Source organism: Phyllostomus discolor, chromosome 3 (genome assembly GCF_004126475.2).
Source record: "Phyllostomus discolor isolate MPI-MPIP mPhyDis1 chromosome 3, mPhyDis1.pri.v3, whole genome shotgun sequence".
Lineage (NCBI taxonomy): Eukaryota > Metazoa > Chordata > Mammalia > Chiroptera > Phyllostomidae > Phyllostomus > Phyllostomus discolor.
The window spans coordinates 49,675,624-49,819,802 of NC_040905.2; the positions used below are offsets into that span (position 1 = coordinate 49,675,624).

Genomic DNA, 144,179 nt, shown 5'->3' on the forward strand with positions numbered 1-144,179 from the left:
TTCCCAGCTCTCTCGTCGGGTTTACAATTGTCCTATTCATAATTCTTTTCTTCTCACACTTCCCAATTCCTCTCCCCCTCGTCTCTCCTGAATCTGTTCCTATCCAGCACTCCATTGAAACTGCATTGTACCTAAGCTGCTTGGAGGCTTGCTTTTGCTAAAACCCTCACCCTGAGGTAAGGCAGCAAATGTTTAATGCATATCTTTGAAGTAAATTCCTAATGCCTGTGCTAAAACTCCCAAGGATGGAGTGTAACCAGTTCAACCACTTTTCCCCTTGCATTTGCAACATTCTTTTCTTTGTGATCTGTAAGAAGTAATCACCTAAAGCAAACCTGTGCATAATGAGGACCTCCCTTGATGTAATGCTCCCAGAAAAGCAACAAAAGCCTGTGCAGGCAGGGGTTGAGGCACCCTCTCACTCAGAGAGAGGCCCTGCCATCCCTTTTCTCCACAGGACTTCTGCAGTCTGTGTGAATTTGTTCCTTGCATCCACAACATCATGGACCCCACTGGTCAGAGTCCGCATCATAAAGGAATGAATTTTTTAGCCACAAGGCAAATGCCTATTACTGGGAATGAGTGACACATTCAGCTTCAAGCTTCCCATTGAGCCATTAACATATCTTCCAAGCGAGGACTGGAACTACAAGTGGTATGTCTGTGACATCTCTCCTTTCCAGCTCACTCCTTCAACTTACTTTTGGACCAGTGTCTGCTCTTCTCCTCAGGACAGGGAATGGTACAGTCAGCATCACCTGCTTAGCTTTGTCCTCCCTAGGATAATTTCATTGTCTTCCTCCTTATCTCCACGGGGTTCTCACTGGGACCCAGTTCCTCGAGTTCATACCACAGAAAAAGTGAGCAGTGTCTCTATAAAAGAATGTTGGAGATTCCTAAATCGGCTCAAATCTGTAGCCTTGAACAAACCCGATTTAGCTCATTGACGTCAAGAGAAAAGGATAAGGGAGAGTAGAAAACCCAAGCAAAGGGCTGGGATGGGAGCTCTGTGTTCCTAGAGGCTAGCACAAGGGCAATGGGAGAGGGAGGGAGAGGGGCATGGATGGAAGGAATGGACTGCCTCATGGGGCAGATATTAGGAGACACACATCTTACTTTGGCTTAAGCTGGACACTTGTGCTAACCCACCAAAAGTTTTGTGGGGCGCCGTGGTGCTGCTGGTAACTAGGACAGCCTTGGAGGAAGCTGCTCCAAGAACGCTTGGGAACACCCACTGAATGAGAAATGCCCAAGCAGAGATGTGGCAAAAGCTCTTACCCGCTGGAGCTTTTCTGGAGATTCCAGGCCCCTTGTCTCTAGACTCCCCATACTCTAACAACCATTGGGATCAGTAACTAACTAGAGGGAGGCTGAGCTTTTTGTTTCAGTAAGTACCGGGGTCTTGTGAATGATGAGTCCTCAAAAACGCTGTCTTTTACACAGCACTGAATTTAACTTTGGTCAAAAAGAAATCAACAGGGAAAGTACCACATCATAGTAACGGACACATAGTAGGCTTTCAACAACCACTAGTTCCTGCTTGCTACCACTCTTGTTCCCTCTGGTAGCCCCCACCCACCTTTGAGATGATTATTTTCCATGTTTGCCTCTTTCATCTGTATTTCTTCTTCTTTGGCCCCAGATGTCAGATTGGCTTGTGTTACTCCAGGATGAATCATTTGATTTCCTGTCCATGTTCCTAACCTTTCCAGCTCCTCTTGTATCATTTCTCAGTCATCCCTGCTGTTTACAATACCTCTCAATTTAAAACAATCTGCAAATCTCATTACCGAACCGCTGACTCCTCTTCCCCGTGATCACAGGACATGTTGCATAAAACAAGGCCTAACACCAACTCTCTTCCTTCCCTCTGAGGCACCACAGCCCTAAGGAACTTCACTGTGTTATTATTTTCAATATGATTATATTACACATTTGCTCCTAGTCTGTGCAAATCTAATGGGTGAAAATCAGGATTAATCATTTTTTAACTTGTTTTCACATCACAAAAAAGTTGATGCCTTTAACTAGTCACATGTTCTTGTATCCTCATCCTTTCACTTACAAAATAAAATCACTCAACTTTGCAAGGTAGTTATAGCCTTGAATGTAGGTATTTAATGACATTTGGCCACTTTAGTTTATAAGAAATTGTTTCTTAGTCGAGTTTTGAGAAACAATCTTAAATTCTTCTATTTTAATAATAAGCTTCTGAGGAACCCACCACTTTCTCACGGCTGATTCACTGGGTCTTGGCGTCAGCTCCTCTCACTTCTTTTCCTGATATGCTCACACTGTGTTCCAGTCCTACCTGACCTTCCTTCCTCCCTCAACAACTTGTTGAACCCTTTCTACGTTCCAAGCACTGTGCTAGGTATGGGGATACGATAAAGAGCCTCAACCTTCTATGACGTTCTCAATCCAGGAAAGAACACAAAGGAAATAACACTGGTGGCACCTGCCTCTTCTGGGTCTGCAGTGCGTTGTCCCGTTCAGGCCACAGGAAAGCCGCATCTTACAGCTGGCAAAACTGGGTTTCAGAAAAGCCTGGTAACGTGCCTTTTATGTAGGCTATGAACGGACCAGTCACAGAAGAAATACATGAGCAATAGACACGTGGAGGGGTGGATATTCAACCTTACTAATAATCAAAGGAATACATGTTAAATCAATAAAAATACTATTTTTTACCTACGAAGTCGGCGAAGAAGAGTGTGTGGAGTTGGTGGGGCTGCAGTAGTGCCAGCTCTCCCATGGGGCTGCAGAGAATGCACAGTGGCCCAGGCTTCCTGAGAAATAAGGTAATAATACGTAACAAGGACCATTAAAAGGGGAACTCACTTTAATGTTTGTCACAAGGGAGTGAAATAAACAATGCTACATTCATACAATTACATACAGCCTTTGAAAATCATATAGAATACGTAATGACCTGTAAGATTTTCTGAACACTAAGTGAAAAAGCATATTACAGAACAGTACATACATGGAGATCACAATATACACAGGGGTGTGTGTGTGTGTGCTCGTGCAGAAAATCAAAGACTGGAAGCATAGATACCAATATGTCAACAGAGGTTATTCATCAGAGGTAGACTGGGGCTCTTTCTGTTAGTATCTAATTTTAATATTTAAAAAAACAAACACAAGCCCTGGCTGATGTAGCTCAGTGGACTGAGCGTGGGCTTTGAACCCAAGCATCGCAGGTTTGATTCCCAGTCAAGGCACATGCCTGGTTGCAGGCCACGGTCCCCAGCAACCGCACATTGATGTTTCTCTCTCTCTCTTTCTCCCTCCCTTCCCCCTCTAAAAATAAATTTTAAAAAATCTAAAAACACACATAAAAATGTTCATTCATTCACGTTCAGGTTCCACTGCATTGCATTAAACAGTAATGCAGACTGAGGGTCCAGTGTCTTGCTGGAAGCCATCATTTTGGTGTCTTGTGTTAAGTCTGGCTTTCCACTCTAAAGTCCAGTCTTTCCGTGCCCCATTCTTCATCACCGTAGCTCCGATTACAGCACAGCTAGAGTTCCTTTCTCTTTGGTTCTTTTCCCTCTTGATTTCTACACCTGCTATTCCCCTTCTCACCTTTTTCTAAACCATGTTAGCATGAAGTAGTCACCTTGTGAATTTGCTGTTATATGTGATACAAAATGTAAAACATGGTCATTAGACAGATGAAAAAGGCAATGCCCCCTCAAAGAAAAACAGGGACAATATGTACCAGAATAGGCACAATCCAACGGTCTTCAAATAAGTCAGTTTGCTTCCTGCATTTGAAATAAAACTGAAATCTGTTTTGCCTTACTTGTGATATTTGGGAAGTGTTATGCTTTCTTCTACACAATAAGATTTCTTAACTTTTTCACAGTAAGAATTATTGAAAGGACCACCTTTCCCAAACTAGGATTTGAAGAACCAATCCTTAAGTGTATTTATAAATGTTCATTTTCCTATTCTTTTCCCTCACTTACTCAAAAAGTAGGATAAGTATAATAGCCTCTCTCACACTTGGAAGAATACTTTTGGAGTCCTGAGTTGGCAGTGTTAGAAATTAGAAATGTCTTTGATGATGCACAGCTGCCTTCATTTCTTAATCACACACATGTCTAATGCATTCCAGGGGGCTGACTAATGTACCTAGAGAATGGACCATCGTCTCCCATCCTTTCTCCTGAAGTCTCGTCAGTTAGATCAAGAAGGGACTAGTTTCTCCTTTGCTCTATGACTAGGAACTTCGTTACAAGATGATCTCGAGTAAGGCACATCCTTACACGTCCCCACCACTTCCTTCTTGTTTTCAGATCCAGTTAAACATGTGAGCAGCACTCATATACCCAGTTTCTCATTTATCATTATCAGTGATCTAAACAGTTCCTTTATCTCAGTCTTCCTCCTATTCAGATTCACTTAGGCCAAGATCCCAATATGGAAAAACTTAAGTTTTCCAACCAATAGCTGCTCTTAGTGGCAAAGGAAAACAGAGTACTGTTGTCGTGTGGCCTACCATCCACTGAAGGTTTTCACACTAAATAGTTACCCAGGAGTCTCTGAGCACCCAAAGCCGTCCCAGACCAAAGCAAGCCTCTGAGCAGAGCAATTAAGAACCAAGTTTCCGAAGTTCTTCATGGTATGGTTCTCAGATTTGTGATTCCAATTCGCTGTCATTCCTCAAAAGAATTCCATTATTCTACGATACTAACTATCCTTTCCTGCTCTCTTGTTGAAGATAAGTGATCATTACCACCCACCTTAATCCACCCAAGGACCTTTCATCTGGGACCCAAAGTTCACATGCGATCAAGATTTGCGTACTTTGGAGATGGCTGGTTTCCCATGTAGGAGAAATACAGTGCTTACTTACCTGAACAGCTCTACTTGGAAGACTGATGCATTTCACTGTATGTGTATTATACCTCAATTAAAAATAAACTCTAACAAACACACTCATCCTCCCAGGGAACCTGCCCTTCCTTGACTAGCTCTACCAGAGTTCTCTATATGCATACATCTTTCCCATTTAAAAAAAAAATGCAGCAAAAAACATGTCTTTCCCCCTCACTAAAATTGCACTATTTTTTCTCAGTGTATGTCTTCCATTCAATTACACAGGACACTGCTGAACTATCTAAGTGGGCAAAGGGAAACTTTTCAAAAACTTACAGAGTCCCAGGGATGACATAACTGTCACCCTGAAAAGCTGTGTGAATCGCCCAAGTCACACACTTCCCAGAGGCGGAGGGAGCAGGCCGCTGCCCTCCCTGAGCAAGGGCTAGAAAAGGCACGAGTGACCTCAATGCATCACAGACAGAATGAACATTTTAACAACAATCCCTGATCTAGTTCAGTCCTAATCCTGAATAATCGTTTGTGACTATCCAAAAATTCACCTTAAGGAATAAATAAAAGGAATAAATAACATCAAATCAGTATTTAATAAACATCCAGGAGATCTGAGATTTTATTGTGAAAACAGCTCTTTTGACATTATATCCAGTTTTTCATTTGTCAGCATAAATTCTTTATAACACTGATCATCACCACCACTTCTGGGTATTTATACACAATCTCTCAGTAAAATACAGTCATACTACACAATGCCAGAATGTTGAAATTATGACCAAAATTGCTTATTTTAAGATTGTTTATAACAAATCTATAGTATTTGTACACTAGAACAGATGTTTAAAATGTTTACCATTCAAAGATAGGCTTGGTGGAACAAAGCCACTATGTATATAAATATACATTTCTTATTTATCTCCTTTGCTGTCCATCTTCCAGAAAGCTGAAGTTACATTCTAAATACCTCAAATTTCCACTTCAAGATAAACAGAAAAATGGAGAGACATTATTTTCTATTTTACAAAATAAGACATAAAGTAAAAATAAATAAATAAAACTCATCTTTATGCAATTAACATAAAAGCTTCAGTGCACCCTTCCTTTGCCAAGAAACACAAACGCCAGCTTGCAGGAGACAGAGCCGGCAGTCCGGCAAAAGTGTGGCCAGCACAGCCTTCTCTATAGCGCATGGCTTGCAAAGGACTGATGCAAACTCTGGCAACGCTTTCTTCCTGACTTCCAAGGATCTGGGATACATAAACCCAATGATCAAAAGGCATTTCTCTGAATTTGCATGAGGAAGAATCACAACAAAGGTCCAACTGCTTTTCACGTGACAAGATGTTCACCATCACGCAACACAAACCCAAGGGCTAGTCTTCCCTCAAATGCACGTCCGAAGCTCGGTGTTCCGGATCTGCAACTGTCTACACAGCAGAAGACACACCAGCACACCCCAGTGCCCGGTTGGTAATCTGGTTTCATACTTGGAAATGAAATCCAACATACTTAGTCCTCTGAAATCTGGAGGCCAGTAAAGTTTAAATTTGGGGGATATAGAAACTGCTGGGAATGTAAACTGTAAACTCCAAACCCTCGTGCTACGAAATGCACACAAAAACTGCATGGTCCTTATGTAGACTATGCCTCCAGAAATGGAATACAACTTGAAAATACTAACCTTCCTTTGCTTTGCTCCTGAAACACCTATAAACTTTCTAGGACACAATGTGTGTGTGCGCGCGTGCATGCGCGCAAAATGACCAGCTTATATTTGACTTTAGTGCTATAAATAATATTCATTGCCTTTTTGACAGCCTAAAATGATTTAGAAGATTGTTCTGGAATTCCGAGTTTGTTCCCTCTATCTCCTAGATGCCTGTGAACTGGTTAGGGTAGTTCTCTGAAACCACCCATTCCCAAACTGCCTGGGATTCTAGGGAAAGGGGCTGGACTGACCAGGGGCCTCGCATGGGCCTACCTCACCAACCTCGCAGACCGCAGCCACCCTTCTCACAACCCCATGGTCCCCGGGAGTCCTGACCTGTTTCTTCCCGTTCATGGCCACTCGTTGAGGCACCCAACCAGAAGTCTTTGCAATGAGCACAAACAAGCAAAAACACTCTAGGGCAGCATTTCCCTAGGTGTATTTCACAGAACACAAATCTCATAAGACACCTACTTTTAAAAAATCCACATAAATGGAGACAACTGTACTTGAACAATAATTTAAAAAATGTGAAAAACAAATCCACATAAAAATAAATTAGGGAAATGGTATATAAAACACAGGTCCTGCTTGGAGACTGAAACCACACATTAGCATGTCAAAGTTCTGAAAAGCCTACAGTAACTTCTGTCTAAACCAACACTTCCCAAATCTATTTGACTCTCTATTCATGTAACAATATATTCTGCCAAGACACACCTTTAGGAACTACTTGTCCAATGAACTAAAAGATCTTTTTTAATCTTACAGTATAATTTCAAATTAATAATGAGGATATAAAAAGACATATTTTCCTGTATTTTTATAAAGAAATTGCTTTGTTTTTCTCTGAATATTCTTCTATCATTAAAAAAAATCCCCATTCCCCTCTCTATTTAAAAATGTTCAAGTCAAGGTTACCCTTTCTTATAGTCATTGTTCAAGAGTGCTAACTCTCGTCATTGGCCTCTTCACCTGGAAAAATAATCGCCACTATGTGTTTGATTCTGAGGCTGCTTCTCCACCTCCATCACAACAGTTTTGACTCTAGGTCGGGTAACCTGGGCTCCTAGAAAACACTCCTCCCAAGAGAGTTTTGGGCTGAATTATTTTCATACCCTTAAAAAAAACAAACTCCATCTTAACAGCTCAGTGAAAATCAGCCTTTTGAAGATCTAATGAAACTTCAATTAAACCTGTGAGGATAATAGGATTACTGACCTTTAATTCGGGTAACTAACAACAAATTTCCTAATGATCTGTTTAGGAAGTATGAAAACACTGAAAAGTCAATGTAAATTCCACAGAGCTGAACAAGGAAAAAAGGCAAAAGATAAAACTCTTAACACGAACAACATATACAAAAGACCATCATCACAACCCAATCATAATCCGAGGCTCTGCTAGGAGTTCAAAGACATACACAACCAAACCAAGACAAAGTCAATTACGAAATCCCTGCGAGTTTAAAACCAAAAGCACACGGACAGGCTGCACCTCCACTAAAGCGAGGCCCCCGTGTGTGGACCCACGCAAAAGCCAAGGACTACCACCTAGAGACACAGAAAGTTTTTTCAAACTATTTTACCCTTAAGAGTAAGCCCAGGTACCCTAGAAAGAAAGATATCATTATAAACATAAAATTGTAGAGTATTTTTATATCCTAGGGAAAAGGAGTTCCTGGTCTAGGTTGTTTTTTGTTTTTGTTGTTTTTCCTGGTAAGGCAAAAGAGATCTCATCAGCAATTGTTGCAAACCTGAGTTGCTTGTTTCTTTAAACTCAAATATGAAATAAATTATATTTCATTTATATTTTGTATTTATTCATCTGGAATTGAATACTGGATACTATCTTTGGAGCATTAAACTTTAAATCATAGTTTATGTAGATAATGATATATTTACTCTACTGAATTTACTTTTTAAAACCCTTTTATTTTAAAGTAGTTATAGATTCACAAGTTGCAAAACAATACAGCGAAATCCTGTGTATCCATCATTCAGCTTTTTGTCTTTGCATTTAAGCATTTATATTTTGGTTTTAAAGAATTAACATTTTTGACAGTTTATGAAAAAACTGTCAAAAATTCAGAAATGTGTATTCTTGGAAGAGGCCCTAAGAAAACATACTACTGACTTCAAACTTTTATCACGAGGCTCCTTTTAAAAAATTGGTTTTCTGAAATACTCTCACCCTTACCAATTTCTGACTCTTTTGATGTTTTTTTTTTCATTTTTGCAGACTTCTAAAAATTATAATTTAGCTATGACTGAAATAAGCTCTTCCATTCCTTCATGTTTACATACAAGGGGTGACCCAAAAAAGCACCCAGAATTATCTTCTGGAGGGTGGGCCCCTTATAATACAGGCTTCCCCCATTAGGTGTTCTAGGAACCCATCTGTATCAGTGTGCCAGCTGGCATTGTTGTGAGAGGCTGTGTTCAGCTTCAGTAAGTTTTTTTCAAAGATTCTTTCAGCATGTTTGCCCATTTCATGATGGGTGATTTAGAAGCACACCTGCCCACACAGCAGGGTGTTCAGCAGTTTTTACCAAAAGTGGCAAGACCCCCAACCCCCCAACCGCCCTCACCCAATCTCACCCCAAGAGACTTTATTTTTGTTTTCCCAGATGAAAAAAGTCCTGCAAGGGAATGGTTTGCCAATATGGAAGAGGTAAAATAAAAAACAATAGAAGCACTAAGAGGCAACAAAATTGACGAGTTCAAAACTGTTTTGAGCAGTGGAAAAAAGAGTCTCAAAAGGTGTATTGCATCAAATGGAGAGTATTTGAAGGTGACTAAAGTTTAAACATGTAAGAATAAATACACAGTTTATCAATAAATTCCATGGAGGTTTTTTTTGGGTCCCCCTCATATCTGGCAATATTGAATGCATAGAAATTACAAATGGAAATTAAAATGTTTTGGGTTTAATGTAAAATCTCTAATCCTTTAATACCCCCAAAATAATACAAATGTACCTAAATTGACATCTATTTTACTTGTCAGGGCCTACCTTTGTAGGGGTAAAGAAACACTGTGAAGGAATGACCATCCTCACGGTTCTTTAGTTTCTTTAGTGCTGTGAGAGTCATCAGTCTCATGGCTGACTGATGATGGCTGATGTAGGATCTTTATCACACGGGCATTATCTGACCAGTTTTCTAATCCTATGCCACAAACAAAGATAAACATGTAGTCCCTTTTATGTTAGCCTCCACCATCACTTCCAAAAGAAAGTAGATCATAGCATTTTGTTTAATACTGTGGACCGTTTATCTCAACAAACTCAGACTTCATACAAAGCACATCCCGACAGGCTGATCGCCAGCCCTGTCCAGATTGGAGTGTTGTTCCTCCCCAAGAGCGCATATCTGCAGTGGTCTGTGCTCAGTTAGAACTTATACCAAAAAAGCCCAGCTAAGTAAGCCAACATACAAATTTTCACACGTCTAAACCACATTTTGCCTCTTAGGAAAAGTGCTATGGAAGCACCATGGCCTATGTGGTACAAGTCTAAACGCAGTTCAAAGCAGGAATGACCAAAAGGAAATATATCCTATTTACAGTCATCTTCTCTACTAGAAAAAGACAAATACCTGTTTTAAAACAGAGCCTGTGATTAGACTTTCAACACATGGAACAGTATGGGATGCTTCTTGGCTGAAGTCTGTGTGTTGTAAGAGCACAGTCTCCCACATTCTTATAGAAACTAAAACACGCTTTTCTTATTCATGGACATTACTAGTTTTATTGACATAAAAATTTACATAATCCAGCATTATCTTTTGACTTTGCCTACGGAGAGACTTGGAATTACCATTCAATTTTATAATCTGTAAGGGTTGGTACAGCTCTCTCTACCACTCCAAAACTAACTTTAATTGTTCTGTTTTACATGTGTTTGACAATTCTAAGCCACTTCAAAAGCTTTTTGGAAGCTTTAATATAAATCATAACTAAAAATGACTAACCCTGGCTGAAGCATAAACAGATGTTTGATTGATGTGCTAACCAACCACCTCCAATGTACATCATCAACCATAGAGGACAATAAAATCCTCTGGTCATGATTTTCAATACACAACATTCATACGGAGTTCAGACTGTTGGAAACGAACAGAAGATTAACACGGAACGCACACACACACTCTCTCCCACCTGTTGCAGAAATTACAGTTACTCTCCCTAAATGCATCCAAACAGATAAACAGGATTTTGAAGACCACGTTGCCTCTCACTTTCAAGAAGAAATATTTACAAGGACTTAAAACTCCTATATAAATAGCTACCCAAATACCAAACAAATTGAGAGGATGCAGGTCAAACACAGCAGAGCTCCACTCAGCTCAAACTGGATGAGTTTGGACTACAAAGCTGTTTTCTTTGCGTGTGGGTTTCTGCAAAATGCGATAAGATTTGCTGAGCACCATAGTATTCCTTTAAGACACTAATCAAAAATATGGTCCTATATTTTAAAAATCCCAGAAGTGGTTTTAGGACAACAGAAGCACCTCAGCTGCTAAAATAAGATTTTAGTATAAGTAAAATTACTTGCACAGCAAATCTTTTAACAGTTCAGCAACCAATAAGTAGAAAATATTCTTAAAAATGTACTGCTATTCCCGATTATTCCACTGGATCCTTCAACTATAGTTAAACTACATAAAAATAGTTGTCATAAAACTTTTGACTACATGATAGGCTTCTTATGAAAGAACACTGGTATGAGCCAAGCATGATGAACTTGGACCAGCACACAGTAGGTACTTCTATGACTCTGGTGAGAGTTCCTTCTGAGTGGTGTCTACAAACAGAACAGGTTTCAATAAGACTTTAGAGCCTGGCATAACAACGATGCCAACACATTCAGTCCTCCTGGAATCAATCCAAGAAAGAGATGACCAGAGTTAAAGATATACTGCAAATACATAGGTCTGAAGTGGGCACATTCACCCAACAAACTAAAAGAGCCCTTACTAACCTAGATTGAACATATCAGCAAATACTTATGTAATACTGAAGTGCATATAGTCAGATAAATATTATATGTAACTACCTTTAATATTTACATATGGTACTAAACCCCCAAAAGATTAGTCTTATGAGAGCATAATTTAAAAGCACATTCCTCATTGCTTTTTATAGTTAAATGCAGGCTTTTTCTATGGAAATAAATACAATATTAGGATAATATATTTTTCCTAATGTCTAAAGTAGGCATCAAATTTCTAAACAGAAGAAAAAGGCCTCAGCCCAAGAGCCACATATTAGATACTCATATTGGTCTAAGAAAACTAAATTTATAAATTAGCTTAAATAAAGTGAGAGTGCACATTCAGAACAGAATTGTAGCTTTTGGTCAGCAACATGTGAACCGAAGGCAAAAATCTGCCACGATTAAGGCAGGTTTTTCTTTTCATATATACAGTACAATGTGTTTTCTTTTTCTCCCCAAGTTCACTTAGTATTCACTTTGATGGAATTTAAAGTGCATTGCCAAGCTAAAATACAAGCTTCCTAATTTAAAAAAATAGATATCATACAAAGTTTGTCTTGCTTGAGTCTTCCTGTACTTAGTAACAGAATTTTCTCTCTGTCTTCACACACTCGGTGTGAGAGAGCACTGCAGCAGTCCGTGACCCTGGACATGGAGCACGGTGTCTGTCAGGGGGACAGCCGTTGTAATGAGTCGCTTTCTTCTTCTGCTGGAGTCAGTTTAAGTGTTGGCAGTTTCCGAGGAGGGAGCTGCGGGCTTTGGCGAAGATTGTCATCCATCTGTGGGAGTACAAAAGGTACATCTGACTAACGGCTGTGGCACCGCCACCGCGTGCGTGGACTGTGGCCTCCCCGCCCAAACTGTAACCCAGAGCAGTACAGGACCATATGTGTCTAGGACTGCCAGAGAAACCTTTTTCTTATGGATCGTCTCTCAAGAATTCTAAATGTCATTCTTCAAATACCAGCTGACTCAGTAGATGTACAAAAGCAATATGGCTCATCTTGATGCTTTCACAAAATTACCGTTATTCCACAAAATGGATACTCTGCTGAAATCAACCCTGACATGACTTGGTTTAAGAGGTCTTCTACTTCTCTTATACTAAGCTCCACAGTTTAGAAAGTTTGTTCACATACAATACCTCAGTTGATCTTCCCAACACCATTGTACAGAAAGAAAAAAAAAAGCAGTTACAGTCATTCCCTATTTTATAGACTAACAAAATGAAGCTCATAATGGTTAAGGAATTTGCATTCAGTTGCAAAGCTAGTATCAGAGCTGAAATTTGAACTCAGGTCTTATTCCAGCACTATTATTCTTTGAACTCACTGTCTGAATGAAAATTACCTGTACGTCACTCAAAAAGACCAGCTGTTTCAGATTGAAAATATTTAGACCAAGGGAAGCTAGGAAAAGAGACGGAAACAAGGATACACTCTTTAGCCCTGATTCAGAGGCATTCCAAACGCTGGATCAGTTCTAAGTCTGCTCTAGAAAAACAAATTCATATGGAGCAGAATGAGAAAACGCCCGAGTTTCGGACTTACACTAAGGAGTACATTGGCATTCCTGGAAGCACTAGCAGAGGGAGTACTTAGAACTGAATCAGATTTTCGAAAACTACTTTTAACCAGAGCACCCTGCAAACAGAGCAAAATACTCAGGTCCTGGTGCTGAGCTCACTATCAGTTCAACTTCATAAAAGACTTGAAAGCAGCTGCCATCAAAGACACAAAACCAACAGAATGTAACATCATTTTACCCACTTGATACGCATGTTTTAGAGTTTTGATTATCTTCTCAAGATGTTCTCTCATACAGCAGGGTGGAAGTGTCTCAGCAGAGGTACACAGGGTGTGTAGGAAAGGAAAGAGGATGGAAACTATACTGGCTAGCCTTCATCTAGCAGATAAGTGTCTTAAATAGTCTGTGCCTAAAATAGTCTGAGAAACTTTTCCATTATCTGCACTTAACACTCAATGTATTTTCTCTCATGAGATTTACTGGGGTGGACAAAGAATTAAAACAAACTAGGCTTTTATTCAGTTTACCCAAACCTTAACACTGGGCTCTTACAATTTTACTGCTCAGTTTTACTTACTTCTCAAGTTCTAACAACACACAAAATACAATAAAAAGAAACAGAACAGTCATTCCAGAGGGCGGCAGCTATAAGCCCAGCTACTATGCTACTAGCAATAGACACACGATCTCGTTCATAAGTTAGTTGGCTGATTAACTGCAAGGCCCATGCTGGAGTCCAATTGCTAGGGTTCAAATAACCTCTCAAACTCTTGTTGCTTGAATAACCTTGGGTAGGTGACACAAGCTACTCTCGAAGCCTCAGTATTCTCCTCCGTAAAAGAGGGAGGACAGAGGACCTGCACTCATAGAGCTGTGGTGAGGATTAGATGAGGTAACTCATATAAAGGGCATACAACACAGTGCCCTTTACTGCTAGCCAGTGTTATTAAGCTGCATGGCCCCACTGGTTTGTGAAAGAATTAAGTATTAAAAGCAAGTTTACCAGACACTTGGGGGAAATGCATAACTCTCTTGTGTTTTTCCAAATAGAATCACCCTTAAAATTTCCATTGTTGGCTCTCCTCTACCCAGTTACTCAATCACTCTCTCATCAAATGAACACCCCCAAAATGGCAAAATACCCACACTGATAAAAAAAATTGTGGACAACATTTAGAAAAGAGAAAGGTAAGAAGGGGAAAATATGACACAGTTCATGTGTAAGAACAAGATGTCGTAACACAATTAACAAGAAAGGATAAGTTCAGATGCTTCCGATCTCAAGAAGTGTTAACCTTCAGAGACAGAAGCAGACAAGCAAGCAAGAATTGTTTTTGTCTTTTTTTTTTTTAAGCCAGGCTTTTGGGTCTCCTAACTTGAAAAATACTAATTGTGTGGTAAAAGTAAATGCAATCATGTTATCAGATTTTCCCCCAAAGCAATCAAACCACTTCTGGCTTCAAAATACTGTATTATATTACACAACTTTAGTAAATGTATATTTAAAAAGCTTTCTGAAAAAATTAAGAGGGTAAAGTTAATTCATAACCCAAATTACAATATTAATCGCAGAAAAGAAAATACTAAACTACTATTACAAATGATTGAAGTAAACATGACCTTTTCAATCAAGTTGGATTCCTTATTTACAAGCTGTGTGAGTTTCTGCAGATTTGCATCTACCGTTTCTTGTCCAGCAGGAGAAATGCCTAGGAAGCCAGGGACAGAAGTCAGAAAGACAGGAAACTGTGAAAGCCTTTAAAGCTGTTTAGATCAAAAGACTTTTGAATCTATTCACCCTCCCACATGGACCACCCTCCAAAAAAAAGGCAAAGAGAAAAACTATTCTGGGTCCAAAGTCAAACTTAGGTGGCAAAGTAATGCTCCAAAACCAAACCATAAACAAAAGGACCAAATCTGTCCACAGAGTAGACCCTGTTAGGCCGAGTGTGGTGCAACTAGGCAAAGCACTTAGTAAGAGAGCACAGCAGTCCTCCTTTCCTTCACAGGTCTCAGTCGTGCCTTCCCTCCCCCCACCCCCATTCCAAATAGGTCATCAGTCACAACTATTTGCATAGTTTTCTAAGGCAGTCAGTCCCAAACGGGTATCCACCAGCATCCAAAGTATCCAAAGGGACTTTAAAAAACAGATTCCTGGAATCTATCCCTAAGAAACTCTAATTTAGTAAATCTGGTATAGGACCCAAGATTTTATATTTGTCCTGTAGAAAGGTTTGCCAACCACTGCTTCAAAGTAACAAGGTTGAACGTTACTTAATTTCATGACTCTCAAACTATTAATATTAACTCATCCCTACATACAAAACACATAGCCACCCATAAAAAATAAACCGTTGCTCAGCCAGCTATCTTTATAACTCCTGCTTCTTAAAATGACAGTTTCTGCCAACTCTCCCAATATAAATTTAGTATCCCAATCACTTAAGCACGAGGCCTCACTCTCCCAACGAATCATATCCTAAATGACAGGTGCCCTCTGTTTACTATACCTCCAGTCTGATGCAATCAGTTTTCAAGTAGTGGAATCATGGGGGTGTACCTCACCAAAATCAATCTGCTACTGATTTCTGTTCACGCAGGAAAATGCTAGAAGCAACATTTAAAGTAATTGCCCATTTGCATTAGGAAAAGTGCTATCTTAATAAATAGTTCAATAAATACCTGTGGTTTAATCTTTTCAAAGAAAATGACCCACTTCAAAGGGGCAATATTTAAAGAAGAACATAAAGCAAGAATTGTATAAAACCCAAAAGAAGAGACAAAAAGCAAATATTAATTTCTCTATTTAAGTAAGAACTAAAACATGAAAATAAAAATAAAGTTGAGAAAATGCAACTTCTCGAGGTGCTATTAATCAGCATTTAAAGAAAATACGCAAACTTCTTTAATAAGTAATAAATCTTGCTATACATCCTTAGGAAATATACAAATACTACTACATACAGAGACCAGCTGAAGAGGAGCCAGCTTACCTCCAAGAGTGAGCCTAAAATAACTGTTGAGGATGTCATCACAAAAGCGACACAGGTTGGAGAGCTGTTTCAAATGTTCTTGTAACTGAACTTTAGGGAAGCGGACTTTATACAGAGGTGCAAGAAAACCAAACACATAGGCATCCAAGGTAGAAGGCCTAAAAATATATTCAGCATATTTTAAAAAGCATTAGAAAATACATTAGAAAAACATTAGAAAATATTAATTTGGTATTATTAAAAAAATTCTCAAATATACTATTAGTCAGTTCTCAAGTATACAATACAGTCTTTTTAAAGGTTTACCACCCATTTTAGCTTATAATATGATGTAACTAGGATTTTACTTGGCTTTTTATTAGTACTCTAACCATTCATTTTATTAAGAAGAAAATTCAGTTGTCAATTAAAGATTCATTTTCACTCATGAGTGATATAGGGATTGGCGATAGGGTGGGAGTAGTCTCAGATGTTCTCGGTTCACTACTGCAGTGCAGTAAGTCAACATTAGATCACTGCCGATGGAAAGTTTCCCATGGTAAAACCCATTACATTTTTTTTAAGTGAAAAACTCAGTGGGGAAGGGTGAAGACAAGGGGGGTTGCTTTGAATGATTGCTCATTCAAAATATGCACACAAAACATCAAAATGACTTTTAAGGGAATGCACTCACGTATCTCCAAAGAAAAACTGAGATGTCCCCAATCTGTTTGACAGAAGATTTAGGCACTCCTTGGCATCTCTGTAGATCTAATAAGGATGACATTACATCTCAGAGACAGGAAAGATGCTCTCAAGCTCCTCTTTTAGGCAGGCAACTACAGATAAATTTGTCTCCACTATCTCTCGTCCCTCCTTGGGAAGGCCCCGCTTGGATAGCAACCGTACCTGTGCTTCCACTTCTCGCAGGTGGTAGAGAGGAGGCTGCCCCCTGGTCAGGAGAATCCTAGTCAATGCTCCCTTAGACATTCTTCCAGGAAGGATCAAACTCAAGGGAAAGGGAATTCGTGAAGCAAACCATGGCTTTGTCACAGAAAAGTAATTTTCACTCTCAACCCAGAATGTATGAAGCTGCAAAAGAAAAGAAAAAACACCACAAGGATGTTCTTTTATTAAAAGATCACTCAGTCGATGTGCAAGTTTCTCATAAATATCTTTGTATAAAGTGAATTCATACAAATTTTCTAGTTAGAAAGACTCAAGGATTAAACAAGATTTTAAATGTGAGGGTTTTTTTTAATCTCTATATCCCAGGCACCCAGAACAAGGCCTAGCATACAGTAGGCACTCAATCTTTGCTGCATGAATGGATTACAGTTCACCCAATTTTATAATGGAGCGACAAACTCCATCTTCCACAAAGACTTTTCAATTCCAAATGACATTATCTTTTACTTGATTGTTTCATGTACTAGTAGAATGCCTAAAAGAATCCAGTTTCACTGGAAAATGAAAGAATCAAGGCTAATGCATAAGTGAAATTTCCTCTCTTAAGCCTTTTTTATTATTTTTCTCCTAAATAAGTATATTTCCAGTAGATCATTAGAATATTGTAATATTCACCAATGCTCACCACTGCAGGAAGAAGCTTCTCTTCAAGGAGAGCAATGTAAGCCAGCGTATCTGCCCCTTGTTTTGCTGAGAGTTCATAATCAGCATTATATTTCTATTAAAAAATATAAAACCAAAAAAACCCTCAGAAGTCAAGAGCATCCCAAAACAGTGAAGCTAAATAAATTACAATTCCTATTTATTCTTCTTCAAAAATAGCAAACATGATACTAAAAGGGAAAAAGAAATACATAGTGGCAAATGCTGCTTAATACAAATAAAGTTCTTAGCACAGCATCATGCACACAATAAAGTCTATAACTGTTACAATTTTTATTCACTATTATTTCAGTAATTGTTAATGACCAGTTTTGTACAAACTGATTAAATAGAAGTTATTGTTATCATTGATAATAAGGAAAAAGTTCTAATTGGTTGCATTTTCCCCCATGAAACTAGAAAGAAAAACTTCCAATTGTCTAGTGACTTGACAAAAAAGAATTTCTAAAAAAATCCGCAAACCTTACAATGTATTTTTTTAAAGCGATATGCAGGGATCAACAATCTACTTCTTCTAAAGGAACCACCCACCTGTTTTCTTAAAAAGTTTAGTATTTTTGCCGGTTGAGATACAATGTTGTCTTCAGTTGTCAAGATTGGTACATCTCCTACAATCAAAAAACGGTTTACATACAAAGAAACATTTCTATTTCCTCTTAAAGATTCCAATACTCAACTCTACCAATTGTCCATTGGAGGGGAGAAAAAAGTAAGTTGATATCTTAGTTTTCTGCAATTTCACAAAGAGTAGTGCTACAGAACATTTACATTTCTCATAATTTCCTCTGATTTGGCTTGCATTTTAAGTATTACTCAGAATGATAAACCATAAGCTACACCAGCCAAGGTCATGGTAAAAAGAAACGAAAATCCTAAAGCTTTATGCCTCAGAGCTTTAAAGGGGGAAGGGGGTAGGCCCTTAAAGAGGGCAGAAGTGGTGTTTAAAGTTTACACTGTACCTCTTGAACCTCTCCAGGTGTTATCTATGACATTGACTTTCAAGGGTGCACCAGAAAACTTGGCGTAAGCCTGAAACAGAGTTTGCAATAAAATATTTTAGGCTGAGTACGTAATGCAAATCGTCAGAGCTGCTTTATTTCACGGCCCGGTTCCCCGAAGACAAGGTGGCGCGTCCTTCCCCTAATCTCTAGACGGGGCAGCACGCGCGCCACTATCCGGCTTTCGGAAACCTTTTTACCCAAAGGGTCCGGGGGGCGGGGGAAAGATGCGGAGCTGGTCGCGCGCGCGCGCGTCCCCTACTGCGAACTTTCACACCACCACCCAGATAGCTTTGCAAGACTGAGGATAACTCAGTCCAAGCAGAGAAGTGATGGGTCTCCCGTCACAGGCCAGGTTGTAACTCATCAACTACAGAGAACCCAGAACGATGCAAGCAGCAGCGAGCAGCGCCACGGGTGGCCTCCGCGGGCTGGGAACCACTACCAGCCGCCAGTACCCAGCCCAGCCAACCTCGCGCCTCTAGCCCCGCCCTGTCTTTCCCGCCCCTGGCCTCACCATTACCACCAAGGATTCACTGTGTATCGATGGGAGCCCCCAGCCCCCTCCCCAGCAACTGAGCTCCAAGGGGGCCGCCATCTTGCCCGGGCCAACATTTGCCCTCCCGGAAGTACTTTTGCCGCCTAGTTTCCGGCAGGTGGAAATCAGAGGCGGGGCAAGGAAAGGGCGGGGCGAGGGGAAGGGCGGGGCGGGTACCTTTGGACTCTGGAGAGAAGCAGAAAAGACGGGTGGTGAGTAAAAAGCAAGTTTAGGGAAAGCTTGGCCTAGGGCTTAGGAGTCCTGGGCCTTAAGTCACACCCACCAGTCATTCCTTAAATATTTGTTGGATGCCTAATGTATCCCATACCCTTTGAACCTTTCCTTCCTGGGCCTAAACTAACTTGTTTGTACAATAGGTAAGACAGTTTGTTTACAAGATTGTTGTGTTTAAAATTATGACATGGGGGAAACAAATTTGGCATACAGTAGGCATTTAATAACTGTTCAACCTCTTCCCCCATATATTGGGTTGGCCAAAAAGTTCATCTACGTTTTCCACACGATGGCTCTAGTCGTCTTTAGTTTCATTCAAAACACTTTTATTAGATTGTACTGTGACAGCTGTCACATCAGCATGCATTTAAAAAAACATCAAAATTGGTGAACTTTTGTGCAGTCCTTTTAATTTTGAAGATGGAAGAAGATATACAACATTTCAGCATATTATGATTTACTATTTCAAGAAAGGTAAAAACAACAACTGAAACATAAGAAAAGATTGGTTTAGTGTATGAAGAAAGTGCTGTGACTGAACGTATCAAAAGTGGTTTGCAGAGTTTCTTAGTACTACTGACACTTTGGACAAATAATTCTTTGTTGTGGGGTTGTCTTACGAATTGGAAGATGTTATAGCAGCATCCTTGGCCTCTACCCACTAGAAGCCAATAGCAGGAGACAGCTGACATACTCAAACTATCCAAATCAATAACACTATTGGTGAAAATGAAAAATGTGTCTATTTTATGGAAAAAGCTAAATGGACTTTTTGGCCAACCCAATGCTTGGCCTCTGCCTCATTGCATTCTCAATATCAATTATGTCATCATCATGTTAACTGCTCCACCCTCCTTGAAAGTAACCCTATTCCTAAAATGTGACAGGTGAATACTGCCTTCCTTTGGTATGAAATATGTTTCTTTCCTACCACTGCCCCTTCAAAAATGAACTTAACTGTCATCTTCTCTGGGATGATTCTACAAAGTTAGGAACTTCTAGGTTCCTGTGGCCCCTTGTACATACTTGACTTGTAGCTTCGATCCCTAGATATAGACCTTTTGCCATTCACTACAGGAAGCTCTTTGAAGACAGGAAAATGTTGACTTCATAGAAGTGAGACCTGTGCAGTCACATAGGGCCCTGTGCTTAAAAGGGCCCACACTTGCAGTTATCATCTTAAAATTCTTAATAATTTTTGGAAAAGGGGCTCTGCATTTTTATTGTTAAATGAGCCCTGAAAATCAGATAGCCAGTTGTGTCTGTGGGTCCAATAGGCATTAACTAAATGTTTCTTGAACATCAAATTTACAATTCCTCAGAAAAACAGTTAAAAGATAGGCCTTGGAAATGTCATGATCCTAACATGCTTAGTGGGTCCTGAAGTAAAGACTTAGTTGTTGTATTTTTTTCTAGAAGTCACAGTAGTCTTTCTTGAATACTCTCTGTCATTCTTCTTGACTTTTTTCTTTTCCTTTGCCCATCCAAGATAGATGGGTTCCCTTAAACAACTGAGAGCTTAAAAGAAACCTCTGCAAATATTCATAAAGTTACAATTCAACCAAAAAAATTGTTAGTCACTCCCTTACTGTTTATATACCCATCTAAATTACTTTGTCAATCTACTAAAAACCTTTGTCATGTTTCAAAGACAACAGTTCTCAGAAATAGAGAGGAAAAAGTATGTCAAAGGTGGGAATCCATTAATAATACTGTGTAACTGGAAAATGCTTAATATACGTATTACTAAAACTAAATCTCAAAATAGTTATTGACTACTGTATTCAAGACACTGTAAGGCTCTGGGAGAATACGGAGATAAATAAAACATGAATTCTATTTGCAAGAGTTTATAGTCTACAAAGGAGACTTACAATCAGGTGTAACAAGTCCAATTATCATGAGTAAAATTAGAGATATAAATAAAATTCTTTGAAAGCACAGAGCAGGAATGATGCCTCCTCTGTGGGATTTAGTGGAGGTTATCTGTTCAGTTTTCAGTAAACAGAATGTAATGCAACTTTCAGGTTTGTATAATGGGACCTTCCTGTTGTGAGGGCTCACATTTCAAGCCATAAAACTCAGAGTCCATATACTACAATCAGGCAATTTAAATACCATACACAGAGAATGTGGATTCCCCAAGTCTTGTTTGTACAGTGGAGGGTGTTGAGAGTGGTGCACCTTCCTTGTGAACACATAATTCTTCGGTTCAGCCTTCTTCCTTATTGCTGGTCTTACATATAGCAACTTCATTTGCTTTAAAGAGAAATTAAATCTCTTCTCTTAGCATTGAATTAAGACAGAGAATAGCATGCTATTGCATCTGAGAGAGAATCCTTCTCACAGGTTTATTTGTGCCAGTTTAATTGCGATCTTTTATTGCTGCACCTCCTCTTGAGAGTCTGTATTTGCTAGATTGAATTTTAAAACCTTTGTGGGGCTGATTTCACAACCAGGCTGAATATTGTTCCAGAGAACCACACAGAAAGCTGAAACCTTCAGGAATTATGCCTGGTATGGGTAGTTGGCTCCAGTGTCTTTTCCTGGCTGCTGAAGAGGATTCTTCAGAGTTCATCAAAATCATTTCATATTTCGACCAGGAAGCATACTATCTGCAAACCGTTCATGTATGTGTGGGATGACCTGAATCACAGCTTTTTAATGAATATTCCAGACAATATTTTCCCTGAAAAAGAAATATTTTTCAAAAGATGGGTAAAATGACTTCATGTAGTGATAGTCATCTAAACTCAGGGGACCTGACCTTGGCATCTATTCTTATCCCTCATGTTTTTCTTAACTTGGGAGCCATGGTGCAGGTTCTGTTAGGATCTTTATATCTGGATGAGTAAGCATCTGTGAAATGGAGCTGTGAGCGAAGATGAAAGGTTTGTGACAAGTAATCATTCAGTGTGATCCCTTAGGGAAAGTTGAACTAGAGAGCCCTGAATGTCCCTTTCAACTCTTAACTTCCATAATTCAATTCCATGTTCAGATGTAGAATCCTTGGAGAGGAAAAATTCAAACACTAAATGAAAGTCAGGAATAAAATCCTTTTCAGGCTTTTTTTGGAGGGATAGTTGGTAAAACAAAGTCTACATATTTGAGGTAACTGTAGATGATTAGGAGGTACCATTTTGTGAAGCAGATCACTAGTCTAGTGTGGTTTTAGACAAAGGCTTTAATGTACGGCAACGCTTGGCAAAGGCCTAAGAGAAGAATCAGGACTTTAGCCAATCTTGAAGGATGGGTACATTGGATTTAGATTGGCACAGGGGAAGGCATTCCATATGGACTATGCTACATGAGTCAAGGTACAGAGATGGAATGACTGTGGCAAAGAATTTAAAGACAAGTAAATGGATGGTAGATTCAATAAAAAGTTGGAGATTGATCAGAAAGACTGTTGGTTGACTAACTTGAGAAAGAGAATTGGTGATATTGGAAGGCCTGAGCATATGGATTTTTGAGGAGGTAAAAAAGAGTAAAAGCCTAAATATAATATTAATGGATTTGCATTGTCATGGATAGAAGGTGGAATGCCATTGTTGCATAGATACCATAGCAGGAAGGGTTTTATGAATCCACAAATCATATTAAATAAGCAAAAATGCCATGGAAAACGAAATGAGGAAATGCCGCTGAATAGTATTAGAAGAAAGTCACCTGGCACCCTTGCTCTGAGCATTTCTCATTAACTAGGTTGCTGGAAATCAAACTGCAAGAGATCCCACAGCTGCTCTCTCCTCCAGAAGACACACACACACACACACACACACACACAAACAGCAGACCAGCAGGGGATTACTGAAGAGAAATTAGTGTTAGGAACAGGAACAGGTACAAGATTATTGGGAATATGACACAGATCCCATATAAGAAGGAAAGAAATAAGATAGGAGCGGAAGACCCAAGATAAAGGTTTTAAAGGAGATGACAGGGTAAATCTACATACATATGAAGACAAAATTTGCTACTAGTGAGCAAAAAGGCTTAAGATTCCAGAAAGAAGAGGGATGGGGTCCTAGGAATTACCCTAAGAGTTGAAAGGCTGAGATGAGTAGCTTGAGCAATGGAGCTGGCATAGACAATAAGAGACATGCTTTTTTATTTTTCAATAATATTCCAATTTTAATTAATTCAGCAATTACTAGCCAAGCTACCTACCATGAACAACAACACCTGGGCCTGGTATTATGAAGACAAGAGAAGTGAAATTCAGTGTCCATAAGATATAACAGAAATCCAAATCAAGTGATAGACATGCATGCTTTCTGAAATTGGAGGAAGCTTCAAGGAGAACAGGGAGTCCTAAGTTAGCTCAAATCAGTTACCTTCAAATTTCCCTCAAATTTTGGTTCGTGCTTCACAACTTCCTAAATGCTATCAAAAGCAACAGCTGGCTTCAGTGAGCCCCAAGCCCCCATACTACTTGCTAAATAGCCCCAGGTAGGGCACTAGCAACAGCCAGCCTAGATTCATAGCTTGCCTTTGCCTGGGAACCAAGCTCAGCACAAGTAGCAGCCATCTCAGACTGCTCTATAGCCCATGCAGGGTTGGCCCAGGCAAAACACAGGTGGGAGCTGCCCTTGGTCTGTACTGACTGGGAAACCCCAGCGCCTGTGCATCCAGTGGACAGCTACAGACCATGTCAGAGCACAACTACCCTGCCCCTGAACAGCTGACCCTTCATGGGGGGGCAGAGGTTGGTGAACAGTGGTCACAGGCAGCCCTTACATCTGACTAGCCTGGCTAAATCCATCCTGTTTACCTGCCAATAGCAATCAAGGCTCAATTACAAGAGGAGGGTATACTCAGCCAACAAAGAGGGTGCACCTTGAGTACACAGCTTGAGTGATGGGGAGTCCATGCCATTGGACCCTACAGGAAACCTACTAAGTTAGGCAACACTACCAAGACACAGAGTCAAAGCAGCTCTACCTAATACATAGAAACAAACACAAGGAGGCTGCCAAAATGAGGAGACAAAGAAACATGGCCCAAATGAAAGAACAGATCAAAACTCCAGAAAAATAACAAAACAAAATGGAGAAAAGCAAGCTATCAGATGCAGAGTTCAAAACACTGACTATAAGGATGCTCAAGGAACTTAGTGAGGACCTCAACAGCGTTAAAAACATCTAGTCAGAAACAAAGGATATACTAATTAAAATAAAGAACAATTTATAGGGACACAACAGTAGAGTGGATGAAGCTGAGAATCAAATCAATGATTTGGAACATAAGGAAGCAAAAACCAACTGATCAGAACAACAAGAAAAAAGAATTTAAAAAATGGGGATAGTATAAACAGCCTCTGAAACAACTTTAAGAGGTCGAACATTCACATCATAAGAGTGTCAGAAGGAGAAGAGAAAGAGCAAAAAATTGGAAATCTATTTGAAAACATAATGACAGAAAACTTCCCTAATTTGGTGAGGGAAGTAAACATACAAGTCTGAGAAGCACACAGAGTCCCAAAGAAGATGAATGCAAAGGGGCCCACTCCAAGACACATCATAATTAAAATGCCAAGGATTAAAGATAAAGAGAGAACCTTAAATGTAGCAAGAGAAAAGCAGTTAGTTACCTACAGGGAAGTTCCCATAAAACTGTCAGCTGATTTCTCGAAAGAAACTGTGCAGGCTAGAAGGGATAGGGAAGAAATATTCAAACTTATGAAAAGGAGAGACCTACAGACAAGACTGCTCTACCCAGCAAAGCTATCATTTAGAATCGAAGAGCAGATAAAAAGCTTCCCAGACAAGAAAAAACTAAAGGAGTTCACCATCACCAAACCATTATTATATGAAATATTAAAGGGATTTATTTAAGAAAAAGAAGATCAAAACTATGAACAATAAAATGGCAATAAACACATATCTATCAACAATTGAATCTAGCCCTGGCTGGTGTGGCTCAGTGGATTGAGTGCCAGCATGCAAACCAAGGGTTGCCATTTTGATTCCCAGTCAGGGCACATGCCTAAGTTGTGGACAGGCCCCCAGTGGGGGCATGTGAGAGGCAACCACACATTGATGTTTCTCTCCCTCTCTTCCTAACCTTCCCTTCTGTCTAAAAATAAATAAATAAAATCTTTAAATCAAAAACAATTGAATCTAAAAAACAAACTAAGCAAATGAGAGATAAAATCATAAATACAGAGAGCATTTTATGGTTGCCAGAAGGGAGGGAGTATGGGGGAATGGGTGAAGATGTGAAAGGATATAGTACAAATAAATAGTTACAGAATAGCTATGGGGATGTAAAGTACAGTATAGGAACTGAGTAGCCAAAGAACTCGTACACATGAACCATGGACATGAACAATGGTGTGTGGATTGCCTGAGGGGGTGTGGGTGTTTGGTGGAGGGGAGCAAAGGGAAAAATTGGGACAACTATAATAGCATAATTGATAATATATAATTAAAAATAAAACAATAAATGGGCCAGCCCACCAAGAAGTTATAGCAATTCTAAATGTGTAAGCCAAACAATAGGGCTTCAAAGTACATGAAGTAAAAACTGATAGAAATGAAGGAATAAATAGGAAAATTATAGTTATGTTCTACTCTCAGCAATTGATGGAACTAATACAGAAAATAAGCAAAACTCTAGAAAAATTTAAACAACAGGATTTAATTGACATTTATAGAATGTTATATCCAACAACAGCAGGACATACATTGTAAGACTCATGAAACATTCACCAAGGTAGACCAACCATATACTGAGTCATAAAGCAAACCTCAACAAAACTTTTTAACGCAATCATACAAAATATATTCTTTTACCACACTAGAATCAAGCTAGGACTCAGTGACATAAAGACAACAGTGAACTCTACAAACACTTGGAAATGAAACATATGCTCCTAAATAATCAATGGGTCACAGAAACAGTCTCAAAGGAAAAAAAAGTTAAATGATGAAAATATAACAAATTCTATTAAGAGAATGAAAAGATTAAAAAAAGATAAGCCACAGACTGGAAAAAGTATTTGCAAAACACATGTGTTTAAGAACTTGTATCTAAAAATATACAAAGAACTCTTAAGACTCAACAAGAAAGCAAACAATCCAATTTAAAACTGGAAAAAAAGATGTGAGCAGACACACCATCAAAGAGGATCTACAGATGGAAATAAGCATATGAATAGATGCTCAACATCATTTGTCATGAGAGAGTCGCAGAGGACTAGGAGATGAAGCAGTGTCAGGTCAGCACTCTGTAAGCAGATGCCCAGGGAAGGAGTTCTCAGCAGACATAATAGCTTCAGTAAAGACATGGAGTAGAGAAATAGTATTTGTGCGTTGAGAACTATGTATAATTCAACACTTCAGGAGGGGAAAGTATGTAGTAGATAATGATGAGAAATAAGGCTACACAGACAACTATGTAGCCACACTAAGGAACTGGGACTTGGAGAAACCAAGGGTAAATAACTTATCCTGAAAAGTGATTACATGAGGATTTTTTTACCCAATTCTGTTTGTCTCCAAAGCCTGTACTTTTTACACTAAATCATACTTACTTCACAGACATCCTGGAAGTTAACTATTTACCAAAGATATAAATAAATCATATTGTAACCAGGAAAAAAATACCAATTTGGAAAATATTTTAATAACATTATTTTGGAAAAGCTAGTGTTGTAATCTGACTTTCAACACTCTTTGAATGTTGAGTCATTGATTAGACATTTTTTACTCTCCAATTTTACTCTCAAAACCATGCACTCTATTTGTATTTTTTAAGATTTTATTTATTTATTCATTTATGTTTAGAGAGAGGGAGAGAAACATTGATGTGGGATAGAAGCATTGATCAGCTGCCTCTTGTGCGGTCCCAACTGGGGACCTGGCCCATAACCCAGGCATGTGTCTGGCTGGGAATACAACCTGTGACCTTTCAGTCCACAGGCCAGCACTCAGTCCACTGAGCCACATCAGCCAGGGCATCTATTTGGTGTTGTTAACTGTAATTGATATTAAAATAGCAAACTTTCCAACATCTAATACTGGACTTACACTTAGGGGTGCTGCACAAGAGGCACTCGGCTCTTTGGACATCCAGCCACTGCCTTCAGTAACTGCCTGACATAGACCTAAACCTGAGACCAGACCTTCACATCAAGGGCACCTCCATCAAAGCACATCTGCTGGGCCTGATGGGAGCAGAGGTCTCTCCCAGTCCTGGCATCAGGGATTGACATCTTCTCAATGGATGTCAGGGGAGGCCCAGTTGCCAAGGATGACTCTGCTGCCCCTAAACCATTAGCATTTCCCAAAGAGGAACAGAGGCCCAAGGACCGTGCCCTCTGCTGTGTTTGCCAGTCACACTGCCTCAGAAGGGCGGGGAAGCACCCCGCTCCATGACCTCATGCTCCACCCTGATGTGAATGGTCTTCATCCTTTTTCACCAAATAATTTTAATAAAAAGGGTGCATGGAAAGTGAACTATAATCACTTGGTGCGGAGCAGAGAGCAGAGAGGGAACATTTTATATTCCAGAATAAATTGTCCAAGTAGTGAATGTCACTGGGGTGAGTCCTGTAATGAGACAGGAGAGAAACACTGGGCAGTTGAGCAAAGTCCAGGAGAAAAAGAGTCTGAGAACCAACCAAGAAAGCATTAAATGTATACAGATTCGGAAAAAGACTTCTGAACACAGCTGTGCTGACGGTGGTGGAAAGCCCTGCTGGTACACGTCCCTGCCCAGGAGATGGGCAGAGGATCCAGTATTTCAATGAAAGTCCATTGAATAACTTTGTTTCCTGTTTCTCTTTAGACCTTTAATTAAATGCACTGATTTTTATAATAAAAACTGGGAATGCAATTTTTCAGTAAGAAGTTTGATTTTTTTAACACTTTGTATTATAGTCTGTAACAGGTAAATGATTTGCAAGTAAAGTATTGTGGTTAATTTCTGGTGGGTGAATGAAGGGTAGAATTTTAAGGAGGAGCTTCAATAATTTGCTGTAACAAACTTAGCGGAATAGTAGGAATGAATGCTTGTTGCATTATTCTTATACCTTTACATATGCCTGAAATATTTCATAACTTTCAAAAGTGAACTGTAGATGCAGGCAATATTTAGGGAAAGGAGAGAGGGAGCAAGACAAAGATCAAAGGGGTCAGGGATGAGACAAAGGAGGAAAAATAAGTAGAGAGTGAGAAAAATAGAGGAGGGATGATTTTGAACCCAGAGAGTTTTGTGAAGCCTTAGGTTACAGGTCACACCATGCTGTTGCTCGGGATTTGCCCTATCAACTATTGTCCTCATTGAATAAACTCCCTAACTCTTTCTCACCAAATATGAGGTCAAGCAGCTGCCCACAGCATCCTGATCTCCACAACTCAGACACAAAGGCCGTTCTTCCAAAGGAAAAAAGAAAAAAATGCACAGCAAATGCAATTCCTTTGTAAAGAAAAGAAACAACAATGAACATATATGTATGAATGAACCTAAAGCAACCCTAAACTACTGCCCTTTGGAGGCAGAAGCAGATATTTTTGCCAAGTTCAAAATGAAATCCCACATCCCTCAGGGCCCCTTCCTTGCCATTACTATGTAATTTCCATGCAGGTTGTCTGTATAGTTAATCTTCCTCTGTAGCATCTGGTATTTATCATCAGAAACAGATTGGTGAGAGATTTTGGAGAAGTTCTTCATATATTGTGGATTTTAAACATTCCTCTTCAAGTCTGTTTCTTTACAAGTGCAGCTGAGCACAGGGAAATACGGATAGGAAGTAGGGGGATGGGTCATTCATACATGGAACTCTCCTAATGTGGCATAAATGAATCACAGCAGAGAGGAAAAAATAAAGGAAAATAAAATTTACAACAAAAAGGCTTTGCAAATCTTCCAGCTTAATTTCCTCACTTTCTACGCATGGCAGGTAGCTTTCACAAGGAACCCTAACCACAATAACAGAGCTGAATCTAGGGGTTGGGTTTTCTGAAGTGTCATTCAGGGTTGCTGTAAGGTTTTACTTTTCTCCCCAAATGGGGAAAATGGAAAAGTTTTAGGGATCAGCACTGCATTTGACTGGCCTGGGGAAATCAGGACTCGGTACCTCAGGGATGCTTTCAACTGTTGGTGACATGAAACAACTCTTCATGTTCACTCCCAAGACACAGAGCCGGGTTCCTGGCATACATATGGTGCAGGTTTGACCTTTGCCGGACACCGGGTGGGACCCTTCTTGCTTCTCACCTGCTACAGTCTATCCTTCTCTGTGGCCTGTGGATCTGATTTAGAACTTAAGAAAAATCTAGAAATGAACAAGTCAGTAAAAGTTTAGAGAAGTATAAACTCACTGGGGCAAAGCTGCAACTTGGAGCATTGTACAGCCGTGGCAAGTAAAAAATAAAAATCAATAAAAAATTAGAATAACAGTGAGAACTCAGAAATGACAGCAATTAGACGAAGTTCACATGGAAAAGCTGTACTCAATGTATTTTAGGATGAAATGGGTTTCCTTATCTTTTCCTTAGCCCCTGGTGTGAATATTTATTTTCGTGCTATGATACTACTAACCAGAAAAGTAGAAAATACTTCAAATGTCTTCATTTTTAATGTGATATTCTCAAGCTTTTTCTGTATTGGCAGAAAATAATAAATTTTGGATTTCTTAAAGTTTAGCAGCTTGTGGTTCCATGTGTAATAAATATAAGTATAGGTAAGAGTTAATTTAATTAGTAAATTGGCAGTTATCCAAATTATTCTTTAAAATTTAATTTGCCAACCATGACATTTTGTGATTGTCAATTCTAATATATTTTAATATTACTGAACCACAAAGCACGTTAAAGTTTGTATAGAGAGAGCCTGGCTCAGAAGGATGGGCACGGCATGTGACTTCTAATGAGTTGCGGCCTGGGATAGGTTCCGCCATGTGTTGGCCTGAGCAGTTCACTTCAATTCCCTGAGCTTCAGGGTCCTGTTTTATGTAAAGAAGAAGGGCACAGATCCCCCTTCTGCCTGGCTGGCAGGATGTTGTAAGAATCCAGGGAGAGAATACATGGTAGAGATGTTTATAACCTGGAACACTGTGTACAAGTTTATATTTTGTCTGTGGCATTGTTTTTAAAATGAAGGGTTTTATATGCATGTTAGTTTTCTTGAAAAATAATGGTCTCCAGAAAAGGAATTGGGGAACTCTTTTTTATTTTTCTTGTAGCTGTAAAATATCAAGAGGTTTCATTTCCCTACCTTAGTCAACTTTGCTCTGCTTTGGTCCTTTTGGAAGCTCGACCACTGTCCTCAGATTCTCTTACCCCTCACAGTCAGATTGGAAACTATTCCCACCCCCCAGCCCTACCCCCATCCCACCTCCACTGCCCTGGGAGCTCAACACCACCCTGTTGGCACATCCTACGGTGAAAATGTCTGAAGTGGGAACGGGTAAAGAAGGATTCTGACTACAATTGCAAAGCTGGCTTAGAATAAAGGAGGCATGACAGTCATTCATTCAAAAAATGTTTACTGGGCACCAACTATACCCCAGACACTCTTCTGGGGTGCACAGATAAACAAAATGGGCAAAAATTCCTTCTCTTGTGGAGCGTAGTTTCCAGAATTTGAGGCCAAGGACATCAAAGTCCCAGAGGGGTGGGACAGGAGGGGAAATGGATGATGCCCAATGAACAACAGTATGAAACCCAGGAGGTGTTCCTCCTCATCCATGGCTCCACAGCCCATAGACATGCACAGACCCAGACTTGACCATAATGGGCCTGGATGCTAACAGGGAGCAATTAAACATATTTTTCTTATGATTTTCACAGACATATACAATAACATGGTTTAAAAGGACTAAATTAATTTAGCAGTAGTAAGTTTTTTTAAAATTTCATGTCATTTTCTACTGGCGGGCCAACAAAAACTGAGCTTAGTGCAGGGGCATCCCTGTGTCTCCTGGAATTCATCTGCACCATGAAGCCAGATAGCTAGTGCTCAAGGTCAGCCCCCCTAAGAAGCAGACATCCCTCTGCGGCCCACTGTGTGTACCCAATCTGCAGGACTCAGCTGCTGCCCACATTCTGGTTCTCAGTCAAGTTCGGCCACAATGCTAGAATCCCGTCAACTGACACACCTCTTCAGGTCCACCTGCTTCAAGGGCCCAACTTGTCTATGAATGAAACTGAACCTCAGAAAATCAGTGAGGCACCCAGAGTAAGCCAGTGGCAGAACCTCAACCAGGATTCAAGTCTTCTGACCCCGGCTCACACAGACCTAGGATATATTTTCATGAAAGACAAATATTATTGTTTGTGTCTTATTGTCGCTTTTCTTGTGGTGATGTGGGTGGTATGTTAGATTTTATCTGAGATTATCAGTACTGATTATTCATACTCTTCTCAAATAAGAACTACTTAGTTTTATTTTGAGAGTGAAGAAGGCAATAGATGCTCCTGCCAGAAAAGAAATTGAAAGACCTGATTTGTATATTTAGGGTAAGGTCATGGGACAAACTGGGCCCAGGTCCAGAATAACTGTACACCATTCCTAGCAAAGCATAAGAGCATAAAAATGTTTACCATTTCATATCAATGTTAACAAAAATCAGATTGACATAATTTTCAAAGAAGAAACTAAAGATAGTCTCAAGCTGTGTTCATAGTAATATGGTCTTTCTGAAAGATAATTAGTTTGTTTATGTACCACATTAACATAAAAGATGTTTAAAACCAGTGAGCATCTTTTAATTAAAAGCAGTGCTTTAAATGAAGATATAAAAGCAGTTCTACCAGTTAAAAACTAAGGCAAATGTCTCCATCTAAGGTAGGGTTGCCAGATAAAATACAAGATGCCCAGTTTAATTTGAATTTCATATGAATAACAGATAAATTTTTTCATATAAGTAAAACCCTCAAATCTAACTCAGCTTCCTGTATTTTTACTTGCTAAACATGGCAACTATAATCTAAGGGACAAATTTTGTTTCCAAATACTGCTCCTGAATAAAATGCAAAGTATATGATAACCAATGAATTTGGAAAATATTCAATAAAATTTTATATCTGACTGCAGCAGTTTCCCGACATCAGCACTGCTGACATTTTGAGCCAGACGATTCTTTGTTGCGGGACCATCCCATGTGCTGCAGGGCGTTCAGCAGCTTCCCTGGCCTCTACTCAGTATTCCAGTAGCTTCCACGGTTGTAACAACCAGGAATATCTCTAGACATTGTCAAATAACCCCTGGGGTGGGGGGAACAAAATTATCCCTGGTTGAAGACCACTGTTCTGTGGGAGAAAACATAAGTAAGTGTGCTACATATATTTTAGTAGAAAACTAGCTTATCTTGGTCTTGTACACAGAAGAGGAAAACCATACATTATATAGTTTTCATTTAAAGCATCTCGGGAGAGACCAGTAGAGAACTGATGGGAAATGCTTGAGGGGTGGAAGAGCTGGTGGACATGGGACCGTTTTGCAATCTGTGGCTCTATTAGAGAAGCTTCTGTTCCTCTAGAGGCTTTGAGAGGAAAAGATCTTAGGAAGAGCCTGTGAGAGGGCTCAAGTTCCCAGCACAGTCTTAGCCAGGCTCTGCAAGAGGAGTTGGTGCAGTCCACTGATTTCAGGAAAAGGAGTGTTTTATTTGGATAGCAATAAGTGAAATTCCAACCTAGGCCACCTAGCTGAATAATTATGCCTGTGTGTCCAAAAAAAAAAAAAAAAAAAAACAAACCAATGCCAAGAAGGGTGTGGAGAAGAACCAGATTGAGAACTGTTTGCTATATGATTTTCAGAAGATAATCTAACAGGGAATTTTGCTAGGTGCTATTGCTTCTGTTTCCCTCAGGAAAACATATGAATTTAGTTTGCTTTCTAAACCAAGGAGGTAATGTGGTCATGCATGTTATGAGGAAATTTTTAAAGCATTAACATTTCAAGTCTTTGTGGCTTTAATTACTGTTCTTTGGTTTTATAGAGAGAGTCACTAATCATTCCTTCCTCCAAGGAATTTTTAGCTCTAATCCTATTTTCCACTCAAATTCCACATGATTGCCAGACGGGATTGAAAAATCAAATCTACTTCCAGTGAAGAGAGATTCAAAGGAACGGTGGTTCAAAGAAAAGTCCAAAGAGAATTCATGAGCTTCTTATTCTGCCTTTATTAATTTGAAGTCTACAACTTCAGATTTTGTGAGGATAATGCAAAAAATTTTTTTGAGTCATTCCAACTAAATGTAAGAAGTGTAAAAGTTATTTTAACTAAATTTTTTTTAAGTTATGTCAAGGCAATTCTGTTCTAAGAGCTAAGAAACTCAGTTCTGGTCCACAGTTCTTTCTGTAGACAAACAATATACAAAATTCCTAAAGATGGAGCAAAGACCGATTGCCCTTAAGATAAAGTCCAGAATCCTTACTGCAATCTACAAGCCTCTAAATTATCCAACAGAAGTAGATCAGTTTCTCCAACTCCTAGGGTAAAGCTAAGCTCCTCTAACACACAGAGCCCAAAACAGAATGGCTCAAATAAGATCAAAGTTGATTAATCTCTCACGTAACAGATTAGAAGCATGCAGGTAGTCAGTGATCCAGGTTTCATGGGGTGCTTGATCCAGGAAGTCATCCGTTGACCCAAGTACTTTCTATCTTGTTCCTTCACCCTGAAAGTCATTGTCCTTACCCATATGGTCAAAGCTGGCTCACCACCACCTTCCCTATGTTCCAACCTGTAGAAAGGTAGGCAGAGAGGTGGGCAAACACAGAAAACACTCTTTGTGATGGGGATTATTGCACAGGAGTACTCCTTAAGGTGAGATCAGCACCTGTGCAGAGGTGTGGGGGGTGGAGAGAAGAGACCTCTAATTGGGTAAAGGGAGAAGTTTTGGCTATGGGATAGTCTCAAGGTCTCAACTGACCTTACAGGGAACCCTGACTCAGAGATGGTCCTTAGAATTAGGATGGGAAGTTGGGTCTTTGTGTCCCTTAACCAGTTATTGGTTTCATGCTGCTCCAGAAAGGGGGCATGGCCTTGGATGAGACAGCTGTTTTAGCTGAGGTCATTCCCAAAGATGGCTGGTAGCCAGTAACCTTCTGGATGGCTAGATGGCAGCACAGTGCAGCAGCTATGACCCGATATAACCTGAAGTTGCAGAAACCCCTTTAATTTACATCTCCTTATCTAGAATGTCTAGGACAGCCAGCCTAGGCTGGGAAATCCAGTCTCTAGATGGAGTCAATATGCCTAGCCAGGAAGGGGAAGGAAGAAGAGGGGGAATAGATATGGGGGAAGAGAGAAGGAAAACCATTGCTTCAGTTTGTTCAGTTTATTGATGATTTTAAATCAAAAACTATTTTATTGAGGAAGCTACCTACAAAGCACAGAGGCAGAAATAGCTAAAAACAGGACAGGGACTGAGAGGTTGCTCATATCCAGTGATGTATTGAGTACTGATGACTACACCAAACTTAGCTAGATTTTGGAAGGAGCCATCATGGATTTCCCAGAGCTCTGTAGGAAGAAGTTCCTAGGGACAACTCCTAGGCTGCCCGCCCCCCACCCCAAGCCACAGGGAGAACCAAATAAAGCAGCATCTTCAGGAAAAGCCTGACTTTGAGCTCTATCTATTTCTACCTCTGGAGTTAGATGCTTTTCGAAGACCTGCTACATATCAGAGCAAGTCAATTAATGTAGAGTATAAAAGGTACTGAAATGCGATTCTGCTTCTACAAAGATACCAGTGATTGTATTGACCAAAATCAAACACCAATTGGATAATACTAATACAAATGTATTACTTTCTATTAGTGGTACTTGGATTTTTAACATAAGAATGTTGTGTGGAAAGAAAAAAAACTAAGCTTTAGTGACTGCTACCCCTTTCTTTTTTTAATGTATTTTTTCCTTTTTTAAAAATTTTTACTAAATTTATTGAGGTTACATTGGTTAATGGGATCATAGGTTTCAAGTGTATGTTTCTAAGACACAAGATCTGTATATTACACTGCAACAATCCAATTAAAAAATGGGCAGAGGACCTGAGCAGACATGTTGCACAAGAAGATGTACAACCAACCAACAGATATATGAAAATATATTCAACTTCACTAGCTATTAAGGAAATGCAAATCAAAACCACAATGAAATACTACCTCACACCTGTTAGAATGGGTATTTAATTGACAAGACAATAACAAAGAGATAATGCAGAAAAGGGTACCCCTCTTTCTAAAAAAGGTAACCAGACACGTTCCTGCCACTGCCTGGGCCAGGGATTGGAACCTATTGTAAAAGGTGTCACCTATAAACTAAACATAAGGAGATCAGCAACCTCTGAAGAAGCCTGGTAATAAGACTGTTACCAATAGCAGCACTGTATTAGGCAGCATGAGACTAAACACCAACTGATCCTCTCATGACGTTGGAATAAGACAGAGAGAGGAGCTAGAAGGCATGAACAGGAAAAGCATAGTGAAACTACAGAAAATATAGAAGGAGATGAGGGACCATGAAATGTCTGACTTCTAGAATGGCCAGTGGGCTCCTAGAAGTGCTTTGGTCTCACCCTTGAGGGCAAATTCCAATCACAGGTTGAAGCTAAGAAGTTTAGGAAGCCTCGGGGCTTCCTGCTAAGACAGTCCCCACTCCCCAAGGCTGTGGTTTCCTGGGCTTCCCTCACCCCAGCATCCTGACCGCCAGCATCCATCATTTGAAGCAATATGAGTGTGTCCACAATTAATAACTTCAATATGCCTAATGAGAAAGCCTACATGCCCACCTACAAGTGTGGTGAAACTAAGATACAGGTTCCAACTCAGGAAATTTCATTCTGCTGAAGTAGGGGTGTTAATATCTCTTTAGAAAATCTCTGGTCAGCCTATCTACTGGGCCCTCATTCTAGGACTCTGCTGCACAGTGCTTGACCCTGCCAAAGATGCTCTCTCCTCTCTGCTGTCCCCTCTGCCCTCAACCCCATCCTTTCCCACACACCGGTGCTGAAATGCAGGGCGCTTAGCTGCATATAGAAAAGACCACAGGGATCCTCAAAATGGAACAAGCTTCCACTCTACCCCCCCCCCAAAAAGTGTGGAATTTCTTAACTCCAGAGGAGTCTTTCCAGGATCCTGCATGCTGATATATTAAGAACAAAGCAGTATCTCCATGAAGGGGCCTACTCTGAGTCCTATCTATGTCCACCTCTGGGATTTAGCCATAGCCAGGCACATAGGCTAGGTGGGAATGATGTCCTGTCCAAAGCATATTTGCACCAGGCACTACAGATAAAGATTAAGAAAGCAGGCTCCAGAATTCCACAGGTCTGTGTTTAAATCTTAGCTCTGCCACTCATTAGCAGTGTGACCTTGGAAAAGTCATGTATCCTCCTCAAGCCTCCCTCTCCTCTTTTGTAAAATAGGAGCACAATAAAAGTATTTGCTTCACAGGACTGTTGTAAGAATTGAAGTAAAATTAGCTCGTGGCACAGGGCCTAGAATGTAGTGACACCCAATAAATGACAGCTGTAGCAGTAGCTACCCCACAAATAAGCCTATTTGGAGGAAATTTACCCTAAAGCAAGAAGACAGTGAACTTGACCAGTAGCAAAACCCCATGAGTGGAGATTCTGAATGTAGATTGGTGCCCAGCTCTTAGCTCTGTCTCCTGGCCCAACTCCCCAATAGTTCATCATCACATATAGAGGTGGGATTACAAGTAAATTCTGAACAGAGCTGTTCCATTAAAAACTCGTTAAAGATTTGGGGTGTTGCAAGGCATTGTTGCTTTGGCACCACCACAACTTCCTAAAATATATATACTCCAGCTAACCAGGGAAGAGTCTGTCTCTCAAACCTCACTTCAAAATGCTATACAGCTTTGGAATCTCACAGGATCCAAAGCGCCAGAGGTTACTTAGCAGATTGGCAACGGTATCCAGCAGACATGACTATGGTCCCCAGCTGATGTGACAGCCATGTGTACCTAGTAGACATGAATATGGTCCCCAACAGGTGGAATAATGATCTCTAACAGACATGAGTGCAGTCCCCAGCAGACATGACAGTGATCCCCAGCAGATGTGGTGGTATCTCCAGAAAAAGCAGACGAGTGCTCTGTGAACATAGAAGGACTCTAAGGAACGGCAACCAGCTGAGGCTGGTTGAGAACAAGAGTGGTGCTGGAGCCCAAGGGTGTGGCACTGGCCGATGATTGGGGGAAGAACAGAAGAAAATGGAGTGGCAGCCATATTTATTTATGAACACATGCAGATTAGAGCCAAGGTACAGAAATTTGGGGTATGAGGGAAGTGAAGGAGACTGAATTGAAGCAAAGTGAGAAAACTAGGCAAGGAGCTATGAAGTGCTCTTCTGTTATCTGGGATCCTCGTAAGAGTCGGATGAAGAGGTTCATTTGCAGCACAGTGTTTCAGTGAGGAAGCGCTGCACCAGGAGTCTGGAGCACTGGGTTTCCCTCCTAGTCTGCCACTGACTCTCTCTCTGGGGGAAGTAACTGAACTTCTATGGACCTCAGCTTGTCTGTGTATAGAAAGGAGGAAAGAGGGTTGTACTTGATAAATGAGGCCCTTTCTTTGATGATTTTATTCCATCACTACCAGATTCAGATAAAGCCATGGTCTCCCTAACACTCTTTGCCTGTTGAAATGTGTAACTCCCAAGAACTTGGAAACGTTAGCATTCTGGTTAGTCATCTTCTAATGGAAACTTTACATCCTTTAAAATAATTAACATTCAGTACTCAACCTTAGAACATTATCCAAATTTAGATGAGAAAAGATGAAGCAATGGAAAGGTGTTACCCTATCACAGTTTTCTTTTTGGCATTATAACAAAGACCCAAGAGGAGACAGGGAGCATTTCCCTTTCCTTAGTACTGAGTTGGTGGCAGCAAAGGCTAAGTAGGAGTTCGCTATCTCAGGGGTGGACTTCTCCTAGGTGACCCAGGTGTCAAGTGCAGCCGAGGTGAGGCCTTCCTGGGGCTTGCATGGCCCTGTCACTAGTGAGAGACCCTCTATAAAGGTCCACAAGTCCCTGGGGAGGAAGGAGGAGAACCTCTAAAGGGTTGAAGCCTGCCTCACTTACTGGGGGTGGGAGTGAGATAGCAAGTACCCCCGTGAGCTGCAACAGGAGAGGTGAATCCATGTTCTGGAGCTCATCCTATGCCTTCTGGCACATCCCCTCTCTGATAATCACGTGCTTCACTGAAACACATAATCCTCATCATTAGTAAAATAATTGCTGACTGTCGACACTTGTGGAGAAGGTCAGGTGTCACAGGGAAGACCGGCAGACGGCTCCTTTCCGTGGTGAGAGCGCCAGAGAATGCAATTGGGGATTCAGTCTCAGGGCTGTAGAAACCCTTCCCTCGTCCACATGTGAGGGAAGCTGAAGAATACCCAGCAGACTGGCACTACTGTCACTAAAAGTCAAGGTGTCTTTTATGAGGTGGACATTAGCATGAGCCTGGTAAGTACTTTCTCAGACAAACTACAAGGAAGCCAATTTAACAGAAAGTTGCTTGGCTAGCAACAAGGCTGATGTTTCATGGAGTCAGCCTGTAATTACCTGATACATCCCTTTCCACCACGGGGCCTGTCTTCCTTTGGACCAGAAGGGTTGTGTTTAGGGCCAGGACAACACACACTTCCCTGGACAGTACTCGCAGGTCCACTGCCAGCTTTTGACTCACTGACTCTTCCCATGCTACCCACTTCCCAACCATCAATGTATGCCCAATTCCCTTTCTGGCCGACACAGCCTTTCCTTAGATGTTTTAAAGCCTTGCATCAGGACAGATTACAGTCTCTATACTGTATAAGATATGACTATGTACTGGGTTACTCATCATGTGCTCTGCTGGCAAAAGGCGATTTCTTTCCATAACCTAATTCTCCGGGCCACTCCATTGTTGCCCTCCTCCCAGGTAACACCTACGCTGTAGCCTTAAAATGTCATTTTGTTTTAGTTCATTTCAATTTTATTTTCTGTGTTCTTTTGAATGTCTCCACTGATTTTTTGAGTGGGATTGCTCTGAGAAAGGTTGTTATTTCTAGCATGAATTGAACCAAATGAGATGACAAATTCGACTGTCATATTCAGCTTTCTTATATCAAAGGAGAACAGGTTCTTTCCCCATTACAATTTTTATTTCAGAGACAAAACTGTGTCCATAAATGATGACCAAATATACATAATTACTACTACTGGCTCTAAAAGTTCATCAGTAAAGTATTGCAATATGAGGTAACAGGTTTTCACTACTGTTGCATAATAGATTTTGCTTATCTTGTTAAAGGTTTGCATCTCTAGAACTTGCTAAAAAAACCCAAACATGGACAAACTGCTTGTAATTCCAACCTTGAATGAACTGATTCAAACAAGGTAAATCTATTCCATGCTTTCCATGCTGCCACTAATGAAGAAGACTAAAGGGCAAATGAAATCAAAACCACATCCAGAGTTCAGTCTTCCATTTGCTTTAATCATTTCACTGTTATTTGTTGATACATTCAACTACCTATTCATTTATTCCGACCTAATTTGTTCCACAGAACATTTAAGATGGATGACAAGAACACAATATGAAAATCAGGATCAGGAAAAATAAAAATGTTAGATGATTGAAGTGAAAGGAAGGAGTTAGGAGATGTATAGGATAGTAGTTCCTACATAATTATTTCAGTGTAGGCCAGTGTTTATGCTAGGATGCTTGGTGGAAAAAAGCAAAAATGAAAGTGTAACAGATACTAGCTATTGCCTATACCAAAAACCTCTCAGAATAAACACTTGGCTCTGAAAGGAATTCTTTACTTTACATGAGAAAAACTCAGTGATGTGGAGGACACAATCCTACAATACATTTTTCCAGCAGAACTGCAAAACAACAGAATCTGCAGTTTTTAAGGGATATTTTTGTTTCATTCTTCCCTCTTTAGTTTCTGAGCAATACATCCTCTGTCAATCTTCCCAGGGTTAGCATAAATATTTAAATATTTAATTAAATCACACTTAATCAATCTTCTTTATTTGCTCCTAAAAATGACATTATAAAACTATAGCAAATTTCTTCCCTCCCATTTTTATACTTATAGTATTTTATTTCTGCCTTAATTTCTAATCCTGCAAATTAGACATTCTTATTGTTTTATATGGCCAGCATTTCAATTTATTTATAAATGTCTTTGCTCATTATTTCTTATATTTCAGGTTTCAATCTGAGTTCATTTTATCTGAGTCTGAAAAATATTCTTTATAATCCCCTTCTGTGAGACTTTATACTCAATTTTATCTTAAAATGCCTTTATTTTACCCCATTCTTATGAAATCCTTTGATTAATTGTAGAGTTTGGAATCAATAATTATTTTTTTCTCAGCACATTAGCAATATGATATCTACTGGCTTCCGTTCATGCTGTTGAAAACAGTGCTGTCACTCAAATTTTTATCCATTTGAGGTGATTTGTCTTTTTTCTTGGCTGCTTTTAAATCCAGTGTATTTACCTTTCAACTGCCCAGCTGAAAATATGGTCGTCTCCATGAAAAAAAAAAAAGAGGGGGGTAGGGTGAAGAGAAAAGGAAAAAAGAAAAATCTCTGTCAAGCTGATTTTTTCCCTAATAAGCTCATTTATTCAAATCATTATAAAGTCATGTTTCTACATTTTGTACTCTATATATGAGTATATATATGTATATATATATATATAAAATGATAGGCTAGATCATGAAAGAACACCTTCTCAATAAGTCATAAATACCTTTCTTTTACAAGAACAGTGGAAATAGCCCTGTTGACAAGTGTAATACCTCAGTCCTTTCATTTGCTTGTATAAGGAGAGACTACCTAAGACTACTAAATATCTCTCACATTTTCTCTTGTGCTGTTGTGGACTTGGGATGCTCCAGACCAAGCTACTTTATGAGGATGTGACACCTCCCTTACACAAACCTCCACATAAGAACCAGGGTAAACCTTTCCCCTAGATAGCTGAGTGGATTACCATCAATTTCCTCAATTGCATGAGCTGCAGCCTCCACTGATGAACAGGAATATTTATTAATGAAAAATAGAGAAATAACTTCCAGCCAAGATGGAGGTGTAGATAGACGCACTGTGCCTCCTCGCACAACCAAAACTAAGGACAACAAAATTTTAGAAACAAAAAAACAACCAGAACAGAGAGAAATGAAATGAATGGAAGTCTGACAACCATTCACCCAGACTGGTAAGGAGGGGCGGAGTTAGAGGCCTATGGAGAGGGGTCGAGGGGTCCTGGCAGGAAAAAGCGGTGGCTGACAGTCGCAGGCATGCAGGGCGCAGGCTGCAGTTGACAGACCCCAGAAGTGCAGGAGCAGCTGACAACCCAATGGCAGACCCTGGGCTCAGGAGGCAACGAGCAGACCCAGTGAGGTGCGCAAGGCAGCTGGCTGTCCACAGTCACACATTCGCACACAGATAAACTAGGCAAAAACGGGCAGCGACGCAGACCGTGCAACCCAGGAACCCAGCACAGGGAAACAAAGCCTAAAAGCACCAATTGAAAACACCTGTGGGCGTTGAGGCCTGGAGACTCTCTCAGCCTCACAGGAGAGCTCCTTGGGGAGACCCACAGAGTCCTAGAACATGCACAAGCCCACCCGCCCAGGAGCCAGCACCAGAAGGGCCCAATCTGCTTCTGGGAAGCGGCAGAAGGGACTGAAGTCTGAGTGAGAGCGGAGAAAGTGCCATTGTTCCCTCTTGGACCCCGCCCCCACATACAACATCACAACCCAGTGACTGAGGTGCCCCGCCCTGGTGAACACCTAAGGCTCTGTCCCTCATACGTAACAGGCTCAACCAAACCAAAGACGGGGAAAAGAAAAAGATGGCTCAAACAGAATTGAAGGCCCCTCAGCCAGTGCTTTTGAGCAAACAAGATGCATACTTCAAAGCACTGGTGATCAAGATGCTCACAGAATTGGTGGATTTTGGTCACAAATTAGATGAAAACATGAAGGCTACAATAAGTGAAATGAAGAAAAATGCACATGGAACCAATAGTGATGGAAAGAAAACTGGGTTTCAAATCAATGGAATGGACCAGAAGGAAGAAAGGAACAGCCAAACAGAAAAGAATGAAGAAACAAGAATTCAAAAAAAATGAGGAGAGGCTTAGGAACCTCCAGGACATCTTTAAATGACAACATCCGAATTATAGGGGTACCAGAAGAGGAAGAGGAAAAACAGCAAGTGGAAAAGTTATTTGAACAAATAATAAAGGAGAACTTCCCCAATCTGGCAAAGGAAATAAGACTTTCAGGAAGTCCAGGAAGCTCAGACATTCCCAAAGAAGTTGGACCCAAGGAGGAACACACCAAGACATATCATAATTACATTACCCAAGGTAAAAATGAAGGAGAGAATTCTAGAAGCAGCAAGAGAAAAGGGGACAGTCACCTACAAAGGAGTTCCCATGAGAATGTCAGCTGATTTCTCAAAAGAGACCTTGCAGGCAAGAAGAGGCTGGAAAGAAGTATTCCAAGTCATGAAAGGCAAGGACCTACATCCCAGATTGCTCTATCCAGATAAGCTTTCATTTAGAATGGAAGGGCAGATAAAGTGCTTCTCAGGTAAGGCCAAGTTAAAGGAGTTCATCATCACCAAGCCCTTATTATATGAAATGTTAAAGGGACTTATCTAAGGAAACAAAGATAAAAAATATGCATAGTAAAAAAAGACATCAAACTCACAGTTATTAACAACCACACCTAAAACAAAAGCAAACTAAGCAAATACAACAGAAACAGAACCACAGAAATGGAGAACACATGGAGGGTTAGCAACAGGGGAGTGGGAGGAGGAGGGGAAAAGGTATAGAGAATAAGTAGCATGGACAATAGGTAGAAAATAGACAGGAAGAGGGCAAGAATAGTATGGGAAATGTAGAAGCTAAAGAACTTATGACACATGGACATGAACTAAAGGAAGGGAATGTGGGTGAGAGGGGGTGGGCAGGGTGTAAGAGAGTGAAGGGGGGAAATGGGACAACTGTAATAGCATAATCAATAAAATAAAAGAAAAAGAAAAAAGAAAAATAGAGAAATAGAGGAAAAGTAAACAACTCTTATCTATTCTGCAACAAGCAAATCTCAGAATCATAACATTCCATGAGCTCTCACAACTCCTGACTATAATAAAATAATTATTCCCCACTGTCAATTATAGGTTATTTTTACTCTGGCTCCTTATTCAGCCTAAACCATCACCCTCCAAATTTTCTATTTTTCTGATCTGTATATTGGTCAACTTATCTAGCTGTACCTGTATATACAGACTTACACAGGAGTGAGATTATTGTGTCTATAGGTAATAACACAGCTCCCTCCACACCCTGATTTGGGAGCTTAATTTTTGCCCTAGGTTACCAAGGCAGCCAAAAGCATTAATTCTGCTTGTAGTCAGGGCAACTGAATTTCCTCTAAGCCCTACAGTCCTTCCCTTTTTTTTTGTTTAACAAGAGGATTGGATGCCCCCTCCCCCAGAGAACATGCTCTACTTGTTTAAAGACTGTCATGGCAACCTCCTGCTTCCCCACGTCCTGTCATTTAGCCTCTGAACAATAGTAGATTTAAAAAGTCAGTTACAAATAGAAATACCTGAATCCCATCAAAAGAGAGAGAGTAGAAGAAGGAGTAGGAAGAAAAGGAGGAAGGGGTGGGGGAGGAGGAGGAGAAAGAGAGGAAAGAACTATGTGCCAGGCACTAGTTTAAATATTTGTTCTCTCAACTAACAAGTGCTTTTGGCATCTCCACTCACCTTAGGACATGTACCACTAGCATCTCCATCTTACAAATGGCATCCTAATCTAAGGAACAGGACCATTAAATAGCTTCCCAAGGACACACAATGATGGAGCCAGAATTGAAGCTGGACAGTATGGCTACACAGCACGCTGCATTCCTGCTTGTTTTCATCCACCCCTGTCAGAAACGTTTCAGATTCACAGCCTCCTGGGTATTGGCTTCAGGCCTCTGAAGACAGAGCCCCAGCCCAGAAATAAACAACCACTGTTCATGGAGAGTCACAATATGTCAGGCACCATCCTAGCGCTAGTTCTCATACAACTCCCATGGTAGGTCACTCCCATTTCCCAGCGAGGAAACTGAGACATGGCCTGCTCTCCAGAGCTGAAGGAACCCCAGGCCATATACCTCATAAATGACTGAGGCAGTGGGGCTCCACTGTGTTGCTTCTCTGGATCGGACATAGCATTCCTCCACAGGACAAGGCTAGGCCATGATATATTCTGCTAGTGACCACAACCCTTTTACAATGGGCTTTAAAAAGTATGGAGGAAGACAACTTCTGGCCAAGATGGAGAAACGTAGATACACTTTGCTTTCTCACACAACCAAAAGAAGAAAACTACCAATTTTAAAACAACAACAAAAAAAACCAGAACTTCAAGAAGATTGAACTGTATGGAAGTCCAACAACCAAGGAATTAGAGAGGAAACATTCATCCAGACTCATAGGAGGGGCAGAGCAGGGCAGCCAGGGTAGAAAGGGCACACGACAAGGCTGCAGCTGGTGGACCAGGGTGGGCGAGGCAGTGGCTGGCAGACCAGTCCCACATTCACATGCAGATAAACTGGAAGGAACAGCTGGGGAGTGAGACAGACAGTGCAACCCAAGGTTCTAGTGCGGAGAAATAAAGCCTCAAAACCTCTGATTATAAAAACCTGTGCAGGTTGTAGCAGTGGGAAAAACTGCCAGTCTCCCAGAGAAGCCCATTGGAGAGGACCTCAGGATCCTAGAATGTACACAAGACCACCCCCCCCCCCCACAGGAATCAGCAGCAGGGCAGCAACTGAAAGGGCACAATCCACTTGTGAGTAGCAGGGGAAGTACTGTATTTTTCGGACCTATGTTTTAGAAGAGGAAAATAGGGGAAAAAATTTGAAGCAAAAAATGTGATAAAATATTTAGTAACATAAATAACATAATATTTCACCAATGCAAATGTAAACAGAATTCAACAGCAGCATTAACAACCATTATTAACAACCATTATTCCTCCCAAATTTGAGGCGGTGGGGGGGTGCATCTTATAGTCTGAAAAAAGGTAACTGAAAGTGGGGCAACAGCCAAGCAAACAACATTGTTTTCTCTTGACCCCTCCCCCACATACAGCACCACAACACAGTGACGTGGGTTGCCCTGTCCTGGAGAATACCTAAGGCTCCACTCCTTAAAACATAATAGGTGCATGGAGACAACAAAAAACAGCCCAAATGAAATAACAGATCAAAACTCCAGAAAAAGAACTAAGCGAAAAGGAGATAGCCAACCTATCAGATGCAGAGTTCAAAACACTGGTAATGAGGACACTCGCAGAAATTATTGAGTACAGGTGCAAACTAGAGGAATAAGTAAAGGCTATGAAGAGTGAAATAAAGAAAAATATACAGAACAAACAATGAAGAGAAGGAAACTGGATTCAGGTCAATGTTTTGGAACAGAAGGAAGAAATAAACAACCAGAACAGAATGAAGGAATAAGAATTCAAAAAAATGAGAAGAGGCTTAGGAACCTCTAGGACAACTTGAAACATTTCAACATCTGAGTCATAGGGGTTCCAGAAGGAGAAGAGGAAGAGTGAGAAATTGAAAACTTATTTGAAGAAATAATGAAGGAAAACTTCCCCAATCTGGTAAAGGAAATAGACATGCAAGTCCAGGAAGCCCAGAGAGTCCCAGAGAAGTTGGATCTGAGAAGAAACACACCAAGATACACATAATTAAATTACCCAAGATTAAATATAAGGAAAGAATCTTAAAAGCAGCAAAAGAAAAGAAGAAGTTAACTACAAAGGAGTTCCCGTAAGACTCTCAGCTGATTTTTCAAAAGAAAATTGCGGGCAAGAAGCGGCTGCAAAGAAGTATGCAAAGTTAGGAAAGGCAAGGACCTACATCCAAGAATACTCTATCCAGCAAAGCTATCATTTAGAATGGAAGGGCAGATAAAGTACTTCCCAGATAAGGTCAAGTTAAAGGAGTTCATCAACACCAAGCCTTTATTATATGAAATGTTAAAGGGACTTATCTAAGAAAAAGAGATCAAAACTATGAACAATAAAATGACAACAAACTCACAACTATAAACAACTGAAGCTAAAAACAAAAACAGACTAAGCAAATAACTAGAACAGGAACAGAATCAAAGAAATGGACATCACATGGAGGGTTATCTAGTGGGGAGGTGGAGAATGGGGGAAAAGGTACAGGGAATAAGAAGAGTAATTGGTAGGCACAAAATAGACAGGGGGAGGTTAAGAATCATAGGAAATAGAGAATTCAAAGAACTAATATGTACAACCCATGGACATGAACTAAGTGGGGGTGAGGGGAAGCTGGGGGGAGTGGTGGTGCAGGGTGGAGGGGGATAAAGGGGAGAACAATGAGACAACTCGAATAGGATAACCAATAAAATATACTTAAAAAAGCATAGAGGAAGAAAAAGCAAATAGTAGAAAACCGAGTTTTTGGCTTCACATGATATATTAGAAGGAAGTAAGTGAAATTATCATATTCATTCTTAGGGTCTCACTTCACCCAGTCTGCCCAGGAAGTAGGGTTTTCTGCATTGATCAGATGCTCACTCCCTGTAGGGCAGCTCGGCAGAGCAAGGGAGCTGGGTCAGCGGTCAGGGACCTGAGTGTGAGCCCAAGCTCTGGCGTTTCCTTGGGAAGGCTGTTTAACTCCCTGACCTTTAGTTTTCTAGTCTGTGCTGTGGTAATTACAACCATCCTATCTATCTTACCTCATTATTGTATAGATTAAATGAGATTGAATATAATACAGGGCTCTATATCTGAGATACTTAAAGTTGAATATTATAATGTGGGCTACTAAGACTCTTTCACAGGAAAGAGAAAAATGGGAGGGTATATGTATACACACACACACATATATGTATGCATGAATGTGTGTGCAAGCACATGTGCACAAGTCAGTTATGTTGTGGAAATGAAGATGAAATTATATAGTCAAAATCTCACAGGAAAAGCCTGATGAAGTGTGCTAGGGCAAATATGCAGGATTCTGATTTTAGCTGCTTAACCTCAGATATGCAGACAATGTTGAAAGCTTGCTGCTGTGACTGAGATAAGAGGAGCAGTAGCTCTCAAAGGACCGGCACCACAGCCCATGGATCACACAGACAACTTTAGGGAGCTCCACACAGAGGGCCCTGGGAAACGAGCTCTCATACCCCAGGGATGGTGGGGTTGGGGCCCCAGGGGTAGGGGGGGAGGGTAAGAGATGAAAATATTAAGTAGGGCATTGGACTCTGACAATACCCTGAATGATCACTCAATACCCCTGGGTGAAATAAGCTTGTCCTTGAGGGATCCTTTACTGCCTTCTCACCTTTCCCTCCAAGGTCCTTCCTCATACCCCTTTCTCTCTTTCGGCTCCCAAATTCCTCCGCTATATTTGCCCACTTCTGGTTTTCCTGCCAAAACTTTTACTTTATCGGATTTGTCATGTTTATTTTCCCTTCCCACTGGTCAATCTTCAAATGCAGCAATGAAAATAATCAATATCACTAGCAACTATATCCACACTCAGAATTACTTTTGTGAAGAAACATGTCAGAACTTCATAAGGTAATCTCTTTCTGAAAGTTATATAAGTTGGATTTTTAATTGACACAATAAAATATGTTATGCGCCAAGGAAATTTAATGCTCAAATGGAATAACAAAATATGTTTGCAGTTCACATTTCCCTAGATGCAAAAAAGGAATCATGTTTTCATTAGATAGTTTTTTTTTCAAGTCAGTGACCAACTGCCTCTCATTTCTCTTGAGAATTTTTTAAAGAGATTTTATCTATTTATTTTTAGAAAAGGGAAGGGAGGGAGAAAGAGAGGGAGAGAAGTATCAGTGTGTGGATGCCTCTCACACGCCCCCTACTGGAGACCTGGACCGAAACCCAGGCATGTGCCCTGACTGGGAATTGAACTGTGACAGTTTGGTTTGCAGTCCAGCACTCAGTCAACAGAGCCACACCAGGCAGGGCTCTCTTGAGATTTATATAAAGCTGATCCATTTTAACACCACTGGGAAAACATCGTACCTGGAGAGAGGAAGGAGAGGTACAGTAGCTTTAATATTTATTACTTGGTGGTACTAAGAAACCAGATGTAACTCTAATGCTTTATGTCCCTCAAATTGCAGGTCTGGGTAGAAGATTGGAGGGCAAGGAATGGAGTATCAGTAACAGAAAGAGTCCATTAATATTTGCTTCTTTCTGTCTGCTTTTCTGCTTAATGAATAAGTCTAACATGGTGGATAAAATTGCCAGAAAATGTATGGTCTAGAACAGGGGCCAGCAACGTTGTCCATAAAAAACCAGAGAGTTAGTATTTTAGTTTTGTGCAGGTCCCATGGTCTCTTTTGCGAACATTCCACCTGGTGGTTGTGCCACAAAAGCAGCCATTGACCAGTGAACATGGCTGTGTTGCAGTAAAACTACTGATAGACCTTAAAATTTGAATTCCACATAATTTTCACATGTCAGAGATCAAATTTAAAAAAAAATTTCCCAACCATTTAAAAATGTAAAAACTATTGCTAGCTTGCTGACCCAACAAAAAAAGGCAGTAGGCCAGATTTGGCCTGTTGGGCCCCAGTGGGCCAATCCCACTCTAGAACATTTCGTATATTAAACATATTCTTCACATTAAACCCATTGAAATTGAAGTTATTTGTCTCTTTTTGCCCATCTGCTTTTCTCTATTATTTTCTCCTCACACCCTCCCCTGTATTCTGATTTACTAGTACATCACATCTTATCTACCTTCACCTACCTATTGTTTTTTTGTCTCGCTATGAACTTCACAAGAGAGTAAGGACCATTTGCGAAAGACCCTCCTGTGAGCACCCAGCACTGTGGCGGGCTCTCACTTTCCCACCCTTCCTGGCAGACAAGACATGGGTATGTCTGTGACCCACTGTGACCTGAGAAGAAGTATGTTTGGGTGTTTCTAGGAATGATTTTCCTCTGTGGAGAGATAGACATAAAGGTAGAGACACAGAGACAGAGAGAGAGGGAGAGAGAAAGAACAAGAGCAGAAGCCTGACCCTTTTGTTTTCTACTTTTGGATGCTGTCATGGAAAGATATGATGTCTGGAGCTGCAGCAGCCATATTGCACCCTAAGGGAAGTCCAAGAGCTGACCCAGGGGCATGATATTGTTAATTCACTGAAGTCCACTGCAACTCTCTCCCTCTGGACTTCATGTTATAGAAGATAAACCCCTGGGGGGGAATTCTGTTACTGTCTTACACAGACAGCCTTCATGATTGTGAAGCTTATATTATTAGATGTGACACATAAAATGCAAAACTATTAGAGGAAAACACAAAATATATTTTAGTGCTCCTTGATTAAGAAAAAGTGCATATCAACTGTTCTCTCCTTGGCAGCCCTAGTCCATCCTATTCAAAATGTTTTTATCTCTTCCAATAGTTTCTGATCCACCTCCACCTTCCACTTCACAAGCAAGCTTCTTGAAAGAAAGTGATTTTACTTTTAGTATTACCCTTACTATCTCCACTTCCTACTCTGTCATCCTCATTCCTCAAATGGCAGTACTCTGCTTTTCTTTCATCCACACTACCCTGTCAAACTGCTTTCAACAGAGTCACCAATGACTTCTGTGCTGACAAACCCAGCACGGTTTTTACTCCTTATCTTGCTTGACCTCTCCACAGTGTCAATACTATTGACCAGACCTCCCTGACACCATACTTCCCTGGTTTTATTTTACCTCATTCCATCTTTATTGCTGGCTTCTCCTTCTCTCTGAATGTTGATGTTCCTCAGTGTTCTTTCCTCATCTTACACACTCTTCTTTATTTCATCTTCACCTATGGCTTTAGCAGACACCTACAAATTAATGAGGCCCATGCCCATAAGCCTCTCTCCCATGTAACTAAATGTTTAATAGACAGCTCCATTGGATCGTTTTGATGATGCTTGAAGCTCAACATGGCCACACCAAATCATCGTCTACCCCCCCAACTCAGGGAACGACACTACAATACGCCAAGCTGCCCAGGTCAGAACCCCAGACGTCAGGACGAGTTCTTCCCTTACTTTGTCTCATGGAGGCTGCCTCCTTCCTTCATGACCCCAAATGAAAAGCCAACTCTTCTAAGAAGACTTTTCTCTAGATTTTTAGATTTTATTAATTTTTAGAGAGGGGAAGGGAGGAAGAAAGAGAGGGAGAGAAACATCAATGTGTGGTGGCTCTCTCACGCCCCCACCTGAGCACCTGGCCACAACCCAGGCACGTGCCCTGACCTGACTGGGACTCGAACCAGTGACTCTTTGGTTTGCAGGCCAGCATTCAATCCACTGAGCCACACCAGCCACAGCTAAGAAACCCTTTCTAACTCACTCTAACTGCAAGCTGCTTTCTTCTCAACATTTCCTTATCTCTTAGGATACATGTCTATTACAGCCCTTTTTATATTGTTTATATCATCTGCTTGTTGATAGGCTATGAGCTAGAGAACTGTGTCTCACGCATCTTTGTATGCCCACTGTTGAATACAGTGCTGGGCACATGCTAGAAGACTGTCAGTAAACATTTGTTGAATTAATTAATAAATGGACATATAGTGATTTTGTGTTGGGTAACTGATTACATTAATGAGAAAAAATTCTAATTAAGATTTCATGCCCGATTAGCAAATATTCTAACACAATACTTTGTCCATGATCGGATAGCAAACCCACATAATTTTTAAATTTAGAGTTGAAAAAAACTGCATATATCTACTTCAGCTGCTTTATGGACACATTAGGGCTCATTTGTAATTAGCAATACCAATTTTCCTATTGAAAATTAACTACTAAAACTTTTCATGTGTTAGTTTTTTTTTTAAGGTTAAACATGCCCCCCCATTCAAGTAATTCATTTGTTTACAAAACTTTCCCCCATAGATTAACTTCAATCAATTAAAATCAAATTAGCCCAAATTCTAGACTCCAAAGGAAGAGAATTTTAGCATATTTTGCAAGCTTGCTTTATATCCTATTATGTCATTGCCCTCTGCATCATATTTCCATAGCAAACACCGTCAGATGGCTGGCACTAATCTGGGTTTTTTTCTGATCCTTATTACCACTGGACAGTGCGGGAACCACCAGGCGGGTGGAATGGCGTACTGTTTAGTGGAGTGGCTACTTTAAGAAGTGCTAGTTGATGAAACTCTCTCTGGACTTCAAGGTAGGTTGACACAGTTATTATTTGTAACAAGTGTCCTCACAGCTGCATTTCTGGCTCTTTTTCTAAGGAATTTTTACACAGTTCTTAATAAACTGTATTTATTTTAAAGTTTAATGAGAGTTTTTTAGCAGTCTACCCTTAGTGCAATTGAAACAGAGTGTGATTTTACACACTACTTTCTTCACTGATCTTTAGTGCCTAATTGCTAAAGCAACATATGTTAAAAATTCTGGGAGTAAAAAAAAAGTTTCTTACTTTTAACTGTACACTAATCAAAGGCCCCCTGCTTCATTTACTGGGCCCTTATTTGAGTTTACTGGTTTCCAGAGAAGTGGTTTTCCTGTCGCCTAACCAAGCACCTCCTTTGTTACTAGCATGGAACTGAGTCACAGCCCAAAGTCTACGTCCCCAGTGCTGTGGCACAGTCATCACACGGCACAGTGTGAACTGTCGTTCCTTTACACAGCCTTTAAATGTTAGTAAGTGTCTTTCATTTCTACTCCCTTCAAGAATTCAAGTGAAAAACTTGACGAACTAATGATAACTTTATACAAATGCCAATGAACAAATATATATATAAAGCTTCTACTTAGTTGTGCCAAGCAGCAATAATATGAGCAACTTCTCCCACTTCTAAAGAACAGCAGAAGCAGTGTGGGAATCCCCATACCCAAAACGGGGTTTGCATGTTGGGATCGATGATGATACCACACAGGCAGCAAAAGGGTTTGAAAAGGTTTATTTGACACATAATGAGGAGAGAGCAGGATAGTCTGAAAACGGCTTGAGAGAGCAGGGCATGGAGAAGAGCTTTGTGGGATTTATGGTGTTTAGGGGAGCCGGCTGGAACGAGGGCTCCCCTGCAGGCTCCGGGCTTGCACAGTTGGAACTTCCTGCCAGCACCAGCGGAGGGAGCACCCAAGCTTTCCTAACTGCTTGCCCAGATGTAGGGCTGAGGGGAGGGGAGCTGTGGAGCTTAAAAGCTGTCAGCAAATGCCAGAAATGAAGTCATGCTCTGTATTACAACAGTTAGAAATGGAAGGAAACCCAGTATATCAGTTATCTATTGCTACAGCGTTACACAACAAACAGCCCCAAAATCTTCATGGCTTACAAAAATAATGTTGATTGCTCCCCTGGAACTAGAGTCACCTAGACAACCCTGCTCACCCTGCTGAACCCACTCACCTGTCTGAGTCAGCTGCCAGCTGCTCTCGGCTGGCTCTGCCCAGGCTGACTGCGGTGACTCAGCTCTGCTCCCCGTCTCATCCTGCAACAGCCCAGCACAGCCACGCACGCTGCCGTGGCAAAGGCAGAGGTACTGGAGGAAGCAAGCCCAATCACACATGCATTTTTTAAGTTTTTTCTTGTGGCCCTTTGGCTAAAGTCCGATTGTCCAAGTTAGTTAGATGGTCAAGGCCATGGTCAAAATGGGAGGCAAAAGATGTGTGTACAGAGGAGCACAGAATTGGGGCCATTTTTGCAACCTGCCACACAAATGGATTCCTGACATATCACGACCTCTTACCCCACTTTATACCATGTTAAGAAAGGAAAAGTCAATTCAATGACAAAGCTGATCACTTTTAAGCGCTGGGCACTGTACTTGGAATTGGGGCTACAAAAGTAAATGAGATAGTGCTAAGGAGCCTAGAGTCTGATACTTGGGGAAAAGTAAGCAAATAAACTAATACACAATTAAAATAAATTAAAATTAAGTGATAAGTGCAACAACAGATATTCTGATGAGGTGGCATAGAAAAGAAACTGATTTAACTCTTTCACCTCCTTTACCATAGATTTCATAGCCAATTTAATAAATTTTATCGTAATAAAATTTCCTCTTAATTCTGAGGACACAAAGAAAAAGCTGACTGAGATTTCCCAGCAAGCAGCTTGATTAAAATGCAGGCTCTTTAGAAGCAAAACTAGAACCTGAGTCTGTTAGGCTAGCAGAAAGTCATTTGATTCCCTTCTTGCTCCGTTACACTGAGTAGTCATTCAGTTTCATCCAACACCTGTTGTGTACCCAGCCATGCAAGCTTGTTTCCTGAAAATTTGCTAGGAACTAGGGATGCCTAGAGAAAATGGCTTCAAAAAAACAAAACGACTAAAAAATGGTACCTGCCTTTGAGTAGCTTGTAGTTTAGTCCTGCTTAATCTCAAGTCCTCACTGTCTAAAACACATACAAGCAAAGCTGTTCCTGAAACAGAAGTTGGGGGTCTGGAGCCCCCTGTGACCCAGGCCTCTCCTAGGGGCACAGTATGGAGACCTAAGGATTCAGTAGTCTAGTCCATGTCATTAGATTATGGTCACATTGCTAGAAACAGGTACACTCTCTGTCTCCTCAGTGCTCTCATATGTAGACATGCTGTGGTTCATTCATACAGTGACTTCAGTGTAATGTGGCACTAAGTGAAGCCTGGATTAGAATTCTATTAGACCTCAAATGGAAAAGAACTCTGGAGGCAGCTTGGGAATCTCGGGGTCATTAGCTTTAAGTAGAATCATAACTGGTGAGGGGCTACTCTAGCACAGTTTGGAAATAAGCTGATGAGATGATCTTCCACCTGGTGGCAGGTAGCTCCTTAACCTTTGGAAGAAATTCTCTGAGACATAAAGATTGGGTAGAAGTTCTTTGAGACATAGAGACAGAGTAGAAATTCTTGGCTGGATCTTCTCCAATAGTCAGAGGGAAAAGTTAGCCATCGTTCTGAAATATTTTTCTTCCAGTTAATCCACATTATTTTTAAGGGGCTTTGCCGAGGAGGAAGACTGATTCCTTATGTTTCTTCCCTCTCTTTCAGGTCCTACTCTCATACCTCTGAACTGTAGCATGGGATCTTTTGGGAGGGTGGAACAGAAAAGGACACACAGAAGAAAGTGACTTGAAAATAAATTCTCCATAAAACACCACTGTCCTGTAAATGGTTCTGTCTGGATGGATTCCTTGAGATGTGTTTTATTTCCTTTAAAAAAACACACACACACAAAAACTTTCAAACTTTCACTGTTCAGGTCTCAAAACTTGATGAGAAAAAAAATATTCAACATTTGAGGTATTCAGGAAAAGCTTGAAGAAATGAAAGAAGCCAACTGCTCTCTGGACCAAAAGTTCCTTGGAGAGCCTTCAGGTTCCATTCAAAGAGGAGCCCAAGATGAACGTTAAAAGCCTGTCCAAACAATATTCTAAAACAAAAGGAGTACAAGAGGTAGAGGAGCTGATGGGGTCCAAAGCTAGCAGGTCAGTGTCACTTTCTTCGTTCTTTCGCTCCTTTCTCCCCCTTCATCTCCACCCTGTCCTCCTGTGCGCCTCTTACCAGCCCCCTGCTGCCCATACTCTCCTCCCGCCTCCTAAGCCCCTCGCAGTCCGAGACCGCCTCCACGCCCACCCGAGGACTGGAAAGGTCCGGGGCTCCTGCGCGTCCCTACTCACACCACCTCCTCCCAGGCTCCCCATTCTGGCCGCCCCCACTCTTCCCGGCAAAAGAGGATCCTAGCCAAGGGGGCCGCCCCAGCCTCCGCCCTCCCCTTCCCCGGGACCCGCCGGGCCATAAAGCTCGGGGCCGCGGCGGCACGGCGCTGTCGACCGCGCACCAGCTCCGCGTAGTGCCTAGACGCGAGCACCGCCCCCCGACGGCACCCTGGGACGCGGGTCCAGCTCCAGCCCCCGCGCACCCCTCACCTGCGCCACCGTCTGCGGTCCCACCCAGACACAGCGCACCGCTGGAGGACACCGAGGCCGGACCTGCGCTGCCGTCGCTTCCAGGCCCCGCGGGGAGCAGAAAGAGCCAACATGCTGGCACCGGGCGGAGCCGCCTTCCTACTGCTGCACCTGGCCCTGCAGCCGTGGTTGGGGGCCGGCGCCCAGGCCCCCCAGGGTAAGTGGGCTCGAGCTGCTGCGAGGTGACCCGCCCAGGCCCCTCATTTGCGGAGCCCGCCGTCCGGACCTACGCTTGGGCGAGTGGGGGGGACCAGCTCACCAGCTTGACTTCTGGGACCTCGCTGGTCACCTCGGTGACCCTCTGGGGCCCTAGTCAAAGCATTTTGTGATTGGAAGCCGTGATTAGATTACAGAATTTCTGAGACTCCATTATCCAGCAATGAGTCCCATTCCTTAAACAAGGGTTTTGGGAACGCAAAACTTATTTTCAGTCGATGGTAGGATGTGCGGTTCACTAGCTGACCCCCAACACGGCCCTAGACCTCTAACAGGCCCCGTCTGGGGTAGCCTGAAACCCGGTTCTGTGCCCTTATCTCAGTCTGGCCAGCCCACTCCCCTCTCTTTGCCCCCTAAATCCTTCCCTGAGGCGGGAGCGAGGTTCACCCAGACAGCCCAAGACCTGCGTTCCGGAGAAAGGCGCAGCGTTCTTCTGTGTGCCCTACCACTCGCCTTTTCAGCTCTGACTTTGCCTGGACCCCAACACCCACTTACAGAGTTGCCCTCATCTCTCGATTCCTGAGATAAACAGAACAGAAGGGCTGAGAAATCGGTCTTTATGAAGAAGTAAAAATTCGATAAATCTAGTGAAAAGACACCTGGATAAACCTCAAACCCTTTTGTGAGATGGGATGAGAATAACCACTAGGCAGGCAGCAATTAAGCTTAAACAGAATTTTTTTTTTTTTTGTAAAGGCCAAAAGGAAGAAATTCTTGGGTTGGCCAAAGCATCCATTTAGTTTTTTCCATAAAATAAATGACACATTTTTCATTTTCACCAATAATGTTATTGATTTGAATAGTTTCAGTATGCCAGCTGTCTCCCGCTATTAGCTTCTAGTGGGTAGAGGCCAGGGGTGCCGCTAAACATCTTCCCACGCATAAGACAGTCCCACATCAGAGATTTATTTGGCCAAAATGTCAATAGCACCAAAAAGCTTCCCAAACCACTTTTGACACGTTCGATCAGTCACAGCACCTTCCCCATACATTGCACAAATCTTTTTGTATGTTTCCATTGCATTTTTACCTTTCTCAAAATAATAAAGCATAATATATCGAAAATGTTGCTTATTTTCTTCCATCTTCAATATTTAAAGGGCTGCACAAAAATCCATCAATTTTGATTTTTAAATGCATACTGATATGACAGCTGTCACAGTACAATCTAATGAAATTGTTTTGAATGAAATTAAAAAGCAAAAGATTTATACAATCTGAAGAGAAACCAGGGTAAGAATGAAACACTACTAAAAACTAAGCACTGCTAAAGCCAACTTAGGGGAAAAAACTAAATGAACTTTTTGGCCAACCCAATATTTAAGCAAGAAATGATCGTAGGTGATGACCTTCATCTGTTTGAAACGGATGCCTGGGTTGGTTTATTACTAAGGAAATAAAGCTGGAAGAGACCACAGCTTGAAGGAAAGGTTATTCCTCACGGGGCCAGAATGAAGAAGGCCTATGAGGACATTCCCAAATCCCTTCCCCTCCTGCTGCCGTCATCACCCATTTAAACTTTGCATTTCACCAAATCACTTGTTTTTATTCCAGACCAGCCAACCATAAGTTTAGTTTCAAGGGGTACTGTACTGCTTTTAGTCTGTGTTGATATGTTTGAAATGCTGTAGTTGATAATATTTATCCATTGTGACCTTGCTTCTAGGAAAAGAAAGCCTTTTATTTAATTGAAGTATAATTGACATGTAACGTTAAATAGTTTCAGGTATACTTGATTTGATAACGGTATATATTGCAAAATGATCACCAGAACAGTTCTAGTTAATATTAATCACCATACATAATTACAGAAGTTTTTTTCTTGTGATGAAAACTTTTGAGATCTACTCTCTTAGCAACTTTCAAATATACAATACAGTATTATTAACCATGCTGCACATTACATCCCTGTGACTTATTTCATAACTGGACATTTGTACCTTTTATCTCCTTCACCCATTTCACTCATACACACCCAACCCCACCATCTGGAAACCACAAATCTGTTCTCAGTATCTATGAGCCTGGAGTTTTTTTCTTTGTTTGCTTGTTTTTTTTAGTTCCACATGTAAGTGAGATCTTACAGTATTTGTCTTTCTCTGTCTGACGTATTTCACTTAGCATAATACCTTCTAGGTCACAGGTGGCCCACAGGCCGAATCTAGCCTCCCACCTTATTTTATCCGGCCCAGCACCTTTTTTCCACTCAGCAGCAGTGCTGAGCTCTCGCTTCACTGTTAAGGAGTAGTTACATTTATACAGTCCTAAAATTACATTCGGCCCTTTGAAGGCAACTGCGAGGTTGATGTGGCCCCTGGTGAAAATGAGTCTGACACCCCTGTTCTAGGTCCATCCATGTTGTCACAAATGAGAACATTTCATTCATTTTATGACTGAATAATATTCCATTGTATATATGTATATGTATATGTACACACAAACCATATTTTTTGTATCCATTCATCCATCTTAGGTTGTTTCCATATCTTGGCTATTGTAAATAATGGTGCAGTGAATATGAGGATGCATATATATCTTCAAGTTAGTGTTTTTGTGTTTGTTTTTTTGATAAATGCCCAGAAATGGAATTGCTGGATCATATGGTAGTTCTATTTTTATGTTTGAGGAACTTTCATACAGTGTCCCACAGTGGCTGCACCCATTCACATTCCCCCCAGGGATGCACAGAGTTACCTTTTCTCCATACCCTCACCCACTCTTGGTGTTTCTTATCTTTTTAATTAGCCTTTCTCACAGGTATGAAGTGATGGCTCATTGTGGTGGTTTTGATTTGCATTCAATTACTGATGGTGAGCATCTTCACGTGTACCCACTGACCACCTGCATGTCTTCTTTGGAAAAATATTATTCAGATCTTAGGCCCATTCGTAAATCAGTTGGGTTTTTTTTTTTTGCATGAGTCCTTTATATATTTTGGATATTAACTTATCAGATATATGATGTGAAAATATTTTCTCCTACTCAGTAAGCTACCTTTTCATTTTGTTGATGGCCTCCTTTGCTGTGCAGAAGCTTTCTAGTTTAATGTAGTCCCACTTGTTTACACTTGCTCTTGTTACTGTTGCCGTCAGAGAGGCAGCTGTTCAACATAATTCAAAAGTTTTCTTATCGCAGACATTTTAGGCAGGTTTGAATTTATAGGCATAGTATTTTAGGTTATATGAATTTTGACATTTGAACACACTACTTCCTGGTGAGCTACAGGAATGGATTTTGCTTCTTCTCAGACAGAGCTGCCTGTTTTCTTTTTTTTTTTAATCCTCACCAGAGGATATGTTCATTGATTTTAGAGACAGACAGACAGACAGACAGACAGGCAGACATTGATTGGTTGCCTTCTCTATGCTCCTTGACTGGGGATCAAACCCAAAACCTAAGTATGTGCCCTGACGGGGAATTGAACTCGAGACGTTCTGGTGTACAGGACAACCAACTGAGTCACCTGGCCAGGGCGACAGAGCTGCCTGTTTTATGCAGACCTGAAATCAGCCTATAGTACCTAAATTATCTGGTTAATGCAGTTGCTGTAGATTATCTGATTAAGTCAAGTTTCTGATAGATTTTTTTATCGAGTTAATTACCTTGCAGTTATCAGCTCAACTGGATAATTTGCTGATCTCCTTTCTCCTCTGAGCTAGCCGTGTTAGTCTTATTAGGATGTATTCAATTTCCATAACATGGTACTTGGGCTCCTTGATAGCAGTAATTTCACCTCTAACACCAGAAGTTTGTGCTTGGATCCTGGTGCTATTGCTAAAATGTAATAACATTACAAGGAAACGGCAGTGTCTCATTTCCTTTTCAAAACACTCTCCAAATTCATTACTAACTAATCCTAACTCTGCCTCTTGAGAGAGAAGCCAGTGCTTTAGATGAACTGAACAGATTGAAGAATGGGTAAATTTAGCTTGAGCTAATTTATGGGAGTGATCATAGTCAGAACAAGAATCAGGAATTCTTATTCAGTTTTAAATGAAATTCCCATCCTTTAAACACACATCTCCTTTCTGAAGATGCCTTGTCCTGAATAGAACTTTCAAACATATTGCCCTCACTGTCAGAAATGTGAAATTTCCAGTTCTCTGGAAATTTGAAAGTTCTATTTCTCTTTCGAAGTACAGTAGCAGTAGTCCTCATGTTTGGGGGAAAGTGGGGTGCTCGAAGGAGTATAACAGATGTCCCACTTTCCAACTTCTAGCCATGAATTCATTATTGTGTAGGGTCCTGGGTCCACGTGAAAGAAACAACACAGGCTCATTCTGAAGACAGGTTGTCTATTAAAAAGAGTAGACTTCCTTAAGTAGATTTTGCCTGTTTGTTTTATAACTTTTATTTCTTCTTAATACAGAAGCAACACATGTTCATTGTAAAAAAAAAAAAATAGAAAAATGGGTCAGCAAAAGGAAAGGAAATTTAGACATTTATAATTACAACCTAACCCAGAGATCACTACTATTCATGTTGACATTTTGTTGTATTGTCTTTCAAATCTTTTTCTATGCAAACATATATATTTCAAATAGGATCCTGTTATGTATAGTTTAATAATTTTTTCCAATTAATATATCATGAACATTTTTCCATGTCTGCAAGTATTCAGCTGCACTACCTTTATTAATAATATTCCACTTTTTAGAAGGACCAAAATGTATTTATCCAGAGCCCTAACAGAAGTTGTTCCCAATGTTTTGACATTATAAATAATAATGTGTTGAGCAACGGCAGTACCATAGGATGGATCAGTCTCTGTCCAGCCCTCTTTCTCTGCCGACGACACTTTGTTTCATAACAAAGTGCTGTGCCAACAGAGCTTCAGGCTCCCCACCTCTTCCACTGAATTTTGACATAATTCCCCCCTTAATAGAAATTTTAGAATTACCACTAGTGGTGAATATCTTTGTACCTAAATAATTTACCATGTTATCCATATTTCCTTAGGATAAATTCCTTTAAGCAGGATTGCTAAGTGGAAAGGCACATATGCCTTAGGGCCTTTGCTACTATTGTTTAAACTGTCTTCAAAATGTTTATTCTAATTAGATCTTACCCACAGGTATATGAGTTCCCATTTCCCTGAACCCTTACCAACAGTTAGGTATTATTGTGTTTATTGTTTTTACAACTTAGTGAAAATAATACAATTTAGGTTAGCAATTCCTTCATCATTAGCTAAGCCTGTGAACATTTATATGTAATTATTTGCCATTGTAATTTTTTTCTGTACATTGCTTTTTCACATATTTTGCCCATTTTTCTATAAGGATGCTTGTTTCATTGATTTTTTAAGAGCTATTTATAATTATAAATACTATTATACTTTTAGTAACCAGATTATTATATCCAGGAGACAGCTATGGAATTGTTCAAACAATATTTGCATAAACCAACAGAAATACTAAGTACCTTATAGTGAGTAAGACTCAAATTTGGCCATCGCCTTCTAAATAACTCTAGTTGTACTCTCTTATACCTCTCTTAAATATTAAAAAAGTTGAAGAGAAAGTGCTGCTGGTTTGATCAAAAGCAACTTGTCCCTGGCCATTGTGGCTCACTCAGTTGGTTGGGCATTGTCACATAAAACAAAACGTTGGTTCGATTCCCAGTCAGGGCACACACATAGGTTGCAGGTTTGGTTCCCTGTTGGAGTGGGCAGGGAAGCAGCCAATCAGTGTTTTTCTCCATCTATTTTTCTCTTCCTTCCCCTCTTCCTTTAAAAAAAAAGCAACTAGTTTTGTAAGTCAACTCCATCAGTCAGGTTATAGTCAAGAAATAATGACCACATTGTTTTGTTTTGTTTCTGCATTGGAATTTTTTAACAGAGAAATATTGGAGAACTATAAATGCACAAAGGGAATATTTAGGCCTCACAAAGGTAGGAAACCACTTTTAAAAAAAATTTATATTCTTTTTTAAAAGATTTTATTTATTTATTTTTAGAGAGAGGCAAAGGGAAGGAGAAAGAGGAAACATCAATGTGTGGTTGCCTCTCAAGCACCCGCTACTGGTGACCTTGCCCACAACCCAGGCATGTGCCCTGACTGAGAATCAAACCAGCAACCCTTTGGTTTACAGGCCTGCTCTCAATCCACTGAGCTACGCCAGCCAGGGCCACTTTCTTGACCCTTTATCTCCCCCCACATCCATGCTGTATGCTGCATTCCCTCTGTCATTAATCACTGCCTAAAAAAATACAATTGCCTGTGGTCTAGGAGGTTCATGAAGAACCCTAAGGACACCAGAAATTCACCACTTGGGGAACTAAGAAAAGCAATGACTTGAATGCTCTCACCTTGTTCCGCTTTTACTTTAAACCTTCAGTGCTTTGTCCAGTGGGCATTTTCAGAGCCACTTCTTAAGCCAAATGCAATTCGGGTCTTGCAAACTTAATCTTCTCCTGGGGGCTATAACCTAGTGGTAAATATTGCGCTATATTTCTTCTGGTTCAAATGTCTAGCCAATGTAAGCTAAGGAACTGGGGAGTTTGGCAACATGGAAAATGACTACCTTAGTGTACATTGCTTTATAGCTTTCTGTCAAATTGTACCCCCTCAGAAAAACTGCTTGCCCCAAAGTTAAATCTTTCACTGATGATCCCTTTCTCTCCCTTCTCCCCAGTTTTTGACCTTCTTCCGTCCTCCAGCCAGAGGCTGAACCCAAGTGCTCTGCGGCCAATCCTGACCGACCCCACCCTGAATGAGCTCTATCTGATCGCCACCTTCAAGCTGCAGACTAAGAGTTCTGCCACCATCTTCGGCGTTTACTCTTCAACTGACAACAACAAATATTTTGAATTTACTGTGATGGGACGCTTAAACAAAGGTAAGCAAATTTGCAGAAATCATTTTCTTTTTTTATTCCAGGATTTGAGATCTACTTTTCTTAACATAGTTCCCTTGTACAATTCTTTTTCTCGTCCACTATTCCTTTCAGTTTTCAACACCAAATTCTTCTAATTGTATGTTCACCTATAAAGGGAGTTTGAATTGATGTTGAGAGAAAGAATGAAGAACTGCCTGTAGCCAAAATGCCCTCTGACATTGTCCCTCATGTTATCCTGTATCCAGTTCTGGAAGGGACTGGACCCAAGACAATTAGGCCACTATCTTGGTCAGCTCTGGCTGCTTATAACAAACACCATAAGGTGGCTTGAACAACAGACATTTGTTTCTTACAGTTCTGGAAGCTGGTAAGTTCAAGATCAAGGTACCAGCAGATTCAGTTCCAGGTGAGAACCTGGGTCCTGGCTTGTAGACAGCCCCCCTCTCACTGTGTCCCCTCATGACCTTTGCTCATTGTGTGCTGCTGAGGGGAGCGAGAGCTTTTTGCCTTCCTTTTCTTATAAGGATATCAGCACCATCATGGGGGTCCTCATGACCTCATCTAAATCTCATTACCTCCCAAAGGCCCACTTCCTGATACCATCACATTGTGGGTAGGGCTTCAACACAGGGATATTAGGGGGATACAAACATTCAAGCATTGCAGTCACCCACACCATTGTACACTCCCTTGGAAGCATGTCACCTAGCAGACCTACCGCATTTTTGCTGCATATAATACACTCCCATGTATAATGCCCACCTGCATTTTTGGCCCAAATTTTCAGAAAAAAAATCTTTTGCTCCAATTTTTAATTCAATTATTTATTTAGTTATATTTAAAAACAAAACTGATTATCATATTCCAGGGTATTATATTGCATACAGATACCATTGTTGCTTTCTACAGTTATACTTCTAATGCATAAGCATAAATAAAAAAAAATTAGCCCTGGCTGGTGTGGCTCAGTGGATTGAGGACCAGACTGCGAAGCAAAGGATTGCTGGTTCAATTCCCGGTCAAGGCACATGCCTGGGTTGTGGGCCAGGTCCCCAGTAAGGGGTGCTTGAGAGGCAACCACACATTTATGTTTCTCTCCCTCTCTTTCTCCCTCCCTTCACCATTCTCTAAAAATAAATAAATAAAATCTTGTTTTAAAAATTTAAAAACATTTATATAGATACAGAATTAGTGCTACCCATGTATAATGCACATCCTTAGTTTTCCCTCAGAAATTTGTGCAAAAAAACCTGTGCATTATACACAGCAAAATATGGTAACTCCCAGCTCTGCAAGCACCTTTCCGGACTTGAAGGAGAAACTGTACATCAGCCAGTAGAACTAAATGAACAGCTCTCTTTTCTACCTCTTCCGTGCCAGTTTACACAGACCTGTTACCTGTTTGGTCCCTCTATTGTTGAATGTTTTACTATCAAAATGAGTTACTACAAGTACTAAAAAATGGCTCTCAGAAAAAAAGGTCACTGTTTTTTCATCCCTTTCTCTTCCACCCATGCCCTGGGGACAGCACCTGTTCCTGCTTATTGAGGAATGTGACAGATACATGTTTTGCTTTTAATAAAAAAAATGTTTAGAAGATGACCAGTCCTTCTGGCTAGATTTTATATTTATTTCAGATTGCTTTACAGAGTATGTAGATACTTAAAGTGCTCCAGAATTTTAGATTCTAATTGTGACTGAACACTTAAGTCAGCAGGCTTTAGGAGCTGGAAGACATTCCTAATCCTTAGCTTTCATGGGACTATAGAGTTAAAAGCAAGAAGGAATGAGGTTTTAACCCCTTCCTTCAAGTCAAATCCCAACATTCTCTTTCCCTTCTCCCACTCCACTTGCAAGTCTGCATTCTCTGTGCCTCACAGCGTCTCGGGTTGTGGTGAGGCTTTATATAATGGAGTCTGGGGACATGGTTCGTGGTTCAACCATTCCTTCTTCCTTTGCCCCATCCTCAGCCCTGATGGGAGGTGATTTCACCCATCTCTCTGCCTTGAATCACCCCCATTTTGCCCAACATCTCTCGAAGGTACTGCTCATCTAACAACCCAGCTACTCAGTTCATGCTCTGTAAAAACCATCCTTCTTCATCTAAACATCAGTAGCTTCTCACTGAACTGTCTGTTTAAACGCATGAAAGATTTTTCTTTTAGCTCTCAGCCTGCTGGTTAAAAGGCTCTCTGTAGAGGGCATTTAACTCTGCTTCTAACCCTTCACTGAATCTCACCCTCACTTTCTAAATTGGCCAGCATGTATGAACCCATTGCAGAAAGCCTGTGTTGCCTGGAAACACAAGGAAGCAGCTTAGCCTGCACTGATTCTTTCTGTTTAGTGAGCAGGGGTAATGCTAGATATATGGGCAGGTAGATGGGTAGGTAAGAGTGTTGTTAGTTTGTTTGCTTTGAAGAATCACCAATCATGTGATTCCACTGTAAATCCTGGCTGATCACCATGTTAGAGGAGAAGGTGAAAGGGATGGTGAACACCTCTGTACCACACCCCCCCAACCTATTAGAGGTGAGCAATAGCTCTTACAAAATACTTTTTAAGACAGAATCTGAGCCCTGGCTGCTATGGCTCAGTGGATTGAGTGCCAGCCTGAAAACTGAAAAGTCACTGGTTCAATTCCCCATCAGGGCACATGCCGGGGTTGTGGGCCAGGTCCCTGGTTAGGGGTGTGCGAGAGGCAGCCAATCCATGTACCTCTCACATATCTTGATATTTCTCTACCTCTCCTTCCCCTTCCCTCTCTCTAAAAATAAACGAAATATTTTTAAAGAGTCTGAAAACAATCCACAAATGAAAAATCTCAAAAAACAAAGAGGAACTGATAGTAGTATTAGAGTTTAGAGAGTTGAAGAATGTAACAGAAATTTCACTGGAGCAAAAGAGAAAAGTACAGAGATTTACTATCACTGGTGAATCTGAAAGTTCTAGGAAGGAGCAGCCCATGCTGAGTGGAACACAAAAAAGTCACTGCATCCATCAGGTCCAAGGAAAGACATGACACATGGTGGTGACTCCCCATTGCGATGTTCAGTGTTAGTGCATACAAGCCCGACATAATTTACAGGAGAGAGGAGAATCATCCTGGAAGGTGAGCCCCTATCATTACCCAGCTGGCAAGGCTCCGCTGATCTGTCCTCTTGATTTGCATGGCAGACAGTGAAACAAGAAATCAAGATGTATCTGTACTGACGTAAAACCCCTGAGTAGGAAATAAGACCCATCTTTCCCTCCCTTAAAGGCCAAGATCTGGGAGTGGGTGACTACACAGATAGTACCAAAGAGCAGGATTTGGTTGTCTGGGCCCTCAGAGAGCTTCTACAATAAACTAAAGTGTAGCCATGAAGACTGCAAAGACTAGGTTTGCCACTGAGCAATCTGCTTCTACTCTCACACTCTCCAAGTCATCTTACCCATAGTGACCTCATTACTATTTACAAAGCATGATAACTTGGATCAAGTTATGCCTGACACCAGAGACCTTTTGTGGCTTCCCATTCCAAAGTAAATAAGGCATAAACACCCCAGCTGTGCATTCCAGGCTTTCCACTGCATGACCCCCAACCAGCCTTTCTAGTTAATCTGTCCTTCCGACCCTCCATGCAGCCATATCCATCATTTTGATGAACCAGCTCCTATTCCCCAGACCCATCCATGCTGTGGTTCCTTCTCCATCCTTGTGCTCTTGCCCTCTGCTCCCCCGTACTCATCCCACACCATTCCAGGCAGCAAAATCCTACACATGCAAGAACTGGCTGAAAATTTTTCTTAGACCTTTCCTTATTTGACTTTGTATCTCTATGGGAGGCACTCATCTTAGTTTGTCTTATACTTGAATTACTTCCAGGTCTTATTTCCCTTAAATAACCTTTGTGAAGAAAATAAGCATTTTACAGAAACCATCTGACTGGATAGAAGATATGGTTGATGCTTTTCTAGTATCTGGCACGGAGGCAACTTTCCAGTTAGTATCCCACCTTTGAGTCACAGTTGAAAATGTTAACGACTCTGTCACCATGAATACAGCTCTAAGTTGTTCTTGCTTTCAATTGCTGTCTCTGAAGTGGGGATGCAATAATAGTTGCTTTACAGGTTCATTGCAAGAAGTGAATTATATAAAGTATAATAATACTTTAGACTGAATACTTTAGATACTCAATAAGAGTGCCAGGTTCTTCTAGAAAGAAGGAAAGAAAAGAGGAGGAAGAGAGAGGGGAAGAGATAGGTATCCCTCTAAGCAGCTTCCAAAGATGATTTGGTAAATTCTTCTTGGCTTGCCTTGATGAAAGCTTCCCCTTTTAGAAAAAGCAAATGAGAAGAACTGCTTCTTGTGTTGTTATTTTACTTTTTTTTCACTTAAAATTTACACTCAATATTATTTTGTTAGTTTCAGGTGTACAGCATAGTGATAAGACAATCATGTATACTTTACAAAGTGTTCCCCTTGAGATTAAGAAAAACAAAACTCGTAGACACAGACAATAGCATGGTGACTACCAGAAGGAAAGAGGGTGGGAGCTAGTAGAAGAGGGTAAAGGGGGATAGCTAGTGATGGAAGGAGACTTGACTTGGGGTGGTGAACACACAATACAATAGACAGATGATATATTATAGAATTGTACACCTAAAACCTATATACTTTTATTAACCAGTGAAACCCCCAAAGTGTTCCCCTCAGTATTTCCAGTTTCCACCTGGCACCATACGTAGTTATTATATTATCATTGACTATGTATTTTCTACACTGTACTTTATATTCCCGTGACTATTTTTGTAACTACCAACCTGTACTAAGAACAGTCTTAATTTGATCTCCACAGAAGAACAACTTCTTGGTGTGGAAATGAAGGGAATTCCAAGACTTTGCAGCAATGACTGGAGAGTTAGTCAAGCTCCTAAGCCTAAGCACAGGGGATGTCAGACAGTTTAGGGCAGTGGTTCTGAAGGCTGTGAGCTAAAGAGAGAGATGTAGCTTGGGAGAGATGGAAGAGTTTAAAAATTAGAATTCGGAACCCAAAAATGATGGGTAAAAAATGAGGTGTCTCAAATATTTATAATAATATTTATGGAGCCCCGATAATGTACCAGGACTGTGTGAAAGGCTCAACACTCATTTTCCTGTTTAACTTTCACAATATTCTTATTCTTATGAGCTCAATTTTAAAGTGGCTATCTATAGAAAATGAAAGAATTTTAGTGAACTTAGGAAAAACCTCCTGTGGGGTATGTTATTTTTCAGGTATTTATGATTACCTGGAAAAGAAAGCTGGGCTTATTTGAAAACAAATGGGTTTACTAAAAATAAGTCATGCCAACTTTTTATGTAAGTAAAGTTTCTAAGCTGATAGACCAAAAAGATGCTGTGAGCATAATGTATCTTGACTTCAGAAAAGATGTTATTAAGGTGCTCATTATGCCTTTCTGAATAATATTAAAAGAATGAGCTTGATAAATAGTACTGTTAAGAGTTGGGAAGTTGCCTTATAGAAAAGTATTAGGGTGTTTTGACAAGTCTCTATCTTGGATATTTAACTGTTCAACTTATTAGTGACTTAGTATTTTATCATGTTTGTAATTGGCACAAAGGTAGAAAAGATAGCTGAACATACTGGATGCCATGATCAAGGTTTATAAGGCCCTACCAGACTGATAAAATGTGCCACCATCAGTCAGATGAAATTTAACAAGAAAAGGTGTAAGTCTACCACCTAGGAGTAAAAAGTAAATTGCAGAAGTACAGGATGTGTGAAATCTATCCCAAGAGTTCCACTCAGCAACATTAAGAACCAATCAGTGTTGAGCACAGCGCCTGACATAGTAGTTGCTCAAAAATGTTTGCTGACTGAATGAACAAACAGATACAGTGGATGTGATGGATTTAAAAAGTTCCTTAAATTATAGCTGTGTTAATGCATACATGTGGCCAGATAAGGGAGCTAATATAGTAGTCCCACTGTACTTTGAATTATCTAGGCCACATGTAGAATATTGTCTAGTTCTGGACACATTTCACAGGGACACTAACCAGTCAGAGATTACCTTGAGAGTCACCCAAACAGCACCCCTTTCAACCCCATTTTTTTTTTTACCACATCATCAGTCAAAAAGTTAAAGGAACTGGAAAAATTAAAGAGCCAGGCTGAAGACATGAGAGAGATAAAAGTTGACTTAAAATATGTGAAGAATACCATTTTGATTGAGGATAAGACTAAATCTATCTATACTTCTGAAGAGGAAAATCAGGACCCACTGGTGGAAGCCAGAGGTCAGAGGAACCAAATACTGGCTCTGTATTAGGAAAACCTTGGAGGGAAATCCAAAAGTGATATGGTTTTCTCCACAAAGTAGTGGGTTCCTTGTTATTGGAAATGTGGTGGGAGAGGCTGCATTTGTATTGAGGGAATTTGTGAAGTGAGATATTAAGCTGGATGACTCATATTCTCTGGCTCTTCTAAGGCTAGAGAGACTCCATGGGCAAAGGACCTGAATGACATGTATCCCATCTGCTGGGGTCTGAGGCGTTATGGATGAGATGAGACAAATTCATGCACTACTGAGTCCTGTGGAGGAAAAGGGATGGCTCAGCTTATCTCTCAAGAGGAGAAAAAGCCTCGAAGCACCTTGGCCACCCTCTCAAGAGGAAAGCGCCTTGACCCTTGCCTTGACAAGCTTTTACTGTGTTCGATTTGCACAGGAATACAGGGTGTATATGTAAAGCTCATCAATCATTGTCAGGCAGTAATGATTAAACAATAGATAGCATTCAAAGAACTCTGAGGGCTTATTTTGAGTCAGGGTCAGATAGTTAAAGGGCCATAAAACTTTGGGGAACAAACTCACTTCTGTGTGGACCCTTATCATTTAAATTGAGGGTATTAGCAAAGTAGGTTTCACAGGATTTTATGCATTCTTTCTTAGGCCTGATCCTCCTAGGGAATCTGCCCTTTCCAGCACAGGGCTGCACCCACCTCCAGCATTGTTTCAGGCTTAAGTCAGGCAGGGGAAGTAAGGCAGCCAAGAGATTAGGAGACTTGTTACAGACAGAATGAGGACTCAGGCTATGTCAAAGCTGAGGGGCCAGGATCCATCAACCCCTTTTTCTACAGCCCCCCAAGTCCTTCCATGAGGGCCCCTTCACGACCATGCCTATCTTAGGTTGTCCCTCTTTTGAGGAATCTTACCCATCATTGGCTAACCAGTCATCTGCTCTGGGCCAAACAGGGTGAAGAGAAAGGGGGCAGAGGTGGTGCCCCTATAAGGAAGATACACTTTGTCTCCTAAGTGGCTTATGATCCCAAGGTCCTTTACTCAGCCTTAGCCGTGGGGGTTTACAGCTTCTGAAACCAGGCAGGGAAGTTCCCAGCACCTGAACAGACAATTCTCCAAGGACATACAGAAGGTCAAAAGTCACATGAAAAAGTGTTCAACATCACTAGCCATCACAGAGATGCAAAATAAAACCACAATGAGATACCACTTCACACCAGTCAGAATGGCCATCATTAATAAATCAGCAAACAAGTGCTGGTGAGTATGTGGAGAAAAGGGAACCCTAGTGCACTGTTGGTGGGAATGCAGACTGGTGCAGCCACTGTGGAAAACATTATGGAATTTCCTCAAAAAACTAAAGATGGAACTGCCTTTCAATCCAGTGATTCCCACTAAGAATCCTGAAACACCAATTCAGAAGAACCTACGCACCCCAATGTTTATAGCAGCGTTATTTACAATAACCAAGTGCTAGAAACAGCCTAAGTGTCCATCAGTTAATGAGCAGATCAAAAAACCATGGTACATTTAAACAATGGAATACTATGCAGCAGAAAGAAAGGAGCTCCTACTCTGTGACAGCATGGATGGAACTGGAGAGCATTATGCTAAGTAAAGTAAGCCAGGTGGTAAAAGACAAATACCATATGATCACACGTATAAGTGGAACCTAATCAACAAAATAAACAAATGAGCAAAATAGAACCAGAGACATTGAAATACAGAACAAACTGACAGTGACCAGGGGGAGGGTGATAATGGGGGAAGAAGAATAAGGGGCAAGAAAAGGAACATGAATTGAGGACTCAGCACAGACAGTGAGGGAGGGATTTACTGTGGGAGTGAGGATAATAGGGTAGGTGTGAGCAATGGGGAAAAAGACGGGACAACTGTAACTGAACAACAATAAAAAAAATTGCTTTGCAACTCTCTTCCTATGACATGACCTTGGGATTCTGTGCTTACTGCTTTGCCACTTACCAGATAGTTGTCTACAGTGATGAGTCTCAATTTTTCAAAATATAAAGCTCTCTGCAGATGTTCAATATAATTCCTGTGCTTCCTTTCAACAGATGATTCCTTTGCTCTGTGTGTGTACGTACTCTGTAAATTTTGCATTTGTTCAAAGCACTTTAAGAAAATTTTGAAACACAGAGATTACATTTGTCATGTCTGGGAGTCACCCAGAGTTCTTTCAGGAAAAGCAATTTGATGATTTACTCTTTATATATATTTGCAAAGCACTAAAGTTACAAAGACCGAGTGTATAGGGCATAAAGATAAATAAGCAAAGGCAAACAAGAATATCCATCGCAAGAGACACTAATGGCAAGAAGGCTTTTTTAAAAATGTACAATTATTTAAAAAGAAGAGGAAAGGTTGACATCAATGGCTTTCATCATATATTTAAAAGTGTGAAAGAGCAAAGCCATTTGCCAAGCAAAGTGGAAAGCTCCAGACTAACCTTCCGAGTTTGCTGCCCGCAGGACAGGTCATTCTGAACTTCTTGGCCAAGCAGACAGAAGATCATCATTTCAGTTCTTTACAGCTGGCACGCTGCCTTGTGGCTCTGACATCCAACACATCGTAACATTTTTGACTACCAGTTCTATTTATCAAAACAAGCACCTTTTGAAAATTCTTCCCCAAGATAGAAATATTACAAATCTTTATTGCATGGGTTTGCTTTTTCATCTCCTGCCAGTCACTGAGATGGTATTCGACCAGGTCAGGCTGCATAGCTCCTGTGTCAGGCTGGTCCCAGGCATGGGAATGAAGCTCTGAAGTCAGGCCCCAAATTTTCAAGTACACAAAGGCGCTAAGTTTAGGAGGGAAAGGTTTATATAAATAAACCCGTAGAAACTGTCCCCTGCATTTGAAAAACTCATGGATTATAATATCAGAATGGACTCATGAATACTCTATTTTATCTATTTTTTAAAGTAAATAAATAGTTGTATTTGGTACTCTCAGATACTATGGCATGTGGGGAAACTAGTAAGAAATAGACTCCTGATACCAAAAGTTTATACTCTGGTAGAGAAGATAAGAAATAAACACAGATATACTAATACCTACATTTGTACAGCAGTTTATAATTTTACAGTTTCTTTTTTTCTTTCAGTGAATTTTTTTTGCTTTTTGTTCTTTTAATCATTCAAATATTTTTCAATTACATTTTACATTCAATATTATTTTGTATTAGTTTCAGGCGTACAATATAGTGGTTAGACAAATCATATACTTTACAAAGGTGTCCACCTGATATTTCTGGTATCCGGCTGTCACCATACATATTATTATAATATTATTGGCTACAATATATTTCCTATGCTGTACTTTGCATCCCCATGACTATTTTGTAACTACCAGTCTGTACTTCTCAGTCTCTTCGCCTTTTTCACCCAGTCCCCCAACCCTTCTGCCCTCTAGCAACCACCAGTCTGTTCTCTGTATCTGTGGGTCTGGTTCTGTTTTGTTTGTTTATATTGTTCTTTAGATTCCACATATGAGTGAAAACATATGGTATTTGTCCTTCTGTGACTGACTTATTTCCCTTAGCATAATACCCTCTAGATCTACCCATGCTGTCACAAATGATAATATTTTTCTTCTTTTTATGGGCAAGTAATATTCTACTTATATATGTACCACATCATCTTATCCACTCATTCATTGATGGCTACTTGAACTGCTTCCATCACTTGGCCATCGTAAATAATGCTGCAGTGAACATAGGGATGCATATACATGTCTTTCAAACTTGTGTTTTGGATTTCTTCAGATATATACCCAGAAGTGGAATTGCTGGTTCATAGGCAGTTTTTTTTTTAACTTTTTGAGGAATCTCTATACTGTTTCACATAGAGAATGCACCAATCTGCATTCCCACCAACAGTGCACGAGTGCTCCCTTTCTCCACATCCTTACTAGCACTTCTTGTTTGTTGATTTATTGGTGATAGCCATTCTGACAGGTGTGAGGTGATATCTTATTATGGTTTTAATTTGCATTTTTCTCTGATGACTGAGTGATGTTGAGCATCTTTTCATATGTCTGTTGGCCATCTGTATGTCCTCCTATGAGCAGTGTCTATTTAGGTCCTTTGCCCAATTTTAAATTGGATTATTTGGTTTTTTTGGTGTTGAATTGTACAAGGTCTTTTTAAGTTTTGGCTATTAACCCCTTATCAGATGTATCATTGGCAAATATGTTCTCCCATTCAGTGAGTTGTCTTTTCATTTTGTTGATGGTTTCCTTTGCTGTGCAAAAACTTTTTAGTTTGGTATAGTCCCAACTGTTTATTTTTTAGTTTCCCTGGCCCAAGGAGATATATCAGAAAAAAATATTACTAAGAGAAATGGCAGAGATTTTACTGCCTTTGTTTTCTTCTAGGATTTTTATGGTATTGAGTTTTAAGTTTAAATTCATTTTGAGTTTATTCATGTGTATGGTGTAAGAAGGTGGTCTAGTTGCATTTTTTGCACATATCTGTCCGATTTCCCCCAACACTGTTTATTGAATAAATAGACCATCTTTACCTCATTGTATGTTCTTGTCTCCTTTGTCAAATATTAATTGACCTTAAAGATGTGGCTTTGTCTCTGGACTCTCTATTCTGTTCCATTGATCTATGTGTCTGTTTTTATGCCTGTACCGATGGTTCTGTTTTGATGACTATGGCCTTATAGTATAGTTTGATATTGAATAGCATGATCCCTTCAAATTTGTTGTTCTTTCTCAAGATTGCTATGACTATTTGAAGTCTTTTGTGGTCCATATAAAATTTTTGGATTATTTGTTCTAGATCTGTGGCATATGCCATTGGTATTTTGATAGGAATTGTGTTGAGTCTATAGATTGCTTTGGGTAACATGGACATTTTAACAATGTTAATTCTTCCAATCCATGAATACAGTGTATACTTCTAGTTATTTGTATTTCCTCCAGTTTCTTTCTTCAGTGTCTTATAATTTTCTGAGTACAGGTCTTTGACACCCTTGATTAAATTTATTCCTAGATATTTCTTATGCAATTGTAAATGGGATTGTTTTCTTAGTTGCCCTGATAGTCCATTACTGGTGTATAATAATGCAACTGATTTGTGGATATTTATTTTATATCCTGTTCCTTTACTTAATTTATTTATCAGTTCCAGTAGGTGTTTTTTTTTTTGGGTGGTGTTTTTAGGATTTTCTATATACAGTATCATGTTATCTGCAAATAATGACAATTTTACTTCCTTTCTGATTTGGATTCCTTTTATTTCACCTTGGATTGCTGTGGCTAGAACTTCCAGTGCTGTGTGAATAAAAGTGGTGAAAGTGGACATTACTGTCTTGTTTCTGATCTTAAGGAAAGTGCTTTTAGTTTTTTCCCATTGAGTATGATGGGGAAAAAAACTAGGTTTTTCCAATATATGACAAATTCTGGGTTTGTTATATTTAAATATGCCCCCTGTAGTCCCACTTTGCTGAGGGTTTTGATCATAAATGGGTGCTGGATTTTGTCAAAAGCTTTTTCTGTATCTATTGATATGATCATAGATTTTTGTCCTTCTTTTTGTTTATGTGGTGAATTGCATTAATTGATTTGCAGGCGCTGTACCAAACTTACACCCCAGGAATGAATCCCACTTGATCATGGTGTATGATCTTTTTAATGTTTTGTTTGATTTGGTTTGCTATTATTTTGTTGAAGACTTTTGCATCTACGTTCATCAGAGATAATTGGCCTACAATTTTCTTTCTTTGTAGTGTCTTTATATGGCTTTTGAATTAAAATAATGCTGGCCTTGTAAATTGAGCTTGGGAGTCTTCCCTCCTCATGAATTTTTTGGAATAGTTTGAGAGTGATAGGTGTTAGTTCTTCTTTGAATGTTTTATAAATTTCTACTAGATAGCCACCAGTCCAGCACTTTTGCATGCTGGGAATTTTTTGATGACTGCTTCAACTTCATTAGTTGTAATCAGTCTGCTCAAATTCTCTGTTTGTTCTTGATTCAGTTTTTGGAGATTTCATGTTTCTAAAAATTTATCCATTTCTTCCAGAATGTCTAATTTGTTAGCCCATAATTGTTCATAGTATTTTCATATAATCTTTTGTATTTCTGTGGTTAGTTTGGCATTTTCTTATTTGACTACCACTGAAAACAAAATGAAGTCAGAAAGGCAGTTAACTGCATTTAGAAGACACTTAGTAAGTGGACATTTAGTAAAGTGAGCAAGTCCAAGGTCACATAGCTATTGAGTATCTGACCCATAACTGGAATCTGAGTCCTGGAAATGTACATTTAGAACAGTTCTGAGAAAGTGTTATGGGAATGGGAATGAGGCAGATACCTTTTGACCATGGGGAAGAAAGAAGACTTCAAGGAATAGGGTACATTTGAGTTGGATCTTGGGTTCAGATGTGTAGCAATCATGGAGCACACAGGAGAGCTGTGGAGAACATTCCACACAGAAAGAAAAAGATGAGGCAAGCTGGAAAAAGAAAGGGGTGAAAACCCAGAACAGATTGTACAGTTTGGCTGGGCTTCAGCAGCAGAGAGGGTCAAGAAAGTGATGGGAAGGTTGGGGTCAGTGCTGGGATAAGGAGTTTAGACATTATTGAGAAACCACTGGGGAGCTATTGAGGGCTTTTATTTACTTGCTTGTATGTTGCTTTAAAAGGCAATAACTTGGTCAGAACAGTCCTATAAGAAGCTCCAGCTGTCAATCCAGAAAAACTGCAGAAAAGTAGGAAGGTGAGTCAGGAATATGACAAAGAAACCCAAAGATGGAACAAAGTAGAGGCAGAAATGCCATTCAAAGATCTTCAGCCTTCCATTCTAATCAGATGTGCGGAGTCCTTCATACTAGCCCCCAGAGAGAACCAGGCGGAAATCACCAAGCTAACTTGTTTCAGCTATTTGACAAATGAAAAGAGAGCAAGAGAACGGAATGTGCCACAGCTGAAGAAACAGAGTTGTACCCAGTGACCGTTTTCCTGAGAACGGTGCTCCTGGGTGGTGACGGGCAGAGGTGTGGTGGACCCAGGAGAAGGCTGCTCCCCCAACCTCAGGGCACTGGCTGTGCTGGGCTCAGATAGGGAGAGGTGAGCACTGGGAAATGGGGACCCTGAGAGAGGAAGGCTCCATGTCTGTTCTCTCCACTCTGCTGGTGCTGCCCCTGAGAATGTTGCCCGGCATGCTGCAGGCTCCGGTGCCACAGCTTTAGGCTGTTTCTGGACTCAGTATGACTGATGTGAAAATGTTGAGTTTTCTGAGCAGGTGCCTGCCTGCTCTCTGGGGTAGTCTTACTGCTCTGAAGATAAAATAAGTATAGAAGCACTGAAGTAAGGAATTTGCAATAAAAAAGAAAAATGAAAACGGGCACCATAAGAGAAATGAGTATTATGGGATCGAGTATGAAGAATGGTGAATGTCAAAGCCCTTGAAAATATTTCTGCTAACAGACATTGTGAAGATGGAAGTTTTCATAGTTCTTTTCCTTTTTTTTTCTTGCTGTTGTCACAAGAGCTGGGAGCATGAAGACTTTGACGTTTCAGTGTTGCATCTCAGCACAAAGCAAGGCAGAGACACCCTTAAATGGCAGCACGAACACAGTAGTAGGCTTTGTTCCCTGCAATAAATCTTGAATCGCTGCCCTAATAAATCTTTTGTATTTTATATGTGACACGCTTTCAATGCAATCATTTAATTATTCATTGCAAGTTCATATTTTAACATTTAATATACATCTGTTATGTGTAAAGTATTCCACTAGTTACTAGTTACAAAATTAAACTTAGCTATTCAGTTATAAAAATAAATCACACCCACATGCTCTGGAATGCCTGTTGTAAAAGCAGGCTAGGTGCCCTTGGACATGACGAGAGTAATGAGATATTGAGCATACATGTCTGCAACCTAACTGAAGCTTGGTGGTCTAAGTGGTATTTTTATTGGCCTGTTAAAAACCCTAGGTATTTGCAAATCTGTTCTAAAAAGTAAAAAAGTAGAAGTTTAAAAAATTAAATGAGTGCATATTTAGGTTTACTTTCTCCCTCTTTTGGGTACTGTATATGCCTCCAATTTTTGACCATGCAGTTAGTATAATAAATTTTAAACAATATTAAATAAAGGGGTAAAAATTCCGTTCTATCCCATATTTAGAACACCTCAAGAATTTTAATTCATGTCTCTTTTCTTCCTTCCCACTGTTTCTTTCTCTTAATATACCATATTTATTCAAGTCTTATCAATGATTGAACTTCAGGAAACATAGTATCATTCTATAGTCCAGCTAGTCTGTCCCACCAAGCCCTGTCAATTCTTGTCTCTCGGTGAACAAGAGGTGCTGACCACATAGGCAGAAGAGATCTTCTGTGTGACCCCCTGGCACCTCTGTACAGCACCAGACCTGAGGCCATCCGGCCCTCTCCAGCCATGGTCAAATGGAAAAGCCAATCTCGTCAGAGTTTGGAAGAGGTGAGAGCATCAACCTAGAAAATCTGATGTGGGTAAAGTCTTAGTGTTTCACAGTAGGGGCTATTTTCTTGGCAATACTGCCACACAAATAGGTACTCCTGGCTGGCTACTCCATGGGGCAGTGCCAAGCTGGTATTTACACTCTCTAGACAAGGTATCTGAGAAAAGATGGTCGGAATTCTTGCTGCAAACCATGCAGACTGACCATAGCACATTCTGGGTATATGTGTGTAATTTATTTTTTTACTTTTTTGTGTTCTATAAGTAATGCATGTTTCTTTTTTTTTTTTTTTTAAATGAGTAAGAATTTTATTGTGGCTGAAAGACAGTGACCATCACTGAATGAATAAATGAATTATGTTCTGAAAAACCTCTTAGCACAGAATGCTATTTTAAAATTACAATTTAGGTTATGAATCTTTTTTTTTGTTAATTTTATTTCAATCATTGTTCAAGTACAGTTTTCTCCCCCCTACTCCCGTTCCAGCCCCTCCACCCAACCCTCCCCCCTTCCCCCCATTACCCCCCACCCCTAGTTTTTGTCCATGTGTCCTCCAAATTTGTTCCTGTAATCCCTACCCATTCCCCCCTGAAATTCCCTCTTCTCTCCCCTCTGGCCACTGTGAGACTATCCCCTATTTCAGTGTCTTTGGTTATATTTTGCTAGTTTTTTGTTTTGTTTTGTTTTGTTGTTTAGATTCCTGTTAAAGGTGATATCATGTGGTATTTGCCTTTCACTGCCTGGCTTGTTTCACTTAGCATAATGCTTTCCAGCTCCATCCATGCTGTTGCAAAGGGTAGGAGCTCCTTCTTTCTTTCTGCTGCATAGAATTCCATTGTGTAAATGTACCATAGTTTTTTGATCCATTCATTTACTGATGGGCATCTAGGTTGCTTCCAGCACCTAGCTATTGTAAATTGTGCTGCTATGAACATCGGGGTGCAAAGGTTCTTTTGTATTGGTGTTTTAGTGTTCTTAGGATAGAGTCCCAGCAATGGAATTGCTGGGTCAAAAGGCAGATCCATTTTTAGTTTTCTGAGGAAGTTCCAAACTGCTTTCCATAATGGTTGTACCAGTCTGCAGTCCCACCAACAGTGCACTAGGGACCCCGTTTCTCCACATCCTCTCCAACACTTGTTGTTTGTTGCTTTGTTTATGATGGCCATTCTGACTGGTGTGAAGTGGTATCTCATTGTGGTTTTAATCTGCATCTCTCTGATGGCTAGCGATATTGAACATCGCTTCATGTGTCTTTGGATTTTTTGTATGTCCTCCTTGGAGAATTGTCTGTTCAAGTCCTTTGCCCATTTTTTAATTGGGTTACTTGTCTTCTTAGAGTGGAGTCGCGTAAGTTCTTTATATATTTTGGAGATTAAACCCTTGTCTGAGGTATCATTAGCAAATATGTTTTCCCATACAGTTGGTTCTCTTTTTATTTTGATACTGTTTTCCTTAGCTGTGCAAAAGCTTTTAATTTTGATGAGGTCCCATTTGTTTATTCTTTCCTTTATGTCCCTTGCTCTAGGAGACAAGTCAGTAAAAAAGTTTCTGCGTGAAATATCTGAGATTTTCCTACCTACATTCTCTTCTAGGACTTTAATGGTGTCACGCTTTATATTTAAGTCTTTTATCCACTTTGAATCTATTTTTGTATAAGGTGTAAGTTGGTGCTCAAGTTTCATTTTTTTGCACGTAGCTGTCCAGTTCTCCCAACACCATTTGTTGAAGAGGCTATTTTTATTCCATTTTATGTTGCTGCTTCCTTTGTCAAATATTAATTGACCGTAGAGGCTTGGGTTTATTTCTGGGCTCTCTGTTCTGTTCCATTGGTCCATGTGCCTGTTTTTATGCCAGTACCAGGCTGTTTTGATTACAGTGGCCTTGTAGTATAGTTTAGTGTCAGGTATTGTGATTCCTCCTACTTTACTCTTCTTTCTCAAAATTGCAGCAGCTATTCAGGGTCGTTTATGGTTCCATATAAATTGTTGAAGTGTTTGTTCTATGTCTGTGAAATATGCCATTGGTACTTTAATAGGTATTGCATTGAATGTGTAGATTGCTTTTGGTAGTATGGACATTTTAATGATATTAATTCTTCCAATCCATGAACACGGTATATGTTTCCATTTGTTTGTGTCTTCCTTGATTTCTCTCCTCAGTGTTATGTAGTTTTCTGAATACAGGTCTTTTACCTCTTTGGTTAGGTTTATTCCTAGGTATTTTATTTTCCTTTTTGCTATTTCAAATGGGATTTTTTTCTTGATTTCTGCTTCTGCTGTTTCATTGTTGGTGTACAGAAATGCCTTTGATTTCTTGATATTGACTTTGTATCCCGCTGTTTTACCAAATTCATTTATTAGGTCAAGCAGTTTTTTGGTGGAGTCTATCGGATTTTCTATGTACACTATCATGTCATCTGCAAACAGTGACAGTTCTGTTTCCTCCTTTCCGATTTGGATTCCTTTTATTTCTTTTTCTTGTCTGATTGCTGTGGCTAGAACCTCCAGTACTATATTGAATAGAAGTGGTGAAAGTGGACATCCTTGTCTTGTTCCTGTTCTTAGTGGAAAAGATTTTAATTTTTGCCCATTAAGTATAATGTTGGCTGTAGGTTTCTCATATATGGCCTTTATTATGTTGAGGAATGCTCCCTCTATTCCCACATTACTGAGTGTTTTTATCATAAATGGGTGCTGTACCTTATCAAATGCTTTTTCTGCATCTATCGATATGATCATGTGGTTTTTGTCTTTGCTTTTGTTTATGTGATGTATTACATTTACTGATTTGCGTATATTGTACCATCCTTGCATACCTGGAATGAATCCAACTTGGTCATGGTGTATGATCTTCTTAATGTACTGTTGGATGCGGTTTGCCAGTATCTTGTTGAGGATTTTAGCGTCAATGTTCATCAGCGATATTGGCCTGTAGTTTTCTTTCTTTGTTGTGTCTTTATCTGGTTTTGGGATTAAGATGATGTTGGCCTCATAAAAAGAGTTTGGTAGACTTCCATCTTTTTGGATTTTTTGAAATAGTCTGTGAAGGATAGGTGTTAGTTCTTCCTTAAATGCTTTGTAGAATTCTCCTGTGAAACCATCTGGTCCAGGGCTTTTGTGTGTTGGGAGTTTTTGGATTACTGCTTCGATTTCTTTTGCTGTTATTGGTTTGTTGAGGCTTTCTGCTTCCATTTTATTGAGTTTTGGAAGGTTATATTTTTCTAGAAATTTGTCCATTTCATCTAGGTTTTCAAATTTCTTGGCATACAGCTCTTTGTAGTAATTTGTTACAATCCTTTGTATTTCTGTGGTGTCTGTTGTAATCTCTCCTCTTTCATTTCTGATTGTGTTTATTTGGGTTTTCTCTCTTTTTTTCTTGATGAGTCTGCTTAAAGGCTTGTCGATTTTGTTTATCTTTTCAAAGAACCAACTCTTGGATTCATTGATCTTTAGAATTGTGCTTTCGGAGGACATCCGGCAGGATGGAGGAATAGGTGGTCGCACCGTACCTCCTCGTACAACCAAGATTAGAAAACCAATAATTTACAACAAAAATTTACTATCAGAATAACACCCAGATCCGGCAGAGGATTTATCTGAAGGAAGTCGGGCAGCCAAGAAGTTGAAGTAGATGCGTTCATCCGGACTGGTAGGAGAAGACCAGTCGGGCGGGCGCGGGGCTGGCTCGGGTCAGCGGCGCGCGGAGGTCGGGGGAAGGTTTGGCGCCAAATCGGCGCAAAAGCCATCGGGTGCGTAAGAAGGCAGCGGTGATCCCTGAGTACGCAAGCTGCGGCTGGCAGACCCAGAGGGGTAGCGATTGTGGACTAGGGCAGAACTCGTGGCCCGGAAGCCCAGACAAGGGTCTGAGTCCAGGGGAACGGAACTACCGCCATTGTTTTCTCCGGCCCCACTCCCGCTCCCACCCCGCCCCCACATATAACGTCACAATCTAGCGACCAGGGTGCCCTGCCCCGGTGAGCACCTAAGGCTCCGCGCCCCACCGTAACAAGAGCAACCAGACCGGAAAGAAAAAAAAAAAAAAGGAGAGACAGGGGGAAAAAAAACCATGTTTTCAACAGAGCAAATCAGTCCCCCAGGACTCATCCTTTTGAGCGACCAAGAATTAGCCAATCTATCAGATGCGCAGTTCAAAACACTGGTGATCAGAAAGCTCACGGAACTGGTGGATTTTGGACGAAATTTAGATGAAAGAATGCAGAGTACCATAAAACAAATGCAGGAAGACACGCGGAGGAGAGCCAATAGTGAAAGGAAGGAATATGAGTCTCAAAACAATACAGTGGACCAGAAGGAAGATAGAATCAAACAAGCAGGAAAGCATGATGAAATAAGAATTCAAAAAATTGAGGAAAAGATTAAGAGCATCCAAGACACCTTTAAATGTTCCAATATCCGAATTATAGGGGTACCAGAATCGGAAGGGGAAAAGCAACAGATTGAGCACGTATTTGAACAAATAATAAAGGAGAACTTCCCCAATCTGGCAAAGGGAACAGTCTTCCAAGAAATCCAAGAAGCTCAGAGAGCCCCAAAGAAGTTGGACCCAAGAAGAAACACACCAAGGCACATCATAATTACATTAGCCAAGGTAAAAACGAAGGAGAGAATCCTAGAAGCAGCAAGAGGTAAGGGGACAGTCACCTACAAAGGAGTTCCCATCAGACTGTCAGCTGATTTCTCCAAAGAGACCTTACAGGCAAGAAGGGGCTGGAAAGAAATATTCCAAGTCATGAAAGACAAGGACCTACATCCCAGATTGCTCTATCCAGCAAAGCTCTCATTTAGAATGGAAGGGCAGATAAAGTGCTTCTCAGATAAGGTCAAGTTAAAGGAGTTCATCATCACCAAGCCCTTATTTTATGAAATGCTAAAGGGACTTATCTAAGAAAAGAAGATAAAGAAAAGACATGTATAGTAAAAGGACAGCAAACTCACAAATATCAACAACCACACCTAAAGCAAAACCAAAAGAAACTAAGTAAACAATTAGAACAGGAACAGAACCACAGAAATGGAGGGCACATGGAGGGTTAGCAGCAGGAGGGTGGGAGGAGGAGAGAGGCGGAAAAGGTATAGAGAATAAGTAGCATAGAATGTAGGTTGAAAATAGATAGGGGGAGGGCAAGAATAGTACGGGAAATGTAGAAACTAAAGAACTCATAAATATGACACATGGACATGAACTAAAGGGGGAAATGTGGGTGGGAGGGGGTACAGGGTGGAGGGGAGAGAAGGGGGGAAATGGGACAACTGTAATAGCATAATCAATAAAATATATTAAAAAAAAAAGAATTGTGCTTTTAGTCTCTATGTCATTTAATTCTGCTCTGATCTTGGTTATTTCCTTCCTTCTGCTTGCTCTGGGCTGTCTTTGTTGTTGTTCCTCGAGTTCTTGTAGACGTAGGGTTAGGTTGTTTGTTTGAAATGTTGCTAACTTTTTTAGGTGGGCCTGTATCGCTATGATCTTCCCTCTCAGGACTGCCTTGGCTGTGTCCCATAAGTTTTGGGTTGTTGTGAGTTCGTTTTCATTTGTTTCCAAAAACCGTTTGATTTCTTCCCTAATATCATTCTTGACCCATTCATTGTTTAATAGCATGCTGTTTAATCTCCATGAATTTGAGTGTTTTGGGTTTTTTTCCTTGTGGTTGGTTTCTAGTTTCAGTCCCTTGTGATCCGAGAAATTGCTTGGTATGATTTCAATTTTTTTGAAATTGTTGAGGCTTGTTTTGTGTCCTATCATGTGGTCAATCTTTGAAAATGTTCCATGTACACTTGAAAAAAATGTGTATTTAGCTTCTTTGGGATGGAGGGTTCTGTAAATATCAGTAAAGCCCAGCTCGTCTAGGGTATTGTTCAATGCCACAATATCTTTGTTGATGTTTTGTTTGGAAGATCTGTCCATTTTTGATAGAGGGGTGTTAAAATCCCCCACAATAATTGTGTTGCTGTCCATATCTTTCTTGAAGTCCTCTAAGATTTTCTTTATGTATTTAGGTGCTCCTATGTTGGGTGCATATATATTTACTATGTTTATGTCTTCTTGGTGAATTCTTCCCTTGAGTATTATGAAATGACCTTCTGGGTCTCTCTTTATGGATTTTCTTTGGAAGTCTATTTTGTCAGATATGAGTATTGCTACCCCGGCTTTTTTCTCCTGTCCATTTGCTTGGAAAATTTGTTTCCAGCCCTTCACTTTCAACCTGTGCAGATCTTTTATCCTGAGGTGGGTCTCTTGTAGACAGCATATGTGTGGGTCATGTTTTCTTATCCAATCAGCTATTCTATGTCTTTTGATTGGAGCGTTTAGTCCATTTACGTTTAAGGTTATTATTGATAGATACTTATTCATTGCCTTTTATGTACGTGTGATCCTCTCTCACTCTCTCTTTTCCTTTCTTTCCTTAAAGCAGTCCCTTCAGCATCTCTTGCAGAGCTGGTTTAGTGGATGTGTATTCTTTTAGACTTCTTTTGTCTGAGAAGCTTCTTATTTGGCCTTCTATGTTAATTGAGAGCCTTGCTGGGTAAAGTAGTCGTGGTTGCAGGCCTCTGGTTCTCATTACTTGGATTATTTCTTGCCATTCTCTTCTGGCTTGGAGTGTTTCCATTGAGAAGTCAGCTGTTAGCCTTATTGGGGCCCCCTTGTATGTTACTTCCTTCTTCTCCCTTGCTGCCTTTAAGATTCTCTCTTTGTCTTGAAATTTTGCCATTTTAATTATGATGTGTCTTGAGGTGGGCCTCCTTGGGTTCCTCTTGATTGGGACTCTCTGTGTTTCCTGTATTTGTGTGACTTTTTGTCTCATCAAATTAGGGAAGTTTTCCATCATCACTTGTTCAACTAGGTTTTCTATCCCTTGTTCTTCTTCTTCTCCTTCTGGTATCCCTATTATACGGATATTATTACGTTTCATATTGTCTTGCATTTCTCTTAATCCCTCTTCATTCTTTCTGAGCCTCTTTTCCCTTTCTTGCTCTTTCTGGGTGTTTTCTTCTATTTTGTCCCCTAGCTCGCTGATCTGATCTTCTGCTTCATCGATCCTGCTTTTCATTCCTTCTACTGTGTTCTTCATTTCAGAGATTGTATTCTTCATTTCCTCTTGGCCCTTGTTGAGAGTTTCTATTTCCTTTTTTATGCTGATGTAGTTTTCATTGAGTTCATTGTAGCTTCCCTGTAGTTTCTCGTAGCTCATTGTGAGCTCATTGAGCTTCCTGACAATCACTGCTTTGAATTCAATATCTGATAGTTGAATTGCCTCTGTTTCATTTAGCATTCTTTTTGAGGCTTCCTCCTTTCCTTTCATTTGGGGAGTATTTCTTTGTCTTCCCATTGTTTGTGAGACTCTTCTTGTTCACCTCAGCTTCTTATATTGATCTGTTCTGGCTCCCTCGGTTTATGATGTGAACTTCTTTAGTAGAGTAGCAGTGAGTTTCAGTGGTACTGTTTCCTTGACCCCCCAAGCTCGCTGGTCTTGGGCTGTTGTTTAAGTTGGCTTTGTGTTTGCCTTTGGGTTCTGATTGTTGTTGAGTCTTTCTTTGGTGGTTCCTTCCCGCCAGCTGGTTAAATGTGGGTCACTCTGTCCACCACCTTCTATATTTTGTTGTGCTGGTGAGGGCAGGTTGTGTTGAGGCTGGTTCTTCTGTGTGTACAAGGTTTAAAGAAATCTTGTTCAGTTGTTTGTATTGGGTACTGTCTCTACTGTTTAGTTGTATTTCCAGATAAGCCCTGGATTGAGGTTTGTGTGGTTACTACTCCCTCCTTCACCTTCTTCTGCTGTTATCTGTTAGTGGTTCCTTAGTTGTTGGGTTTCCTCTTCCAGTGGGAATCCTGGTGTTCACCTCCTCCACCTATTCTTTTTTGTCATCAGATGGAGGGGAGGGCAAAATGGTTTAAGACAGCAACCGAGAATTCTATGCTATTTACAGTAGTAGCAAGTAGGGAAGATATAGGAGATCCTTTCACTATGTATAGTGTTAACCGTGGTCTTCCACCCAGCTAGCTGATTTTTAGAAAGGATGGAAAGAAGATAAGACTCTTGTTGGGGGAGGAAGGATTGTGAGTTGGATCTATAAAGCAGAGAGGTTGTGGGCGGTCAGATTCTGGGGTAAGGTGAGAGTAAAGGGTAGTAAATAGGTGTAGTGTGTGAGAGAATAGAGTTAACCACTACAGTAATAGAGTTCAGGAAACTTTGAAATGGGCTACGATCTGGGGGGGGGGGGGTGTTGTGAAGTAATTACACTTGCATGGAACAGCAGTTATTTACAATAATATTATGGCAACATTCATATGGCAGAGTCTATGAAATCTAGGTAATAAGGATATGGAGTACAGAACATTGAGTAGTATGCTGATAGGACACAGGTGAGTTAATGGACAGTAGATTAGTAATACGGTATAGAAAGAGATATCAGGGGAAAGCTGTCAGGTCATACAATAAAACCAGCCTAGCAAAGCAGGCTATACAAAAATAAGAGGGATATAAAAATATTGTTAAAAAAAAAAAAAGATGTAGGAACACTGGAAAAATAATAATACAAATATGCAATAACTTGCAGGTTCTCTGTAATAGCAGAGTGACATTTATCTCATTGTCCCAGCTGTTGTGATGCCCCTTCTTTGGGTCCAACTTTGGTCTTTTCACCGATCCAGGATTTTGTCTCACTTGTAGGTATTTAGGAAAAAATTTAAAAAAGAAAAAAAATAGAAAAGGCAGACGAAGGCAGGAAGAAGAGATAAAATTGGAGGACAGGAAGGAGGAAGGAATAAAACAAGAAATCAGGTAAGAGAGGAAAAAGAAATCAAAAGAGAATAAAAACAATAAAACTTAAAAAATTAAAAATTGTTAAAAAAATAGAATCAAATTAAAAAGTCTCTTGATTTCAAAGTGGCCAAACCGGTTTTTCTGCTCTTGCTGGCTGAGGCAGTCTGAAGGATGACTTGTTTGGCTTTTCTTCCTAGGCCCGTGGGGTTCTCACTGGCTCCGCGGCCCGTCCGCCCCCGGGGCGACCGGCGCGACCCATGCTCCCCGCGCTCCGGTGAGCGGGCGCGGCCCGTCTGCCACACGCCAGTGCCCCCGCGGGCGGGCGGGCGCGGCCTGTCCGCAGCCTGCGTGCTCACAGCTGGGGAGCAAACAGGCCAGAGCCACTGATCACTTCTGGAGAATTCCCCAGTGTCTGTGTCCATTCACTCCTTCCTCTTGGGAAATTCCTCCCGATCGAGCCCGCCGCTCTCCAGTGGCCCGGTTTCTCTCACTGCCAAAGCTCCAGCCAGAACGGTGACCCTGGGAGTCCGGGTCCGCAGCGCGACTCGGCTCTGGCGTTCACCGCCTCCAAAGCTGCTCGCCACCCGGTGTGCCCGCCAGCACCTGGACTCCTCCCAGAGCCGCCCAGACCTTGCTCGGCTGGGGAGGGAGCAGCCGACCTGGCTCTCTCCCACTAACCCTACGGCAAACCCAGCCCGGCCCCCGGGCCTGGGGCTGCAGCCCCGGGACCACACGCCTGTCCCGGGAGCCTACCTTGATGCAGCGATCTGTTCTTTGTTCTTTCGGTTCTGTCACAATCCTTGGTCCTCCGTTCTTAAAAATGCTGAAATATGTTGGTTGCTTGCCTTTCCACTCCAAAGATCGGTCAGGACTCTCTCCCCTGAGCAGAGGAAAGCCAAATCTGCTCCTTCCTACTCCGACGCCATCTTAGATCCGCATGTTTCTTGTAGAAAAATTAGACAATGAAGATGAACAAGGGGAAAAGCACATTGTGCAAGCACTGATCACATTAATGTTGACATTATCCCCTTCTAATTTTCTGTGTATGTGTGTGTATATATATATATATTATATTTTCTGAATAAAACTATACTGACTCATAATGTTTTTGCACTCAAATATTGGGAGCATCTTTTTGTGGTTTTTTAATTAAATGTATTGGGGTAACATTGGTTAATAACAGTATATAAATGCCAAGTATACAACTCTGTAGTGCGCCATCTGTACATTGCATTGTGTGCTCACCACCCAGAGTCGTTCTGTCACCATGTGTTTGACCCACTTGACCCTCGTCATCCCTCCCCCATCTCCCTTTCTCCTTGGTTAACCAGCATACTATCGCCTGTGACTATGAGTTTTTTTGTGTTGTTTGTTCACTTGTCACTTTGGTTTATATCTCACATATGAGTGAAACCATATGGTTCTTGTCTTTTTCCATCTGACTTACTTCACTCTCAAGATCCATCCATGTTGTTGCAAATAGCAATATTTCATTCATTTCTATGGCTGAGTAGTATTCCGTTGGGTGTACACACCATATCTCCTTTATTCAATTATCCATTGAAGGACGCTTAGGTTGCTTCTATGTCTTGGCCACTGTGATTAATGCTGCAATAAATACAGGGATAAACATATCTTTACAAATAAATGTTTTCACATTTTTTGGAGAGATATGCAGAAGAGGGATTGCTGGGTCTTATGGTAGCTCTAACAGTGTGGAACCTCCATACTGTTTTTCTTTTTTTCTCCATGTTTACACAATTTTTAATGTAATCTTTATTGTATTTTTCCATTGCCATTTAGTCCCTTATACCCCTCACCCCCTCAGCAATCACCACACTGTTATCCATGGTGACTGTACCAACCTCCACTCCCACAAGCAGTGTGCCCACGAGGGTTCCTTGTACCCCACATTCTCTCCAACACTTATTTATTATCCTACTGATAATAGCATTGCTAGTAAGTGTGAGGTAGTATCTCATTGTGGTTTTGGTTTGCATTTCCCTTATAGCTTGTGAAGTTAAGCATCTTTTCATATATCTGTTGGCCATTTGTATGTCTTCTTGGGGAAAGTGTCTGTTCAGGTCTTCTGGCTATTTCTTAATTGGATTGTTTGTTTTGTTGTTGTTGCTGAGTTGTATGAGTTCTTTATATATTTTGGATATTAGCCCCATATTGGAGATATCATTTGCAAATACCTTCTCACATTCAACTAGTTGCCTTTTTGTTTTGTTGATGGTTGCTTTTGCTGTCCAGAACCTTTTTAGTTTGATGTAGTTCCATTCATTTAATTTTGTTTTTACTTCCCTTGCCTTTGAGGCCTAGTTCACAAAAACCAATCTGAGACCAAGGTCCCTAAGTTTAATACTTGTGTTTTTTCCTATGTATTTTATTATTTCAGGTCTTATATTTAAGTCTTTAATCCTTTTTAATTTTTGTTTGTAGTATCAGACAGTGTTTTAGTTTCATTCTTCTGCATGGGACTTTCCAATTTTCTCAACATCATTTATCAGAGAGGCTTTCCTTTCTCCATTGTAAGTTTTTGGCTCTTTTGTCAAAAATTATTTGCCCATATACATATGGTTTTATATCTGGGCTCTCAATTCTGTTCCACTGGTCTGTGTGTCTGTTTTTTCTGCCAATAACATATTGTCTTGATTACTGTAGCTTTCTGGTATAATTTGAAGTCAGGGAATGTAATACCACTGGCCTTGTTCTTTTTTCTCAGGATTGCTTTGGCCTTTCAGGGTCTTATATGGTTTTGTACAGATTTTATAATTCTTTGTTCCATTCTATTGAAAATACCTTTAGGATTTTAATGGGGAGTTCATTAAATCTGTATATTGTTCTATTTATAATGGCATAGACCTATGTTGATTTTTCCAATACTTTCCATTTTTTTCCCATTTCTTTATGTCTTTTTAAATTTCTTTCAGCAACACATTATAGTTTGCAGTGTGTAGGTCGTTCACTTCCTTCGTTAAGGTTATTCCTAGGTATAATATCCTTTTTGTTGCAATTGCAAATGGGATTGTTTTCTTCATTTCTTTTTGTGATATTTCAGTTAGTGTATAGGAACACATGAATGTCTGTACATTGATTTTTGTACCCAGTAACTATACTCTGTTTGTTTATTGCTTCTTACAGTCTTTTGGCAGAGTCTTCAGGGTTTTCTCTATATAGAATCATGTCACCTGCAAAAAGTGAAAATTTTACTTCTTCATTCCCAGTTTTCATGCCTTTTATTTCTTCCTCTTGCCCAGCTGCTCTGGCTAGGACTTCCAGGACTATGTTGAATAACAGTAGCAAGACAAGGGAATTGTTGTCTTGTCTTGTCTTGTAATTTCTCTTTCATTTCTGATTTTATTTATTTGAGTCTTTTTTCCTTAGTCTAAGCACAGATTTGTCAATTTTATTTACCTATTAAAGAATCAAGTCTATGTTTCATTAAATTTTTCTATTGTCTTTTTGGTCTCTATTTCATTTAATTCTGCTCTAATTTTTACTGTTTCCTTCTAGTGACTTTGGGATTTGTTTATTCTCCTTTTTCTAGTCATTTAAGGTGAAATATTAGATTGTTAACTTGAGTTTTTCTTGTTTCTTGAGGTAGGCCTTCATACTATAAACTTCCCTCTTAGTACTGCTTTGCTATATCCCCCAAATTTTAGGATGTATTGTTCTCATTTGTCTCTAACTTTTCATCTCTGCTTTATTTATTCTTGGACCCAGAAGTTGTTCAGTGGCATGTTGTTTAATCTCTGTATATTTGTGGGTTTTTCCAGCTTTATTTTTGCAGTTAGTCTCCATTTTCATACTATTGTGGTCAGAGAATATACTTGCTATGGTTTTAATCTTTTTAAATATATCAAGGCTAGTTTTGTGGGCCAACATATGGTCTATGCTTGAAAATGTTCCATGCGCACTAAAGAAGAATACATATTCTGTTGTTTTGGAATGGACAGCTCTGTAAATATCAATTATGCCCATGTGGTCTAATGTATCATTTAAGGCCAATATTTTCACATTAATTTTCTGTTACATGATCTATTTATTATTCTCAATGGGGTATTTAGGTCCCCTACTGTAATTGTCAGTTTCTTCTTTAGGTCTGCTGTAATTGCTTTATATATTTTGTTGCTCCCAAGTTGTGTTGTGCGCATATATATTGAGAAGTGTTATGTCTTCCTGATGTATTGTCCCCTTTATCATTATAAAATGTCCATCTTTGTCTATTGTTACCTTTTTAAAATTTTTTCAATTTTTCAATTACAGTTGACATTCAATTTTATATTAGTTTCAGGTGTACTGTGGTATAGTATTTAGACATTTATATAACTTGCAAAGTGATCCCCCAATTAGTCTAATACCTCCAATACCACACATAGTTATTATGATTTTATTCACTACATTCCCTGTGCCATACTGTATATCCTTGTGACTATTTCGTCATTTCCAAATTGTACTTCTTAATCCCTTCACCTTTTTTACCCATTCTACCAACTCCCTCCTATCTGAAAACCATCACTTTGTTCTCCATATCTATGAATTTGTTTCTTTCTTTATTTTAGTTTTTAGATTCCACATATAAGTAAAATACAGTATTTGTCTTTGTCTGACTTATTTCATTTAGCATAATACCTCTAGATCCATCCATGTTGTCACAAAAGGTAAGATTTCATTCTTTTTATTCCGCTGTAATATTCCAAGTAATATCCCACTGTATATATACACCACATCTTCTTTATTCAGTTGTCTTTTGATGGACATTTAGGTTTCTTTCATATCTTGGCTATTGTAAATAATGCTGCAGTGAACATAGTGATGCAAATATCTATTCAAACTAGTTTCAGATTTTTTCAGATAAATACCCAAATGTAGGATTGCTCAGTCATATGGTAGTTCTATTTTTAGTTTTTTGAGGAACCTCCATACTGTTTTCCATAGGGGCTACACCGATTTGCAATCCCATCAGCAGTGTATGAGGATTCCCCCTTCCTCCAACACATTCTCTTCAACATGTCCGTTGTTGATTTATGGATGGTAGTCATTCTGACACATGTACGGTGATATCTCATTGTGGATTTAATTTGCATTTCTCTGATGATTAGTGATGTAGAGCATCTTTCCATATGTCTATTGGCCATCTGTATGTCCTCTTTGGAGAAATGTCTGTTCAGGTTCTCTGCCCATTTTTTAATTCGATTGTATTTTCGTCATTAAGTTGTATGATTCTCATTACCTTTTTTTAAATCTTGAAATCTTTTCTGTCTGACATGAATATGGCTATACTCACTTTTCTCTCAATGCCATTTGCTTTGGGTATCTATCATCTTCTGCCTCTTCACTTGGAGTCTGTGTTTGTCTTTGTAGCTGAAACGGGTTTCCTAAAGGCAGCATATAGTTGGGTCTTGATTTTTTAATCCATCTGTGTCTTTTAATTGGTGAGTTCAATCCATTTACACTTAGGATGATTAGTGATACAGAGTCATCTCCTATAGCCATTTTATCTTTTGTTGTCTGGTTGCTGTGTTTCTCTACTATTTCTTTTCCCTTGTGTTTTTGCCTGCTATTTTAGTCTGGTGGTATTCTATGATTTTTTTTTATCTCCACCTTCTCTTTTCCTTTTTAATGTTACATGTCTCTGTTCTAGATTTTTAGGTGGTGGTTGCCGTTAGGTTTGTGCAAAAATAAATGTTTCATACACAGAACAGTCCTTTTGCTTCTGATTGCATCCTATCTCCACTCACCCATGCAAGTTTAGTCCTTTCCTCTTCCTTATTGTTTTTTGTTGTCACGTATTACCCCTTTTTATGCTGCATGTTCATTTTCCAATTGCAGAAGCTATAATCTTTTTTGATGTTTTTATCACTTTTAACCTTTGTGTTATATTTAAGTGTTTAAATCCTATTCTAAAAAAGAGTGTGATTTCCCCCTTCTGTCCAGTTTTGTCATCTTACAATTTTGTATTCTTTTGTCTTTTTGTTTCAGGTAGAAGGGCTTCTTTCAATATTTCTTGTATTTTTAAATATTTTATTGTTTATGCTATTGCAGTTTTTCCGCTTTCTTCCCCATCATCCTCCTCCACCCAGCCCATCCCCTACTCCCATAATCAGTCCCCTCACCCTTGTCCACGTCTGTGGGTGCTTCATATATGCTCTTTGATTAGTCTCCTCACCTTCTTTCAGTCTGTCCCCACCTTCCCGCCTCACCTCTTACAGCTGTCACTCTGTTCCATGATTCTGTGCCTCCTGTTCTATTTGCTCATTAGTTTATTTAGTTCATCAATATTTCTTCTAATGCAGTTCTTGGGGTGTATATTCTCTTAGCTTTTGTCTGCAAAAGTCTTTATTTCTCCTTCATATCTAAAGGACTGCTTTGCTTGCTGGCTATTCCTAGCTGGCTATTTCTCTCCTTCAGTGTTTTGAATATTTGATTACACTCTCTCCTAGCCTGTAGGATTTCTGCTTAAAATCCAGTGATAAGTTAACGGGGTTTCCTTTATAGGTCACAGTCTTCATTTTTCTGGCTGCCCTGGGAATTCTTTCTTTGTCTGCTATGCCACACCTTGGAGGAGGTCCTTTTGCATTGAAATAATTAGGTGTTCTGTTAGCTTCTTGGATTTGAGGGTCCAGCTTTTTTCATAGGTTTGGGAAGTTCTCATCTCTTACTCATTTGAATAGCTTTCTGTCCCCTTCTCACTCTCTTCTCCCTCTGCTGTACTTATTATTCTTATATTGCTCTTTCTCATGGAGTCAGCCAGTTCTAGTAGCATCCTTTCTTTCTTTTTTTTTACTCTCAATTCCTCTCTTCTTTCACCTAAGTCATTTATACATTTCTATCTTCAAGATCACTAACTCTTTATTCCATCTGGTTTGCTTTAGTTCCTAAACTCTCTATTCTTCATCTCATTTATTGAGTTCTTCAGCTCCAGAATTTGTTTGATTCTCTTTTATTGTTTCGATCTCTTTGGTATAGTATTCCTTTTGTTCATTGATTTTTATCTCTGAGCTCATCAAACCGCCTTTCTGAGTTTTCTTGTATCTTGTTGATTTTTTTTTCTAGATCTGCAATCTTGAATTCTATGCATTTAAGTCTTAATCTTCTATGTCTTTGAGCTTTTTTTCTGGGGATTTTTAAATTTTCTTTCCGAAATTCCTTGCTACCTTGGTCGTTCATGGTACTTCATGGCTTATTTCTGTGCCTGGGCATTTGAAGCACTGAAGTCTTTTTGAAGTACTTATTGCCTTTACTTATAAGTAAAGGTCTTTCTTTTGTATTCCAGTCAATGATGCTATAGCTCAATTTTACATTTTCTCTTATCTGCAGTACTGGGACTTCTGGGATCTCTGTGGGGCAGTGTCACCTTACCCATGGGGAATACCCCATAGTCCCCCTACAAAAGGTTAGCGTCCCCTCTGTCATGAGGTTGCCTTGGTCTCAGGGCATCACTGCCATGGGGAGTGTGGTGAGTGATGGTGTTCCAGGTCTATGAGTTCCTGGCATTGCTTTCCTGCAACCAGAAGCTGCCATGCAGCACTATCTGGGTGTCCCAGCTGCCTCTACCTGTTCTACCATGATGAGTGGGGGAGGTGTAGGCAAGTGGATGTGGGTTCATGCATTTGTGGCTTTTCCCCCCACTGGTTTTTGCCACAGTAATTACAAGCCACTCTGGCTAGAATGTTGCTTCTGTGCCTTCACGACCTGCCTCCACTGCTGCCACATCTGCTAGAGCTTGGCAGGCTATGGCAGGGTGAGGAGGGGTAGATTCACACATCTGTGGCTTTGTTCTTTTTTCCTCTGGTGATGGTGGCTGCTCCACTGCAGCTGCCACCCTTCGCATTGCTTCTCCACCCCATGCTCATCCTCAGTATGTATCAGCCTCTGGCTTGCCATGTGGGGGTCACTACCCAACCCTCTACCACTATCATGTCTGCTGGGGCCATGACAGGCACCAGACAACCTCGGCAGCTCCCATCTCTGTCCCTCTTCCATTCTACCTCACCCACTTGCTCTGATATGCCCACCTGCAGATGTTTCAATGTGTGGATCTCTCAGAGGTGTTTTGTGTTGAGTAGGGAATCCTTTGTTAAATTATAGTTGTCCAACTTATAACTTTAAGGGGAGAGGCCAAGAGGTTTTCTTACACTGCCATGATGCTGACATTACTCTCTTTTTGTGTTTTTAATGTGCAATAATTCCACTGCATTCCATTTTATGATTATACCATTATTTAAATAGCCAGCCCTCCATCTCTTTTTAGACATACATGTTGTGTCAAATGTTTGTTATAATATTTCTGAAGTGAATATTCTTTTCCATACATTTGGGTTTTCCCCTTAGTATCAATTTCTAGAAGTGGCATTTCTGGGCCATAGTATCTGTACAGCTTCAAGGTTTTTGTATATGTCACTAAATTGTCCTCAGAAAAGTTATACCGATTTAAAACTGTTCTACCCTGGGGCAGTCAAAGACTTGGACTCAGACCTTTGGAGCTGTAATTATATGTTTACTAGCTTAATTATGTATTGACATTAACACTCAGCCTTCAACCTTGTTCCTAGGATTATTTTTGGTGATGAACTTGTGTTTGACAGTGGTATCCTTGGATTGAGCTAGAGGTGTTCCGGCTGGATTCGCTAAGCCCTTAGAAGCAAACCACTTTGCTCTTTATAGCAAACCTCACCCAATGGTCTTTACTTCCAAAGGCTCAGCATCCAAGAACAAATTTTAACTCAGGGTTCAATATATTCAGGACAATAATAGAGTAAAAGCAAGATAAAAAAGCAGGATTTTAAAATTTGCATGAATTTTGATTTCATGAGCTCAACAAGATGTATGAGTTCAACAGATAGCTACATGCATAGAAAACAAATAAGCAAACAGAAAATAAGGTAGTGAAGTCCCCCCTTTCTCTTTTTGCAACCATGGATACCTTTGATTTTCTAACTGAGCGTTGTTAAATTAAAGATGGGATGCTGAGGGAATATATGGCAGATTACACACAATTCAATATACTTATAGAGTATACACTTGCAAAGGACTGTCCATGCCTGGCATGAAATAAGCCACCCTTGGTTTCAAATTTTAGTCCTGCCATTTACTGTGTCCTTGAGCATATTGCCTCACTGTCCTCATCATTAGATTTTCCAGTGTCATGAGGTTGTCATGAGTAGAAATTAAGTGTTTAAAACAACTGTGGGCAGCACCCAGCATGGTAGTGCTCAGTAAATGGCAAATTAATGCATTCATGCCCTCAGGAGCTGACTTGGATTCAGTGGATTTTCCATGGGTTCTGCTTGCTCACTGTACTTATCACTATCTGCTATTATATAGCTTATTTTCAAATTTGCTACTCTTTTTCTGTCTCTTCATGAGCACAACACGTGCTGGGAATAATGCCTGGCACACGAGATGATGAATATGTGTGGTTCCAGTGACCCAGCCTTGTGACTAGGAGGCCCTTGAGCACAGAACCGCCCATCCCCCTTATCTCATTGTGTATTGATCTGTGCTTGGTTTCAGCCATCCTCCGTTACCTGAAGAATGATGGGAAGATCCATTTGGTGGTTTTTAACAACCTGCAACTAGCTGACGGCAAGCGGCACAGGGTCCTCCTGAGACTGAGCAATTTGCAGCGAGGGTCTGGCTCTGTAGAGCTCTACGTGGACTGCACCCAAGTGGATTCTGTTCACAGTCTCCCCAGAGCCTTTTCTGGCCTCTCCCAGAGTCCCGAGTCCATTGAATTGAGGACTTTCCAGAGGAGGGCACAGGTAAGAACCCACAGACCATTCTCTGCAGTGGAAAGGTGAGCTGCCGAGGCTCAGAGAATGCAGACGTGTGTGCCAAGGCGATCAGTGGGTGTAGTTCTGGCTGCATAGTAGAATCACCTGCCAAACTTGAAAAACCACAGATAGAGGGCCCGTCCTCAAGATGATCTGAAATAGAATCTGTAGGGGTGGTGCCTAGGTATCAGTACCATATTTTGCCATGTATAATGCACACTTTTTGCCCAAATTTTTGAGGGAAAAATAAGGATGCGCATTATACATGGATATAATGATTGCATACCAGGGGTATAATAATGGGTATAACAATCCCTTGTGTAATGTACACAAAAGTGTGGGTGTGCATCATACACAGCAGCCTACAGTATTTTTTAAAATACTGATTCTAATGTGAAGTCAAAGTTAGTAATTTCCGCTTTTGATGGTAAGTGGAAACTGGATACAATTGTAAAGTTGGAAATAAATGACAAAAATTTAAAGACTATCTTAGGATGATAGAATGACATATTTTTAATCTTTCTGTCGTTATTTATTATTTTTAATGAAAATTTAAAAGAATGATTGGAAACTACTAAGCAATAGGAATATTTTTCATAAGGTGTTATCAGAACATCCCTAACAAAAAGGACCTTGTTGCCAACTTAGTTCCATGTGCCCTTAAAAATCTCTGTTTTCTGTGTCTGTTTTCTGTTTTATGCCATGCTGATGGAACTTTTTTCATTATACCACTGTATCTGCTATAGAAATTGCCACATGTATTGTTCTAGGATTGCATGCTAGGAAATGCTTTGTTTCCTCTAAAGAACTAGTATTCTTTGTCCTTTCCATTAATTATAACTGGCCATAGGTCTTGAATTTTATCTGAAATGAAAGTTAGTGCCAAACTCAGTAACCGTGTTCATCTGTCATGGTCCATAATATTGTTGTCTTCTAACTCCCGGTTCTCATTTTCCATTTCTACTTTATTACATGTGCCTTACAAGCTGTGCTGTAACAAAGAGGCAGGATGTAAGCAATAATTTCCATTACAGCTAGGAATGCTGAGATGTTTTAGATAATATTTTTTAAAAAACTATGAATCTAATACTAAATTTTGTGCTTGGAAAAGAGGAAGCATTTTTAAGCAAAAATTACAAGAAAACTAAAATCCAAGATTCTGTTTTATTTTGTTTTTGCAGATACACACACATATACACATCTATTTAATGTAGATTTAAATAAGAGAAAAAGATTAATGAATAGAGAGATATGCTAAACTTTATTTTTTGAACCCCCCTAAATAGCCAAAATAATCAGAATGAAAGAAATTATTGCACTTGTCATTTCAGAAATTAGCATCTACAACCACATAAGTCGATTTCTAAAAGCCTGGAGTCAGTCATGACAAGGTCATCAGAAACTACCCTTATGGAAAATTCCTCAAAAGTCCTAGCTCCTTGGACTATCAGCAAGGACCAGAGTGCTCTCTCTTCAGCCACCTACTCGTTCAGTCAGTCAATTAGTCAGCAGATAGGCACATTCTAGGCATTAGGGATACTGTGGGGGCAAAACAGTCATGGTCCGGCCTCCACAGACCTGGAAGTACAGTGTCCAGCACACTGTCTGCTACACAGCACACGTTGAATGCATCTTAACTTAGCTAATTAAAAAGTTGAATTGCCCTAAAAATCCTCAGCATACCCACTTCTAAAATAAAAATGATGGCTTTACATTGGCAGATAACAATCTTTTTCTGTCCTTTATAGACATCATAATGGATACGAGTGAAAGTTGTAAAATTAAGGGGTGAGGAAATTGACTTTGTGACTAACGATGAATGATTGACATCACCCCGTAAAGTAAAAACCTGAGGCCAGCTACCTAATAATCTTCGAATATCCTGTTTATTTATTCTCATAAACCAAGAAAATCAGAGAGTTTTCTAAAACCTGGAGCCAGGACATCCTAAAAACAATGTTCTTTAAAAGTGGAACAAATAAATAAAATATTTATTACAGTCTACACTCCATAAACAAATTCTAGATAATTCTCTTTTTTTAAGATTTTACTTACTTAATTTTAGAGAGAGGGGAAGAGAGGGAGAAAGAAAGAGAGGGAAACATCAATGTGTGAGAGATACACTGATTGGTTGCCTTTCACACATCCCCAGCTGGGGACCTGGCCCACGACCCAGGCACATACCCTGACTGGGAATGGAACTAGCAACCTTTTTGGTTCTCAGGCTGGCACTCAATCCGCTGAGCCACACCAGCCAGGGCAAATTCCAAATAGCTTTGTTTTTTCTTTCTTTCTTTTTTTTAATTGTTGTTCAATTAAAGTTTCCCCGTTTTCCCCATATAACTCTCCCCTGTCCTACCGACCCCCACCACACACATTCAGTCCTCCCCCCCACAACTGTCTTCGTCCAGGGGACCTTTATACATGTTCTTTGATGACCCTTCCCCTTCTTTCCCCCAGCTGTGCCCCCACCTGCCTTCCCTCTGATGACTGTCAGTTTGTTCTTTTTTTCCATGTAAATTCCAAATAATTCTTAAGAGGCTCCTGCCACAAAATAACTGTTTGCCAAGAAGGAAAGAGCCTTTCTTCTTCTCAGAACTGCCTTCATGAACTCTCAGACCAAGTTAAATGCCGGCATTTTCCTCAGCTCTGGCTAAAACTTCTATAGTTGCTTCAGTAAAAAGGATAGGGCTGGCAGGCTTTAGGAAAAATGCAAACCACAAAATTACATAAGATGTCAGGGTCCAAGTGCACAGGGCTACTCTGTTATGAAAGTTGTGTGAATATGCAAGCACATTGGCTTTTTGAGTGGCATCAGCACTGTGTGGTATGAATCTGATTTTTTCCAGGACTTTTTGGAAGAGCTGAAGCTGGTGGTGAGAGGCTCGCTGTTCCAGGTGGCCAGCCTGCAAGACTGCTTCCTGCAACAGAGCGAGCCCCTGGCTGCCGCCAGCACAGGTGTGGACTCTTGGGCACTTTGCACACTTTTGTCAACACAGACCAACCCCCAGGCCTCCAAATGGGCTGGGTCCCCTCACCAAAAGGTGGACAGTCCTGCAGGAGGTACTTACAGAAGTCGGGCTCTTGTGCCAAAATCCAGGGCAGGGAATATTTTCATTGTGCTTTTTTATTTTTATAACTCACATGAATTTTGAACTAGCCGGTGGCATCCCGATCATTATTTTCTAGATGAATCACACCAAGCTAAATTCCCATACCCTCAGTTTTATCAGAATAATGCTCTGGGAAAATCATTTGCTTTGGAGTCACTATAGAAATGGCTGTCGCTGGCTGAATGCTCCTTACCTTTTGTTGTTGCTATAGGAGACTTTAATCGGCAGTTCTTGGGACAAATGGCACAACTAAACCAGCTCCTGGGAGAGGTGAAGGATCTTCTGAGACAGCAGGTAACAACCTAGACATATCATTGGGAAAGCCCCAGTGTTATGAGAGAAGCTCTTTGCAGGCAGCAGCGGGCCTGCAGCCCCAGCAGGGATGAGCCCTGCAGCCAGAGTCTCGCGGCCCACCTCCCTGGGACGCTGATACCAATGCTCTGAAAACGAGGACAAGTGTGTGATAAACAGCATGGCTCTGAGCAGAGCAGGAGCAATCAAGGGTTACTTTAGAACTACTTTAAGAAGTGTTTAATAGCTTGGTACACATGGATGCTTTCATTCCTGGATTATGTATCAGGAACTCCCTTTCGATCTTTTTTTTTTCCCCCTTCCCATTTCTAAAGGTCAAGGAAACATCATTTTTGCGAAACACCATAGCTGAATGCCAGGCTTGCGGTAAGTGCTTCTCTAGTAACTGGCTCGTTCTGAGTGAGAAGAGCAGTGGCAGACTGATGATGGGCCTGGGGTGAGGTTACATTGGCTGCAGATTCTGGAGGTTTGGCACAGAGATGGAGGAAAGAGAGGTTCGTTGAAAAACCAAATTTTATTTTGTATCAGCAATGTTTCCCGGGTGGTGAATAAGCCTATTGTTTTCCTCCTAGGTCCTCTCAGCATGCAGTCTCCTACCCCAAGCACACTGGTGCCCCCGGGACCCCCGGCACCCCCAGTGCGCCTGTGCGACTCCAACTCTTGTTTCCGTGGAGTCCGATGCACTAACACTAGAGATGGCTTTCAGTGCGGGCCCTGCCCCGAGGGCTACACAGGAAATGGGATCACCTGTTCTGATATTGATGAGGTAAACGTTCAACTGGCCAGGGTAGGGGCTCCCTAAATATCTTGCACTCCCTACAGCATATGGAAAAAGAAGCCAGGCTAATGACTAAGGGATGACTTGGGTTGGCCTCCAGGCTACTTAAAAACTACTTCCTAATGCGTCCTTAGAGACCATGAGACACCGTGAGCAGTGAGAGGGAGGAGGCATGACACACGGTGTGGCTGTGTTCATAATACATCCGCTCGGTGTTTCCAGCTCTTCTGCTCGTCCGTGTTGCTACGATACTGAGATTGCAGCTTCACACTCTACCATGGATTATTTCTCTTAAGTAGTCTCTGTTATAATTTTGATTTTTCCACACTTTTACAAATGCAGGAGGGGGAGACCTGTGTAAGGATATGTTCCAGAGGTTACAACTGCTTTCTTCAAGCTTCTAAAAATAGAGGAGCAGAGGGGAATCTCAAACTAACATTGACGAGGTCCCATAACCTGTAACCAGAACAGCCCAGGGATGGAGCCAGAAAGACATACAGCAAATGCAGGCTGGCTGGGCAGCAGCCAAAGCCTCTGAAATAGCCAATTTCAAGACCATGACTAGCCAGGCACCAGTGCAATACCAAAGTAGTGTTCACAGTAGGTAGCAAGGCTGCTGTCAGAATGTGCCTTTCCCCTCCCACCCAGCCAGACGAAGGTCTGAAGCAGAAATGGAGGGGGCGAGGTGCATACAAGGAGCGTAGACACACATTCACACAGACACACACTCACAGATGCACACACACACAATGCTCCTACAGGTTCCTGGTAGCACTCCGCTCATTACCTCCCCAGGCAGTAAGCAATTAAGATGGTCTCTAGCAATCCCTCAATTGCAGAAACCTCTGTACACGTTTCACAAAACTGCATCTGGTTTTTATCTGTGAGCTGGAATTTTCCTCCTTTTGAAAGGGCCAGAAGTGATCGTGTTTTTTACATTAGTTGAAGTGGTTTTAAAAAAATAAAGATCAGAACCAATCTCCTAGACTCCAAGGGCCCTGGAACTGCCGTGGGCTCGCTCGGCAGGGCACAGACAGGCACAGGGCCCGATGGGTCACATCTAACTGAAGCGACAGCTGCCCGAGCTTTGTGTTAGGGGTCTCTTCTTTTGAGTAGTTGGTTCAGCACTGCCTTTGGGCTCATATGACAGACAGCTGTCAAGCAGTGTGAGAGCATCGTCCTTTCGCAGGGATTTCTAAATTCCAAGTTAGAATATCAGGGACTTTACACTTAGAGGTGCAGTGATTAACATTAGGGCCCCTTTCCACCAGGCTGCAATATTGCTCTGTAATACAGCGAAGCAACTCCACATGGTATGGGTCAGGGATTCCCAGGGTAACTCTGAAATCAGAAGCCTTTATTTCCTTTTACCATTCTGACCACCAAAATTGATTGAACAAGCACGTGCAGACAGATGAATGTAAGTTTGAGAATGTTTTCACCATGTGACTAATGACTTTGATTATTTTTTCTCTCCAGTGCAAGTACCACCCCTGCTACCCGGGTGTGCGCTGTGTGAACTTAGCCCCCGGCTTCAGATGTGAAGCCTGCCCCGTGGGCTTCACAGGACCCACAGTGCAGGGTGTTGGGATCAGTTTTGCCAAGACAAATAAACAGGTGGGCTGAAGTTTATTTTTATCTTAATAGCCAGCAGAAAGTCTGGTTGGCGCCCATCTCATTTTGTACAATGCTTTACCTCCTTCTACAGCCAATGACGTGGTACCAGTGAGCACATTAGGATGTTTTCCATCTCATTTCTGAAGATATGTAATCACAAAGCTTGGTAGGGAGGAAGCTCTCCAGCGGGATTAACGGGGTATTACTAGAAAGACAGTGAATGGGGTAAAGCGTGATTCAGGCATATTTTGTTGATAGCCACCGAACATTTTGTCCTGCAAAAATAACTTGAAAATCAGGGAAATAAATAAAAGCTTCAAGAAATTAGATCACTTTTATAGTCATTGTTGCTGATCAGAAACTGCTTTAGAGACGAGAGGATTCAATAGGTGAAATCGCCCCCCGAGGAATCCCCTGCTTCTTCTGCTATAAGCTCTAGATTGCCATAAAGCAATTTCTGACAGTCTTCATTTATTTCCAATGTTCTGCTGAATCCTGGTCATTATTTAACTGACTGACTGTGAAATTCTCTTTGATGTCTTCAGCCCTTAAAAGTGCTTGGTCTATAAATATATTTTACTACCTTAGGGAAATTATTAGCTTTAAAGAAGGGCAGGGTTCATTATCTCTTAGCCGCTTATCAAAGAATCCTACAGGGCATGATTTTTTAGACTAGAAAAAGGAGGCAAGCCAGACAGCTAGGAGTGACAATAAGCCATTAGAGTAATGACCCAGCATTTTTCTTCCTCTCCTCTAAAGACAAAGTTTCCAGGACTAAACCAAGAAACCCAGACAAAGTGAAATAGAAGGGGCTTTATGTAAGCTATTAAGGAGCACTTCCCAGTGGATTTTCAGCAATATGGTAGATTGAACTGCGGTAGAAGGGAATCGCCATGATTAAATTTAAAAACAATTTTAATGCATCACTGATATCAAAAGAAATAAAAAGAAATGTGGAAACAAAGAGGGAACTTAAAACCAGAGCTGTGGGCAGAAGCTGATGCCGCAGCAGCTCGTGAGAGATGGGAGCTGGGTGTAGGTCCCAGGGGTGGGGAGCTGGGCTTTAGCACCTACGTGTGTACAGCAACCCAAGATGTGGTCTTGGACCCGCAGGAAGATCTAACGCCCCTGCACAAAGCCAGGGGCCTCAGAGAGCTACCTTTCCCATTGTAAAGAGGTGAGAAAACTTCACTAGCCCCACAAATCAACAAGGAAGCTTGATGTCAGTTTGGGGACAAAGTTAACACAAATGAAAATTGTCCACAACAAATCAAATCTCCACACTTATGTCACATACAGCTGTGAGCTCCAGACTTGTGTTACACATATAAAGCAGATATATAAGCCAAAATGAACATGAGAACCAGCTCTGGAGCAGTAAAACCCCCAGGGCCCTGGCTAAGGCCAACACCACACTGCTTGGTGGAGAGACTCCAAACCCAGAGCCAGTGGGACACCCACGGGCAAAGGCAGGGCCACTGAGGATGTGCTCATAAACACAAACGGCATTTACATGAGGACGCTGCCATGAGGAAACATGGAATATACGTTCAAAAGGATAAAGAGAAAAAGGAAGGAATAGATATCATAATTCAAGAATATAGCAATGAAGGAGAGGGGGGATAGACATATTGAGAAATAGCCAAGTTAAATTTATTCAATAAAAATATGATTGGCATTAAAAACTTAATAGGTGAGCAAGACAGATGATGTAGTTTGTAGATTGGAACTACATCTAATTGTAAGGTAGAACTAAGGAAATCATCCAGACTGCAGCACAGAGAAATCAAGATATGGAAAATACAAATGAGAGGTTAAAAGTCAACAGAAGAGATTAATGAGAAAGTCCAATATTTGTTTAATTATAGTTTTAAAGAAAGAGTAGAAGGAATAGTAGCAGAAGAAAACAGAATTTTCCAGAATTGCAGAAAAATAGGTATTCTCTGGTAGAAGTACATTGAGTCCCAAGCAGGATGAAGAAGAACCTTCACTAAAAAGGTGGTGGAACAGATTAATCATCCAAGCTGTCTTTTCTGAACCACTTTAAACACCAAATAGACAACTACTACTTGAGATTAAGTTAAGTACAGCCTGACACAAACACAGGGAGATGGCTAAAATGATGCCCCAGTTACCGTTCTGCCTGAGATTCCCTGTCTTCACTTCACACAACAATGTCAAAACACAGCAAAATTTCTTTGCATTTGTACGTAAACAGAGTGTCTCTTTAAATCCTTCTGCACTAGGTCTGCAATGATATTGATGAGTGTCGAAATGGAGCATGTGTCCTCAATTCCATCTGCGTTAACACTTTGGTGAGTAGTCTTCGTGGCTGATGCGATCAAAGCAGACTAGTTATTAACCCAAGAGTGTGTTTATAAATCATAACCCCAAACACATATAGAACATATGGGCATAATTATTTGACTGGTAAATGAGGGTAAAATTTTGTGCTAAAAATGGTTTTTAATACATAAGAATAACTGTATAAGTAGTTTTTAAAAGAGTAATTTTGTAACTGCCAAACTTGTTTTTAATCTTCCATCAAAGTTGCAGCGTTGGGCTTTTAGATACATAATAATGACTAAAATATTATCACTTTTGTATTTTATGAAAATGAAGAGCTTCTTCGTTTATTCTCAGTATTCCAGAAGGTGAATTTTACTGGTGATGACACAATCCCCAAACAGTATTCATTATTTCCGTGAAATTTTTGAAAGTTATTTGTGTTTAATTAAAATGCTTAGCACTTTGGGGGTCTAAAATCTTCAGATATGGGTTTTATTTCTGAAGCTTCCCGTCAGCTGCTTCCAAGGTGTTCGGTGCAGCACGGGAGCTTGTCGACGACGGAAGAGGAGAACCACCAAGTCCACGTCCGGCTGCTTCTGTCTTCCTCTGTGTCCCTGGGGACGTCACTTAATCCACAGGTTCCCAGTTTCCTCGTAAGGAAAAGCTTGTTAGAAATACCATCATTTATTTTAATCCTCACAACAACCCTGTCAAGAGGCACTGTTATCATCCCCATTTCACAACTGAAGACCCTGACGCACAGAAAGGCTAGGTAATTGGGCAAAGGCCGCACACGTCACGAGGCTTCTGGGGCGGCTGCAGAGCCTGTGGTCCTCTCCACAGACTGTGCTGCCTAGGAGCACCCAGCGATTTATACGCAGCTTAAGGACACAACTAGTCTGCACAGAGAGGAGGCACTGACATAAAGGTAATAACTAAAGCCACCTAGGGAGGAAAGAAGTGAGCAGTGTGACTGTCTAGAAAGTAGCACTGCAGAGAACCTCAAAAAATAAAGAAGTGGGCAAAGGAAGATGAGCAGAAGCAGAGGAGAGAACCGACCCAAAGGAGCAGTCCAATGAGTCTGGCGGGTCAAGAAAGAGCATTGAAGAGCATCCTTTGAACTTGGCAGTTCTGGGATGTTAGTGACGAAAACCATGGAATTGTACACTTTACGTGGACCTCTTTCATAGTATGTAAGTTTCATCTCCATGAAGCTGTTAAAAAAAACTATAAAAGTCGTACCTGGCAGTGGAAGTACCTTTGCAATGGCGCTGACGGCGTTAGCAGGTTTCCGCCACAGCAGCCCAGCTCGTCAAGGTTTGTCAGCGCAAGGCTGCCAGCATTTCTCTGTACCCTGCTCTTTCATCACTCCATTGTTAAAAAAGAAAATGCCACCAAAAAAAACAGTAAATAAAAAAATTCTGACTTGTGTTTTGATCAAGTAGAACTCTATCTCTCTTGTCCCAGAGTAGATTCTCTAACTTCCCCTTCCAGTACTTTAGGGGAACTTTCAGCCCTTCCCCCTCGGCCCCCTCCGTGACGCTGGCTTGTCAGAGTGATGCATGGTTCACTGTCTCGCCATCTGCCCTGTTCTTCTGGTCCTTCATGCCTGCAGGGCCAGCTGCAGCCTCCACTCTGGTGGCATCTTTCACAGTATTCACACCATCTTAGAAGACTCATGTGTAAACAGAGAGACAGGCACAGGTCTCACTTAATCCTGGCACCACGTCAAAGTAAACACAGTCACGATAACCTCACTCACACTTCTGAGCTCCTGGCTTATCATCTTATCTGTGCTTTTACAGGGATCTTACCGCTGTGGGCCTTGCAAACCCGGGTACACTGGGGATCAAACAAGGGGATGCAAAACGGAAAGAAACTGCAGAAACCCCGAACTGAATCCTTGCAGCGTGAACGCGCAGTGCATCGAAGAGCGGGGTGGGGACGTGACGTGTGTGGTAAGTTGCTTTATCATTTTACCCTCCTCCATCTTAAACACCATTCTGGTTTCTACATGCTTCAGGGTAAAAGTACTCAAAAATGAAAACATTTCAATCAAGATAAACACAGAATGTAATGGTAAGAGGGTCATCTGGGTTTGTGGGGAGCAGTCGGAAGTCCATCCAACCAGCAGCTGCCTCTTCTCTCCCTGTTGGCGGTGGGTTGACCCTGTGCCCCTTGGGCCACACATTGGTGGAGCCCCAGCTCCCAAGCACGCTCTGCGGAAGGTCTGAGAAGTGAGCAGCAGGAGGCCAAGGAGCCTTCTTCCCGCCCTTCCATCTCCTGCCCTAGTGACTTGTTTGTAATAACTTATTAGCACACTGCTGTCATTTCTAACTGTCCTCACCCTTAAGACGTTTCAAAATCTGGCCCCAGGAGGTGGTTCACCATGGAGAGGTGGCAGGCTGTTGTAAACCCTCAGAGAGAAAGAAACCCCGTGTCTCCCACACATTGAGTCTCCCTCCACCCACGTTCAGAAATCGCCACTCTTCTTCCTGCGCACTTCCCAACCCTGGAGCCAATCTGGCGGGGAGGAGGCCGGGGAGGGAGCAGGACAGTCTTGGCCTCACCTGAGTCTCGTGCCAGGCTGGTATTCTGGGCCCTTGGGGAGGAAGAAGGCTTGTTCCTGCCATCCCAAACTCAGGCTCCAGAGTCCTTGAGGATTCTAGGCACTGATGAACCAGCCACTTTCAGCTGCCCACCTCCGCCCCACTTTCCAGCGAGCCGGGCCCTGGCAGGTGACCCTCAGAGTCCGAGGTTCACAGGTTCGTGGTGAACACGTCCAAGTGGCAGGATGCATTCGGGAAGACTTCTCCCTTCTCCACTATGCCTCACACTTAGACGTGTTTAAGCTCGCAAAAGTTTCTACCATGAGCATATCACTTTCGAAGTAGAAAAAATGAAAAGAGTCAAAGTAAGTTTAAAAAATAAATGCAATGACATCAGCTCTTGCTGGCAGTACAAGGCACTGATGAACGAACAAGCTGGGTCAGAGGGGAAAAACAGCTTCCCTAATTCCCGTGGACCGGGCACGTTTATCACCGCTGAGAGGGAAGCGTGGATCTATATTTAAATCCTCATTTTCTGTGAACAAGTTAACGACTTCCCTGGGACGGTGGGTGATGGGGTTCTTAATATGTTTTTGAATTTGTAATAAGGCACAACGACAGATGGTAAAGGATTAATACACTTGGTGTGACTACTAAAATAATGTAATCTGCCAGAAAATGGCTCATTAAAAATGTATTTGTTCCTAAAGGAAATGTTTTCTTCATTACAATGAGTCAGGGACCATACCCCATAGCCGAGCACGGCAGGCCGTCTGCAGGCCCCGAGGAAGCCGCTGGGTAGGCGTGGGGTCGTGGCGGGAGGGCTGTCTTTGGAATCCTGCCTCCACATCTCTGGTTGCAGAAGGAGAGCGCAGACGCCTGAGAGGGGGCAGGCTGCCGCTTAGGCAGTCACTCGTCTTAAATCACCTGCTTCTGATGAGTGCGGCCAGGAAATTCAACTTTGACTCATGGAGAGTTTCTCTTCCCTTGGCCCTGACTGTTCATCAGACTCTTTTCCCCTCCCTGCCCTACGAGCTGCCTGCCCTTTTCCAGGTCATTTCTCCTGTGTTCTCTGTGGTCCCGCCGGCCCCTCCCGCCAGTGCCCACCCTGCTCCCGGGCAGGGCTCCCAGGTGCCGTCTCATACCAAGGACACCGCTTATGGAGTAACTTCCTTTCTCCCTGGTCTGTCAAACATCCTTTAATGAGGTCAACCAGGAGATGGCCTGTCAGAGGAAGAACCGCTGTCAAAGCGCTCGTTAACTGAACATACGTGGCAGAAGGCATTGGACTGTTCCAGTCCCAGCTCTGAGACCCTGAGCAAGGGACCTAACCACTCTGAGCCTAGCTGACTCTTGTGTAAAACGGGATAACAGAGGCCTTGCCGCACCGCCACAACAATCGGAGAAAATGGCTGTAGAGTCTGGTGTGGAATAACTGATGTTTTCATGCCTGTTCTGCTGACATGAGGCTTGTTCTCAGCAGCTGCTGGTAGCCCGGGTACTGGGCAGACTTCTCCAGGGGAGCAGTGAACACACAGACCCAGCACTGTGCCCGTGGGGACCTTGTCCTGTTAAAAGAAGTGGGTAGAAATAGACGTCAGGCACTTCAAAAGGCTCCTCCACTTGTGGGAATTGATCTAAAAGACCGTTAGATTCACAGAGATGACTGTGATTCAAGAATGATAAGGAAAGTGCCGCATTTCCCCCGAGAAAAGAAATTGGACAGTCCCATAGAGAACTTCTGGCAATCGCTGAAAATTACAAACAGCCTTAGAACCAGGAATTTCACACTAAGAAACCAGTACATGTGCAGAGACACGTGCACTAGAGTGAATTGTTGCAGCATTGTTTGCAATCTAGAAAGGTTTCTAAAACCCGACGCCCACCAGTAGAGGACTAGGTAAATTAATTGAGGCACGTGCATACCGCATTTTGTATGATATATTGGTTGCCATTAAAAAAAAGACATAATTCTACAAGGAGTGGTATAGAAAGAACTCCAAGATATAATGTTAATTTTTTAAAAACCAAGCTGCAGAATCACATATCAATGTACGCGACCAATTGTGTTAAAGGACAGAGGAAAAGAGCGGTGTGCGTTTGCTCGTCCACCCGTAGCCTACCCCAACGACGCAGGGCAACTGATTCCCATGCTTGCCTGAGCTAAGGGAACAGGAGCAGGAAGTTCACACTGTATCTCCCTTTGTACCTAGTGAATTTTGAACCATTACACTATTCAAAAAGACCCTTCTTTTGTTTTAAGATCCTTCCCAGCAAGGCCATCTGGCGCCGGGCCCTCCCTCTGGGGATGTGCACACAGGGGTAGAGGCTCTTGTCAGCCACCAGCCTCCTGCCAGGTGCAGCTCCCCAGGCCTCTGATGGACTTTCCCTTCACAGTGCGGAGTCGGATGGGCTGGGGATGGCTACTTCTGCGGAAAGGATGTGGACATTGACAGCTACCCAGACGAAGAACTTCCATGCTCTGCAAAGAACTGCAAGAAGGTACGGAGGGCAAGTAGGAAAAAACACACACTGACTCACTCACACACTGTGGCTCTCCAAGTGACATCGCATGTGGGGAAAGGTTCTGTGGGTTCCGCTGAAATGTGCATTTTTAGACTGGTGAAAGAGCGATTAATAATAAAGCCAGGCAGCCACAGTTATCTTGAGGTTTGGCTTAAGACAGGTGTAGAGGGGAGTGTGGGAAGAGGGGGAAGGTGGTAAAAGGGTACAAACTTTCAGTTATAAGATGAATAAGGTTGGAGAATCTAAGGTATAATGTAGTGACTAGTTGATAACCCTGTTGTATCATTGAAATTTTGCTAAGAGAGTGGAACTTGAATGTTCTCAGCAAAAAAGGGTGGGGATAGGTGAGGTGATGGATTTGTTAATTAACTTGATGGGGGAATCCTTTCACAGTGCGTATGTATATGAAATCATCACATGATACACCGACAATTTTGTTCATTATACTTCAATAAAGCTAAAACAAAAACAGGTGTGGATGTCTCTCTGAGCTGTGTTCCCTCACTTAGGACAACTGCAAGTATGTGCCAAATTCTGGCCAAGAAGATGCAGACAGAGATGGCATTGGCGACGCTTGTGATGAGGATGCTGACGGAGACGGGATCGTGAATGAGCAGGTACGGACTTTGCAGGGAGGGCCCATGAATTGCCACATGCCAGGGATGGTGGAAGAAATCTCGTGAAGTCAGCTATGTATATTAACCATCCCACGTGTTAGTTTCTGTGCCTGCATTCCCACAGCACCACAACTTCTTATTTTAAGATTATCAAATGTTTAAAACATAAAGCTGGCAAACCTGGGCCTCCTGAGTTCTGACAACTCAGGACCACGTCTCGGGGGAGGTGGCTAGCCGGCATCCACCGCAGAACAGCACACGGTAGGGAAGCAGTAACAGTCAGAGGAAGTGTTCAGTCTTCTGATCCTTTAGGACAACTGTGTCCTGACTCACAACGTGGACCAAAGAAACAGTGACCAAGATATCTTCGGGGATGCCTGTGATAACTGCCGGGATGTCCTAAATAATGACCAGAAAGACACTGATGGGGATGGAAAAGGAGACGCCTGCGATGATGACATGGATGGAGATGGTGGGTTTGTCTCGTTTTGCCTCACGTTCAGAACAGACTTGTCCTCTTGCCCTGTTCTCTCTGAGGAGCAGGGATAGGATTACTAGCTACGAGGGCCTTCCCGCTCCAGGTGGGTCCACGCAGCCTGCGACTGGGGGACCCAAGGTCCGCTCATGTCTGTAGAAGGAGACTCCACAGCCAACTCCCCTATTCAATAACCCTGGTGTTTCTGGAACGCCACACCATTGCCAGAAACCTTGTCAGAAAGCAGTGTCTCGCCAGGGCTGTGTCTTTGCAGGGCATCCATCTTCCAGATTCCACCTTTCCCAACTCCCCACCATCCTTTTCACGCATGAGGGGCCTGGAAGGGGAGAGTTGGGTGAGCGGGCCTTGAGCAGGGTCACAGGCTACAGCCCCCGGGTCAGGCTCCTCCGGCAGAAAATCAGGCACTTCCCAGGAGACACGGGCATCCCCCGCCTGCTGTGGGGAGAGCTGTGGCAGCAGGGCGGCTGCACTGCCCAGCTCCAGGGTCCACCAAAGGGGCATGGGACTGGTCTGTGTGAATGGGCCCTGGTGCACAATCCTGAGCTCTGCAGCCCACAGGACCTGAGCAAGGACAGTTGTTCCTCTAGAGCTTCCGTAACATACATATGACCATTATCAAACCAAGGGCCAGATCCTTTACCTTCTGAAAAACATCAGATCACAGGGACTTGAAGGAAAATCCTTTCAGAACTACATTACGTATGTGCACGTGCACACACACACACCCCCACCCCTCTCCAAAATAGCCACACCTCCGTGAAACATGGCCTCACCTTCTACAAGCCCAACTGATGACTCAGATCCAGTGGTGTATGGATAAACCAACTCAACGAAACAAACCAAAACCCCAAGTTGTAGCACTTGCCAGTTTCTATCATGTAAACAACCACTCCCACCATCGCTGAGTCCAAGCTACCTGTACGAGAGGACATGATTGAATGGGAAGCTGGGAAGAGAGGGGCATGATGGGCCCGCCCGAGCCCTTGGGTACCAGGCCTGGCTCACACACCCAGAAGTCCTCCCTCTTCAGGGTGAGCCCACCCAGCCCTCATGGCCTCATCTGGTTGCAGAGATAGCCCTTGATATCTTGGACAAATTATAACTCATCAGATAAATGCCTCAGATCACTGTTCATTTTTAAGTCTCCCAGAATGCATCCTTTGACCTCACCTCCAGACAACTGCTGGAAGAGATGGTGGCGCTCTGAGGATGGCCTGGGCAGGAGTCATTCCCCACACACGTGTGTACAGACCTGGTCTCCACACGACACCCGGAAGCGTATGTCCCAGACCTGTCCGTGGTGTTCGCCTGACTCAGAGAAGCACTCCTTTCTCGTAGGAATCAAAAACATTCTGGACAACTGCCAGAAAGTGCCCAATCGAGACCAACGGGACAAGGATGGTGATGGTGTGGGGGATGCCTGTGACAGTTGTCCTGATGTCAGCAACCCTAACCAGGTTAGTAGGGTGCAGGGGAATTCACAGTGCAGGCTGACCTCCCCCGGCAAAGATGCATGTACAACCAAGCAGCAGAGCCCCCCGGCTCAGCTCTTGGCCGCTGCCATGGGCCCGACAGAGCGGAGGCGGGGGAGTTGCCCGCCAGGCCTGGAGGCGGGAGGAGGAGCGGCAGGAGACTCAAGGCCGGTGGTCTGATCGCACAGCTGCAGACTGCCTCTGAGGTTAGTGACATGAGTTTGGTGAGGCCCGGACAAATTTTTTCTGCTGAAATGGAAGCGTAGCGTGGACGTTATCCTTGGGAACTCTGTGCCCCTTTAGTCCCCGGGTCCCTCCACTGACTATGTATGGACATTTCAGATGAAGATCCATCAGCGACGTGTGGTCTCCCTCCTCGCTCCTCCTCCCGGTCTAGATAATTGGGGATGATGTGTCATGTATTTTTAAAGCCCCGAGAGAGGAGAGTCATTGTTGTCCTCTGTGACTCACTCCCACCCTGGCTCAGTTCCCAAATGCAGAGGCAGACAGTCAGTTTGCCTGGTGCCGGGGCCTGTGGCTGGGTCCCTCCCGACCCAGGCTCAGGTTCCACGTCTCCACCTGCCGCCACGCTGCCCCGGCGCCCTTTTCCAATCAGCTCATCTGGTGTGTGGGCAGCCCATCCACGTCGCCTGATATTTTGGAAGGCGTTTCTGAAAATTCAGCATTGTGCCTACACCAATATGGTGTTGTCCTTTTGCAGTTTTGCGCCGTCCCCATTCCAGAGAGAGAAATCCTGAGACCCAGTGGTGATGGGCCAGGTCTGCCTTCTCTGGAACGTTCTGTGCACACAGTCTCAGGGGTAAATAACATCGCGTTCTGTTCTCTTTGCAGTCTGATGTGGATAACGACCTGGTTGGAGACTCCTGTGACACCAATCAGGACAGGTAGGGCACATCCGCCAGCTGCACAGCACCACATGAAACACCTGGAGAGAGTTGTCCTTCGAGGCGTCCTGCTGCCACCAGGCTTCGGGCTCTCTCTGGGTAGACTGAGCTGCTGGGGGGACAGTAGCCCTGCCTCTGGTCAGGGTCGCCACACCTCTGAAAGTTCTGTATTAGTGAGGTGACAGTGTCAGGAGAAGCCACTAGGCACTCTAGCAGGTGAGAGTCTGTTAGAGGAGAGGCAGTATGGGCTCCAGCGTGACACAGCTAGATACAAATCCCAGTTCCTTCACTTACAGACCGGTGAACCTTAGGCAAGTTACCTCATCTCTCTGCACCTCAATTTTCTCATCTGCAAAACGGGTCGACAGTGCAGTGTAGTTCACGGGACTATTGTGATAACGGAGTTAATTTGCGAAAAGTGCATGTTACAGTTTCGGTTACCTAGATAGCATTCAATAGACACTAGCTCTTCTCCATTATGGTCTTTCAGCTCAGGAAAGCTTCACTGCCGTCCCAAAATAGAAAGCTGTCAGTTTGCTGCAGGATCACACTCCTTTCATCGTCCGTAGAATTTTTCATTATACTTCTCTCCTCGGAGTGGAATTGTCCTGTGCAAGGGAATCTTGTCAACCCTCCTAGCCCCACGGGGACAGAGTCCTAGGTCAAAGCCTGGATCAGATGCTGCAGGAACATCACCAAAAACATGGACATGTACGGCTCTGCCCGAGGCTTCTGCAGAACCAGGCGCTGAACCCTTTCGTCTCAGTGGGGATCGGGACAGAGGCGGTGGGACAGGGGCGGTGGGACAGGGATGAGACAGGGAGAGGATTCCCAGAGGCAAAAGCAGGGAGAAGCATAGCTCTGCTTCGCAGCCTCTTGCCTGAGGTTGCCCTGCAGACTGCAGCCTGGCCCAAGGGCAGTTCCTATGAAGTCCCCTCATCATCCTTGTGTTCAGCGTCCTTGCTGTAAAGGACACACTAGCCACCTGAACTTAAATGTACTTCTCAGCCTCTCAGTCTCAATTTCTTCATCTGCAAAGTGGAGATAATTAAGTGCACCCTGCAGGTCATGGTGAAATGAAAGATAATGTAGGTAAAGCTCCGGACACAGCGCTGATCCTCGGGTGACCTGCACTAAGTGGTGGCTGCTGCTATCACAGCCTGGAGAGAGGCGGGTCAGTGAGAGCCTGACCCGGGATGTCTCCGCCTTTGAGTGGAAGCGCGGACCGGTACCCTGATAACGTCCCTAATGATGTCCATCAAGAATGTTCCCCATCTCAGGTCATCCTGCACTCTGAGTGCCATCTAAGTAATTTCTGAAATATCGTGTCCCACCAGCCTCTAGATATTTGCATAAAGTAAATGACTCATTCTGCTACATTTTGATTCCCACAATCTTGAACTTTGGGGAGGAGGATAGAAACCACTTGTTTTTGCATTAAAATGTCCAGGGCTACAGAGAGTGGCTGCTAATGGAAATAGCTCCATCTTAGGAGTTAAAAAGCAGCTACAGGCACAGGAATGCCACCGCTGGAGCGAGGTCACTTTCTGCTTATCCTCACTTTCTCTGGGACCCAGCTGGGAAGCGTGGCCTGAAGGGCGTGACTGGGCCCTGGCTTCCTCCCCAGTCCCATCCCAGATGAGGCAGGGACAGTTTCCAGGCCAAGGTTGGCCCTGGGTGGGGCGGATGGAGGGGGCATCTGCTCTGATCCAGGATAGCCCCTGGAGGTCTCGTCACCTCAGGGAAAGCTCTGGGGACCGGACAGAAGGCCTGGAAAGGAGAAAAGTCACCTGGGCAGAGAAGGAGGGTTCTGAGAAGTGCTTTGGACCAGGGCCGAGCCCAGCCCACATGCGTACCTGTCAGGAAGGGGCTGCCCTGTTCTCTTTGCCATTCGCACCTGATCCGTCTTGGGTCTCCTGGCCGGGGATTGTCAAGAGCAACAGAAAAGAAAATGCTGTAGGGCTTCCTAAGACCAGGTACTTAGGAGTGCTTTTTCCTACATTAAAATTGAAAGTGCAAAATTCTAATCACTTAATCATTTCATCTTCGTAACAACCTTATGAGGTAGGCTCTGTTATTATTCCCATGTTCCAGATGGGGACACTGAGCCATAGAGGGTCCAGTGTCCTGCCCGGGCCACAAGTGTAAGGGGCTGAGCAGTTGGGCTCCTCGGCCCCTCACAGATCCCTTGGCACCTTCTCTCTCTCAGCCGGGGATCAGCCAGTAGCCTCCAGGGTTGGATAGGAGCGTCTGGGCACAAAATCACAAATTTGACCCTTATCTTCTTGCACAGGAAGTGAGCTGTTATCACATCAGGTTGAGGAAGTAAGTGGGGAAATGGTCTTTGAGGCCCACAGTGGGCCTTATATCTAAGGTCTTAATGTGTTTGATAAAAGACCAGGCCCCGTTAAAATGCCAAACCCAAACCCTCCCTCCTGAGAGCTGGACTCCCACTGCCTTCTCGTGACCCGTGATGCAGACTGCCTCTGTCTCCCACAGTGATGGAGACGGGCACCAGGACAGTACAGACAACTGTCCCAACGTCATTAACAGTGCCCAGCTGGACACTGATAAGGATGGAATCGGTGACGAGTGTGACGATGATGATGACAATGATGGCATTCCAGACCGGGTGCCCCCTGGACCAGACAACTGCCGGCTGGTCCCCAACCCAGGCCAGGAGGATAGCAACAGTAAGTGGGTTCAGCCCAGGGCTGCACGGGACCCCCAGGCTCCCTTCGGCCAGGCGCAAGGTGGCACACCCCACCCAGGAAGGACACCAGCTTCTCTGAGCAGCCACAGCTTGTGTGGACAGTGGACACCTGGTAGATACCAGTCTCCAACTGTCAGAGAGAAGCTGCTTTGCAGATTCTGAGCAGCACTAGGATGAGATCCCACGGGGCAGGGAGCAGCCAGATGCTCCCACGAAAGGAGCTTGGAGAGCTGCTCTGCCATCTCGCTTGCTCCCTTCCCCAGGAATCGCAGAAAAGGAGTGGGAGAGAGAGAAGGCATAGCAGCAAATGGCTTAGGCGGGGTCACAGACTCAGATGTGAAAGGTGGGCACCCAGCCAGAAGTGAGACAGCAGGTGCAGACTGTGGTGAGCTGGTGAGGGCCCGCCCATCCCCACGATGCAGATGCAAATATTGTAACACCAGCAGCTGAACAAAACACACTATGGGCCAGATTCAGCCTTAGAACCACCAGAAATTATGGTCTTAGGATAAATTTTGGTGACAGTAATTTCCCTGATTGTCATACATTGTAGTCTAGAAAGGTCTATAGACATTTGTTTACGTAAGGTTAGGCCTGAGATCCAGCTGTTGGTGAACCCCACTAGCCTCGGAGGATACCCAGGGTTTCTGGTAAGGTCATTTTGAACAGTCCCCATTCCATTCTGTCCCCATGAAGTCCTTTTGACCACACACAGTGGGATTTACCAACCCATCATGAGGACAGATGGCTGCGGCATGGGCCTGGGCAGGCTCAGGCATGGCTGATGTCAGGGTTCCCCTCCCCATGTGGGGTGAAAACTGTAGCCCTGAGGCGGACCTTGGGCTCGCTTCTGTTCCTTGCCCAGCCCCCTTCCTCTTCAAGGAGTGGTGGTGGGTACAGCATTGTAAGCTCCTCTCCTCCCCTTGCACCCTGCTCAGGTGACGGTGTGGGAGACGCCTGTGAGACAGACTTTGACCAGGACAAGGTCATCGATCGGATCGATGTCTGCCCGGAGAATGCTGAGGTCACCCTGACCGACTTCAGGGCCTACCAGACCGTGGTCCTGGACCCTGAAGGGGATGCTCAGATTGATCCAAACTGGGTGGTTCTGAACCAGGTGTGTCACATGGTTGGCAACATCTCAGCTTTGCCTCAACACAGACCCCCCTGAGCATAGTAGGCAACACAGGCAGTGCTGACTGCAAGGCAGGCCCTACTCCCTGTCACACTTATTCCTCACCACAGCCTGGTGACAAAGCACTCTCACTAGTCCCAGTATATGGGGGAATGGGACCAGGTCTTGTGTAACTTTAATGATTGCTCACGGTAGTGCTGCAGCAAGTGGCTGAGATCGCTGCAAACGGGATGCAGGCAGTCTGGCCCTACAGCCATGCCCTGCTTCTCCAGCACACCGCCTCCCACGGGCCCTCGTTGTGTAACTGAAGGAGGCAGGCACAGATAGGCTTAGGTTTTCCAGCGTCACCAGGCAAGAGATTCATTAGAAGTGTGTGTTCTCAATCAAGGCTTTATTGAGTCAGCCTAAATGACAGTTTTAGCAAAATTATTTCTATTCAGCTCTGAGCACAGAACAAGGTAGGGCAATCTCTCGGGTAATACAGTCTTTATGTGGAGGTCAGACGTCACTGACCGCTTACCTCCTTCAACTCCCGCTGCAGGGCATGGAGATCGTGCAGACCATGAACAGCGACCCTGGGCTGGCCGTAGGTATGTCCGGGGCCTTCGTCACCACTTGTGTGGAACTCACTCTTTCCAGGTGCTCGTGTGGCTTTGTCTGCGTTTCTAATTTTACTCTGATCTCTACAGGATACACGGCTTTTAATGGAGTTGACTTTGAAGGGACCTTCCACGTTAACACCCAGACAGATGATGACTATGCCGGCTTCATCTTTGGTTACCAAGACAGCTCCAGCTTCTACGTGGTCATGTGGAAGCAGACGGAGCAGACGTACTGGCAGGCCACCCCGTTCCGAGCGGTGGCAGAACCTGGCATTCAGCTTAAGGTACGGGCAGTGTGCAGTCGCTCATTTCCCTTCCCTCTCGGCCCTTCACACGCCTCCTGCATTCTGTGCCCCACCCCCGCCCTGCCCACGGCACCGTTTTCATCTACAAAACAGCTGCTTTCATGCCATCATTCGAGTCACTGTAGCCCACCCAGGGCCTTGCCTTCCTCCCCTTGTACGAGCTTCCTTCTAACTTCTGGGTGGCCCTAGTGTGAGACCGTTGGCCCAAGAGGTGGACAAGATCTGGGGGTACATCTGAAGCACACTGTGTTGGAAACTGGCTCATCGGTTTCCTGGGGCCAGCTTTGTCCAGGAGGGCTTCGAGGCTGCCTCTGCCACTCCTGCTGGGGAAAAGGCAGATTTCAGAGCCCTCATCAGGCAGATGTGGGAAGCAGTGGATTTATAGCAGGAAAAATATGGGGTTAGTGGAATATTGGCCAGGGCCGGTTATTGCAGGGCTGGGATCACCTCAGTGGAAGTGGCATCTTAAGGGTTTATGCTTTTGTGCAAATCCAAGGCAGCCGGATCGCAGCCGTGAACTCAGCACCCTTCACCGCCCCGAGGGTGCAGGAGGGGTGGTCTGCGCATTCTGTTCTAAAACCCTGCTTGTGTCATTGTGCAGGCTGTGAAGTCTAAGACAGGCCCAGGAGAGCACCTCCGAAACTCCCTGTGGCACACTGGGGACACCAGTGACCAGGTCAGGCTGCTGTGGAAGGACTCCAGGAATGTGGGCTGGAAGGACAAGGTGTCCTACCGCTGGTTCCTGCAGCACAGGCCCCAGGTGGGCTACATCAGGTAGGCAGACGACTCCTCTCACCTTGCACTGGAAGCAAAGGACACCGTCACTCCGCACCTCAGAGCCTCCGCTCCCCCAAGCAGGCCTGACCCAGCACTGTCTGCAAGGGCATCCAGGGCTCCCAGACCTCAGGCTACGGCTCACATGTAGGGGTGGGGGAAGCAAGGCTCAGGCTGACCACCTGGACTTTAGGACCAAATCGAGGGTAGAAGGACCTTTCGGGGGAGACTTGGGCATAGGGGGACTAGTGCCCTTCTGCCACGTTCTTCAGAGAAGCCTCAGAGTGGACACATGGACCTGTGTGAGGTGAGACGTGTGGCTGAGTCTCCACCCACACCTCCCCATGACCCCCTGGGCCCTGTGTGATGCTTACCTGTGAATATTTCACACTGCAGTGAGTCCCTTTAGAGCCCATCTTTCCTCCTGCACATAAACCCCATGAGGGCTGAGCCTGTGTCTTATTTGATCTCGGTCTCGCAGAGCCTGGCATGGCCCACACACGGCATGAACTGATTTTCGTGGAAGTCAGTATAATCTGCCTCATTTCCCTGTAGGACTGTTAAAAAAAAAACCTATTCTCAAAAGCTAGGATGGCTTTGGACTGCATCTTTGAAATTGAGACTGGGTACTCACTCTCTCATCGCTCCAGCACACAGACCAACAAGCCCACCAGCTTATGTGGTGTGTTTGCGAAGGAGAGCTGATTGCAGTCTCCTGACCAGAGCGGGACTGCAGCCTGAGGGGGCGAGGGGGCAGGGGGCAAGGGGGCAGGGGGGAGGGAAATTGTGGGGCTAACTCACGTTTTGTTCTTCTTTGAGACATTTCAGAGCATGCTCTGTTTGTCTCAGTGATGTGATCTTGTTCTCAACTCTGTAAGCCCAATGCCCCTTTTTTATAACAAATATTTAAGTGCCCCCTCTTCTGTTGAAAAATGAAATCCTAGAAAATATAACCAACCTGCTCATATAGTTTTAGAAAATCTGTCTGACCCCTAACGACAGAGAAATAAAAACTGTTTATAAGAAAGTGCTTGAACATCACCTCACCAGAACACAACATGAAGCAGACACTTGCCCCCTCTCCCTGGAATCGCTGTGAAGGTGATATTCTAACAGTGCAGCTGCTGTGTTGATGCCTTTTAAATATTACAGTGGTGTTACCAACAGTAGTGTGAATTTCTAACATAGTAAACAGCTTTGTTTTTTTCAATTGCAGTTGATAGTCAATATCATTAGTTTCAGGTGTACAGCATAGCAGTTAGACATAACTTAAAGTGATCTCCCCCATAAGCCTGCTGCCCACTGGACAGCACACATGACAGTGTTACTGGCTTATTGCAGTGTTACTAGTTATTACAGTGTTACTGACTGTATGCCGTGTGCTGACACTGTACTCCACACCCCCGCGACTCTTCTGTGGTTGCTGCTTTGTACTTCTTAGTCCCTTGTCACCCAGGCTCTTTCCCAGCTGGCAACCATCAGCTTCTTTTCTGTATCTATGAGTTTGTTTTTGAACAGCTTTTCATTTTCAAACAGACCAAAGTACTCAACAGTTTCTCAACTTACCCTGGAACATTCAGTTTATACAAGGGTGGGCAAAAGTAGGTTTACAGTTGTGAATACGCAAAAGTTTATTCTTGTGTTACTTACTTGTATTACACCTGTAAATGTACTCCTTCCCACCCCTTTATTAAAACAGTACAAAAAATACATGTTCACGAGGAAAAGAGTTAGGTTCTAGGCCCGGGTACTGACTAAACAGGCTCCTTACGTACCCAGGTGTCTGAGTGAAGGACAAGTTTCATTTATTCTCTCCAGGGCCTTGTAAGCCATCCAGCACCCCTGGCATCTGTCTTCATGCTGCAGGGACAGCCAGAAATGACCCCACAAATTTCTAAAACCCCGCTTTAGGGAGTGTTGTCTTTCCTGATGAAAATTATTGCCCCGAGCTTCCACCAGACGAAATCAATCAGCCCTAAGAGCGAGGAGCAGCATTTGTTAGGCATAGTGTGTAGCCAGGGTAACTCACAGAACAATGAAGTCACAAGGCTTCTGGGTCCTGGGTCATATTATGATTTCTCTGTAACTGATGAGCAAGTACGTACCCACTGGGTTTGACTCTGTGCCCAGGGTCTTGTTGGGCTTTGGGAGCAACAGAAGAGGGAGGACACCTGGTCCCTGACCTCATGGAGCTTCCCATCTAGTGGGAAAAAGGCAATAGCTAGAGCACCACCCAGGTCCGTGGGATATAGAGGCATGCGCATGAGCAGCAGGAGCCTGGCTCTCACAAAGGGCACTTTCCCCTTACCTCCGTGTGAGTTTCATGGATACCCACTTGGGCTGTGTTGTCTGCAGGGTGCGATTTTATGAAGGCTCCGAGTTGGTGGCTGACTCTGGGGTCACCATAGACACCACCATGCGTGGGGGCCGGCTTGGCGTGTTCTGCTTCTCCCAAGAAAACATCATTTGGTCCAACCTCAAGTATCGCTGCAATGGTAATGTACATTCTTATTACTGCAATACTGTTGCTGAAATCAAATCAAGCCACCTTATGTGTATAGCAAGCACACTTTCCTCCCAGAAGCCCAGCGCTCATGCCACCTAGTCATTAAAGCCTGCTCGCCCCTGTGTAACTGAAGTAAAAGGCAGATCTCATTTTTTCCTGTTTGATAGATGAGGAAATTGAGGCCCATAGAATTTAACTTCTTGGCACTTGGCTTTGGGGTTCAGTGAGAAATTCAATCAGGTTTAATTTTCAGGCAGCCTTTATTTGCATGCGGCTCAAACATAATCACAGACTCAGAGTAACTCTCCCTGCTAATAATCTTTAGGCCCGTGAATGAGCACTCCTGGGCTCTCCAGCAGTGACGTGCAAAGTAACCAGATGCAGAAGATGGCTGTGGCCTGCGGGGCAGGCAGACAGCGACCCCTACAGGCCGCCTGCACTGGGTGCGGGGAGTGGGGAGCGGGATCCGGGGTGAGGGGCCTTCCTAACCCCGTGCCATTCTTCTTCACAGACACCATTCCGGAGGATTTCCAAGAGTTCCAAACCCAGAATTTCGATCGCCTGGATAAATAGGCCCAAGAGGCGATTCGCAACTGCTCTTCCAAATACTAAAGCCATATCTTTTTTAAATTCCTACAACTTTGTATACCCTGTGGCTTTCTTTTACTAGCCCAAATATATCAAACTTTTTATGTGAATGTGGCAATAAAGAAGAGGTAATTTCTAAAAACGTGTCACTCAGACGTCACGTACACACACACCGTCAAAGCCTGGGACACAAGTATATTGCCTGAGGTGTCCCCACTGACCCTGCGAGAGGATCTCTGTCCTCAGACCGGGTGGTCAGTGAGACTGGGCCTGTCAGTGAGCACGTGGAGAAGCAGAACGCCCGGGCCAAAGGTCTGTCTTCCGTCACTCTGGGCAGCTTCACACAAAAACCTCAGGTCCCAGACATGTGTCAGCAGCCTCCTTGTTCGGGGTAAGGCCCCTCAAAAACGTGTGCTCGGAGCCCCCTTCCCAGTGAAGATTCTTCCTTAGACATAGTTGCCTAATTCTCTCCCATACCCTCCTCCTTGACACACACCTCCACGGAGATTTCATCCCAGCACTTCCAACAAATGCCGCATGCTTATTGGTGTGTGTATTTGGCTCCCCCTAGTGGAAAGTAAGCTTATTGAGCATGAAGGACCAGGTCTTGCACAATCAGTATCCCTAAATGCCTAACAGCACAGCCGTCCTTTGGTATCCACTGGGGATTGGTTCTAGGACCCCCTGCAGATACAAAAACTCACAGATGCTCAAGTCCCTTATATAAAATTGCAAAGTATTTGCATAATGTAAATCATCTCTAGATTACTTACAATCCCTAAAGTAAGGTAGATAGTTATTACACAGTATTGTTCAGGGAATAGTGACAAAAAGGCTACATGTTTAGCACAGGCTTAACTACCTAGTACATGTCCACAGCAATGTACCTTTACCCACTTCCACTCCTGGATATTTTCAAACTATGGTTGGCTGAGATCATGGATGCAGAACTTGCCAATCCAGAGGGCCGGTACCTGGCATGTGGTTGATATCCGGTAAATGTTCGCTGGAAGGATATGCAAATGGAAGGGTAAAAGCCTCTGGTGACAAGGACAATGGAGTAGAGAGACCACATCAGCCCTCCTACCACTTAAAAAGCTGCTCACGACGCATGCCCTGACTATGGTGGTGTCAGTGGCATCGCTGCACGCACAGGGCAGAAATGTGCCCAATTTGTGCACTAGCCTTTCTTCCATTCCACTTGTCAGGCAAAGACTCAGGCCAGTTTTTACACATTCCTTAAGAATATTGTTTCAAAGATTACTGCTGGTTAGTAAAACATTCTCCTATTCCAGAATTCCTGGAAATATCTTAAATCATACATAAAGGGAAATGCTCAGCCCAGTTCTATAATCTCAAGAGTCAGAAAATACAATAGCATGTGCATGGCCAATGTGAGAAGTGGAGGATTTCAGGGCTCCCCCAACGCACACACATAAGGCCTAGAGGTGCATGTTACCTCAATTCAGGACATTCAATTACCGGCATCATCACAGTCTTCAGGGAGTGGACAGACCTCAGGCCTGTCCAGCAACTGTTCCCTCCCTGTCACAATCTTGACTCCCGGGGGTCCTGCTGCCAGAGCTACCTTCCATGGACTTCTGGGCCATATTGCTGTCACAGGTCTTTTGCAACCTATGGTTCCACATCTAGCAAATCTCTCCCAATTCTCAAAAATCTGGGAAGGAAAAGTAAATTCATTTGCATGAAGACTGCCATCTCAATCTTCTCCCATGTCCTCGCTGTTTATATCTGACTGAAAGGTTATTTCCTGAGCCCTTTGGCCTCCAGGAGCTCTCTGGCCCACTTGGTCCTCATCCACTCTATGGTACAGTTAGGTTATAACTTTACAGATAACTATTTTAATGACCTTTTTTATGAGTCCTTGGCACTTTACCAGGCAGTCTGTAAGGAAGGCCACAGATCCCCTTGTTGAAGAATTTCACTCTAATCACCGGAGAGCAGAGCAGATCCTGTGCACGAAATACACTGATCTCTAACAGGAAAGTGCTGGGTGATCAGATCTGGATGGGAATCTGAGCTGAATTCTTACAGTGTGTTGCGCGTGGGTCACCGGCCAGCAGTGACCATGGAACGCTGTGGATGGCTCACCGAAAAACACGCGAGAAAAAACACATGCACAGAGACAAACTAGTTTCTGTGGGGAAGTAGGGATGAAATGGCCACCCCCCCTTGTGGGGAGCGCGCCAATTTACCGTCCATACCTGCTTTTATTGGGCTTATTTTGCATCATTATTCAGGTAAAGTACAGTACTCATTAGGGGGAAGTAAGGAACCATAGAAAACAAGGAACTCTGCTGGTCTATTGAGTGGGGGTCAAAGAGCTGTAAGACTTTGAGGAACAAACTAACTTCCTCCTTGGACCCCTCTCATTAAACTGAGAGCATTCTAAACAAAGAAGTTTTCGCAGTAATTTACATGTTCTTTCTTAGGCCTGATCACCCGGGAAATCTGCCCTTTTCAGCACAGAGCTGCACCACCCTGTCATTGTTTCAGGCTTAGCACAGGAACTAAGGCAATAAGGAGATTTTCTCCCAGACGATGAGAACTCAGGCTATGTCAAAGCCGAGGAGCGAGGGTCCGTCACCCTCTTTTGCTGCAGCCCCCAAAGTCCTTCTTTTGGGGGGCCTCCCAAAGTGATCGTGCCTGGCTTAGGTCGTTCCCCCCGTGGGGAATCTTACCCGTCTTTGGCTAACCGACCAAGCTTTGGGGTTCAGTTATGAATAAAGCAGCAGAAGCAGCATTCCTGCCAGGGAGATAAGCTTTTGTCTCCTTGCTGGCTTACAGTTCCAAGGGTGTTCCCTTAGCCTTAGCCTAGGCAGGGGCTTCAGCTTCTGATACCAGTCAGGGCGGTTCCCAACAACAGTGCCTTCATTGGACTTCCAGTGAGTCTGGTTTCCTTATCAAAACCATCCTGTGGCTCCTATATTCTCGCCTACACTGCCTCCCTGAGTCTGGTAGAAACAGGCAGCCTCCCACCTGCCAGTCTCCCTGCTGTTAGCTGTGTGGTTGCTCCAAGAAAGCAATCTCTTCACAGGAAACAGTTTCTTTAGTTAATACCCTTGTGATTATCACCAAGGGAGCATCGTGAGCCCACAGGAGATCGAGAACAGCTGAGGAAGCTAAGTACATTTTTGGGAGGACAAAGTTATTACACACAATCAGGGAGCAAACAGAACAGGTAGATTCAGTGGTGTGCTAAAGCCAGCGCATACTGGCTCATGAGAACCAACCATCAAATATTTAAGAATCTTGTGAGCCAGGGGTTAAAAAGTCGATAGGTTGAAATTGGCTTTGATTGGAATAGTTACACCACAGAAACTGACAAACACTGCAAATCAGGACTCTGGAGAGCTGGTTGTCAAACATTCACCAGCACACAGCCGGGCACACTATCTTGTCCCACTCCTAGTTGTCCCCCAATGTCTGGGAAGCTCATATAGCAAGCCTGACACTATCCGAAAACTATTTGTGTAAGAAATGGGAAAGTCCTTTTAGAAGAAAACATAGGAAAGAAGCTCCTCAGCATTGGTCTTGGCAATGATTTTTTAGATACAATGCCAAAGCCACAAGCAACAACAAAAGCAAAAATCAACCAATGAGACTACATCAAACTCAAAAGCTTCTGCACAGCAAAAGAAACAATTAACAAAATGAACAGCCAACCTACTGAATGGGGGAATATTTTTGTAAGGGGTTAATATGCAAAATATATAAAGAGCTCATACTACCCAATAACAAAAAAAATTTTAATTTAAAAATGACACAATAACTAGACATTTTTTCCAAAGAGAACATTAAAATGGCAAACAAGTACATGGGAAGATGCACAAAAAAAAGGAAAAAGGACCCATGGACATCGACAACAGTGTAGTGATTGCAGGGGGAGGGGGTATGAGGAGACTAAATGGTAATGGATAAAAATATAATAAAGATTAAATATTTAAAAAGATGCTCAAGATCACTAATCATCAGGGACAGGCAAATCAAACCCCCAATGAGACATTGCTTCATACCTGTTAGAATGATTGCCACCAAACAGACAACAGGGGCTGGTGAGGGTGTGGTGAAAAGGGAACCCTTGTGCAGTTGGTGGGAACATAAACTGGTCCAACCACTAAGGAAAACAATATAGAAGTTCCTGAAAAATAAAAGATTTGTAAAAACTACCTCAAGATCCACCAATTCCACTCTGGGCATATACCCAAAGGAAATGAAAAGAGGCCTCTGCGTTCCTGTGTTCACTGCAGCTTTATTCCCGACAGCAAAGACATGGAAACAACCTAAATGTCCACTGGCAGATGAATGGATTTAAAAAATTATATATATATATATTTATATATATATGCGCATATTATTCAGCCCTGAGAGACAAGGATATCCTGCCATCTGCAACAACATGAGTGGACCACCCAGCACATTTCGAGTGAGATAAGTCAGAGAAAGACAAATTTGTTTGATACCACTTACATGTGAAATTTTAAAAGGTCAAATTCATAAAAAACGGGGCATAAAATGGTGGTCACCAAGGGATGGAGAGTGGGGGCAAGACCGATGCCGTTGAAGGGAGCAACCTGCAGTGAGAACTGAACAAGTCAGAGGGGTCGACCGCACGGGGCAGCGGGTGCAGGCACCATGCTGCGCTGCAGTCATTGAACCTGCCGAGACACCAACGATTATCCTGACCACTAAAAACAAAGGGTGATTAAGTAATGTGACAGAGGAGCTAGGACACAATAGTTCATATATAGATCATAATAGATCATATTACAGGGTACAGGGTGGGGCAAAAGTAGGTTTACAGTTGTGTGGAAAATAATACACTAAGTCATAAATAATAATACAAGAAAACACTGTTTCTCATATTCACAACTTTGTAAACAGAGTAGGGTAAACCTTCCTTTGCCCCACACTATATAAATGTATCAAATTAACCCATTGTACACCTTAAATGTACACAATATTATATATCAAATATCTTCCATTTTTTTAAGTGGAGAAGTAGAATAAATTGTGACATTGGGAAGCGCCTGAGAGGGCCTAGCAAGACACATACCATGGAGATGGACTGGCCGGTGTGGTGCCCTCTCCTCCAAGTCGCTCCTGGGATTTTTGAATGTTTATACTCAACTCTACCACAGGGACTCGAATCCTTACTAGGGGCCCGTTCAGCTTGGTAAGGTCCTCATCTGAACCATGCAAACGTCCCAGGAGTCTGAGCCATCAGTCACTCTCTACCTGGGATGTATCCTGTTGCCCGTCCTCCTCCTGCCTTCTGAGATCACGGGTCCTGAGGGGATGGCAGGCGTGGCTGGGACAGAGACGTGTGACTGTGGGGAAAGGTCATCCTGGGTGGAATCCCACAGCACGTGGGAGTGATCTTGGGGCAGGAGGAGGACACTGGGGCCATCAGGAGAAGGTCCCAGGGCACAGTAGCAGGTGCAGAGAGGGGACTGGAGCACGTTTTGCCTCCACCCAAGCTAGAATGGAAGCTCTTCCTTCTCCCTGCCAGGGTATGTTCCTATGTTTCAGAATTATTATAGGCAATAAACCTTAGCTGAATGTTGGTGCTGGGCTATAGAGTCAAAGAATGAGAAACATACAGAATCCAGTCACCTGGATCCTTATATTATTCAAATATCTATAAGCACTTTTTATGGCCCAGACCAGGAAGATATCTCAGAATATATTCAAGCAACAGAAAAAGAATCTGATCTACAAGTGAGAAAACCTAAGAGTAGGTCATTTCTCACATGAGTCTAGGGGAGTGAGACGTGAGGTGCCCCTCTTTGGAGGGCGTACACTTAAGGTCCCTCACGACAGTGGGACTAGGAAAAAGGGCTCGATCTTTCCTTTTGTTTCCTGAGAAAAAGTACCCTTCAGTGTCCATAGCTCCAAGCTTACATGCTCGCCCCAATCTTTGGTTAGTAAAGAACCGCAGCCCACTGACAAGTTCTCCCTAAATTTCCTGAGACAGTACAGTTTCCTTAGTGGACAAGGGTCTTTTATTCCTGAGAAAATGTAGAATCAATATGGAGATGCTGAATCCATCATCCTAATATTTGTGTGCTTTATGAGAATTATTTTTGAATATGTGGTATTTAAAGTACTTGAAATATTTAAGAGAATTTGATACAGTAGATAATCTAATAAATTGAACTCATGATTCTAATTAGAAATGTACAGTTGAGTATTTTATTTTATATTTGTGATTTTAAGTCAAAAAGTGTGGGAGAAATTGGTTGAACATATAAATAATTGTGAGGTAGTTAACATCTCCACAATATTATAAGTTTGTTGTATTTGTAAGAGTCATTTGGGTACCTCAGTAGGTTTTCTCACACAAATGACAGAAAAATTAAATTTATAAATGGGATTTAAACATGTGTAATATATTACAAATTAACATAGTATCTTATTGTTATAGATTAATACATTAAGTTTATAATATAATTTTAAATGCTTAAGGAAACTGAAGTTTGCAAATGGGACTAAACATTAATCAAAAGCTAAAAAGTGATTAGAAACTTTGTTATAGAGTAACAAGTAAACTTGTATATAGAGTATAGTAGAGTAATAATATTTTAAACTGAACTTATAAACACAAGGTTTTACAATACGTATCTCCAACTAATCAAATACTAATTTTTAAAAAACTAGTATAGCCATACGTCATTTTCTGTATACCAAAGCAGTCCTCATAAGCAAAATCAAAGCAACCAAAAACAGTCCAGTGACCAACAGACAACACCGATAGGATTATCTTATTTCAGAGGAGCCTGGGGAAACGCACCCTCAACTCCAAATCAGTGGCTGACAGTGGCTGACAACTGTTGCAAAGCACATCCCGTTTTGACAATGGGGACTGTCGCGGTGAAGAGGGGGAAAGGACCTGGGTGCCCCTCCCCTCGCTGCAGGCCGGCTGCAGCCCCAGCGGGGCGCTTCTGCCCTCAGAGTCCTCACGGGCAGCCATGGGGCCCAGGATTGCACTGGTCCCAGGGGGATCCTGGGGCAAGGAGCGCCTCCCTTTCCTCCCTGCCTTCTGCTGACCCTGGAAGGATGCCTGAGCACGCCTTGTTTTCTGGAGGGGTGCTGGTGCCTGAGGCCTGCAGAACAAAAACTGCTCTTTTCTGGCTGGACACCTGACTGAGGAGTAATTACAGCCCATTCCTTAGCTCATCCTAAAACAGAATGAAAAGTATTTTCCTCACACGGCCCACCTCCTCAGCCATGTGGTGGACATGAACCAGGCCTTGAACTCAGGTTTGCGAGAAAACAACTTTATTTCCCAAATTTCAGCTTGTGTTTATTTTGAGAGCTCATTCTGCCAGACTCAAGAGAAACATGAGTCCAGTCTTCCTTGGGGTTTGCCCCCTTCTCCCAGGATGGAGACTCTGGGATGCCTTCTCAGTACGAACTTGGGGGTGGGGGGCACATCTATCCACACAGATCCTCCCGACATGACCATGGTCAGCACCCACCCCCCCATTCTCTGAGGCTGAAGGACCACAGCTGCACCCCCAAATCTGTCTGCACCTGTGCAGCCATTTCTTTGCTGGCCCCCACTGAGGGGCCGCAGGCCGCCCTCAGGGCTCCCCTCCCCCTTTCTCCATCTCCCTCTGGGTGTGGGAGAATCTTTCCCTGGTCTGAGGAGGGCAGCCTCCTCCTCCTCCTCCCCCTCCTTGCTTGGCCAAGAAATTCTGTCTGCTTCCAGTCTTCCCTCACTCACTTCCCAAGCTCCACCCTCCCCTAAGGCTACATTTTTGGGCATCTGCCACATCCCCTCTGAGGCAATGAGCTCAGACCCTACCCCCTACCTGAATGGGAGGATTGGGAAAGGGACAAGGACAGGGAAATGGGAGTGTCAAGGCACCACCCCACCACATTCTGAACCACCTCAGATGTTGGTGATCGAAGGTATACAATCATATCTGGGTGGGGGTGGGGGTTACCTGAAAAATTAAAATAGCCACAAGGAACACTGTGTGGAAAAGTCAGACTTAGGATGAAAATGGAGTTGCTCAAGAGGCAGGGGGAGACGGTGGGAGGAAGGAGTGGGGGATTCCCCAAGGCGAGTGGAGCAGAAGGGTGGCAGGGTCTGGTGTAGCCCCACATGCGGTGAGAAAGTAGGCGGAGCATCTAATGGGGCACCTATTGGCTACTGTGGGCTGGACCCTGAGCCCACACCCTGGAGCGGAGGCCAGGGGTCCCAGCAGCCAAGTCCACAATGGCAGGCAGGCCCATCGTGAGGAGCACCACTTCATCCATCCTGAAAAAGCCCTCTCCCCTGTGCTCTGGGGGACCGGATCCCCACAGAGACATCCAGTAGACAAAGAGCAAGGACAGAGGTGGTAACCGCCAAAGATAGGGCCCTAGTCTCATTTTCTGAAGCCATATAAGCCCAGGGATTCTGAATAGGGGGATGGGGTCAAAGAAGTTGCCCCAGTAAGGGCTGACTTAAGAGGCTGGCTGAGGGAGAGAGCAGAAGGACAGAGTGACATAGAGGGGAGCAGACGGGAGAAGAGTCAAGGAAGGGAGGACATGAGAGCCAGGGCCAAAGGGACCTGCACTCAGGGAGGGGGAGTGGCCACAGGGGAGCGAGGACCAGCTCCCGGCCCTGCACGCCCGACTCCAGAAGGTGTTTCCGGTGACACTCTTCATCCAACCACCACCCCCCAGAGGTAGAAGTGGGCAGCCCCAGACCCACACACAGAAACGGGGTGTGTAGAAACAGGGGGCACAGAAACACAGACACTTGTGCTGTTTCTGTAAGAAGGAATACAGTAGTCTCAAAGTTAAGAAAGTAACCAATGAGAGAAAACCAAAGTTAAGAAACCAATGAGCAATTTAAATTGGTTCAGCAGACTATTCGCTAAAAGAAGTATGGGTGATTAAATGATACAGTGAGAAAAATTTGAATGGAAACAGAACAAGCAGCCTTGGCTTTGTCTTCCAACTCACACCCCCAAGGCTGGGCCCTACACCTCAGCTTCCTGAGCCACTACAAATTGGACCTGGACTATTCAGCTCCTACTGTCTGGATTTGTTCTTAAAAGTAAAAGATGTCATGTACTTCACTCTAGAATTTCATGAACAGCCCTGAACAGGCAAAGAAATTTTAGAAAGAACAAAGTAGGACTTATCATGCTCCCAAATTTAAAAACAGTATGGTATTGACATAAAAACCCAAATATAGATCAATGGAATAGAATAAAGAGCCCAGAAATAAATCCTCACTTCTACAGTCAATTAATCTATGACAAAAGATGCAAGTTTACACAATGGGGTAAAGACAGTCTCTTCAATAAGTATTGGGAAAATTGGACCAACAGACACATAAAAAATTGTAATGTGACCACTTTCTTACACCATACACAAAAATAAGCTCAAAATGGATTAAAGACTCAAATGTAAGACCTGAAGCCATGAGACCCCCAGAAGGAAACACAGGCAGTGAGCACTTTGACATCGGCCTTTGCAGCATCTTCTTGGATATGTCTCCTCAGGCAAGAGGAGACAAATGGGACTACATCAAACTAAAAAGTTTTTGCACAGCAAAGGAAACCATCAGAAAAACAAAAAGACAGCCTACCGAATAGAGGATATTTGCAAATGATATATCCAATAAAAGGCTAATATCCAAAATACACAAGAAATTCATACGACATCAAAAAATCAACAGACAACCAGTATTGGCAAGGATACAGAGAAAGCTGAACACTTATTCACTATTGGTGGGATTGGAATTGGTGCAGCGCAGTGGAAAACAGTGTAGAGATTCCTCAAAAAATTAAAACTAGAGCTACCAACTGATCCCAAAATTCCACTTCTGGGTATTTACTCTCCCCTAAAAAAAACACTAATACAAAAAGGTGTATGCACCCCTAGCTCACTGCATCATTATTCACAACAGCCAAGATATGGGAGCAACCTCAGTGTCCATCGACTGATGAGTGGATAAAGAGGGTATGGTACATACAGACAATGGAATATTACTCAACTGTAAAAAAGAATGAAATCTTTCCATTTGCAACAACATGGAGGGACCTAGAGGATATTGTGCTGAGTGAAATAAGTAACAGAAAGACAAATATCATGTTTCACTTATATGTAGAATTTTAAAACAAAACAGAAACAGACCTATAGACATAAAGAACAAGCTGACGGTTGTTGGAGGTGGAGGATGAGTGAAAAAATAAGTTTAAATGATTTAAAAAGAAAAGAAAACAAAAAAAGAAACCCCACAGCTGAGTGCTCCAGATGGGGGCAAGAGCCTGGGTCCCAGCCTGCCCTGGAAAGTCACAGCCTCAGTTCAAAGGGCCCTGAAAGACGGTACTCTGTTATCCAGTCTGTGGTCCAGCAAACAAGCCTCCCCTTCACTGAGCTTAACTTGCTAAGTAACATCAAATTTATACACTATAAAGCTTAGTAGGGCCCTGACCAGGTAGCCCAGTTGGTTAGAGCATTGACCCCATACTCCAAGGTTGCGGGTTTGATACCAGGTCAGGACACATGCCAAAAAAAAAAAAAAAAAAAAAAAAAAAAAAAACAACCCCACAATGAATGCATACATCAGTGGAATAACAAATCGATGCTTCTTTCTCTCAATATCTCTACTCCACTTCCTCTCTCTCTCTCTCTAAAATCAATAAATAAAAATTCAAAAACCACAACAGGAAATCACTGTCAGGAGCATATGTGTCAAAAAAAAAGAGTTGTCCAAGCGTGAACATCTCTTGCCACATTTGGGGTTTTTTCTAAATGGTCATTCATTAAACACTTATTTTACAGCACCCACCAGAGTAAACAGTAGCAGATCGCCGATGTCAAAGAAAAATGTATGGAAAGAAAATTTTCATTACAAACTTTATCCACTAGTTTATTTTTAATGAGTTATCCTCACACAAGTCCATCCTGCTCCCACCCTGCACCCACCAGAATGAGTGGGTCTCATTCTGAGGGTCAAGGGTTGAGAATTAACACCTTGAAAGTCTCCTTAGCCTTGTGGTTTCTACAAGATCCTAGAGGATGAGGGTTATGCGATATTCACCTCTGTACCCCACCTTAGTCCCCTTAATTAAATCAAGTAGTTGTTGATTTAGGAAAACCACTGCGTAAGACCAATAGAAGGCTTCTAATTCTCCAAAGAATCCACTAGGGGGCAGAAATCCCTTAAAAATAGCCCTAGTCTCAAAGTCACCAAGACTGCCCAGAAAGCTCTGAAGGTTAAATGAATGTCATTTCCAATACCTTCTGCCCCAGTCTTAATCAGTAATAGAAGAACAGTCTCAGGACCGTTTATCTCAATTGGCTGTTTAATAGCAAAAGTTTGGTTAATGATTACGATGCATTGTAAAACCTTCAGAAGGAAAGGGGAATGTTTTGTGGACCATCTGGGTCTTTTGTGTATGTGTGTATGGCAATTTTTAAGTTATTAGTTATTTAAATCAATACATTTTTTTTTTACTTATTGATTTTTAGGGGGGGAAGGGGGGAGAGAGAAATGTGGATCTGTCCCACTTGTGTCTGCAAGCACGGGTTGGTCCTTGCATGTGCCCTGAACCCACAACCTTGGTGAATCAGGACAACATTCTTGCCAACTGAGCTACCCCGCCAGGGTGAAATCAGCACTTTTTAATGGAAACAACGTAACCAAAAATCTGTCACAGAATTATGAAAACCCTTTAAAACAGAGTTTAATGAGGAAAAAAACAGCCCTATTCTGAACAAGCTGCTCTTTTCCTCGCTGAGATGATTACTAAAGTTTATTAAAAGTAAAATAACAAGTAGAATTTATTAACTCCTTACTCTATTCCTAGCATTATTCTAACTGCTAATGGTTCAATGTTTAAGAACTTTCATTTACCAAAATATGCAACTAAACAAAAAAATCACCACCACCCACAAAACCACCTAAATTTCAATTATTGTGAATTATTCTCTAAATGAACACTGAAACCTCACTTCCTTTGTTTTCTTTCAGAGAATGCCTAGAGAAGATTTCTTTCTTGTCCTTCAACCTAAATTCACATGCTGGTCTTCTCCGTGAGCCCGGCAAAGGGCTGCTCGTCCATCTGTTCATCATCCACTCACTACTCACTCACTCACTCACTCATCCCTGAAACACCCACTGATCAATCACTACGTGCCGGGCACTGTGCTGGGCGCTGTGAGGGACACAGGCAGTACACAGGTCCATTTGGCTTAGGCCAGGCTCCTGTGTGAGTGAACACCATTTTCATTCTAATATTGGGGCATAATTACAAAGGTGTCATTTATTTTAGAATTGGATCTCTAGACACCCTGCTCTCTGGCTCTATTCATAAAGCATTTGTCTGTTGGGAAGAACCCCCACTTACATAATCCCAAGTTTTCAGCTGGGTCGGAAGAGCCCATCCTAACGCCCCACCAGGAAGAATGATTTTCCAAGGAGCAGAGGGCAGCGCCCCAGACCAGCACGGTGCTGGACAAAAAACTGTTTGGCCTGCACAGGGTTTTCATTGTTGTTTTATTCTCATTGTTTGTTTTGCTAACTTGAACAAACATGTAAAATCTGATAAAGTTTGCATAAAAATCTGGATTTCCAGCTTCTCTCTAAAAATTCAAAGCTCTGGCCACACTGTCTGCACTCCTGCACAGGGCCTTCGGAGAGAGCTGTGTCATTTATGTGCCCAAGTCCCCTTTCAACCTCCCATGACTCACTGAGCTCCTGCCTGGCCCCCGTAGGTGACTGAGTCTGAGACCCTCTTCTCCAGATGCCCAGGGCTGTCTGTGGGAGCAGCCTTCTGGCTGACAGCCTGCTAGCTAACTCATCCCTGGCTCCTCAGCTAGTGAATGGCAGGGCCTGGACTCTAACGCAGCTGTCCTAACCCCACAAGACAGAGACAGTGTGCTCAGACTGGGTAACAGAAGAGCTTAACAAAGGGGCTATTAAGAAGGTGGGGGCAGGTTTTGGGGCACAGCAGGAGAGCTGTCCTCACCCTCCTCCCCACCACCCTTGACTGGGCAAGTGGAAACAGTGTCACTGTTCCTGAGAGGGCAGGGGTACAGTGAGGGTGGGCCAGCCAGCAAAGCTGTGGCTGTGGGTAGAGGGACACAGCCACCCTGCAAAACCCCGTGGACTAGAAGCCCCACCTCACACCTCTTTCCTCCCCCATCACTCAAACTCAGCCAGGGCCAGATGCAAGGGAATCCACTGACGCAGAACCTTCGTGCCAGCCCCTCCACACCAACAGGAAGCACAGTGCAAGCAGGTGAGGAGTGGGCCCCGCTTCTGCCCCAGGACAGAGGGAAGAACCATGGCACCTTAATTAGGCTCTACCATATGGCTCTCTGCCTTAGTCACCAGGCCAAAAAAAAACACATCAAAAACAAACCCATCACATTGCCAACCAAGACAGGGAGGAGAAATACTAACAAAAATAATGGCCCAGACACTTTGTCCACATTACACTAGTCCTGACAATAATCCTGTAAGGCACAAGTGGCAAATACAAGGCCCATGGGCCAAATCCAGCCCTCTACCTTGTTTTATCCGGCCTGGCACCTTATTTCTACCCAGAGGCAGTGCCAAGCTCTCCCTTAACTGTTAAGGGGTAGTTACGTTTATACAGTCCTAAAATTACGTTCGGCCCTTTGAAGGCAACCGCGAGGCTGATGTGGCCCCCGTGAAAATGAGTTTGACAAACCTGCTGTAAGAGCAGGGAAGGGGGTAGAGGGTGGGAGGGGTTAGGGAGGGAAGAGAAAGAGGATTCCCTGTTTATAACTGAATAAACTGAGGCACAGAAATGGAGGGACTTGCCAAATAACACCTACTTTATAAATTGTGGAGACAAGACTCAAACCCGTGTCACTGGTTCTGAAATTACCCTATAGTCATAGACAATATTCATCAGTTGTGTGAGAAAGAGTCAACATGGCAGGCCCGAGACTGCTAGCTCCCACAAAGCCCCTGGGCCAGCTGCCTCGATGAAGCCCACAGAGCCGACAGCTTTGCACAGAGGCCATGGTTAACCTCAGGCCAGAAGAGAGCTCCATCTTGCTTCCCAATGTGGCCTTGCTCACATCAAGGAGACTTTTGCTTCTACTGAAAAACACTGACAGGTGCTTTTGGTGGCCTGTCCTTACCCTTACCAGCGGCCTCTTACCACTGTGGGTCACCACCCACTGCCGTCATACTGCCAGCACCTGCAGTTGTTTCAGAGCGTTCTCTGGCACTGACGCCACTTCTTCTGCCCCAGTAGCAAGCTGCAAGTGCAAGGGAATTGAGAGCCCTCAGGAATGTCCCTAACGGGCCCCTCGCCTCGTGGGAGATGCCTGAGTCATGTACTGTACATCACTCCAGCCCGATGGCCTCAGTGGTCATTACCCCCCCCTCCACCTTCCTGCCTCCCTCCCCACGCCCCTACCTATCGAGGGCTCCTTCCAAGTAAACACGGTACACACAAATCCTTGCCTCAGGGTCTCCTTCAGGAGACCCTGAACGGTGCTGAGCCTGAACGGTGCAGACCCTAGTGCTGAGCGGAAGTCAACCTCCCTCAGCACTAGGCCACCCAGAGTTTAGTTTCTCCAGAGTTCAGGAATCTGAGGTTTGAATGGACTCTGCGCACACATGTACACACAGACGCTCCCAACTTCCCTCTGAACCGACCATCCCAAAGGCGTCCATATCGCTCAGCCACATCGCTGGGCTTTATTGCCCCTCCACGAGTAGCCCAGAAGTCCAACAAGTAGTAAAAAGGAAATGAGAACGAAGAGGAAATATCGTAGAAAAGCCCATGGATCTTAGCAGGTACTCATTAAATACCCATCCATCCCCGCCCTTCGGCTAAGATCAAGTGCAGAAGAGCAGGCAGCCTCTGCTCCTCAGCGCCCCACCCCCAGCCCCGTACATTGTACCAGAGGTGACTCCCCGACCCCTACTCTCTCCATGCGTAATGGTGCAGAAACTGCACTTGGTTTCCTCAAACTGTTCTTCTGCGTCTTCAGGAGAGTGAGCCAGGAATGCGCTCGTGAAACAGCCTGCTTGTTCATAAGCACAGCTCCATTTAACAAGTGCAGCTGTCACTCCTGCTGGTGGCCTGCTGGCTTATTAAGGGCAGCTGCTCTCACCCCTGCCACTTGCCCAACGGGAAAATTTAACTCACAGAAACTCCCTCCCGATTCAGGGATCCTCTCAGGAGTCTCCCTGACAGTTGGCATATATTTCATGAACAAGTGACAGGGAACTCACTACTATGTGAAGTAGCCCATCATATCATCAGAAGGTTATAATTATTCATAGTTTTTAAATAATAGACATTTATTAAACATTTGCTGTGTGCCAGGCACTATCAACAGTCCTTTAGCTGCGTGGACGCATTTAATCCGAACACCAGCCCCGTGAAACAGCTGCTATTGTCATCACCAACACAGGGCCATGAATAGCTTGCCCAAGATCACAGAGCTGACAAGTGGCAGAAAGAGATTTCGAACAAAGGCAGTCTCACTCTGGAGTCTTCTTGTATTACCCTTTTCTTATTTAGGGCAGAAATCTCCCACCACATAACTTAGCCTTTTTCGGTCCAGATTCTTGTGAGACAGTGCAGAAAGCCAAGGATCCTCCCCTTGTAACTGAATGACCCAACAATTAATGCTGGAAGAAACAGGTCTTTATGTGCAATATTCCAACCATGCGGGGGGTGCTCTGAGCACTTATGCTCAGGGCCCTCCTCTTCCACAAGACCCAGCACTTCCCTTGCTCCCCAAAAGGTTGTAAACCCAGTAGTTCCCCATTTCTATCTTAAGCAGGCTGCTCACACAGTCTCTCAGCAGCTCTCCCCTTCAGGACCTGGGGTATGTTGTTGTTGTCGGCCTCCATGTAATAGCCCAGGAAAGCACGTGCCACGATGCACTGGATCATGGTGGAGTCCAGGAAGGGCACAAGTCTCCAGAGTCCAGATGGAGTCCGGGTTTGCAGGGCAGCAGGGCAGCGTCTCATAAGGCAAAGTCCTTGGTGGCTCGAGGATCAGCTAGGGCAGGCTCGATCAGAGCAGCACACCTGCTTTCTCATTACCCCTGGCTGCATGGCAAACGCTGACTACAAACTACATAGGTGCTTGCTGGCTTCTCCCTCTCACATGGCTGCTACCTCGTTCCTCCCTCATGGCTCTTCTACTCCTTTCCAAGCCACCTGGCTGAATCTCCTCGTGGCTGCCCTCCACAGTCAGGGCAAGAGTGACTCAGCCATCCAAGGGGAACCCGCCTCCCCTGGCTATGTCACCAGTCAGGGTACACCCTTAAAGTCACGTACATGCTTCTTGTACCTTTTGCTCGGGATGGTAGCACAGCTCTGTTGACGGGAGAGACCTGGTTCTTCTTGCTGATGCATGTAAAGAATTACAGATCAGCAAATTTATTAGCATGTAATCAGTTTATTAGTGGCCCGTTCCCATGGAAGAGAACAGGACTGGGTAGAGTAGGGGGTGAAAGGCAAAGTCTCAAGGCAAAGCAGGGCGACAAAAGTAAGAGCAGCTGAAGACCAGGGTGGCAAGACCCAAGGCAGCCTGAGGTGGGGTGGCCAGAGGCCCTGTGCCCCCAGAGCCAAGAACATCAAGAGCACCCTGAGCCCCTGAGAGAGAGAGAAAGAGAGAGAGAGAGAGAGAGTCCTTTGTTCTGAGGACTTACATGGTTGGTGGGATAGGAGGGAAAAAGTTACATGTTGATTAATGGGTAAATGTGGTGCCAGCTTTCCTGGGGGAATGTGACTACCCAAACTTAAGGATGTGTGGGGGTCTGTTAGCCCGAATCCTCATCTTGCTCCAGACCCCATTTGTTCATCTTGTTGTAAAGCAAATACATGACAGGAGGCAGTTAATTAAAATTGGGGCACTTTCCAAAGTTATTTATGGGCTCTTTCTGTAAGCATCAAGGACTCCCTCCTAAGACAGATAGTGACCAGAGGTAGGCAATTAACCAAAGTTGTTTTATGGGCTCTTTCTTTGGGCACCGGGACCCTCTCCCACATTTAGGCCTTGGAATGAAAGCACAGTTTCAAGGCCTTCTTTCCCAGATAGTGGAAATGCTACATAGAATTTCAAGGACTTTCCTTCTTTCTTGCTAACATAGTGTTTCTTGTGATGTTGGAGCACCTGGTGATATTATCAGACCAGGCTCAGGACTGCTGAGTTAGCATGTGAGACCTGTCTCCTTCCTCCTCCCTGCCTATTTACTATTTAATCCACCTAATTGGTAAAAGGTGTTTCCTGACAACCAGGGTGCTAGGTGCTGGCCAGTGACAGTATTGCAGTCTCAGAGTTCCTCCTGTGCTGTCTCCTGCCTCAGCATCCCCTCAGGGAAGACATGCCATCCACTTGCCACTGTTATGAAAAGTACCTGAAGTCGTAACAGCAGTTTCTCTCCTACCCTTGACCATGAGCTATGGGGGAACACGCTCTGTACCCCATCTCACCCTTACTAATGTGCACACGGACAGCATTTTGCATACAGTTTCAGGGAGTCAGCCGACTCCAGCAGATGACACACAGGCTGAGAAGCGCTGCCTCACACCAACCCGGACAATGTTGCTTTTGCATGTACTCGGCAGACCCTCTCTATATCCTCACGTTTCTCCGTGCAAAATGTTTGCAGTTCCACCTGAAAGAACGTTCAACCTCACTAGCAATGCACGAAAAGGAAAATTAAACAACAATGCGATTCAAACGACAGTGAGTACTGTTTTGTCCTTTCGAAGCTAGCAACCGTAAAGACTCAAAAATTGCCTGCTGGAAGGGTTGCCCTCATTTGTTGCTGCTGACATTGGACCTGTATCCCTGACTTTAGAGAGAAGTTTGGCAACACACAGGAAAGAGTGGTGAAAGTGCCCATGAGCTTTCAACCTGATAATTCCATTCCCAAATTCCAAGTCAATGGATGGATGGAAATAAAAGCCATATGTGGAAAGATACTATGGCAAACTTACCTCTAAGGGAAAAAAGGAAAAAACTTTATGCCCAGCAAAACAATGGGGAAGTCAAAAGTGAATATAGTCATTAAGATAATGGAACACACCAAACAACGGAAAGTGTTACAATAATATTCAGAGAAACACGTGGGACAGAGAAAGCAGCATCAGGACTGTTGTTAATGAAGGGTGACAAGGTGGGAATGCCCAGTGCGCTTCAGTCTGCTTTTTAGTGCCTCATTCTAAAAGGCGAGTGACCAAACAACCAGAACAAAAGCAGCTCAGAAGGGAGAGAGTCCATAAAGGGGTCGGAGGAACACTTAAAAGAAAAAAAAAATACCCCCTATGAAATACAAGAAGATATGTGCTATGGTCTGAATATTTGTATCTCTCCCCCAATTCGTATGTTGAAATTCTAACCACCCCCAAGTGTGAGATGGTCTTAGAACTTGGGACCCCCAAGGAGTACTTTGGTCATAAGAGTGGAGCCCCCATCAATGGGATTTGTGCCTTGTAAGTAAGTAAGTAAGTAAATACATAAATAAAATGGCTCCAGCGAGAGCCCCGGCCTCTTCTATTGAGTGAGGGCAGACACAGAGAGAAGACACTAGCACTGAACCAAGAGGAAGGTCCTCACCAGAAGGCAACTACGCGGACGCCTTGATAAAAGCCACCCAGTCTATGGTATTTTGGTACAGCCGCCGGGAGAGACCAAGACAATACACATCCACGAAACAACAATGGAATGTTGTATTTGGGGAGGGAAAGGAATCATCAGAAAACAGAAAAGAATGCTTGGGAGTTAGAAGTATGGTACCTAAAATAATAAATTCACCAGAAACTCTGCAAGATTGAGGACCCAATCCAGTGAAGGAAACAAAATAAAAAGTGGGGGGCAAAAAAATAGCCAACTAGAAGGCCCAGTATCTACCTAATAGGAGTCCAGAAAGAGAGGTCCCACCCCAGACAGTTTCCAGGACAGGGAGTTTAAAGGCCCACCCCACATTTGGGTAGCGGGGGAGGATTTGGCCCCTTTGGGTTCTATAGGGTAAGGACACTACCTCCAACATGATCACACCTAGGAGTGTGGTCCCCAAAAGGGAAAGTGACAGATGCTATTGAGAAGTGAGGGTTAGATAATGAACAGCCTAAAACTGCAAATATCAGTATAAGGAATACATGTGACTCCTAGTAAACAAACACTCACCCCTACCTACTGATAGAACACCTTACATGTAAAACCTCACCATCTAGACCTTCTGCGCTACGTCGTAGGGAAGATTTCTTATGGACGCCCTTCATGCCAGTTGCTTCACATGGGTTACTTCCTCAAACCCTTACAACAGAGCAAAAAAAGAAATACTCTTACTACCCCATTTTACAAGTGAGGAAACTACCACCTAGAGAGGTTAAGAAGCAAGTTCCCCCAACTAATAAGGAGGAAAGCTAGGGTTTGCACAAGTTCGTCTGCCCATGGAGCTTGCCTCCAGCTGGTACCTATACCACAGGACTTCACATGCTCCTGCCTGGGGACTTCCCAGTATACCCAGAGACCCAGGGGCCCGACCAGACTGGGCACCCTAAAGAGGACCCAAGGTGGGTCATTAAATGGCTGTGAGAGCCTAAGCAGAGCTGTGTGCCAGGAGCACCTAGCTCAGCAACTGGCCTCAGGCCCCCGGCATCCCTGGTCACCCATAGGAGGGCCGTCAGCATCCCTGTCATCATTTTTTTAAAAGATTTTATTTATGTACTTTTAGAGAGAGAGGAAGGGAGAAAGAGAAGGAGGGGAACATCAATGTGTGGTTGCCTCTCACGCTCCACCTACTGGGGACCTGGCCCGCAACCCAGGCATGTGCCCTGCCTGGGAATCGAACCAGTGACATTTAGGTTCACAGGCCAACACTCAATCCACTGAGCCACACCAGCCAGGGCCATTTTTTTACTGATATATAAGATTATATTAATTTCAGGTGTAAACCATGATTCAATATTTGTATATATTCTTAAGTGATCACCACAAACAGTCTAGTTTCCATCCATCACTATATGTGGTTTATAAGTGTTTTTATGGTGAGAAATTTTAAGATTTACTACTCACTTAGCAACTTTCAAACATGTGATACTGTATTGTTAACTGTAGTTGCCATGCTGCCCATTACACCCCATGACCTAAAGCATGCAAGTTTGGTTTGACCCCCTTCAACAATTTTGTCCACCCTCCTTGCTCAACCCCCACCTCTGGCAACCCCCACCTCTGGCAACCGCCAGTCTCGCCCCTCCTTCTCTTCTCACCTGGCGCCCAGGGGCTGTCTGCAGGTTTGCTCAGGCTGTGGAAGAGGAACCCACACTTTCCCCGCTGGGAAACCAGACAAAGCAGAAGCTCATGCAGTTTTGAGAACCCTGTACAACTGGTACTTCGTGGGAAGCAGCAACAGACAGGACCCCGATGCATTCCCACAATGAGAGCAGGTATATTGGGTTGGCCAAAAAGTTCATTATGATTCTTCTATATGATGGCTCTCGTAGTACTTAGTTGTCTTCACCTGAAACCATTTTGTTAGCTTGTATTGTGACAGCTGTCATATCAGTGTGTGTTTTAAAAAAACTTTTTCAAAATTGTTGAACTTTTGTGCAGCCATTTTAATATTGAAGATGGAAGAAAAATATACATTTTCAGTGTATTATGCTTTATTATTTTAAGAAAGGTAAAAATGCAACTGAAATGCAAAAAATCATTGGTGCAGTGTACGGAGAAGGTGCTGTGACTGAATGAACATGTCAAAAGTGGTTTGCAAAGTTTCTTGGTGCTATTGACATTTTGGCCAAACAATACTTTGCTATGGGGCTGTCTTATACACTGGAGGATGTTTAGCAGCACCCCTGGCCTCCACTCACTAGAAGCCGATAGCAGGAGATAGCATACGTACTCAAAATATTTAAATCAATAAAGGTATTGGTGAAAATGAAAAATACGTCTTTTATTTCACAGGAAAAACTAAACAGACTTTTTGGCCAACCCAACACAAAGAGTAGCTGGGCTGCTGGGAGGTTCCATGGGCTCAGGCTGTACTTGGGCTGTGCCATGAAGCACCACCCTCCTCTGCCTTTTCTGTCTCTTTCCCTTACTCCTTTTTTTAAAAAAACACTGACCTGGACAGAGAAGTTTTCAGCCCGTAGGAAACATTCATTCTAACTCCAACTAATGTGAGAGCTCTATAAATGTTCCTGAAGTGGGTCCCAATTTCAGGTCAAATTCAGGTGCTCAGAAAACAAACTTTTTCTATCACAGACTTTAATTTGTTTTGACCCCTGTGCCACTGACTTAGCAGAAATGCAATCTCAGTTTGGAATTTACTCACCCCCTGAACCACCCCCTAGGCCTTGCAGGATGGGGTCTTCAATGTTTCCTGCTTACCTAGGTGTCTGGAGGATGTCACCATTGTCACTTTGTGCCCTGTACAACCTCAGGTGCACCATCCAAAACTTTGCTATTTCTGCTGTAACAGATCACCACAAACTCAGCTGCTTAAAACATGAATAAACCAGCTCACGGTTTCTGTAGGCCACAAGTCCAGCATGGGTTGCACAGGACTAAAACCAGGTGCTGGCCCAGCAAAACTTCTCTCGTCTTCCAAGAGCATTCAGGCTTTTTGTCCAGTTCAGTTCAGTTCTTCATAGCTCAGGGACTGAGATCCCCAGTCCCTTGCTGGCTGTCATCCCAGGTCACCCTTGGCTGCTGGAGCTCTCTCTCTGGGCCTTGCACACAAAAGGGCCTCTCAGCACCAGCAACGAGGCAGCAAATCCTTTCCACACTTGGAAGACCTCTGACTGCTCCTTCTGCCTCCCTCTTCTTCTGGTTCCACTGGGCCCACCTGGATAGTCAGGCCACTGTCCCTATTTTAGGTCAGCTGGTTAACCACCTTAATTCTACCTGCAAAGTTCCTTCCCACCTGTGTTAAATTGGTGGTCATTGAATAAATGGAGGACGGGAGAATAGTGGAGGGAAGAGAAGGGATTTTGAAATTCAGCCTACCCCATAGACCCTCCTATGAATGCTCCCCCTGGGAGTAAAGCGCAACTGCCCAGCACCCCCAGTGAGACATCAATCACCTTCAAGGTCATGGTCTTCTTAAAGGAGAAGCTTGGCTGCCACTACAGGGGCTGTCTCTGGAATCACACTGGAATGGGAACCACTAGAGGCCCAGGGGTCATCTCTGCCTGAACACACCACACAAACCATTCCCTCCTAGGGTCTCCCAGGCTCTCCCCAGTCTCAGGGCATAGTATTCTTGCCCCTGTCAGCCTAGGAACCAGCATTTCTGTGTTGTCTTGGGTTTTCCTCCTTCCTCCCTTCCCACACCCCAGCAGAATCATTTTCGTGTCCAGAGGAAATCATTGACTGATCTAACCCCACATGTCCAAATACTTTTGGCCAGTCCTGACCCTTGGGGCAGGGTGGGGGGGGGAGGGGCAGAGGTATTAGGCTTTCAGTGTCAGAGGCCAGGTGCTTCCCTGTCTGTCACATTCCTCACCCGAGGCTAAGGCCCTGGGCATCAGCTGCTTTAAGGTTCAAGGGTGGGGGTGGGAGGCAAAAGCAGGGAAATTTTGAGTTAATATTTCAAACATATTTTCCTGCCACTCTCCTGACCTGCCCTAGTCTTTAAAATGCCCTTGGTGTTTAATCCATCCCTGGCTTCTGCCCTTGGTGACTAAGCTAGGGCTGGCATCTCCCTGCCCAGGCTTTACTCTGAAGGGCCAGACAGAGAGGGCTGTGCGCAGCTCTGAGGCCTGCACGCAGCTTATCTGTCTCCTGTTCACTCTCCCAAGCCTAACTCAGAGGTCACCTCTCTACGCGGCCTCTCTTTCCCTTCACTCCCTACGGAGTCTGTGGTGCTCTGTTATGGCCGCCCTAGCAAACTAATTCAATGTTAAATTTATATCCACATCATATGTAGTTTTAAACATTACTTTTTTTGTTGTTCAAGTACAGTTGTCCCCATTTCCCCCCCATTACTCTCCCCTGCCCTACCCACCTCCACCTCGCACATTCAATCCTCCCTCCACCCCATTGTCTTGGTCCATGGGTCCTTTATATATGTTCCTTGATGA

At 42.7% G+C, this 144,179-nt stretch overlaps 2 protein-coding genes and 1 long non-coding RNA gene across 6 annotated transcripts; 2 read left to right on the forward strand and 1 right to left on the reverse strand.

Moving 5' to 3' along the window:
* Window positions 1–5,435: 5,435 nt before the first annotated feature.
* MTX3 (metaxin 3) lies at window positions 5,436–19,332 on the reverse strand. Of its 4 annotated transcripts, none has more exons than XM_028523070.2 (9): window positions 19,201–19,332; window positions 18,645–18,714; window positions 18,217–18,293; window positions 17,648–17,740; window positions 16,963–17,145; window positions 16,748–16,824; window positions 16,075–16,232; window positions 14,702–14,790; window positions 5,436–12,333 (listed from the first exon to the last, which is right to left on the reverse strand). In XM_028523070.2, exons 1-9 carry the CDS (start codon window positions 19,279–19,281, stop codon window positions 12,223–12,225), a joined length of 939 nt encoding a protein of 312 aa, XP_028378871.1. In that variant the 5' UTR covers window positions 19,282–19,332; the 3' UTR covers window positions 5,436–12,222. The 4 variants fall into 4 exon arrangements, 3 of the variants coding, with proteins under 3 accessions (XP_028378871.1, XP_035876357.1, XP_035876358.1); XR_004901960.1 differs by lacking the exon at window positions 5,436–12,333 and adding an exon at window positions 15,592–15,688 and having other exon boundaries at window positions 19,201–19,324; XM_036020464.1 differs by lacking the exon at window positions 17,648–17,740 and having other exon boundaries at window positions 19,201–19,324.
* Window positions 19,333–23,869: 4,537 nt separating this feature from the next.
* On the forward strand, window positions 23,870–35,092 carry LOC118499474. Its single transcript, XR_004901961.1, has 3 exons — window positions 23,870–24,288; window positions 27,335–27,338; window positions 35,082–35,092. It is a non-coding gene; the product is annotated as an uncharacterized LOC118499474 (long non-coding RNA).
* Window positions 35,093–55,179: 20,087 nt separating this feature from the next.
* THBS4 (thrombospondin 4) lies at window positions 55,180–121,250 on the forward strand. The gene is made up of 22 exons (XM_028514388.2): window positions 55,180–55,595; window positions 62,291–62,494; window positions 95,552–95,799; window positions 98,661–98,769; window positions 99,136–99,218; window positions 99,551–99,602; window positions 99,809–100,002; window positions 101,494–101,631; window positions 103,878–103,946; window positions 105,726–105,878; window positions 108,867–108,971; window positions 109,505–109,612; window positions 109,925–110,084; window positions 111,447–111,565; window positions 112,433–112,485; window positions 114,985–115,178; window positions 116,137–116,315; window positions 116,875–116,923; window positions 117,023–117,219; window positions 117,842–118,014; window positions 120,370–120,509; window positions 121,032–121,250. Exons 1-22 carry the CDS (start codon window positions 55,511–55,513, stop codon window positions 121,091–121,093), a joined length of 2,874 nt encoding a protein of 957 aa, XP_028370189.1. The 5' UTR covers window positions 55,180–55,510; the 3' UTR covers window positions 121,094–121,250.
* The last annotated feature ends 22,929 nt before the right edge of the window (window positions 121,251–144,179 follow it).

What these genes read in the sequence shown, in the direction of transcription:
- MTX3 (XM_028523070.2), bottom strand. Translation starts at nt 19,281, where the DNA reads ATGGCGGCCCCCTTGGAGCTCAGTTGCTGGGGAGGGGGCTGGGGGCTC. An exon ending in GTGAATCCTTGGTGGTAATG is followed by an intron (nt 18,715 to 19,200) that starts GTGAGGCCAGGG and finishes ACTCTGTTTCAG; the next exon opens with GCTTACGCCAAGTTTTCTGG. An exon ending in TAAACTTTTTAAGAAAACAG is followed by an intron (nt 17,741 to 18,216) that starts GTGGGTGGTTCC and finishes ATTTTTTAATAG; the next exon opens with AAATATAATGCTGATTATGA.
- THBS4 (XM_028514388.2), top strand. Translation starts at nt 55,511, where the DNA reads ATGCTGGCACCGGGCGGAGCCGCCTTCCTACTGCTGCACCTGGCCCTG. An exon ending in GTGGGGACGTGACGTGTGTG is followed by an intron (nt 105,879 to 108,866) that starts GTAAGTTGCTTT and finishes TTCCCTTCACAG; the next exon opens with TGCGGAGTCGGATGGGCTGG. An exon ending in AACCTGGCATTCAGCTTAAG is followed by an intron (nt 117,220 to 117,841) that starts GTACGGGCAGTG and finishes GTCATTGTGCAG; the next exon opens with GCTGTGAAGTCTAAGACAGG.